The sequence below is a fragment of the Seriola dumerili genome, unplaced genomic scaffold (genome assembly GCF_002260705.1).
Source record: "Seriola dumerili isolate Sdu_G_001 unplaced genomic scaffold, Sdu_1.0 BDQW01000025.1, whole genome shotgun sequence".
NCBI lineage: Eukaryota > Metazoa > Chordata > Actinopteri > Carangiformes > Carangidae > Seriola > Seriola dumerili.
Window position 1 is genome coordinate 13,737,632 of NW_019174280.1, and position 144,179 is coordinate 13,881,810.

Sequence of the window (144,179 nt, forward strand, 5' to 3'; positions counted from 1 at the left end):
AAATTTGTTTCAGCATTGATCAACAGATGAAATTCATTGATAAAGTACCATGGACATAAAGGGCAATAAAACTCTGACAGAACTAATGAAAAAATGAAACTGCTGATATTATAGAGAAAATATGACAACTCCAGGCTGCAGCAGGGTGACCTAAGTGTTTCTAAGCTTGTAGCTGATAATTATTAAAAGTGTTTTTTCCTCCAACAAGGTTCTTACAGTTAAGAGCCAAATGACCAATGGCCCAGATGCTGGCTGAACCTTGAAACAATATTTCCTGCTTTTAGACCCATCAATCAAGCTCTGCTGGACATTGAAATGATATCATGGACACAACATGACCCATCATGTTCCCTTGATAATTCTACCAGCCCATTTCCTAAATTACGTGTGCAGCTCATCTGTCCATTAATTTTAGTCATAATTAACTGCTCTCTCTCCTCTTGCTCCATTGTCCAGCCTCTTCTCAAAACCCCTCAGAGTAGAAAAACTATCTCCTTGTATTAGTCATTATGAAGCAGCTCTCTCCCTTCCAATATGCAGGTGTCTTACATAAAGTTTTTACCTTGCTGTAGAGCAAAACAGCCATACATGTTTTGGGATCCAGAGGGTCTGATGATCAGAGGTTATGAATGAAAATTGTGGCATCCAAAATGTACAGCCCTGACCCTCATTTGGAGTAAAATTGTTTATATTTTTTACTTACATGGAATACCTTGACATTAAGGTGAACCTGTATACTTGCTTGTTCTATATGTGCATACATGCAATGGACACGTACAAGGGGAGCACATGCCCAGGGAGCACATGGTCAAAGTGGCTGATTGATGGTGACAAATCCAATAATAAAACATGGACTAGAGCTCTGTGTCCATGTCAGGGAATATCCCAGCACACAAATAAATAAACAAACATGGACCAATAGCACACACCAAATTGGGAGAGAGGGAACAAACCCTCCAGGGAATTCTATGGGCTGCATAATGAGTTGGCAGATGATGCAAAGGCCTCAGCTAAAGGCCTGGAGGACTAATAGACTATGTACAAACAAACAGTGCCCTGAAATTCTGTCTGAAGTGTGACCAGGAAAAACAAGGTCACCTTTCCACCCACCCCACCCCCTCCACATTCACAAACTTTCTAAATGTTCCTGCCCGTGTTTACAGACCTGCCAGATAAGAATGTAGAGAGCTCTTCTCAGGGCCACACACAGTTTTAATTGTGAATGGATAAATGAGCCATTCATAGCTTAAAAAGGCTACAATCTGAAACATGAAACAGAGCAAAACAGCAGCTCACTCACATAAACTGAGGGTTAATTGCAGAGATGTTCACTCACACATCAGTCCTTGCAAACACACCGGAAGAGCTATTTGTTGTGTTTACATTTTCTTCAATACAGGAGATGACAGCTAAATAGTGTATTGGTTTTAAAAAAAAAAAACTTATTCTGAAATGAATGTAAATATGTCAAATACCCCGCATAAAAAAACTCTTGTCATGGCTTTGCAAATTCTGAACTGCACATAGCAGATTGACCTAAACTGCCTTCATGCTCCACAGTGAATCAAGCTGGAATGTAAATCGGCTGTCTAGCTCCGCTCTAAACACAAAGTAGGCAAAGAAACAGAAACGACCCATAGTAACAACAATGACATACTTTCTGGCTTGTGGTCAAGTTTTACTTACTCTGTCCGCAACAATACACATGAGAAGTTGACTGAAAACAGCACTTTATAAACACAGAATCCATGTTGTCATTAAAATTATGTCGTATGTCAGGACAGTAGCTTCAGTCCATTTTTGGTGATGTTATATACACCACAGTTATATGTAGTGGAGTTATATGCATTTTCTCTGGCTACTGCTTGGCTCCTTCCCAGAATGCAACATAAAGTTATGCTCTTTAAATAATAACAGTGCTTTTGACAGCTGTGTCTTTAGATTTATTTCAGCTGAACTTTTCAACTAACATCTGTCTGGAACTCAAATAAGCCAATGATCCTGGTAGTTTGTGCACATCAGTAATCTTCATCAGAATCGTTGTGGGGAGGCGACACTAAAAGCTTTGTACAAGGAGAGGTCAGGAGAAAGGGGTTATCTGGATAATGTTTTTAGGATGTGAGTGGAGGGGCTGGCCCACAACCCTGACCCCAAAAATCTCCACCACCGTGCATAACAACCAAACATCGTCAACACGTCGCTCTGAATCTCTGCAGAGTCACTTAGAGTTCAAAGTGCTGCAGCACACTTCAGTTTATAGGGAGAAAAAGAAATGTTTTTGAACAGATTATCAGAGTTTTCCTTAGTATTAAAAAAAAAAAATATGGCAGAACATCAGAGAGGCTGCATGAAAAGACCTAATTCACACACGAACACAGACAGTTGATGACAGGTGAGCTTCAAGCAAAATGGAAAAAAAAAAAACTTAACTACAGTACATGAAAAGAACGCCTAAGAGACAGTCCTCAAGGAAGTGTGGTCATTAAAGTGACAGCACACAGAAATGGAGGGGGAAGGGATAGGAGGACATTAAGTGTATGTGAATGAATTCTACTCATTAGTGATTTTAAAAACGAAAACCAAAAAGAGATAAACACCTTCTCAACTCAGAGGTATTCTTACCGGACACAATAGTTGTTATACTCTTCATATATAAGTCAACTGATTTCAATTTCAGCTACAGTTTCACCGATATTAAAAATGCCATATCACATAACCACTGACTTCGGTTTAGCTGAGCATAAGCATTTAAAGAACTAGAGTTGTGCTTACACTGTCAGCAGAAGTTATATTAATCACCATCAGGTTGTCATAATGAATCAAAACAGGGCCCATCTGGACAGGCCAAGAAAAGTTTTATTGACTAAAGTGAGCTGCTTTTGGCATCCAGTAGTAGAGTTCAGTGTAAAAAATAAAATAAAATAATTGAAATCACTGCTGCTTCGGAAAATTTTTTAAACCGTCATTGTGTGTGGTCTTGGAGATTTATGTTTATATGCCTTTTATTCATGGCCTTAAGTAAAGAGGGTAAGTTTCATGACCTTTGGGTCCCATGAGACTCAACTAGTCTTCTTCTGGTCTTCTTCAAAACCAATACTGTAAGTGTTTCCTCCAAGAAAATCTTCTGACATCAGCAAAAGTGAACAGAGTGATTAGATATTATCTGCTTAATAAACTCCAGACCTCAGGAAGTATTAATATGGCAAACTGCTCCTCTCTTCCAGATGATCCAGTTATACAAACCAGCATGAAAAATGGCCTGCTGGTTATAGTCTGTGCTTTACAGCGGCTGTAAAGAGACGCTGAGAGAGAGAGGAGGAGACTAATGGTGGCTGACCTGATCCAAGCTCTGTTCTATTCTAATTAAAACCTGCAATCCATTCATTTGCTCCCATAAGGACTCTATGGAAAGCAACAGACGGAGGCCTGATTCAAATGAATGGAGGAATTAAACACGGAAACAAAGGCCACAGACGTAGGTAATTGCAGAGTAAAAGGCAGCTGAAAGTGACATCACCAACATAAACAGCCTTCTCAGATGAAAGCATTTCCTGAATCGGACGCCTCCCATTCAGAGCAAGGAAGTAGTGAAAGTCAATGCGATTAGAGTGCAGTAGGTCAGGATAATGCAAGCATGGCTTGTTAGTAATTGTTGGAGTGAACTGGAATGGTGGGGGTAATTGTTGTTACTTGCTCATGCTAGGTTACCAGATGAGAGCAGTTGAAGCGGTTGCATCAGAGTCAGTTCTGCTTATTTGACCTTAACAGTCGCTGGCAACCGCAATGTCCTCAGGCTACAATGCCTGGTCCTGTGTGCGTATGAGTGTGCATATGGGGGTGTGTGTGCTTGATATGATTAGTATGAAGCCATATAGAATATCTAGGCCATGGGTGTATAATGTAAATACTTTTGCCTTGCTGGTGTGTGACTAATGACAGGTTAATAAAACAGACAAATTCAAAATGAATCACGGAGAAGCTACACTTGCAGCTTTTCGGTGATGTGCTCCGTTTGATACACTATTAACTTAACTAGTCCAATGGGGACACTGTAGTCATTGTAACAGTAATATCTGAATGCAGAGCAAATACCTTTTATGTGTTAAATGTATATAGGTATTTAATGCATTTTCCACTCATTACCTATTGATGTACACATTTACCAGATCTATTATATCAGTGTGCAGTTATTGTGCACTGAAACCCATGAATGTAAACAGCGAACACTGCAAATTTATTGTAAAACTTGTAAAACTAAGACTGTGCATAATGCTGGAAAAAAATTACACAAGTATCACTACATTAAAATGAGAAGGATGCTAGACAAACAGAAATACAGTATATAAAAACACATGGGATTTTAAGGCCTAGACAGTGCATTAGAAAAACATCTACTTTCATATCAACAGGTCTACTGCAAGCTAGGCACTGCTTAGAATGTGTCTGTCTGAAAAAGTCTGCTAATGTTAAGAGTTAGCGAAGCCACACTGTGGCAACTGTCCCACCGGGTAATAAACTCCAACAATGGGACCTTTTTGCAAGAACAAATGTGTCGGTTCAATATCTGTAGATTTGAAGTGTTACCTCCAGATACTGCCATCTTCATCAGACAAAGTTAGTAGATTGCCTCAATGTTATCAGGTTCCCTTTTGGGGAATTGGGTTTAAACCTGAACTAAATGCAACATAAAACTCTAAATCACTACTTCTACTTTACACCTATACCCAAAGAAATGAGAACCAGGATGATTTACTAGCTAACCTATTTGGGTTTTGACTTGTGTTATGTCTATTGCACTTATCTAAATCTCAGTCATACGAAGACAGGTCACTTGCCACTGTTCAGATACACCTTTGGGAAAGGGTGAATCAGTCCATGGCCTGGGGCCTCATTTATTACAGTACAATGCAGTTTCAGTCAAAGCAACATGACTGAAAAGGTAACATGTCATGTTAAACACAACCAACATAGCGACAGTTCTACATAACATCCTTTAGGTCATCGTTTTGTTTTTTTAGCCAGCATGCAAAACAATGCTGCAGTCAAAAAGTAAAAAAAACCTTGATGAAAGACATCATGGGGTCAAGTAAAGATGTGACTGGAAATTCAAATTGCTTGTTCTTCAAAATGACTCCTAAAAGGATTTGAAAGAAAAGAAATCTATATTTATGGATTTTGATCTTACAAGGAGTTCAAGAAGTTTTGCATTGTGTCATATAATAAGCGCTCTGTTCTTTCTATATTTACATGGTCTACTGGAGTGAAACTACAATGGTGCGGTGCCTTAAATGTTGCTGCCTCAAGCAATTGTAGGATGTCATTATCTCCTTTCTTTTCGTAAAGGAAGGTCCATTGTATCCAAGGCTAAAGGTGATAAGATAGGAAGCACTGATGCTCATGTCCTCAGTATTTAGAAAGTTTGACCAGCTCTTAACATTCTTCCATGTCATTCCACTAATTTATTAACCTTCCAAAGCAAAAAAATGTGATATAAGCTGTTCTAGCAAAATTTGTCTAAAATGTTATGTTTAAACAGGAACAGTGTGTCGGATTTAAGGGGCTTCTATCTGCAGAAATTGGATATGATATTCATAATTATAGTACATGAGTATATAAATATATTTTTGTACAGTATCCCAAAACAGACAAACCCAACACTGGCTTGAGAGAGGACCTCTTGTGTTTTTATGTTACCACCACAGGTTTTCCTACACACTTGGAAAAGGAGGAGGATTCATTTGGTTGCAATCTGCAACCTCACCACTATATGCCACAAAATCCTACACACTGGCCCTTTAAGTATCACCAATCCTTCTGTCTGATGGATGACTAGTTGCTACAGTGTGGAAGCAGTGAGGCACAGGTGCTTTTGAGATTCTGAGACAAGAAACAGAGAGAGGACAAGAGATCAGGTGTGTACAGCTGTCTCTTTGTCTCTGATGCATTGTATGGATGGCTGAGCATTTTGGCTCAAGAGCCTCTGAGTGCCAACTGATACTGTCCCAAGTGGACAGGGCTGCCTACATACATAAGAATACAAGAGACACTGGAGGATGATATGTAGCAGGTTTTAGCTGACTGGATTTAAATTTAAATGCAACAATATACGATGCATGCATGCCGATAAACTGCAATTGTTTTGCAACGTCCAACATCACATTTGTAGACTTAAAAAAAAAAAAAAAAAAAAAAAAAAAAAAAAAAAAAACTGTGTGTGCACAAGTGTCATGTACATAAGCAGGTCAGAATATATTTATGTAGCTGTCCAGAGACATGTGTTCCTTGCACCATGTAATGCAGCTGAGGAATGGCTATGTAACAGAAGGAGAGAGGGTCACAGAATCCCTATCTGTGTGACAGCTTATATCAGGTTTTGTCCACTGGTGTTGGTTCATTCTAAGTGCAATTATTTTTCGATGTGGGTATGTTCAAAACATACTGTTTTTTGAGGAATGTACTAGTTTAAACTCTGATGAAACAGAAGCCCTATGTATTGTTTCAACAATGTATTTACTTGAACATTGTTTTTGCCTACTGTGGGTGCCTGGCATGAAGATATTCTACGTAGAGATCCATAGTTCAGAGCCAACATTTGGCTTCATTGTCTTTTTTAAAAAAAAGGTCTCCATTAATACAGAAGGGTGATAGTTAAATATCCTGCATACTGATCTGGTCAGTTAAGTAAACTTACCCAACTTTGTATTACAGTTCCTGATTTTTTTTTTTTTTTTTTTTTTTTTTTTTTAAGTTCATTTTTCCCTTTAATTGTTCACTTTATGTCCCCAGAAGCCATTTCACTGAGTTCTACCTTATGGAGTTGGAATTGCAGCAGTATTTTCACAAGTCCAGGGTGGTCTTTTCGGACCACTTCACAGGAACATGGTGGTGAGGCAAGGTGCCACTGTCTGTCCTCTCAAGGTGACATGTGACAGCTGTCATATCAAAGTTCATCTTGTCACCCTGGTCCCAAAGAGCTTTCTGTGTCCCCTTTCCCTGGACACCACACGACAAAATGCTTGCAAAAAGCTTTATGTACCCTGTGAGTCACACCCACACTATTTGCTTTCGCTCTTCTCAGCACTCAGCAAGCAAAATGCCCTTTATCTGGCTATTCCTCTTATCTCATTTGTCTCTGTCCCTTTTTTTCTCCCCCTATTTTTTCCTTTGTCACCCCCTCTTAAACATCTCCTTGTATTCTCAAGCTTGAGCTCTTTATCCTCTTCATCTTAGCAGCCAGTCTTTCTTGTGTCCTTGAAATCTCCAAGCCAGGGAAATATTCATTTTAAAAGCAAAAGTGCTGAATGGACGGTCTCTTGATGTACACAGAAGTAGTGCCAACTATGTAAGGTGTAAGGATGACAGAAATGTAGGTGTGTCTAAGCGCAGCACTTTAGAGAAACATGGAGTGGAATCAAGTTTGGACAAACACTGTGTTGCACCAAGCTTATTTTTAATCAGCAGTGACGGACTGAGGATAGCCCCCTGCTTGCATGTCTCAACCTTATCCAAGGGTTTCCAGCAGCTGTAGTGTTTGGATGAACTCTTAAAAGGGCTGAACTTTTACTCCATTTTAACTCAAAAAAGTCCCACTGTGGCCAAGGTGAGATTAAAAAAATATATATTATGTCCGCAGGCCAGGTAAGCTTTTCCTTTGGCACATTCATCTGACAAACCTGTAAGCCACAACACCTGAAATGGAGAGGAAACTTCTGACCTGTATTTCATTCAAGGGTGTAATGGATTCCTGTCAAATTGGATTTCCAAGAGGAAAAAAATAAATAAATAAAATAAATTTATTCAGAAAAAAAAAAAGAAAAAAAAAAAAAGAATACAATTTATTTTCAGTTGCTTTGCTTTTTTCCATGTTCAATAATGTTCTTCCTCAACTCAAAAGATAGTTTAATATTATAAGTACCAGGGGAAAAATATAACACCTGCAGTGAAAAAGGCATGAGGAAAACCTGCATTAACACTAGTTATGTAACTGTACAGAATGTGCTGTTACAGATCTATTATAGCATCAGATGTGCAAAAATCATCACATTAGGAGGTGCTCCTCTTCACACATCAGCTCTTGACGTAACCGTGTGTGTGTGTGTGTGTGTGTGTTTCTGAAAACTCAACCAAGACTATCACAATTTTTGACGCAAATTTTATTCTATCAGAGCAATGTCAATGTGAAGTCAGTAATTTCAAAAGTTTTATCATTCTGCATTCTAACTTTCTTTTCTGTCACAGTGCTCCAAATATTGTGCAATTAGACAGCTAAATATGCTGTCTACATAACAGTAGTCGTTGAAAATCAGTATGCATTTATTTTTGGCTTGACATTCCCGTTTCAGTTGACATGAGTTATATTGGATATAGTGTACACATCTTCATATTATGGTACTTTCAAGTATTTGACTACTTGCATAGGCTGCTAAAACTAATAGTAAAAGGGATATTGCTATGAGCTATCATGCTAAGACTTCTCACTGAATGAGCTTATGCCATCTATTGTAAATTGGGTTTGGTGTATGCACCCAGCTCTTGGACAGAATACTTATTGTCAACATAAATTTGCATCTAAATGCATACAGTTTTGATCCGTGCAGCATGCTGGTATGTACAAGACATTCGCAGCAATACAATGAATAATTTGACCCATGAAAAATTTTGACTAGCCATCCAGAAAGCATAATTGTGTATATCTTAAGCCACAGACAAAGGCTCAAATAAATCAGAATACCAAGAAAAGCATATTGGGGGATTAGATCGTAAGCATATCTTGCAAGGATCTTTTTCTCCATCCCCGTTGTCCAGGAAGGATTATCACAATATGTTGCTCCAGACAGTATGGCAAGACATAAAACAAAAGCAAGCAGAGCAACATATTTTCATCTTAGCTGTATTTGACTCCAGTGTTGGCTTCCAGTGGAACTTACAAGCTGGGTTAAGAACTGTTTGGTGGTGTTTTATTTTGATTTTTAGATGTACAGATCATGCTGGAGTATCAGCTTGTACAACAGTGCAATTAATACAATGTCAAATTATTTGCAAAAAAATAAAAATGTCATTGTCAACCATACCATTTCAATTTTGAACAGCTCTGGTTTGTAAGGGTACAATACAAACCAGATAGGTCACAGGTTCAGCATCTCTCCCTGCAGCCAAAACTCAAATCACAACCAGATTTCGACTAGATCTTCAGGCTGAGAGTTTTTCAGGCCAGATCAATGTCAACTTTAACTTCCTGGTCTACATGGGGTCCTGAAGACTAAACTCTCTTCAGTTCACACTGGCCACAGAGAGATACCAAACAAGGAACATCAACATTCCCACCAATCCTCATCCATGTTTGACGGGTGCAATTTGAATGTTTAGGTATCAGACACAAGCCCGGCGTCTTGGATAGTTTCAAATACTATCAAAAACAAACAGTGGGTTTGGCAGTGTAGCACAAGAGACATTTGCTGACAACAGAAATGCTGGTTTTGTGGTTGTATCCTTGCCCATAAAGTTGAACTGAGACTCAGAGTCTACATCTCAATCGCTACCGTTAACATTGAGACCTGAAATAGCCTGAGGATGTGTGACATCAGTGAGCCCTGGCTCAGTTCAACTATCATTGTAACTGAATGGAGCCACAAAGAAGAGGAAGAGGCTGAAAACATAATGGCAGTGGGGTATAACAAGAACACAGGAAAAAACGTTGGATCAAGAGGATATATGCGTTTTAAATGAGCAAATTAGATCAACTGAGTGGTTTGGGGAAAAAGAATGGCAGAAATCGACATGAAGAAAACGCCAAGATTCTTACATCCCCTGGTAATTGCAGCCTGATTTTCTTGCATATGGTATGAGCTTTGCCCTCTTTAAAAAAAAAAAAAAAAAAGGGAGATGCAAACAAGGGAAGGGGATGAGAGTTTAGATGGAGAGGAGGAAGCGACTGTTGAGACTACCAAATGCGTAGTCCTCCTGAGTAGGAAGAGTTACACACACACACCCCCACCAGTATGTAACAGTTCCCTCTGGCTACCTGGCTGGTGTCTCCTGGTGTCCCATCAAAGCAGGGACAAACTTTTACCAAATCTTTTCCTGCGTCCACTATACACACGCCACATTAAATTGATTTATTGGGATTAAAATATGTCCAAGACAAATATTTTAACAATGCTAAGGCTATGCAGCAAAAGTGCATTTAAACTAGAGTGTAAATAATTGCTTTAACCATAATTACCATTATTTCTATCATTCTACCAAATAAGTAATCACCACCAATTATCAGTGATGACAGCCTAATCCTTCTTTTGCTGACACTATCTTATTTTAATCTTCTCTCTATGGACCAAATACTGCAGGTACTACAAGGTACCTCATGTTAACCTTTGGATGACCCGACAGTAGCTGACGGGATCTGATGTTTTCATCTGCCCTACTTTGTGTTCATGGTTTAGCAGCTCCTCATTAGCTAAAAAAAGGCAACTACACAAACTAATTATATGACTTATAATTAACTGTTAAACTGATGCAAGGCTGAGCATAGCACTTGCGAAACCACATGCCGTCTGTTACAAAACGGCATGATCTAAATTGCCTTTTCCTGTATTTTACTTAATTATTCAAATCCTCACTGGTTCACTCTGAGAATCTATCTGCACAAATTATAGCAGGTATAAACAAGCGGCAAGAAGAAACATCCACATCTAACCATCTATCCCACTTGCCTCCTCATCACTGACAACAGCCATTTCCCATTCTCATAAATGCTTCCTAAATGGATCATGCAAATCAGGCTATGAATTAGCGGGAGGGATCATGATGGTGTTATCAATCTGTGGCATTTCACATCCCTGATACCATGTCTCTAATTGACGATCACTGTCATTGTACTGCATTTCAAAAAGGAGGTTCAGTGTTGGCTCCAGTCGCATAAATTAAGATGCGTGCCGTTACCTAATTGCTCTGATTAGCATGAGCTCTGTGGCAAAGCACTGATGCTAAGCAGACCAGCAAATCTGTACTGACTGGACTCAGACGCATGTCGATGGTTGAATATTACAGTGGGAAATTAACTGTACATATGTACATGATATCCCCAAAATTTTTTCTGTAAGTGCCGGGCAGGAAGTGTCCTTAATGTAGCTAGGCAGAAAGAAAGGGTGTGGATGTCGGGTGGCATAAGTAGAATATACGACGTTAAAGCAAAAGTTGGGGATTCCATCCAATCACAAATCTGCAATTAACATTCACCTGTTCATTAAAAGGTTGTTTTAGTTGCCTAACCGTGACTACACCCATATATAATAATACAATCTGTATATGCAAACTATGTCTATCAGGGTTATATATACTGTTTACAAATTGGGTAGAAGCCAGTGAGTAGCCTTGAATAATGCATTGGCCTTAGGTGGCTAACCATATTGCTTTGGCGGTTGATTAGTGGTTTTCAACTTTTCAGCACCATTTATTGAGGGCATTGCTCTTACTACTCCAACCACAGCTGGTCACCACAATGGATCCAGCCACTGAGGAGGCCAAATGTTTGATTACCGGAATTTTGGTGGAAGGTCTGAGAGCTGGGCACAGACTTCAAAAGAGGTCTTTCAAAAGGACTCCTTTGCACTGATATGACCCTCCTTCTACCCTCTAATATTTGACATCCACAGGGGTTTGTTGGTCCAAAGGGCTTCAGGCCAAGCTGAGAGGAAAAATGTTACACTAATTGGTCTGACTAAGCAGCTGTCACCATGCTGATGAAAAGGTGTGTGCACAGGCTTTAAATCCATTGCTAATTCTGACACACCCATCATCCTAAGAGACAACCATGATTAGCATGAAGTCATGCCCCTGCATATTGGTTCTCTCTAATCCTATACCTCAAAGCTGCTGATTCTGATACCCATCATAGATGCTGAGACACATAAGTGATGTGCTGTGTAAGTACATGAAAACGGACACTGAAGGGTCGCAATTATGGTTTATACGACTGGGGTGGAGCTGCACTTAAACTCGTAAGGAATACAAGGAGGAGAAAAACGGTTTAGAAATATAAGAATGGTTGAAAATATTCACACCTGAGAAACTAGAAGCAGCAAATGTACATTTTTAGATTGAAAAATTATTACGAAAAAAAAAAGCTCTAAATGGAGAAATGGCTTTTTTCTTTCATACACTAGAGCTTAAAAGAAAAAAAAAAAGAAAAAAAAAAAAGACTATCAATCAGTTTTGGAAGAACAATTATTGATGGTAATCACATTATTTTGCCAATCTTGAGTAACGTAATGGTTGATCTTAACAACTAGAGTTTGAAGCAGGGCTTGTGACTGGACGAAAACATGATATACTGACAATGATAACTGGGCTTGAAAAAAAAAAAAAAAAAAAAAAACTTGCAGCAATTATATTCCATGTGTTATTCCAGCCTCACTGCTCAAAGTGACTGACTGACATACCTCAAAATATTAAGAACTGAATATTAAGGATTTAAGAACTGAATATGACAAAGCTTTGACTTGATAAAAAAAAAAATAATAATAATAATAATAAAACAGTGTCTACACAGTGGCATTACAAGATTCATGACTTACTTCCCCAGTGTATTAAATTAGCATCTGTAGCAAAGATATACAACATAAACCTGTACCCTCGCAGTCTGGAAGCTGCTAACAGGGAATAATTGTTCACGGGAAAAGCAGACACAGCAATATCATGAGTGACCTACATGGCTGTGTCTCTATCTGAACCATTGTTAATACATGACTCTCTTATGGATGGTGTGAATTCATGCATACCTTCAGTAATTGATTCAATGTCTCTCCTTTGGTGCAGAATACAGACATCAGGAAGTGCTGATAAGACACTAAAACAGGCAGTCATGTGAATCCGGGTGAGCGCAGCATGCAAGGGAAAGGAAAGGCGTCTCCATACTTAAAGCCTCAGATTGACGGATTGCCAGTTTAACCACTTTTAACCACTAAAGCAGACTAGGGGTTGGAGCAGTCCAGCTAGCATAAAAGGCTAATGAAGTGCATAAAGGGGAGATTAAATGACAGGGGATTGTGAAAGTGCTGATCTTGGTAACATGTGAGGCTGGAGGGAGAATAAGAGTTCACTGCCAGGCAAGTCAGAACCACCACCACAGTTCGGGCGTTAATCCAGTCAGGCAGGTGTAAAGTCAGTTAAGTCAGGTGTTAAATCAAGTGAGGCCTGTAATAAGAGAAAACACTGACAAGAAATCAGCAGAAAAAAACTACACCCAACAAGTTGTTATTCTACAGTTGCCCCCAGCAGCAGGTCAATGCTACACAGCAGGACCTCTATAAAGGGTTAATGCAAACTAATCCTAAACCTCATTTTATGGTTTGGTTTTAACAGATTACACATGATATGTAGTGAAAATGTGGTTTTGTGCCAAAAGTGAGCAGTAGTAAACAAGGGCCGGCTGACAGCTACTAGGAACCACTGAATAATTATTACAAGACTAATAAACGTGGCATTTGCAAAGGACATAAAAGAACAAAAAATTTTACATTGGTATATGGTGCCTTGAGGATACCACGAGCTATCAACAGGCACATAGTCAAGCAGCCAGATGCAAATACCCTGATCTATTTGTTACCATGGTAACAAACCACTCCATAGTATCAATAGTGTGACTGCTAGGGCTACATAAGGCTTTGGTCTGTCCTTTGGATCATAGAAAACGTGTCAAGGGACAATATCACAGTTTTGGATAAAATTTATCTGATTTGCTCATAATGGGATCATTACGATACATTGCAGTGCGACAATAACAGCTGGTGAAACATTTGTGCATCAAATCCGGCATGAATGATTCTATTACAACATACAGTGTTATCAATGAGGAACATGCTCCAGCTTCCTCTATCACAGCAAGCCACAAAACCAGCTTTTGTGCTTAGTTGAAGACAGACACCGTTCAACCCTCTAACCCATTGTGTGATGCCAGTCCGGAGATGTGTGTGTGTTGTTGTGTGTGTGAGTGTATGTTATTCACCCACGATTAAATTCACCCAGAGCCATGCCAGAACAGGCAGAATCGAGCGGCTGTAAACATCAACAGTGGGGCCGAACAGCACATTCTGCTGACAGCAGGGAACAGCTGAAAAAGGGACACCGCTCTGTTTTTATACACAAGACACACACCAAGACCCAACGTGATAAGACAACTGAAAGACAAAGAGAGAGATGGCAGATGGCAGCTCTATCTTCACTTCACAAATAGAGAATTTGTTTAGCACCAAGCATATCATGTGCATCACATCTTTACAGGGAAAAAGGGTGACTTTGTGAAGAGGTCATGTGACAAGCAACCAATCCTGCCAAAGTGGCTCTATATTTCCAAAAGGAGCAGCAGGAATGATCAGACAGACCCTACAAATTATATCACAATCAATAGGCAAAACAATAAAAAAAAAATAATAATAATGGCAGGCAGATAAGAAATATGTAAACAATAGACAAAAGGAAACAAATCTGGAGAATTCAACATAACATTTTATGATCTGCAAAGCGCATAAGAGATAAAAGGAATCCATTTAGCCAAAAATCATTCAGCTGTGGTGCCAATTTGGTGAAAAAAATATAAATTATAAACATGATTAATCCGTTAATCATCATTTACAGTTCCAATCATATTTAGCAATGCCACATTGAGATAAATTTTGCTTCTGAACTCATTTGCGCACTCAAATATCCAAGTGCCTTTTTCTAGGAAGGTTTACAGATATGACGTGTCAGTGTGTTCATTTCAGACAAACAGTGAATATTCTTTCAAGCGAGTGATTTTCTTTTCTTTTAAAAAGAAAAAAAAAGAAAAAAGACTTTCTGTAGCTGCCTGATCCGTCGCTGCTTTTTTCCCCAGAGAAGAGCCTGACATGCAGGCTGTCAAACTTTCAATACAAAAATGACAACCCACACTGTACCTCAGAGCTGGTGTGTACCTACAGTATCTGTGCATGAGTGTATGTGTATTTTGATTCTGGACACTTTTCTTTGCAAAAGATTTTCTCCAGAGATTCAGATCTGTTTGCAGCAAAGGCAGCCAGAAACTGCCAGCACCACCAAAATACTTATGCCGATTTGAAAGGGTGATTTTGCTTGACAATTTTTAAAAAGGCTTTAAAAAAATATTACCACCTGGTTTAGACAGACTTGTCAAAACACACAAGTATGTCATTTAAGGTTATTCATGTTTTTTTAGGTTTATTCATTTGTTTTGTTTTATTTTTTTCCTCACTCATTTGCATTGGTTGTCAATATTGTTATCAGTGGGGAACCCTTAAAGCCTTCTTGGCCTTCAGGGAAGGCCAAAAACTTAAGGGTAGGACAAAAACAAGGATACTCAAAATCCCCCCAGCCAGAACTTGAAAAACTTGTTTTCATATTGAAATAATTTAAGTTGGCCAAAGTCTGCAATATTCACAACTTGGAATACTTTTATGAAAAACCCTTTTGATTCTTTTCATCATCAGACCTTTACAGATAAACTTCATGTCTGATATTATTTCATCTTCTCCTAATAATACTACTATGTCTCTGATAAGCATGCAGGAGATAACTGAACAAATGCTAATAACAACAGACCTTCTACACCTCAATCTAATCTTTAATCACTTATGCACCACATTCTCCTTCCTCACCTGGCAGCTACAACTAGCCCACCCATTCTCATGAGTTGTTAGTCCCACACTACATTTTAATCAAATGTTTCAGCCTTCATGAGAGAATTGAACTGAACAGCCATTTCCTCTATGTTTTTCACCAAATAATTATCAAAAAAAATGTATAAAGAAATCATGGGATCAGCTCTAGCCCCACAACCCTGTATGTCAACTATAGCTAATGGATGGATGGATGAACAAACTATATCCCTGCAGGCCTACTGCAGAGTTGCAGACAGTCACAACTCAGACAAGGGTACAAGTTTTGTCATGACACTCTTTTTAAAACAAACCTCATTTGACTTTATCATGAGGTCATATCCCCTGAGGGCTGAGGGATTACATTTTGGAGGTATTAGCATGATCAATTTCTGTCAGCTCAAATTTGTGTGACCATTTCTCACCATTAAAAAGACCAGATGAGAGGCTTTTAACAAATAATTGTTGCCACATCAACCAGCCCACTGGATTCCCAACATCCCACAGAGCTTCTGTGTTCAAACAGATTAACAGCAAATAGCTTGTGTGCCAGAACACAATACCATTTTGAATGGTGCACAAATATTTCATTTTCCATCTCTAAATAGAACTTCAAATGTAGGAGAAATCTAACCAATTTGTTCCCCTATCTTTTAACAGTCAGTTCTACCCTGTCCTCTGGAATAGGAAGCCATTCAATTAAAACGAGAAAAGAGTGAGGAAGAGACAATATCCCATTTCAGGCCCAAATTGAACACAGCTGCAGTCACAAAGTGAGACATGCTCTTCCGTGTCCGAGTCTCACTCTCTGCAGAGACTGTCATGTTAGTGTGTGTTGAACAAGGATTTGATGTCCCTGCTAATGCTGCACAGGGGCCTGATTGCATGTATATAATGTGTGTGGCACTGACACATCTGTGCCAATAAAATGTTTACAAGTAATCAGTAAATATAACAAACTGGCTATTGAAAGCTCACATGCTCAACTCAAAGCACAAACATTACATTTCCTAAAGTGGTCCCCAAAGGTGGCAATGGTTTTAAAAGCCATTGTAGCCAATTACATAGATGAAATCTTCCTCTGCTTGTGACCCCGGTCACACCATTCTTCCTATAAACCATCTGGAGGGTCCATACCACCATGCTTCATTTAGAAACTACAGACATTTCCTTTACAGATTAAAAAAAAAAAAACATACTCACCAGTGTACTAATCAAGTCTTACAATGTCTACGACACATCAATCGATTTAATTTTACCAAATGATACTGAATGCATTTTATCTCAAGGAGATTGCTATTCACTATCAGTAAAGCAAAAACACTATAATAACACTTCTAGATTAGTCTAGATTCTAGAAGATGACAATGAAATACTCTTACTTGGTAGAAGACGGCACAAACTTAAGCCTTGATAGTGACTGAATAGTTTCTCCTTCATTACTTCTCTTTCCACATTCTCAACCAATTACCACACAAAAGCAACTGTCCTCATCATTACCCTTACTGACTTTGCATTTTTGTGCCTCAATTCATTCATGTGGCGCAAGGTCATATTTCATAAAACTGCATGCGGCTGTTGGGTGTGTTTGCGCACTACAGTAGCACACAAATGTCTAATTTGCGCAAATTACATATGTAGAAGAACAGCAGCTACCACACAGTCTTCAAATTGCCTCGCTGTGAATCACACATTGGGTACAAAGCTGTCAGTCACTTCAAGGTTATGAAGTTTTCAAGAAACCAAACTGCTGTTTTACACAGAAAAAGACAAATGATAATGGAGTAGTTGCTATTGCCCTGATGTAAACTGCATTTTTACAGTAATTCTTAAAGATTTCACCAATTCAATGTCAGCATTAAATACCAAATATCCGTACAGTAGTACTTTCATGTGCTTTCAAGTTGTGGTGTAAAGCTCATATTTTATTGCTTAAAAACACACTGGTTGAACAACGTGCAAATGCAAAATGAAAATCATCCATTAGTTTTACTTAGCAAATGGTTGCTTTTTAAAGTACTTTTGTTGCCAATATTTGCTTTTACTCAGTAACTTAATCTGGAATGTATTCTTGGTGTGATTCGAGCAAAATGTACATGTCAATCTCTTGCTGAAAGTGTTGTTAAAGTGAAAAAGAGAAGAGACAGAAAGAGGGGAGAGCAGAAGCCATTTGAATTATGAAAGGAGTAAAAGTTTTTTTGTATAGCAAACATTTAAGTCTCACTGAAGCCTTTAACCATTGATGTTTGCACATGTTTACACTTGTGTTCAAGCCTCCTTTCTACTACTTCACTAATGGCTTCAGCTTGACTAAGTGTTGGGTTGCCTGGGGTGAAAGATGAGTTTGTAGTGCTTAAAATTCTGTGACAGTAATTTAGCGGTAAGATAGGGGTTTGGCAAATATGTGAAAGGAATTCTTTGTTCACAACAAAGCTGTGAGCTACAGTACAAGCATCTTTTCTGTTAATTTGCCTGTTGAATCAACCTTGAAAAGCATCAGTGTTGACATGTGGGATTGTACCTATATCTTCGGGTTGAACAAACATCTTTGTAGTCACTAGGTCATATCTGTATTACACTTAATGTTTTTATGGCCTGTACATTTATTATACATTTGGATTTGCTTTTTATAAAGCCAAGACATAACTACAACTTACAAATTTGAATGCAAGTCGCATTTTGGTTGTGCATTTCTATTTGTTAGGTCAATTCATGGGGTTCTGATGGTGACAGAGTTTAAAATATCCGCTGTAGAAAAGACTAGAGGCTCTCTGGTACTGGAAATCTGATCCTACCCTTTCCATGAATAGCAGCAGTGGATCAGTAGCTGACTATGGCTTGTCCCTGCTCTCTTTCTGGGTTAGTGCTGAGGTAAGCAGACAGGCTCTTCACTGCTCCATAGCCACTGGGGATGAAGTTTTAGTCTGTGTGAAGAGCTCATGCTGGGGGGGGCACACTTCATAACCATTTCTCTGGAGATGCCGTTTACAGTAACATAGCTATTCATTAGCTGAAGTGTTGATGCTTTTGGGATTTGTGTGCATGTGTATGTTCATGTCTGTGTCTGCAGCCTGTATGTGTATGTCTACAGGCAAATCTCTGGCTGGGAGAATTATCACAAAGTGCTTTGTCCTGATCAGTGAAAAAAAAAGAAAAAACTTCCCCTATGTGTGGTCAGCAGATCGGCCAAAAATAGCATTTCAGTGACATGAGAAAATAACTGCCCCAGTGTGAAATGCAAAAGATTGCTATCACAACCAAGTGATATGACAACCTCGATTATTTTCCAATTAAAACATGAACAAGTATCATCTATCCACCTCTGAGTAAGAACAACAATGCTGCACTCGAAGTACATACATACATTTATAATCATTCTATTTCCAACAATTTGATGTTTAGATTTCTTAAAAGCAGATGGGATATATTCTTAAGTGAAGTATATCTACTGTATTCAAACCTGGATAACAGCTGATATACATTTGTTGCTTTTAAGGTTAATATCCAGTCCGATAAGGCACAGGAAGATAAATAGTCAACCACAATACTCACAATAATAAGTTTAAATACACAAAATCTCATGTCTGAGCCATGATATATTCGGACGATAATACTTCACACCAACCGTCTGATAACAGCACAACTATAACACATCTGTAATAATGATTTATAACCTGATCTGTCTGCTTGGTAACGCCCTTGCAAAGTATTCACTGGGTACTGGTATGAGACATGCCATTAGATACAGCACATGAATAAAATATTCATAACATCACAGGCACACTGATATAAGTGACTTTTTCTTTACAGATCAGTGTCGTTAAGACTGATAGAACCTGTCTGTGCTCATCTCAGTTTAAATTCTGGGAGATTTTATCCTAGTCTTTTAAGATTTAATGACAGTTGTTAGCAGAATGTATAAATTAATCCATAGTTCTATTCATTCATTGATGTAAAGCTTATAATATCCAAGCAAATAAGATTAAAAAGAAAGCCGTTAGTCACAGAAATGGCCAGCAGAAATGCTACTTAATGATCTGTTCTGTATTTTTCATATTATAAAGACAAAATGACAATATCATTTTTTATAGCTTAATTTTGGAATCTATGATATTTACTTGCAGCCAAGATAACTATGATCACAGTAATTGTGATTGTCAGGGGAGACTAATCACAGTGGTTCTACAATGGCAGCATTAATCAACAATTAAGAATAAAACCCTTATTTGTATGTTAAGAAAGTGCCAGTTAATGCAAACCATTGCTGTACTTTACTACTTATTGCTGCTCATTCCCTGCATATGTCATCAATCTGTTCATTAAATGAGCTGCCTGAAACAGTGATCAAAAGGCAAGCAAAGTGCAGGATGACATCTGCCTCCATTAGCCTGTAAGCACTGGAAGTTCTCTTTATTTACCCCCTGCTTCATACAGTCACACATTCATCACACATTACACTGCAGCTCCAGAAACCAGCAAGCAGCCTACCACTCTTAATGGAATACAAGTCAAGCAAAATGCAAATTAATATGCTTCACCAGGGTGAAGACTTAATAGAAGCTTATGATTGACCCACATTTTAACGTAAACTCTCACAGGGCAAAATGTATCCCTGTGGCAGCGCTCAATTTTCCTCGCTGACAGCCACCATTCAAATCCCCTTTCCCAATCACACAGTTGCCGTGGAAACACCAGCAGCTGCCAGGCAGTCATTTAAAAATTCCAAGATGAAGCGCTTGGATCTCTGGAATTCCAGCGGGGGAATATCCTCTGCCAAAGACACATGGGTCCAAAGTAGTAGGATAACAAACGTAACCACATACTGTTCTTTTGTTTTCCAAAGCACCATGTGTTGTAAAACAGTGCATTAAACAATTACCTTGTGTGAACTGAAATGACACAAAGGAAAATTCAATGAGGAAGCATGGGCAAGTGTGTGTACTTGGTGGTTCGTGTTTTATGGAGGGCTTATATGCTCCAGACCATCTTCCCCGTTTGTGTAGGCACTATGCTGAGTTTGTTCATTCTGGGTTTTTTAATCTCAACACCCAAATTGCTGTTGCAGGAGAACAGGGTAATTTACTGGCCAGACATGTTAATTAGACCCTGTGTGCTATTCAAACAGAAGAGGAAAGTCCTACTGTGTACAAACGCTTATGATTCTATAAGGGGCAACAATCTATCTGTTAAAGGAGAAATGAATACATTATTGAGAAAACTCACCACAAAGTTGATCCTTGATCTTTTTATCATACCACATGATGGTGTTTGCCCATTTGTCATTGAAAACATTAATGTTCACATGAGGGACTAATTTGAACCTAATAAAACTAATGAATTGTTGAGTATGGAGTAACACATTGCAAATGGAGTAGACTTTTTAAACCTCACAGTAATTAGGTATCCTATGTTCACATAATTTAACAGCTCCTTTGATTCAGTAAAAAGCAATATGGTGTCAAGCATAAGGATAAGAAATGACAACATTTTCGGGGTCTATGTCAGTTAACTTTAAACAGAGTGCTGTTGTTGCCTAAACCTGACCACAGACAGGATTCAAGATGCAAATCCACATGCAATTTCCACACTCTTGCTTTACTGCTTTGCTGCCAGAGTAAACCTCCATTAACATGCCAGTTCTTCCACCTCTTACAAAACTTTCATTCTCTCCAATGTTTCAGCTCACTTGGTCAATTATTCAGGCCCCGGCGTGGGAAACACACTGACCATTTTGGACTATTCACACCTACAGTTTTTTTTCCCCCCCTTTCTGTAGCCTCATACTACTCAGACAGCCACATGTCCTGAAGGCCAGCAAATGTCTTCAGTTAACTCCCCGGTGTTGTGCATTATAAAACCAGAAGGTCACTGCTGAATCCCAGCCTGCCTCTCTCAAATTTTTTATCCTGCAGAGCCTGAAACTTTAATGAATGCCCCAGCTAGCCTATCACACAGGGGGTACACCAGGGTTGCTCAGTGTCCCCAGACAATTTTCATTACTATCAGAGAATGTAACCAACGACCTGCAAGAGAAAACTTCAAGGTAAAAAACAGCTAGAGGAAACACCTGTGTTAAAACATTTACAGTGACTCAATCATTTGTGGGATGTAGGATTTGTGTTTAAAATGTCACCAATGTTGCTTTTCGATCTGTTTGTTTAAAAGTCACTGATAATCCAAACAGGTGTATTACCTGTGACTTAACAAGGAGAGGGAAAAAAAAATTGAAGTTTATTTCAACAATTCCATGTCGAACAATTTGTCAAGCAAATTACACAGACAGCTCCTGGGTTATGTCACAGTCACCTCAAGACCACACCTCTGGAAAGACAAGCATGTCACCACGACACAGTGAGGGAACAAGTCATACTGCTCCAAATTATTGCTTACAATATACTACCAAAGAAAAGCAAAGGCTGCACTAATTGCAGCTCTTCCTGACCTCAAAGACCACAGGTTGCCCAAACAGCAAGTTACCATCCAGATTTGGAACAGCCTGTCCTTGGGAAGACAAATTAGGGCAATGAATGGGTTCCCTCCCAGTTGGTGATTGGCTTTATGGCATTTTGATAAAAGGGCAACTCAGACAGAACAGGTTAGCCTCTATTTTTATCAATTCCCTATTATGCCATAATTATCCAAGAACATTTCTGACATACCTGGTCACCTAACTTGCATGTTAATTAAACATGCCACTTAAAAGAAATTGTGTCTTTTGTAGAGGTTCTGCAAATGGTCCTTAGTCAATGAAAAACTGAGGATAAATGGGTATATGCATATTCCAGGACGTGACAATCATTAATGGTGCATGCTTCAGCAGCTTGCACAAGGCAAAGGCTCTTAAACTCCCATTGTTCCCTATTGGGAAATTACAGGCATTTTACAGTTGGGACAGATGAGTGCTGAGTCTAATTTAAGAGAAATGATAACCTCTCTCTCTCCCTATGACAGGGGATCTGCACGGCCTAGATAGTGATCATGGGTATTTATTACTCCCACAAGAGCCCTTGGACAGCCTTTGGATTATATGTCTCCTGGGAATATTGAACAAATATTTGAGAGGGGGCCTGGGTATTTGTTACTCTACACACTTCTGTAGATAAGTCACATTTAATCATTTTTTACACAAAATGGTGCTCAATGGTACAGTAAGAGTTGCTGTTCAGCAACAAACAATGCCCTTCCACATGCTAACCTAAGTAATATGGACAGTCTCCTGTTGCCACAGGAAATGCAAACAGACACCTTGCTGAGATTGTTAATTATGTGTGAGGTCTAACAACAGATTAGATCTCCTGGTATGATCAAATATACATTATGGCAGATTAAACATCTTTGGAACATCTGGCTACCACTTTCATGCCCTGGTTACCATAACAAATTTATCAGTGTAGCTGTGTCTGCCCCTCTGAGTGTGTTTTACCTGAGTGCCCATCAGTTTGAGAGGAAAGAGGGAGAGAGGATTTTAAAAACATTCAGCATGCTCTCTGGAGAATGTGTTCCTCTTCATATTAATCCACATCAAATCATAACAACATTAAAGCAATAATTAAAAGGAAGGAGTAAAAATTAATTACACACATGATTAAAAAAAAAAAAAAAAACTTTGCAAATTCTCTTGAATGCAGTTGCGGGTTAATGATGGTACGACTATCTCATGCAGTCAAATTATCTTGTGCTAGCTAATGCAGCACTGCGCCTGCTTTCAAACCAACCATTAAAGTTTCATTCCTTTTATGCTAAAACACGCCATGCCTTGCATATTGAAACGGTCCCTCTCCAGGAGAAGCTTAGCCACCCTGTCCTAAACAGCATTAAATATTTTGACAAGTGAAATGTTCAAGGATTTTAGAAACAACAAATCAAATCCCTGCGCAGATGGGCCCAAATGACAGGCATGTGCCTTCACTCCCTTTCCAAAAGTATAGTTAATTCTGCTATTAGAGAATCACTTGGGCCCAAGAGGACAAATGCATCAAAACCACTCATCTTCATGCAACATCAAAACAAACCCGCACTGAATTTATTTTGACACAAGACACCAGTATGGGGACAAACAGCAACTAGTCCTTAACTCGAGTAATACAGCTCTCAGTTACCGAAGAGACCAAAGTCTCAAACAACTATATAAGAATGAGCAACAAGATTATAATTTGATAAACAGATTGTACAGTGTTAAAAATAGACCAGCTATAAACACAACAGCAACATTCACAGAAGGCAAGACATGACAGGAAGACAAGAACAAGTCTTCCTATCCCTTAGTCACAGCTTACAGAACCAGAGTGATTAACTCTACTTCAGTGCCTGTTGTAATTATACACACACAAGACCTCAATTTGTGTTTATTAGTGCTGTGGTATTTCAAAACCACATATTACAGCAAATTGAAATTGGTGGCACAGGCTGAGGGTTTGGATGGCAGCCATTTTGTTTTGGTATTCATTCCATTACGTTGTCTTTCGCATGCATACCCATACCTCCTCTGCAGAAGTTCTAAAAATGGGTACATTGCTTCTTTTTTTTTTGCACAATGAAAGGTCTCATAGCCCAACTGGAGCAACATAGTTTCTCAATAGGCAGACAAGAGAGCATGTGATGACCAGAGGCCAACAGGTCATAGCTCCATCACTGAGCCTTCAAACTCTGTTCACTCCAACAGGGAGCGAGAAGCTGAGTTGGAGCCATTTTAAAATTACAAGGTCAGTCTTTCGACCACACCCATGTCTGTTTTGGACACCCTTTCTCCCCACAGACAGACAGACAGACAGAGAGAGAGAGAGATAAAACCAGCATAAGGCTGATATTCTACTCCAAAACAGATGTTTCTCAGCTTGACAGATTGGTGCAAATGATCCTTCTAACACATTTCCCTGTTATGTGCAGGTTGGATGTTAACAGGCTACAGTTAAACAAAATACAAACATATGTATTTAAATGAGCCTTGACTTAAAGCTCAAGTTGTGCCTCTTCATTATGAGAGCAAGTGATGCACATTGGAAACTGAACAGTGGTTAAAAATCAGACAAATATGTTGCATATTTTTCTGACAGAACTAGAGATGAAACAGTATCCAGAGGCATCATTTAATGGTGTAACGGTTCTCCTTATTTGCTTGTAGAAACACAGTAAACATGAAGTCATCTTTATGCGCTCAGCCTATAGAGGCAGTCACAGTAAGTCAAGATGCTCATTATGTTTTCAAAGTTGATCCTCCCTACAGTATTTCATTACTGCAGGGAGAAACTACTATGGAGATACAAACAGTCACTGTATTACAGCAAATCCAATTTTAGACAACCCCAAAGTATATCAATTCCCTGCTTTAATTCTTTATCAAAAAAGTGAGAGATATAAGATATTATTTTTAATTGATGCTTCTCTAGACCAACAGTCATTATTAGATGAGTATCCATATTCATACAGTCATTGTTTACAGTTACTTAATTATTAATCAAACCATGCAGAGAGCATCAAATTAAATAACAGTTTCATCTACTTTGCACAGGCCACCATGTTTCCCCCTGTTGAGACACCGTAGACTATGACAAGATTGTCTTCTTTATTTAGCACCTTCTGCTTGTGGGTCAGGCCCCAACTGCTGTGGGGACATTTCCCAACAAAGCACTGCCAACCAGTGAAGGGACTAAAACCAGAAATCCACATTAAGTGCAGCAGGCAAACACACTTCATGCAGCCAGTAACTGCACATAAACACGAAGCCCCCCCCCCCAAAAAAAAGATAAATTAAAAAAATTTTTTTTAAAAATGTAAACAATATGTTTTTATGAAAAGCTGATGGAGGAGCTTGGCAGTCAGATGCAATTGAAAGCATGTTCACACGCAAAAAGCCTTTGCTTTTGACTGAAATATTCTTTGAAGTGTAACTAAATGAGAAATACTTATGGAAAATTTGAATGGGTGACAATAACCATGTTCAGTGTTCCCCTGAGGTCAATATTACAGGTTAGTTCTAATGCGAATTCCCTGTGTGCATGACAGTAGTTACGTGCACATCTATATAAAGCCAACACAAATACAACAACATTGTCCTCTATTAACTTCAGAAAAGCAGCCAAATATGTTGCAAAACCAATTCAGCTCGAGCTAGTTTATCTCACCACTATGTAAGTCAGCACATGGAGAGCACTATATTGTAGGCCTATATGCTAAGTTACCACCAAAGTAAAACAGAAGCAGAAGTTAGGAGCCAACAAACAAATACATCACACACAGTGGTTAAATAAAATAGAAAGCAGCTGCCACAGCCTAATATTGCACAAAAGTACAGACACACAAACTGTACAGCCAAGACATAACCCTCCTCACACAGCCTACATGTTAGCGAAAGCAGCTAATGCTTACCTTGGTGTTGTGAGGACATCTAGGACAGCTCAGTACAGAATGAATTCAGCAAACTCCATCTCCTGGCTTGAAGTGAGTCTTTCGAAGTTACAACTGATGTCACTCTTAGAAAAACGACTGCGGAGTGAAAAAGCAACTAAACGATCTTTTCCTCAGCAGACATTTTGACTAAATTGCGCAGCAGGAAAAGCACAGGTGTAACTAATTTAGCTAATGATGGTTGTGGCTAAGTTCCAATAAGTGTCCCTGGAAGCTGCTCCAGTTAGCAACCACACACGATAGCAGAGCGCTGAACCTGGCTCAGCTTGATAGAATGCAGCCATAATTAATGTTGTTAATTACACCTGTGCCTTTCTTGCAGTAACATGTCAAAATGTCTGCCACGAAAAAGGTCTATCAAATCATTCTTATATAATTAAAGCTCTGCTAAAGCAACATGACGGGCCTGTTGGCAGGTGAGCTTGCATATAAATGTTTAAAAGGTGGGCTGCTAGCAGCAAGCTTGTAAAAGAATTATGGCAGAGTTTGTGAAGTGCAACAGCTAGACCAAAAGGTGCATTGGATTTGTGTTGTAGCTTGTCGAGTGTGTCATGTGTGAAGTTGCCTGCCTGAGCCTGTTCTGCGTTTCTTAGTCATATAAACAGATGGTTGAATGTATTGTGACTCAAATAAGCCCCCACTGAAAGTCTTATTTCGTACTTAGATAAAAAAAAAAAATTGTCTGTGGGTTAAGTTAAAAAGGATCTGGTCTGTACTACACAGTTAAAAGAAACATTTAACTGAACAAATGGCCCACCCATGAATCTGATCTGCTAAATAAAAGCAAATCTATAGTCCTACTTTTGCTGTTTGTCTTGACTCAACATCTCTGTGGAGAGTTAAAATACCAGCAGTACCAAATAACACAGGCTTGAAAATGAACATTTTATGCCACTGAAATGAGTTATCTATCAACTGGAAAATGTAATGCTTCCATAACAAAATAACTGATAATAAAACTGGATTGCTTTTGATCTTTTGCCCAGGAAATCATAGCATTTTATATGGCACATTCAACTGGCTTTAACTATAAACATCAGGTAACAATTTTTGTTTCATAAGATTATGTATTTTAAGCAAAACCTGTCAGTGTGTGTTATTTATACAGTAAAAGAAAGAAAAAACATATATATGACTTTAGGATGATTTAAATCAAGCTAAAACAGACACAGCCAGCTCATTCTCCTCCGATCTCCCCCAGGTGTCACACTGATTCTTGCTGTGCAGACGTGGCTCAGGTCAGTCATGTTTCCCAGTCACCACAGCAACAGTCACACTGATGTGTCATTTCCTGAGCAGCATGCTCAAGCTCTGGATTGCCTAACTCTATATCTCTGTGTGTTCGTGCATGTGCTAACAAGGTCAGTGGTTCAAACAGTATACATCACCAAACATTTCTCCCCAGTGACCTTCTCTTCATGGCTTCAGTCAAATTGAACAAATCAACATGATTTTTTTTTTCCTCATCTACTCAATATCCGTTCTTCTGTCTCCTTCTCCCTCTTTCCCATAAACTTACGCTTCAGTCTTTAGGAGTAACAGAAGCTTGTCTTTGATGAAAAACACATGCACTTCTCCTAATAAAATTATGACACCACTATCTGATAGTTTTGTTTATGTAAAGAAGGGATGATGATAAGCCACACGGCCATAACCTTTTTTCATTATATGGGAAGGAAGGAGGAGAGTCATAACCATTTCCTGGATACAAAGACTAGATTACTTTTTTGTGTATGTATTTTTAGATCTATAACTTTTATTGAATTGTGGATTTTACAAATGGATTTTGAATATAAATCTTTGCAAGTAGCAAGTTCAAATAATTTAACACATATTTAGGAAAGGAGGATGAATGCTGCTGCTTGTCAATTTCTTGGTATTACAAGAAAGCACAACTCTGCTTTGCCCAATTTGTTGTTAAATCAGATTAGCAGATCCGATGACAATTTTACAGACAGTGCGGCCCTACAGTGATGATCAACTTATGGACCTAGTGTATCTGCTTTTTGTTAGATCGATCAGAAAAACAGATGCAGGCGAGACATCCTGCCATGGTCTGCTTTATCCCAGCAGCCAGTTTTTTTTTTTTTGCAAAAAGGTTTTTTGTGTTGACTTATAAACTTTAAGAAAAAAATCTATTACTGTATTTCATTCTTCATATATATTGCTTTGTCTGGCCTCATGTCTTAACTGATCATTTCACACTGAATTTCACCTTCAAGTCACCAGGAATGAGTCACAACATGAGGTCAGGAAGCATTAAGCGACAATGTACGGTTGTGGTCTGTAAATCTCTCGACAGGACTTCGTCAGCCAAGCTGGAAGTCTCTCTGCTTTCAGCAGCAATTGAAGTCCCTGTAAATACAGTACTGGGTGAATTTACTGACCTCAATGGGCAGCTTGACTGAAATTAGGACAATTGTATCTCTGATTCAAGGGGTCTATTCCTTCTAATAGTGATCTATTCTAAGGAAGTTAAGTGGGAAAATACTACAGAAAGCCTCACAGTGTTTACCAAACATTACATTTACCAAAAATCATGATCGCTCACTTAATGGTACTTTGCCAGTGTCTGTAATTCAAGTATAAAAAGTCTTGAAAACCAGTCGAGAGCGAATCAAAACTCTTATTTCTGAAAATAGCTGACCTTCAAGAGCTCCAGCCAACGCTCTGTCACCTCTGTCATGACTTCAAAGAAACCAGAGAACACATTTGGAAGTCACTTAGTGTGATCAATACAAGATTGTGTTGCTCTAAGAAAGGGGGCAATACAGTATAAGTTGACCATATAAGCTCAGACACCAAGCTAGAGTTACTGTTAGAAAATACATTATATCATACCTAAAACTGAAAAACTGAACAGATCCGCTTCTCAATTCTTAGTCAAATTCCACGACCAATTTCTGTTTTATCCATAAATTTGAATAAGTCAAATATTACCTCATTGGATCACCTAAAGATAACTTGTAGGACAGCAAGATTGCACTGTTTTATATTGACCTCACTAAATGCTTAAATCTGCTCAGTCTAATTACATGCAGGTGCAACTGTATGTGTCTGCTGCCATCTAGTGTACAGATATAAATATGGCAAGTTTCCCCTTCTCAGCCTGAACTTTATGTACACTATTTGTCTTTGTTTGGACATACATACATACCTACACTATGTACACCACTGTGCTGTATATCCCTTGTAATCATCCCCAATATTACAATGCAGGTATATATGCTTTTCTTTCATGTGAACATAGTAAAACCTTTATATTTGAATTTGAAGTATAAAGTGTTTTTTAAAAGATTCTTTAAGACAAAAATACATTTTCCACTTTTATTTTCCATTGCACAGTAATCTCTATCTACAGAATTTCTAAATTTTTGTGGCAGCAGATAAAGTCATAAACATCCATGTGAAAGTTGCATAAAACTGTACAAGAAAATTGGCTACAATGAGAAAAATACTGCAACCCACTGATAACTGTTGAATCCAGGACAGAAGATGGCATATGGCAGATCGACAGGACTCCCTCTTCTTGTTGTTTGAGTGTGTGGATTGTATTGGGTAAGAATACTGCATACTGTAGTGTATGGACAAGAAACAAATCACTCAAAAATGAAGAAACAAGTATAACATTGAAAAAGAAAAAGAATAAACACATAACAGTTGGGTTGGAGGGAAAGACGCTGAAGTGGTTTTCAGGGATGACCTCTAAATAAACCTAGCTATTTTTCCTGAATTATTTTTTTTCTTCTTCTTTGCCATGGGGGGGAAAGACAGAGCTACCTACCAACATCCACACTAAAATGCTTACTAAACACAGGAGGCCAGATCTGTAGCTGTAGAACCAATGGAGTCACCAGGAGACTCACTGGAGGAAGAGAGACATTAGAGGACAAAGGCAAAGACTGAAAAGTGAAGGAGGGTTGAAGCATGTGTGCAAAGACTGAACATGCGGCAGTTAAATTAAACCAGAATTCAGAGGTCATCCTTTAATGCTGACTATACTATTGTTATCTTTTTTTATCATCATCATCAGTGGCTTTAGTTAGTGTAACAGACACTCGACTGGACACAGACTGCTGACTGGTGAGCGACTAGGACATTAACATCAATTATTAAACAACCAAAATATAATCTCTTAAATTATATCACTTAATTTACATGAACACGCCCTAACACACAGACAGACATAAATACAAACACACACATTCACACACACACACACACACATACACACACACACACAGATGAATACCATAAATATTGTTGTGTCTGAGCTGTAGTGGAATGGTTCAGGTTTTTTGTTTTAAGGAAACAGCCTTATCAACCGACAGTTAGGCCACTTTAAACATTAAACATTTGTCCAAATGTTACATTTAAAGACATACTGTGATACAATATTACTATAAATGGCTGAGTTCCATTGCAACTTGCTCCATTTCTTGAACCCTGAAAGGTGATGAAGATGATAATACTCCTAAATAGGTTCTGCACTCCATGGGTGAAGCCACGCGGAATTACACATATTACTGTATAACTTCTGGTGTCAAGACTCATGGAGTGACGAGCCAAATGATAATGCAATGGAAAAGCTAAAGCAACTCTTTGGCGTCAGAAAAAATATGGCCTCTCTCCTCTTATGTTGCTTGAGCAACCTTGACATTTACTTTCCAGTTGGTCTTAGATTGTCAAACTATTTACTTATATACAAATAAAGGTTAAAAGCCTGGTAGACAGAGAGATACACCACATTTGAGCTTTACTGCAAACATGGATATAGAAACAAGATATAAATGAAGGTGAAAGTTTCTGACACCAAACACAACTGTCTCTTACACCTCAATAAATAAATATTAACAAAGGAATCACACAGACATCTTTCTCATATAGACAACTGTCAACAAAATACTGAAAATAAACTGAAATATGTTTACATTTCATACTTTTAAAGGATTACACATCCATGTTTCTATTATCCTGCATATATGGATACACATAAATAGGATTTCTACTCATGTGTACTCCAGAATTTAGAAACCAACAATTCTGGCTCGACTATAAGTGTATTTAATACTGATCTGATCAGCATTTGTACAGTCACACTCAGAGACTAAGCCAAACTGTGGAAGCTTATGACATTAGAGGGTGAGGGAGGCAGTTAGCATCACATCAGATAAGAGAAGCATTGAAATCCTCAGGTAAACAATAAATGTGAGTGGTTCATATCATGTCAGTGAGTACTAAATGATATATGCCTTTTATATCCTTGCCCTCCTTTTAGATTCCAGCCCTTTTCATAAGGAGAAATTAATTTGAGTTGTTAGACAAAAGCCACAAAAACAGATTTTTTTTTCAACAAATCAAATATCATCCACTTTCACAACAATAGAAAAATAAGAGATTTTCCAATAATACAGACGGAGCAAAAAACCCAACAAATAGAGGAATGGCAAGAAAATAGAAATTAACACACACACACACACACACGCACACACACACGCGCACACACACTGTTGGTAACGATATGAAAGTCTGTAAGATACAGAGGAGAGTCTAGAGGTTGAGCGAGATGAAGAGATATCCAGTGTACATCAGAATAAGTTGCTTTTATCCCTGTGACTGTCTGCATAGAGGAGGCGTCTGTCACTGTCGCAGCACTTCTTTTGGATCTCCAACGCTGCCTCCTTCAGCCTTCTCACCTTGCTCCTGTCTCCTCCATGAGTTATCCCTTTCTTTTGTACTAGTCACTCGGAAGTGGATACAGCATTGCACATTTATTAGATTTATGTATATATAATGATGTATTTAGATTCTTTTTCCTTCTTTTTACATTTAAATAATTTTTTGTAGTCTTTGTTTCTTCATTAGGTATTTGTCTTTTTTCAGCTGTGTTCATGGGTTTGAATACTGCCCACGGTGGGCTCCGAGTGGAGAAAACAGTAAAGGATGTTTTTGGCAAATGAGTATGAAGAATGTCCAGGTGCGTGGGCCAATTGGCTACCTCAGAAGAGAGGCTGAACAGAGATAAACAAACAGACGAGAAAATAAAAAAAGACACCATTTATTTGCTTCCTCTGAGGTTGTCCTTCTCCCCTGTCTACCCCTCAGTTCCACCTTAAGACTGAGGTAAGAACAGTATTCAACATTGTGCTAGGGAAGAAAATCCCAAGTGTCTCAGTGAAGAAGGCTTGGAGGGATGGATGAATGGACAGACGGACGGGTTGGGGAGGGGGGTCATGGTGAGTCCAAATGAGCCAATGGAAGGTGAAAGCCTTGTCCATGGAGCTCTGCTCCTCCCCCGTCACTGATCAGAACTGGTACCATTTTTTGTCTTTGCACTTCAGCATCATCTGAAAACAGAGGAAATGTTGAAGTGAGAACAGGTATGAGGAAGACCTACCTAACTGGTGCTCTGTCCATGATTCTTAATCCTTCTGCTGACACTGAAGTTCACTTTAGACTTCTTTAAATGATGACTGGTCAGTCAAATTATAAAGATTGTGTGGAATTGGAGCTCTCATATTTCAGAAGCTATACGTATTTCATTCCTGACAGGGAAATGTCAGACAAAAAGTGAGAGTAAGTTCCCTACCCGCAGTACTGTGGACTTTGTGCAGGTATATACTGCCCTCTACTGGGTAAATAGTATAAGTGACTAATATTTCTGAAACAAAATTATTACCACATTGTATATCCAATGTCTCCTGTCATTAGAAGATTATTCCCCAGTGAACTATTTCCAAAATTTCCTCAGTCTACACTTTAACTTTAATAGGTATGTATGCACAAGTATGAGCAGCAATGGTGGCCTTGCTTGTTTACTGTGTAAACAGAAACTGCTCGCTCCATATTTTGAACTTCGCATTTTCTGTTACCTCATGGGCGTGTTTGGAAAAGGAATCTGCGCTGGCCATCATGGCAGCTGTCCTCTCATCCAGCTCGCCCAGTTTCTGGCCTCTTTCATCCAGTGCTATTCGGGCACGTGCCAAATCTCCAACCACACCAGAGGCTGCCCCCTTCATGCCCTCAATGCCACCCGGGCCTGGGATGTGCTGGGCCAGACTTCGAGATGCCTTTCCGGCTGATAACTCACCAACTGCATGAAGGAGGAAAGGAGAGAAAAACAGGAAGAGTTGTGTGAAGGAAACTTTGCATCAACTAGGGACTGAACCCCTGTATATCTTGGCACGTGTAGGTTTGGCATACATAGCTCCTCTCTGTCCAGTGACTGTGCTCCTCCTCCAAAGAGACCTTTGAAGAACCCTCTGTTGGGTGCCTCTGGTGTCTCCACTGGTGTAAAAAGTTCACCCAGCATCTCCTAAAACATCAGCACACAAATACATTACACTGCTACACACAGTTTGACTGCCTGTATCAACTTATTCAGTGTTTTGTTATCCACTACTGTAGACATACACATAATACAACAAACAGAATACATTATAATGTTTCCTAAAACATCTGCATAAATATATAAAGTGTACTGACTTGTAGGTTTTCACAGGTGTCCTGGCTGTAAGTGATCCTCTGGACCTCAGTGGGGGAGCAGAGGTACATGGCCTGACCTAGGTTGGTGAAACAAAATGTCCTGGCTATCCGCATGTCTGTCAAAGGCAGGTAGTTTACATCCATGAGCGGTCTCAGTCCTGGCAAACTAGAAAGGACACACAGAAGTATTTCAAGTTGTTTTAGATCTAAGCAATACAATATCAACATCTCTGCCTTCTAACACTGTATCTAGAATATTTCAGTCCACTGAAGCGGTAATGACATTGTTCATGCAAGGCAAGCAAACACACACACACACACCACAACACAACACACACACACACACACACACACACACACACACACACACACACACACACACAGCACAGCACAGCACAGCACACAAAAAGAGACAGGCAGACGGCTGGGCACCCTTGCTCTGTCAGACACCCATATGGACGGCTGTTCTTTCTGTGTCTCTCTCCTCTAGGGAAGTGAAGATTAATGAGGATGAGCGACAGACTATTACACCCCTCCTCACTTATGTCCTTCCACACACTGCATGAAAATCAACCTGCTGTGTGTTTTGCATGCCCGTGTTGGTTGTTCCTAAACTTGTGATGTTGGTTTTAATAGTGAGGTCAAATTTAAGACAAAGGTAACGGTGCAGCATTGATGGTTTGGTTTAGCACTGGGGTTAAAAGAATGAAATGAAAAAAATAAATGACACATAGCACCGTGAAGACAAGAATAATTCCACCATCACATAACATTAAAGCGGACCCCGACGGAGTGTGAAGGCTGTAGTCAGTTTGGAGTTTCATATTGAAAAAAAATTCCAAATAACTTTCTCAAACCATTTCTGCAGCCTAATGCACTTCTCCATCTGTGTGCTCAGACTGTTCCAAATGTTATATCTTTGCCAAAATATAGCTGAATACACAACTTCTAACTGAATCCTAATTCACGACCCTGATGAGCTCATGAGAAGACACCTGTGCTTGTCTCCTGCTCCTCTGTTGGTCATGACTGATTTATCCTTTCGTTGACTAGCTTGAGCTTTGACTTCTTTTCTTATTTTTTTTTTTTACATTGTTTAAATCTCAGAAGACTAGACTAAGAGTATCAATGCAACACTGACCAGCACTGGCAAATAAATACCAGGGTCACACTGACTCTCTGTGAAAGTAATACAACATACAATGCAAGACTAAAGGTGGATCACATCTACTTAAATCTAGCAATAAGAACATGATTTATTCAAACTGACTTTGATTGATATATTCTATTAATAACCCACTATTTCTGTCCGGTCTTTGATGCAGCCTGACATGTTTCTCACCTGAGGGTCATGATGTGGCCGTTGGCACAGAAACAAGCCACACACATGCCTTGGCTCATCTGCACCACATCTACCCGCAAGATGAAGGAGGTCTCTGTGATGCTGTGTTTATAGATGCAGGTCTGGGAGGGGAGGGAAATGACTTTGGCCTGTTTCTCTGAGCACACCACAGCGTACTGGCTCTCGTTGAGGTCCTGGGAGGTGGAAGGGGACACAGAGACGGGCCGGCGCTTGCGGACCTTCTCTCTTTCTTCACCATCTGCTGTAACGTTAGGCTCAAACCAAGGCTCGTACGCGGGGGGCATCTGGGACCCTGTGGAGTCCAGGACAGCCATGCGCAAGATGCTGCCCTTCAGCCGTACCAACATGCCTGGTGAATGGATGGAAAAGGCTTGTTACTGGAATCTGAGTTTAAACTCTGTGGCTTTATCTTTTTCATAGGACTGGTATTTTGTGGAAACCCTTTAACCCTAATTTTGGATGAACAGGTTTCTATGCACATTATACAATTTATAAATTTGTGGTTTTTGTCAGTATAAACATTTATCCTACCTTACCTTTCCTTTATCTTATATAATCTGCCTCCAATTTTTGTGATTTTCATCTTTTCATTTTGAAGGTACGCTGTTCAGTTTTTGAACACAAGTGGTGCAATCAAGCAATGTTTTTTCATAAGTGGATCTTAGGGGGTTTTGTATGTGTACAAGGCTTCATCAAACCAAAAACCACTATAACGGGCAGTAATTTACATGTATAGCACATGCAATAGAAAGAAGAAGAAGAACAGCTGATACAAGGTGCAGATGCTGAAGAGAATCTTGTTAGCTAAAGAAGTGAGGTCTGTCCATCAAATATGTCAATAAGAAGTTAACCGTAACTGCTGTTTGCCTCAAAAATTGTAATGTGGGGGCCAAATGATGCCCCCCAGTTCTTTGCTACTTTCCTCATAAACCATTTCCAGGGCCAGTTTTTGATCATGTCAAAATATACATTATTTACATCCATATTTACAGTTGCCTGTAGTCTTCTTCTTGCTTTCACTGCTTCATTGCTAAATTTCTTTGTGTTTTGGTGCCAATGATTGGCAAATAGTAAAGAGATGCTATCAACTTGTTTTTAAGGCATCAAAGTCATACACAATTTGTTTTGTTGAGAAACACTGAATGTAAACACAACTGTGTCTTGTTTAGAAGAAAACAAGTTACCTATAACTTAAATGTCTGGTCTTCATTTACCACAGCTACAAGACTGTTATCTATCACCCCATTTTCCATCCGTTCCTCACTTCCATGCTCCCATTACCCACCTGTAGGTGAAATGATAACCGGCTGCAGTTGTCGTTGCTCCCCAGCAGGTGGCAATGTGAGAGCTAGAACCAGCACGGTTCCCAGGGAGGTGCCCACATACAGGCAGTGTGTCAAAGTGCTGTCTCCCTTCCGGGCGAAGGTCTCGCAGAAGTGGAAGGAGCTGATGGCTTCTCGGGCTTCCTTGTCGATGCTGGTGACACTGGAGGAGCGAGAGCGGCTGAAAGAATTGTCCCGGTGGTCTAATGGGTTGGCACCCCGCGGCGGGCATACAGACAGGAGGACAGTGAGGAGAAAACAAGAGAGGTAAAGCACCCGCAAAGCAATGACAGTACGAGACAGACAAGACAAATGTGACCACTGTGCTGTACTTACAGAATAAAATGATCATAAGTGATCGGTTTTCATAGTTGACAGTAAACGCTTTGGAAGATAAATGATTTTTGGTTGAAATTTACAAGACTCGAGATATACCAGCTGTGTTACGAATGTATTTGTTCTGTAAGATATTGAATGATGATGGTCAATGTTGATCCAGGGAACTGGGAGAGACGGCATAGGTTTACATTATTAACAGCTGGTAAATGTATCAAAGGCTGGTGTCCATAAATCTGTCCGTTGGTCATCAGAGAAGAATGCCCTCAAACCTAATTGATGGCAATTTACAATATCCCATCTGTCCTACAGTTTATTGTACAATAGAAACAACACATTTTCACAAACCAATCAAAATCTTTAAATGTTCCATCCCCAATAAGTCGTTATATTAGTATAAAATAACCAGCTGTGAGGCGCTTTGGGGAAGTGTATAGCACTGGGACTCTTAAACAAACAGGTAAATACATTGGCACGTGCACATTTTGATTTGACCCACATGTTCCATCCATGGTAAAGCTGTACACCCCTGAAGAAGTTTTTAAAGTGAAAATATTTATATTTGGGAACCAATCAGAGAGAGAAAGGAAAGACATGAAGAACACAGGAGAGAAAGAGAAAGCTGCAAAAGTTAAAGAAAGCTTTACAGTGAGATGGAGTGTGCAAAGTTTGGCTTAGCACCACTGACCTCTAACAAGACCCCCACCAAGCTCAAAAGGTGGGAGTACTGCAGAGAATTTCACACTGAATTTATTCCAAAAAATATTGTTTGGTTGAATGAGTTTCAATTCAGATCAGATCAGTGCTACTTTTGTCTCATGCAAACTTAGAAGAAAATCTGCATAGCTTGCCAATTTTGAGGCTAATAACCAGATAAAACCGGACTAATGAAATGTGATGTGAGTCCAGTTGGAGTGAGAAAGATATACTGCAATATCATACAAATTGTTTGGAGACACGAAGTCAGGGCTTACCCAAGTCTGGCTTTAGCTCAGTAGGCAAGCTTAATTTCCGTGACATCTTTGCTGGAAAAAAGAGAACATCCCTCTTTACAAATACACGTCTAAGCTAACACACGATGCCATGCAAAGCTAGATAACTAGCACTGGGATTGGACTGTGCATAAAGCTTAAATACACAAAAATGACAAAAGGCTGTGGAAGTGCCTGGGGATTGTTTCACTGACTAGAAGAGCCAAAATGCTTTACACAGGAGAAGACACTGCGTAAGGACATCCCTGTATTTCACAGAGGCATGCTGTGACAGACAAAACAAAGGAGGTGACCTCTGGGTGCACAATGCCCTGGAAGAGAGGACTGGTAAAGATACATCCAGACTGCACAGCCATTCAGGACCCTCATGCCACAGGAGCATGCACCAAGAACGAGAAGGAAACAGGAAACAGAAAATATTGAACAGGAGATGGAAGAAGACAGTGAAAAAGATGGTTACTATGGAAATAGTTATTGTAGGCTAAGTAAAGTTGACTGAATGTCTGTTAATAACTCCCACCGCGATCACCTCATTCCGCTTCTCCATCCCCATCTAAAGTCACATTATTCCATATAAGGCATTGGATTTTTAGATCCGGATCACTAATCTTTTCATTCTGAGGGTATAGATGAGGGGATTACATATTATTTCTCTCTCTTGAGGTGAAAGAAGTAAAATAATCTGTACAGTATATGATAAAAACCCACCTTAGCAAATAAAAAAATATCTGCAGGAACACCCTATAGAGCAGGCTGAATGCATTTTTTGTATTCCTTTTGATTTGCATCTTTTCAATTCAATCGTTTTTTTTATTTTTTTTATTCAAAGTTTGCTGTTGTCCAGCTCCCGCCCTAACGGTATACTGATATTCAAAGGCTCAAGACACCCACGTAGGTGTTTTCACTTATTGTAGAGCTGGGCGGCAATGATGTGACATCACTAAACTCCATGAACCAATAAAATGATTGAGGGGTAATGTCTAAATTAAGCTCAGTCAGAGGTTAAAAGGTCTTATTAGGCAAAATTAGTGAAACCCCTTGTGTGGGTGTGTAGGGCAGCTGGGCTTTTCGTGTGAGTGCATTGTAAGTCTTGTGATGGTTAGGTTTTACCAGGGTTCATACTATTTAAATGAGGTAATGCTTCAGTTGGTTTCAGGATGGTCAGGTCTTGGCAAAGTGGAAAATTCCAGTCTCTTATATATATATATATAATAGCCATTCCACCTACTATCTGTCACTTGAAACTGTGGGATTCTGAATCCCCTTATCTGAACAGGAAATGCTTAATTTTACTTAAACAGTAATTAAACAAGTAATTATCTGTTTCATCAACACACACTGGAGGTACATAAAGACACAGTTGGACAGATGAGTTGCTCGCCGCTCTGAGATGTCATCGTACTTTACTGTACTATGGACAGTCATATCGGGACAGATATCAAACGCAGGCACATTTACAATCTGACACTCGTGCTACATACATGTAGCATGCAATATGTGTGTAAGGCATCTAAGGTCTACTGACAGCTGTAGTCCCACCCTGCTTCCAGGTTAGCCTCTGCTCCAAGAGCTTTCAGTTCTTGATGTACAGTCTGTCCATACACTTCTGTGCTCAACAGTAAAATATGAGCACACGTTGTCATTTTAACCAAAAAAGAAAAAGAAAAAAAAAAAACTACAGTTGTTTATGATTGGACAGCGATAACCAAAAGATAGTGGAACAGAAGCTAACCCGCAAGGAGATTTGGACTCCGGCTCTCTGTTATCTACTCTATTTCTTCTGACTGTGGTGACTATGACACGGACGACAGAGACAGTTTCTCTACGACAAAGAAAAAAAAAATACAGGGGGGTGGGGGAACAAATCTGGAGCATGTTTGTCCTGCCTACAAAGCCTCTGATGAAAATCTTTGGCCAATCTTACCTCCTCTACCACCTCCATTGTAGAATTGCTGTAGATTGCTGTTTGACATCAACACTTTAGGGGTGTAAGGGGGAAAGTAAAGTACAGTAAATGTGCAGTTAGAAACACCCTTTGGCTTGTTACTACATACAAGCTATCCCCGATAGTATGATGAGTACGTGTTTGGTACTTGGCAGCAAACCCACCCTTTTAGTTTCAATAAAGCTGATTCAAAATTCAGATTCAAACACCAAGTTGCCTGACATGATATGTACCTTTGAGAGAATATGGTATAATATCAAAACTGCCTGCTGTATATAAATGAACATAAAACCTTGGCTGGATAAATCACACCAGGTGGAGGCTCTAATCACTTTTAATTTTTTAGCTATCGAAGGTACATGAAATTTAAATTTCCAATGCGTTTGTACCTGAAATCAAAACCAATTATTCAATTTTGCTATTTCATCTGGATAGCATAATTCTAATATCTAATTCTAATGATCGAAAGCACATTGTCCTAAATGTAAAATAAACAAAAAAAAAAAAACTAACACACGAAGATTTAGTGTGCCAAAAATGAAATGAAATAAAAAAGGTGTCTTTAGGGGAGGACTAACTTGCACAGAAATGCCCATCTTATTACTGTAAGTGGTTTAGCATTGACACTTGTAAGAGGTACAGTCATTAAGTCGTTTTAAATGCAAATCAAACTATTCCAAGAATTTTCTTGAATAAAGTGACACTGTCCTGGCACTAATGGAGTCTTAATTCATCATACTGCGGCTTCTTTCAAGGTAAAACTGGTGAAAAGACATGAAAAGAAGAAGTTTAAATTACTTCCTTCCATTGGCAGACTTTATCACTTACCAAAAGAGAAAAAGAGAAAGAAAAACCAACACTTAGCCTGAGATTAAATGACTTTTTAAGGCAGACATTTTTTGCAGGAAGGCACCTTATCACTCTCCGTCCAATGAATAATGCAGAGCAGACAGATGTATCAGACCACAGTCTGGTGGCACCAGACATGGGGGCTGGGACAGCCATCATACCTGGAAAAAGTGGCAGGACTCCAGACTTTGAGATTTGTTTTCCGTCTGACCTTTTTAAAAAGCTCCTTATTTTCAGTGTGCTAATGCCAAGCTACCCCTAATGAGATGGATCTGGGCTGTTCTCTCTTCAAGCACCTTCAGCCGAAATACTAATGACGTAGATTAAGAGGGAGGCAAGTAAAAGAGCGACAGAGAATCTGACTGCTGCAAAACACAACACACTTCAACACGATCATCAGAGGGATAAACATTTGCACTTAGAGGTGGTGCATAATGTGGTAACTGACATAAAGTTGACAATGAAAATTGTTTTTTGTTTTCCTACAGTACAATCTGTTTTGTTTGCTTTCATCTGGTCATCTGCACTGATATGAAAACTGCTTAATATGATAATGGTTGACAAAGAATCAGCTTCAGAACGGTGCACCCAGACACATTTAAATGTTTCACTGAAAGAGGATCCCTGCTCAAAATTCAAGTCAGAAGTTAATTCACATCATCTTTGCAAGTGATATGTTTAACTGTTGATCTACTATTTATATTGTAGTTTCTGAATATGTGAAAATACCCAAGGCGCTTTAGTTTGAACATTTTCAGTTTAAGTAATATTCTGATTAATGCAAATTAATGTGTTTCTCTACCAGAATGCAGAGTTTTGTTTAACAGTTTGATTCAGTTTATGACTCTTAGCTGTCACACTGCATCAGCATCATAGAGATGGGATACATTTACAGCCTATAACCCAGTTTTCGAGGATACTGAGTGATATTAAAACAAATTTATTCCTGTCTACTGAACTCTGCAAAGTTGCAAGAGAATGCATGCACGAACGGGAAAATACTCTCAAAAACCCATAAACGTATGGTATTAAACTCAAACAGTGCATTTCTAAAGACTGAGGTAGAATGCAAATTGACAGCCAGACAATTTTATGGTTCAAACAAAAAACCCATAAACGTACAGTTCCAGTTTGATGAGCTACAATTTCAATAAAACTGTATTAGAAGTAGAGGCTCTTTTGAAACATTAATCTTCTTCCCTAACCAGTGCTTCTCTTGCATTCAAACACTTGATATTAGAGGTATATTTTTGACTGCTTTAGTCTTTGGGTTTTACATCTAGAAAGCACTAAATCTGTGTTATATTTTCCCCACTTTTCAATAAGACGCTGAAGGACATGTTACCTGAAGTAGGGGACTTGCAGCGGTCCTCTGATGTGGCTGAGCCCTCGTTGATGTCGCATAGACCTGCAGCAGAGATCACACACTTAAACCTCTTAATTACTGCCACACATACTGCCAAGTCTGACGGAACTTCAGATTACACCACGTCTTTGGAGACTGGACAAGATCATATGTTCATATGGATGATTTCCACGTCTAATGTTCTCTTCATTCAGCAAGAAAACTGATCACCAGACCAGCCCATGAAAAACTGTGCTTCACTCACACATTAAATGTATGATTTAGCACAACTTCAATTATTCCTCACCCATTTGTAAGACTAATTCCTCCCTTTGCTGCTTGCGCGTTTGTGTGTGAGTGTGTGCATGTGTGTGTGTGTGTGTGTGACATTGTCCTTTGAGGCAGAAAGCCAAGCAGACAGCAGTCCCTGCTGGCAGAGAAACACAGCTGGATGCCTGATTACTGCTCACACTCGCCAAGCTCTGACAGGTGCCAGCCCACTGCTCACCAGTCAGTGACACCAGATGCTCTGTGTGTACTGTGTGTGCTGTGTGTGTGTGTGTGTGTGTGTGTGTGTGTGTGTGTGTGTGTGTGTGTGCATACACTATCGTAAATATCAAAAAGAAGTCCCTCAGTATGCACACACACACACACACACACACACAGCCTCCTAATTCATCCATCAACTTTTGCTTAAGTATGGGCAGTGCATCATCATGACACTGCGGCATCGTCTACGTAGCTGCACTGCCGCTGTCTACCACATGGTGGCAGCGTGTCCATACTGAAAGCATCCTATTATCCATCAGTGGTACTGTGTAGCTGCAGTGGCGATATGTGTAAAAGGGATGGGCTGTGAGAGAGAGAGAGAGAGACAGAGAGAGGCAGATGGACAAAGAGAGAAAGTCGCCCAAAGTAAGAGTGCGCATTTGTGTTGTTAAATTGCTCCGTCGTGTGTCAACCGTATGAAGTCAGGGTAGCAGCGTTTGTAGATGCAACGTGTGCTGTTCTACGACTTCATTCATTCTCATATTCGGATCAGTTCACGGATAAGTTCAAGGATGCTGGACCTGTGGGGGTTCTGGAGTCTCAGTAATCATTGCTAGTAAGCTCCAGTGGCAAAAACAAGTCATAATGTTCAATGCGAGACTGATTATCATTCTAACCCAGACCTTCAGTGAAAACACACTGTGAATACTTGTATATTAAATCTGATTTTCGTTGACAAGTGGTATTTGATGTTCTGTGCAATTTTCCCAGATTGTTACATTTTGCCTTTAAGACAAGAGACGTGAAGAGGATGGTGCATTAATGGTCACTGAAGAAAACTACAGGGAACTAAGATAAAGAATCATGTACAGTATTTCAGTATTGTAAAGTTTAAAAAAACTGGAGCTTGTTCTTGCTGAAAGAACAGATAAGCTGGACCATATAAGATTAATGGCTTTAGTAGCTGGACATTAACAAACATTAAGCAATAATACAAAAAATGGAAAGTCCATAAAATGTTTCTAATACTATATGAAATGGCCACGCCTATGTTCACTGGCAATGAGGATGTTACTCACGCTAATGCAGTGCTTGATACACATTATTCGATTTACATACGTAACTTAATGACAGCACTATCAATGTAAGAGCCATTTGGTCCTTTAACTGTGTGTGTATGTGCACAAAACAGAAGGACTTGAGTTAATGACTATGGCTGCTGAGTGTGAAGGAATAAAAAATATCTTGCTCATCCCAGAGTGACTTGGAAGTCTGGTGTGCAGCCACTTAGCTGTTGAGTTTGGATGTGTGATTAGTCAGCTGTGGACATAAATGAACAGCGAGTTACATCTTGTAGTTTCACTATATTGAAGGAAGGAAGCAAAAAAAAAAACCCTTCTACTGTTTTATGCGTTCAGAAAAGTTTTGTTAAAAGTTTTCTTTTTCTTTCATTACCTCCAGAAGGCTGTCGCGTCTTTCTTGGCGACCGGGGCTGTCTCTGGTAGGGGTCATTGGAGCCGTAAAGCTCGACCGTCCCCAAGTTCAGCACTACTGTCTTCTGGATGTAGTCCACCACCGCCAGACCGTTACTGTTGCCAAACACCACTCTGGGGAGGGGTGACAGAGTCGAGGAGGAAGTGGAAGAAGCAGGAGGGAGAAGGGGGGAGGTGTTCAGACAAGGATGAAAAGGCAGAAAGATAAAGTGACTTTATGAGATTTGATTTGGTTTTGTTTTTTTCGAGCTGTTAGTTTTCCTGCTGTGTCAAATACAAAATTGTATCCACATCCACTTTGCATATTTTGTCCTTGCAAGATGTTCTTTAGTTATTTTATATTTTAGCTTCAGATGAAACAGTATTTTATCACTATCTTTACAGAAGAGACTTCCATTTGATTCTAGTTCTGACTGAGATGTTACTGTGTGTGTACTTACAGGCCGTAGGAGGAATTGAGCGCCAGACTTGTGATCTGCTGAGGAGGCTCTCCACTCACCCACACTAACTGGACCACCAAGTCTACCTGGTAACCTGGAGACTGCTTCAGAGGAGTACTGCGCACTCTGGACAGAGGAAGACAGAGTGGAATGGAGAGGAACAGAGACAGCAAGAAAAAAACAGAAAGGAGGGGAGACAGAAGTGAGAGAGGCAAAAACTAAAAAAAAAAAAAAGATTTCATAAAGAGAATGAGAAGTAGTGCAGCTGCAGTCCTGAAGCAGTTGCGTGTGTTGAGGGTCTGGCTTGAGTGGTTGCAAGGGGATGATGGGGAGGCTGAGGCTGAGAATGCTTCAGGCGCTGACTAAGTCTGTGCAAGTGTGCTTGAGGCAAAAGGCAAGAGTCTTGTGTGTATGAGTATGTGTGTGCAAGCATTCCCGGTGCTTATGAGAGTTTATGCAAGTGCTTCTGTATGTGTGTGTGTGTGTGTGTGTGTGTGTGTGTTCCATACTTGAGGCAGGGCACGTTGCCTCCGTCAGAGTTGTTGCTGCTGGTGGGGGGGTGTGAAGGTGGGCCGCTTGTCTGAGGGGAGGCACCGGGTGTTGGAAGCGCCGATGTCTGCTCCCCGCCTCCACCCCCGCCGTCTGGAGACTCTATGTCATTCAGCTCGTACTGCATTCGCACTTCTAGTAGCTGTATGAGACAACGCATAGGTGCGCATGAGAACATCGACACGCAAGATGTTAGCAAATTTGTAAAAGAGGAGATCAGAAAACTCATATTACAGATACAAAACTCTTTAAAAACAAGGACGAGGATGAGAAAAGTCAAACGAGCGTATGTGACACCCGCATCACTTTGATGATAGAGATTCGTTTGATGTGTGTGTGTGTGTGTGTGTGTGTGTGTGTAGGAAGATTGAGAGTCAAAGAGGTCCTCCAATACTGAAATATCCCCTCCCTTCTAAGTCCTCCTTCAGGCTACTTCTCTGTAACCTCCGCCTTCACACTGACACACGCACATCACCTAAACTCACTCACACACACGCATGCACACAATGCTCACAAGCTCCTCTCTTTTTGCATTCCGTCAGTCTCATTAGCCCCACCGACATGTGGGAGTGAAGAGCAATCAGTGTCCTTCTTCAGACTCTCACTCCCGCCTGTCTCTTTCCTCTTCTACCTTCATTTGTGCAAGGTTACAGAGAGGTGTTTGACCTTGTGCAAAGGGAAGGTTGTTCTCCTAATTACAGCCCGCTACCACTGCGTATCTACTCCTGATCCACATCCCAGTCACACTCTGAGAGCGTAGGAAAAAGTGTCTAAAAATTTCTCTGACACATCCATCAGCACTGGCAGTCACCCACAGAAAAACTGCGAGGCTTCTGCTAACTGCTAAGTGGTTGATTTGAATCCATCTCCTTCAATAGCTGTTGCCAAAGAGCTCTTAAGCAGGGCACTGGAGCCTACAGGTTTACCTCTGGCTATAAGCTCAGCTTGTTTTGGAGAACAAAACATTTGGATATTTAGGACAAACAGTGCTGAACACGTAAAGGGCACCAGCTTGAAAAAAAAAAAAAAAAAAATTAAAATTCATTAACAGACCTGCAAGTAAAAACACATCACAGTACTGCCCACGGGTACAGCACTTTGATTGACAAGTGATCTCTGTGAAGTCTAGAGCATCAGCAACACAAAAATGATGCCAAAATCATAAATAAACAAAGTATCTTGCTGGTAACCACTCTAACACTCCACTGCTCCGACGACCAAACGGCAGAAACTAAGCATATACGTGCACATCTGTCTCACTTGTAATATAGGAGCTGTGAGCCTGCACTCGCAGATTAAACACCGTTCCTCTTTATGTCATTAAACACGGACTCCCATCACACCCCCATAAGCATTTACGTCGCTATCAAGGCAGATTATAATGACGTTCTCACTTTGCTTGTTCACTGCACCGTCTGTTGGCATGGCAACCATATACTGCCTTTGACTCGGCAGATCTTTGAGTGCGCGCGCGCATGTGTGTGTTTGTGCATATGTCTCACACCATCTTAGAGCAGCAGAAAGAGTGAGTGCTGATGGCAAATAATAACAAACAGGAAAATGTAATTCTTGATGAACAGCTGCAGAGTTACATCCCGTGTTCTCGCCCATGCTTCTGTGTGTGTGTTTGTGTGTGTAACGGTCTTAAAATGAAAAGAGAAGGGAAAATAGATGTGTTTTTAGTAATTGTTTGAAAAAAAAAAAAAAAAAAAAAGATGTTACCCACCTGCACCACCTCAGTAGTTACTTCCAGCTTGCTGAAGCGGTAGATGATAACATTGGCTGACACCCCGGCCACACACAGCATCCGGCTTTCAGGGCACCAGGCCATAATCTGAATAGCAAAGGGGTCTTCATCTGACACATCCGTGCTGCCCTTGTCTTCCTTGGACCGGTTTCTGTCAAACACCTTGGCTGTTTTGAGCTTATAGAGCACCTGGAGCATTACTAGAGAAAAAAAGGTGTCAGAAAATATCAGTTGCAATCCAGGGTCATCAGACATAGATATAAAATGTGGCTCTGAAAAGTATGAAATCAGAGGCTATGTGGTGCTTTGAACTTGAAATAATGAATTATTATTACAAGACAAAACATTACAAGTTGTTCCATGAGATTTCCTGTCCTTTATCTACCATTTCTATTTCAAATTTTAATTGGAGCTCAAAATGTCCTTTGCTGTCTGCTGTTTGTCTGAAAATTCCAGACAATAATTAATTAAAAATTGTAAAGAATAAATAAAGTTTAGCCGCTGAGAGGACTCACTTGCAGAAGCATCCCAGAACTTCACGGTTCCATCAGCATGCCTGCGTATTGAAGGGAGAAGAAAGAAAAACAAGAGAGAAAGACCATGAGATGAGTTTAAATTTGCTACCTGCTGTCTCACAATTTCACAGATAAAAGTTAAAAATGCAGTTTTGTAAGTGACATCTCTAGAATATCGATTTTACTCACAAAAACATTTTTGAATTACTCTGCTGTTCTACGGCACTTGCAACAAAAATCTGATGTCCATGTAGAAAATCAAAACAAATTAAATATATTCAAACCAAAACATTTTGTTTAGTCTCCAATTTTCTCCTTTAGAATAACTAAGTATACTATATGGCCAAAAGTATATGGACATCCTTGTCCACATACTTTTTTGTACTTTTGATCTGGGGCTGTTTTTAATGTTTAAGGCCCCTTAGTCCCAACTCTGGGAAATCGTAATGCTGCATCATACAGTGATATTTTGGACAATAGCGTGCTTCCAACTTCGTGGCAGCAATTTAGGGAAAGTCCTTTCCTGTTTCAACATGACAATGCCTCCTGCGCACACAAGTGGCGTCCATAAAGAAAACGCTTTCCCAGGTTTGGTGTAGAAGAATTCGACTGGCCGGCACAAAGCCATGACCTCAACCCAATCCGACACCTGAGCCAGGCCTTGTCGCTCGGCATCAGTGCCAGACCTCGCTAAAGCTCTTGTGACTGAATGGGAGCAAATCTCTGCAGAACAGGTTCCAAAATCGTGCGGAGAGCCTTCCCAGAAAAGCAGAGGCTGTTACGACAACACATTAGCGCCCACGGATTTGGCATGACGTGTTTGCCAATCACGTGAATCAAGTGAAATGTTCATATGTCGACACAATTTTGGCCATTTAGCGTAAATTCACTTGGTTATCCACATATTGATAACTGCCCTAAAAATGAATTGAACACATGTGTAATGAGTGTGCACAGGATTACACTCATCAGCAGGCGATAGACCCGACAGCTTCTCCATTTTATAATGTCACAGAAAAGAACACTGTCAGAAAATAACACGTATTTTGGTTGTCTTTTTTTTTTTTTTTTCTTCACTCCTCATTGTTTTTGTTGCCAATTCAGCTGAGTGGATTGGGAGGGAAATATTTTGCAGGCTGTTGCACTCTTAGAGAGACAGAGAGAGAGAGAGAAACCTGGACAGAATAGTAATACATCATGAGAGAGGGAGGAAGGAGAGGAGCGAGAGCCTCCTACTGCCAGACCCATACCTCAATGTCACTTCTTCAGCGTGTGTGTTGCGTTAAAAACGCCCCTTCTCCTCTTGTTGACAGCTTAGTGTGGCGATAATAAACATCAAAATGGAACAAAGTGCACATGATTGGAGAGTATAAAGCCCTACAGTAAATGTTTTAACACAGGCTCCTCTGCTGCATTGACCTGACAGTGCAGGAGAGGTGAAAGTAATTGAGTTGCGGCGAGACGATAATGATAATGCTAATGAAATCAGTATTGTCTTACCCAGTGATGATGATCTCTGGGTAGCTTTGTGTGCCTTGACCCCAGTTTCCACCACTAATAGGCCATTCCTGCTTAGACAACAGACACAGACACACACACACACACACATTGCATTAGAGAGAATGAGAGAGTACAGGAAGGAGTACAGCTTTGTCAATAAACAGCGTGTCAATAGAAACATTGATTTTAGGGAAAAGATGGCGCGATAAAACTGTGAATGTGTGAGCGCGCATGGGAAAAAAGCAGGCAGGAAATCCTCTGTGTACGTCTTGCAATTATACAGAAGATTATACACCTCGATGAGTGTGTGTGTTGCCATCTGAAAGTGTGTGTGTGTGTGTGTGTGTGTGTGTTGGTGGGGGGTTTTGGTTTTGAACACATCGAGACATACAAAGGTCACCAGGATGACTCATGGTGATCTTTATGTGAGAAAGCCCTCCTGCAGCTCAGCCAGGCCTTCGCTAACAAAAAAAAAAAAAAAAAAAAAAGTAGGAAAAGCAGGGACACCAGGCAGCCAGTTTGGGTCAGTACATGCTGACATTTCCGACAGAAAGCTAGAACAAGGTGACAGAGAAAAGAACATAGACATGCATAATGGCTGAAAGAGCAGGGGGTCTGTCTTAGATGATACAGGGATAAGAGAGGAGAATGAGAGGAGAGAGGAGGTGTGCAGAAGGAGTGGTGGATCGTTAGGTAATATGACACTATTATATACTCCATTTGGCTTCACGGAAACATTGAGAAATATACTTTAGTACCACTAATACAAATTAATGTACTATGTGGAGTGACGTATTAAAGTGTCCTTTATCGTGTAAGCTTGTTGTTCTTGGTGTACGGCAGGATGGTTCGAGGGTGTAGTGTGCAACATTGAATTTTTCTCATTTAGGATTTTAGCTCTTTTATGGCACTGCTACACACAACATGAAAGAAAATTCCAATTTTGGGATAATATTGCATTTTCATACATTAAAGGTGTGTGTGTGTGTGTTCAAAGAGTTCTTTTGTGAGTGAAGTAGTTGTAATTTGTTGCTTAAATAAGTACACTCCATGATGACGCAGAGCAGTTAGCGATTTCTGTAGCAGCACAGTCTCACTTTTTTTAACAGGTCCGCAATTTCATGGCAATTTCCCATGAAGTTTCCCAGAAAGAACTACAGTGTGTAATTTGGTACAAGGTGTAGAAACAAGACTGTGGGCTTTATTTTTCTGAAATAGAGCGCAGATGCAAACGCAAGCAAACTCTCCAAGCACAAACATAAATGGGTATGACCAGCAACTTGCGCAACCAGGCGCAGCTGGGTGCAGCGTAGATCAGAGGCTGAATACATTATTAGAAAGAGGAATACAGAAGCAGGAGGTAGAGTAGAGGGAGAAAGCCTGAGGTCTCTCACAAAGAAAACACCCCAAATATTATTATACATCGCCCCGAATACACTGTCAATGGTAGAATTAACAGGCAGCTGATGTATAATGGTGCAGCAGCTGCAGGAATATCAACAGGGCTGGTTATAGTTACAAGCTTAATGATTTAAACTTTTAAACTTCTGCATGTTTGAAAACATTCATCTACCTGTTAGTATTTCAAAAAACGCACAAGGTCAGTTAATATAAAATCCCAGTTTCTCATTTAAAGATTTAAATATGTAATGAATATATCAGAGCTGTGCCAGCAGCATGTAAAGTAAGCAGGATTCTGGAGAGGCGTGAATGTGCACTTATGCCACTGAGTTGGTTCCGAGCAGAGGGAAATACATGTGAACGCAGTGCACTGGAATTATGGAGGGTGTCTCCGCTCCTGAATGAACTATCAGTGCCTTCATTTTTATAATTTATTATCATGCACCTTTAGCCTTGACTGTCCAGCAGCAGCTCTGCGCCTATAACTCTGGGCCAGGTGTTATATTAACGGGTCAAGTCGGGTTTGGAATTGACTTATTAACTGCACAGCAGGTCAGTTAAACATGGGAATGTGTAAAATTTGTCTACAGGAATTATGGAGAATGATTTCTGAATATTTCTATTTTGGCTTCCTCAGCAGTAATAAATAAAAAAAAAAAAAAAAAGGTCATCAGTAAACAATAGGATGCGGTGTTACAGCATACAGTAGAGGTTTCCTATATAGTACATGTACCTTTTTACTGTAGCCCTGTCGTTTCTGCCGCGAGCCAACAGAGTAAAGTGCAGGTATGAGGTCCACAGGGCAGTCGGCAAAGTACTCGCAGCAGGTCACAGGAGACTCGTGGATAGTCAGAGGATAGGGGTTCTCGAATATGGGGTAACTGTGAACAAGAGAGCACAGACAGAGTCATTCTTCATTAAATCATTCTGTCTTCAGGATCAGTGCGTTAGTCTCATCCAGTCCCGCATGCAAACTAGAGAATAAGATTCACGACAGTAAGTTATACCGTGATGTAAAGTAGAGGCAATAAAGATAATATATAATAAAGATAACAAGCACTAATAGGTCAACTGCGATATGTGATTTAAAAGTCAGACTCACCCATTTTGTGCAAGGTCGATCACCACTAAATCCTTTTCCAGAAGGACCACCACAGCATAAGGTTCCTGAAAATCTGCACAGAGACAAGCCATTCATCAGGCCAGACTTTAAGTGGTTCTGTAATTTCTTGAGAGAGAACTCCCCTGGAACCTGCAAACCACAGGGGAGGAATTTCCCAGACTTTATATGGCAAATGTTATTATCATATCTGTGCCCTGAAGATGTGAGGGCAGGAATGCTTAACGCTTTAAAATTTATTAATCTATGTGATTTATAACTGTGGGGGATATTGCTCTGGTTAAATATTTGTATGAATCTTATTCAGGAGTAGAATTTCATATGCCACCTTACGACGAGTCTCCCTGTAATAGATTTTAAACTCTTGTAATGAATGTAACGGCATCATCTACAGCGGCACAGCGGTGGAGCCAGGACAGATTTCACCATGCTGCTCAGTAAACTACATCATGTCTCCTGTCCTACTCCGGCATTATAAAAGCGATAAGACTCAAGGTACGCTTGTCTTAGAGGCGAATACTAATATATCGAATACTAATATATCCAGCTAACCAGAACATTTTTTAGTGAATGCATGCAAAGATTGCTCCACTTTCATAGATTCACACTGATCACATGCCCAGAGGAAAGTTGGCCAGAACTGTTTTCTGCTGACAGCCACTTAACTGGAGCAGCTGGGGGGTTAAACACATGGCTAAAGGGCACCTTGACAAAACTGATGGGAAAGGAAGGAAATACAAGATTGCCTTTCTAACCTCAAATCACCTGCTGCCCTCAAGCTTTGTCTGGGTCCACTGCAGTAATAAAGCACAGGACTTTGCATTATGTATAGACAGTTGCTACCGTTCCCCTTTTTTATTTTGGATATTTGATCTGGAAATAGCCTCACACACCCTACTGTTCAGGAATATGTACTATTTGAGGTGTGTGGGTGTAAAATGGTGTTGGGAGAACAATCTGTTGTTCAGTGTGGCAGGTCCCAGACTGTCAGAGTACACCAAGGTTAAAACACTTTGACAACTGTTGTCGCCACACATCTCACTCTCTTGCTCCTTTCACCTCCCCGGCGCTGGCCTTACAAGTGATCCACATTCTGCTGTGAATCGTTATGCAACTTCACATCACTGTCGCCATGTCTGTCACTTTCAGGATTTGGGAGCAGGGAATAGCGACTATAATTATGGCCCCCTTCACTGCTAATTTAGCTAAAGATCCAAAGAAATCACAAATCAGCTAATCAAAGGGTTTTTTTTCTATGATAAAGAGAAAGAAGGATGCTTAGGAGAGCAGGGGGGTGAATCAAAGTGTAAAGCTGATGGCTGGAAAACCAAAACAATGAGCTAAAAGACAGAAAAATTGCAACTTAAGTAATTAATTGATTATAGCAGCTTTAAGCTTTAAAAATACAGAATAAAAGTAACTAACCTTTATTTCCAACAAGGTGGGAAAACAAGTGTTTTGTCTGAAAGCTAAGCTAAATTTAGTTTAAAAACACTTCAGTTTTAATGAGTCTTTGTCCGAGTATTGTACATCTCTCCTACTTCTTCTGCCTGTACTAGCATGTGTTTTAATCAGATACTTTGTCTTTATGCCATTTGTTGTCACAATGGTGTGCACATTGCATCATCTTCAGCCACATCATCATGGATTACCAGCCTCCTGTACACTTACACTAACACTGGTTTAAGCGTGTGCACACACACACACACACTATCAGCCAGACATGTATTGTGTAATCCAAAGACCCAGTAATGTCCATTATCCAGATGAAATCAGCTGGTGGTGACATCAGGTTGCCAGTGATATAATGAAGTCACCATTGTTATATAACTCACTAATCCTTCCTGTAGCTGTATATGCACCAGATAACCCTGCACCACAGTTTACATACTGGATTACATACACACAGGGTCCCATACCATTCATCTCCACTCTGGCTTGTTTTAGCTGTTGACGCGTCAATACAGGAAATAAGACAATAATTTAATTTAGATGGAAGGTGACTGTGTACAAAAAGATGAAATGAAAATGTAATATTCTGTGTGTTGGATAATGAAACTGAAATAGGATCCTTCCCCTTGGGAAATTTCATATTTATTACAGAAACACACAAACACAAGGGCAAGCAATCCAACATAATTAAAAAACAGAAAGGTGTGTGTGTGCATAAGTGTAATGCATTGCCAGAAAGGAGGATATGATGGTAATCCCCATACAGACATGCACACCACAAAGACACACTTACCATTAGGGTATGGTGTCTCACAGAGTGTGAGGAAATCTACTATAGGATAGTCCATCTCCAGCACAGCGGTACTCTTCCCATGCATTACCGTCAGACAAGGCCGCCGGCCCACCGTGTCGTAGGACAGACCACCAGACAGGATTATGAAGGGCTCCCTGGAATACACACACACACACGCACGCACGCACGCACGCACGCACGCACGCACGCACGCACGCACGTACGCACACACACACACACACACACACACACACACACACACACACACACACACACACAAAAGCATAGGCATAAAAATTGACTGTTTTTTATATAGAGGGCTTTTTATTTAAGAAGATACATTAAAGCAGGTAACCATCATGACATTATGGATTTGCCATTTGCCACCAATTACCAGAAAGAATGAGTTAATCTGACTACATATAAACTTGAAAAAAGAATACTTATTATTGCAAAAGATTTTTTTCTGTAGTGACTGTGAAGTGCACTCTGAGGTGTCCCGACACACAAAAATAATAACAGGGCTGAAGCTGAAGAAGCAGGTTAAGAGAAGTGGCGTTGCCTTCCTTCTGTACCAAAACACCTCCAAGTATATTATCACTTACATAGGAAATAACAACCTAATGGCTAAGGCTAAAGAAAGCCTGTTGCTAAGAAATTGGTTGGTTCTGCTGGATTGACATAAGACTGAGTTGTGGGCGGTCCTTGTCTAAGGTACATGCACATTTGTAACTCACATTGCCGCTGCAACAGCTTTAAAACCCTGTAAATACCTTTGTTGTGTCTTTTGCAACAAGTGGGTATAATTAAGCACGATCTCACCCAAGCATATGTGCATATGTGTAAGTGTGTAAGTGTATGTCATTGTGTGTATATGAGAGAGAGAGAGAGGGAGAGAGTGAGGGACCCTACCCATTTCTAGTGGTTTTGTACTCCACTTTGAGAATGGGTTTACAAGGCTCTGGCTTCTTCCCGTCCTTGGGCTGTTTTCCTAAAATAGCACAGACAGAAGTTACTTCAGTTTGCCAGTTCACTCCCATTTCACCGCCTCTCTTTTCTTGTTTCTCCTGTCATCTCAACCCCCTCCCCCCTTAAGCTGCACTTAAAACACAGCTCGAAAAGAGAAGCGAGACAATAATAAAGGCCTATACATCAGAGAGGAGAAAGAAATGCAGGGGCAGGGACATGCAAAGAAGGTGTGACGCTCATGGATGATTTACAGAATCCATCTATTCAAACTTGACGGGAGGTCCATGTGAGGAAAATTTGCCCATCCATCTTACGTGTGCCTACCTACGCATATTTTTGTATCAGAATGCGCAATAAGTGACTGAATATATCTGAACTATTACCGAAGCAGGCCAAACAGAGCAGGCAGGTTATAGAAGGCAGGTCTGTATAATAAAGACTTACTTTTAATAACTACATCTAAATAACAGATATCTAAAAAGACAATTAAAGGAAGACTTATAAGCCTTACTTAAACCTGTCAAAGGAATTTGCATAATTGCCCATTAAATACCAAACTAATTATGCATGCAGCAGTGGGAGCAACAACTAATTAAAAAGCCTGTGTGGTGAAATCCTTTCTGCAGTCCCCTACACATAAAACCAGCTTGAGAAACTGGTTAGAAGTTGTTGTTTTCTTTTTTTTTCTTTGTTCCTCTCTCTGACTCTCTTACTCTCTTTGTCCATTTGTCGCTTCTCACACACTCTGTCTATTTCTTCCAGGTCCCTTCATCTGGGGGAACAGTCAATGTGCTCTGTGGGATGAGTAGTTGTGTGTGGGGTGGGGGGCAGAGGAGTATGGATTAAAATACATCTTCAAAAGAGCAGACTTGCTGCTTTCTGCAGGAAATAAACAGAGCACCAGCACTAATGTATGTGCATGCAGACACAAAGTAAAGCAAACAGAGGCAGGGCATAATTGAACTGACAATAATCCTCTGACTGAAATGAGAAAACGATGAGGGAGGCGTGTGGAGGAAGACTTTTGAGGGAGGGCTACAAAGAATAGTGGTTCATGTTACTGACAGAGGTAGCTGAACGCACTGGTAACATGTACTGGAAAACTTGTATTGTACCATAAGTGGTATATAAGAAATCAGACTTTTTGGACTTGATATGAAAATGGATGCACCTATCAATCATTTTATTTGGACCAGTGGTTTCCAACTTTTTTTCTTTACACCCCTCAATACAAAGCAATGTCCACTAGCAACCCTTCATCACAAGTTGCAATTTTCTTGTCTCAGACTGTTTCACTTGAACACGTTTTAGATGTTTATGGAGGATAACCCCCCCCCACACACACACACAGAACCCCCCCCCCTTCAAAAAAAACAAACAAGAAAAAAACCCAGAAAAGATTAGAGAAATCTCAAAAAAGTAAATATGAGTCTGTGTAGCAAAATCACACACTGCTTACCCTCCCAGAATTCCCACACTCTATGTGAACACTACAGAGTATCAGTTGTATAGAAAGCAGGAAATGACTGACTTGGGGAGTACTTTCAGACACAGCCCCTATGTGTGTGTATGTGTGTTTGTTTGTGTGTGTGTGTGTGTGTGTGTGTGTGTGTGTGTGTGTGTGTGTGTGTGTGTGTGTGTGTGTGTGTGTGTGTCTCCACCTCCTTACCGTGTGGGGTGATTGTCTGTATCGGCTTGCCCTGGCCTCTGACGTTCCATATGGTCAGAGTTCCATCTGAGTGACTGCAAATGAACTGCTTGCCCTCGTGATGCCAGGCAACTGAGTGGATCGCCTAGGAAACGACAGGCAGGAAGCAAGAGGGTAGGGTGGGGTGGGTTGGGGGTCAGTGGTCCAGCAGGATCAAACATCATGTGCCACCATCTCCCATACGCTAAGAGTTTGTAGCATTGCCACAGCCATACGGTACCTAATGTTCATATGTGGGTTAAACACCAGTGACTCTGGATATACTCTTGAACAGATGGTGAAAGTGAGAAAAAGGCTCTGGCCCCTGACTTCCGATCATTTCCTGTGGCATAAGTGCATATGTTAGAAGAAGCTTTTATATAACCTATTAGCTGGGTGTGAAATAAGCGGGAATGGATTGGTCATTTTATTGAGGGATGTCAAGAGGAAGGTTTAATTAGCATGGTTAAAAATTTAACATTCCTATTTCATATAGATACCTATTCGCTCAAAGAAAACATTTTGTCTTCAACATACAATATAAATGGAACACAGTTGATCCAGTGCATTCAGGTTCATCTGGTGTCATTTGGAGCCATGGATTTGAGATGCTAATTATGATTTAAGGCGATATAAAAGTATTTAGTTAGTCTGTGTTGACAACTCAAAAAGAAGAGAAGAAGCAGAGAGGGCAAAATAGATTATCACAAATGAAAGTTTGAGGTTTGCAGTTTCTCAGCAATGTGCATTTAAGATGTAAGCAAAAGATTAAATAAAAATAATCACAACTCTAATATCGACAGTTTTTAATGGAAAATCCATGAACGCTAACAGGGCTTTGAGTTAAGTCCTCGAAAACAAGACAAAGGCGCAGGTGAAAAAAAATGAACCTAATGGAGAAACTTATTCAGAGACAAGCGAACAGATAAAGAGAAAAATAAGGAGAGACAGGCAAGAGTTGGAGAGACGGTGCCCCCCCTGTCCTCTCATCTTCCGCATCATATGAACAGTCTTGTTGCTGTTGTTAGCCCGGCTCATGATTTATCTACTGACAAGCAATCACTGAAAACACAAACACATCATGACCAAAGTATGCACCAGGAAAGGGCATCCTCGGTTATTGATGCCCTTTTCATAGCTCATAATTAAACCCAGCAAATGTTTTGACATTAAGTAAATATGACGACGTGCACCAAATCTGTGTGGAGCTCACAACCGCTTCCGAAGCAGTCTTTTACAAGGCTGGAGGCATAATATTCTTTCTTTCAGAGACAATGACAATGGCTAGAATTTGGTATAGCTTATTTTGAAAAATGTTCTCCCTGTATACGCTTGTTTTGACAGTCGTACTCATTGACTGCTTCTTTTCCACCTTGCACTGTTCAATATTATGCAATTCTGGCTAAAGCTCCATTCATTATTGACAGTTTAACTTGCCACTGGTTTTCCTTGTCACCTTGTCTCCCAAACACTGCTCCTTGTCTCACATCTGAAATGAATGATGACCCCGCCGTCGATGCCGATGTGAACACATGGTCAGGTTAAGTCACTCTATTCCAATTGCAGTTTCTATTCATTTAGGTGTACAGTATATATCAAGTTTGCCTTCAGTGCTTCATTAGTCATGACTGGTTCTGTGTGTCGGGCTCACTGGACTTTTTCAGAGAATAACTAAATGGGGAAACAGCGTCGGCTCGTGCTCATGCGACACCAGTGATTTGCTCACCACAACACATCTAATTTTCCCTGTCCCATGTTTATACGTCGTGGAGGGTAATGAACTCCATGTATTGCTTGCTGGTAAGTTATGTCATCCTTTACATAGGCCAGATCTTAAACTCACAAAGATGAAACTAATAAAGTGATACTGGAGTTTGTATCCAAATAAGAACCAATCAGAAGTTTCCTGGGGTGTATGTTTGTGGATGCACATGTTTGAGGAATTTCAAAGGTTTCCTTATCCTGGTTATCTCAATGGAATTTCCTCCAGGTCACCGTGAGCTTGATGAGTCAGAGCTATGGTCATGCTCCATAGACAAACTGACTCAAGGTGGTATCTCATTACGCAGGTAATGACTCATTCCCTCTCACGACCTCAAAGAGTTTCCTGATTACCTATTCACAATCATTTGTTTTCTTGGAAAAATGCACAATGAGTAATGGCTTAGGCGCCTTATTTAAGCTGGTGGCAGGTGTGTGTCCTTATAGGCAAAAGCAGCAGGCACTGTGGGATGCAGGGGCCTAGAAGGAAAGGTAGTTTGTCATTGATTTGTTGCCAGAAGTGATTCACCAGTATGCAGTGGCAAGCGGTGCTGATGTAGTTCCCGCAGGCGTCATGAATGCATTGTGAACAAATTTCCGATTCTGTAAAAAAATTTTTAGCATCCCACATTCTGGAACTGAAGTGATTTATCCCTGACTGTGTAAGCTGTACTTATAATTAGACATACTTGGGGATCTGGGTCCACCGTTGGCATTGGGAGTGTTTGATCTTGCAGGTTTGTTCCAATTCTATTTCTATTTATACATAGATTCAATAGATTTCAATAAAGAACAGAAGTTTGGATTGAAGAGGAGGGTCTAAGATGTTTTTCTCTGCGTTGACTGTAGCCTAGATGAAGAATTTGATCTGTAGATCAAGAAATTGCTAAATGCTAACCGTTATCACACTTTTGTGAGAATTTCCATTCAGACATGGCTTGACGGGGACAGACTGAGCACTAGAAATCTATCAGTGCATTGTTCACTGTGACAGTCCCAAGAGGGAACAATGCACTGTGCTTAATTGGAAAATAAGTAGGATAATTGAAACACATGGTACTCATCATATCAAACAATACCAATTAAAAAGACTAATTTCATGATTTATTATAGGTCAGTTTTCACAGATTGGTCTTTGGAGGATGAGAGAATTCAGTCAACACTTATTAGAATCTCACATACACACACACACACGGTCACGACGAAGATGAAACACACACAAACGGAGATTGGTGAAGGAAAACAGACGTACACTTAAACATGCATATCACAGCCCTAATTAAAATAGCTTCTGCCAGCATTGTGTCACACTGGGGCACAAAGACAGCTTAGCCCTGAAGTGCCTCACACACATCCACACACACACACACGGGCTCCCACAGCAATGGTAACTCAGCTCCAGTAGACAAACATTCAACCGAAAAAGGCTTAATCTAAAAAACAAGCATTGGAGGGCAAGTATGTCAACAGTGATTTCCATAGAGAAATCCTTTTTTTGTTTTAGAACATGAAATCCATTCTGTTTCTGTTTTTATGTTATGGTTATTATATAAGCCCTGAAAGAAGCAAAGCCCCTGTGAACTTCAATTGACCAGTCAAGACTTTTGCTATATTAAAAATCATCAGTTATGATAGGAGCAGGAAATGTAATGTTGAGTACAACCGTATGTTTGCATGCTAACGTTAGCATTTGGTCTGAAGCATGGGTGTGCCTACTGTAGTTACAGCCTCACAGAGTTGCTAGCATGATGACAGGACTTTTTTTTTTTTTAATTCGTTCTAGCTAGGCCAAAAAGTAAAGATGGTAATAAGTTATGATTCTACCTTTGGAGACCATTAATGCCTGTAGCAAAATTGATGGGAATCCAATATTTTATCCTGGACCACAGTGTTGGACCAACAGAGTGATTAACATGGTTAGAAATATGATCTCCAGCTTTACGGATCAGACGCAACAAAATAAACACCTCGATGTATTTGTTTCTGCAAGGAATTATGTTTTATTAAATTAACAAATAATTTGAATGCAAGAATTGTGTGTGGGATTTTTTTTTCTCTAGCAGGAGTGAGTATTATGAAGAGTAACATCCAGCCCATCCTGATGGATAGAGCCCCACAGAGACTGACCATCATATAAAGAGTGATATTCTATCCACTAATGGATATTGCGCCAGACTTGACACCATGATCCATCAGCTATGAATAGTTAAGTTATATAGTCTGTATTCTCAACAGGTCTTAGAGGCAAAGAAAATACTTTAAATGGGAGGGATTTATGGCACAAGGACATATCAAATAGAATCAACTGAGCTGTCCATCAAAAAGAATATGTTCTGGTAACGTATTGTTAAGTACGTAAGTGCTACTGATTAGTTTAGGACAACTTGTTTTAAATCTGACTGAACCTGCATCCAGCATTTGAAATGCCATCAGGTTGTTCATTATTAAAGTTTGGTTTTAACATTTGCCGATAACACAAATTCCTCCATAGCCAAAAATCTGTTTGAATGAATTGCTTGGAAAGGAAGTAATTAATGAGCAGTGGCTGTGGGAATTACTTTGCACTTTTTTATTGTGTTACTGGTGGCCTTCAGTGATAGCTTGGAGAGTTGAGGCTTGCTCCTGGACAAATAAAAGCAAATATTTCACCCCACAGTTTTTGTGTTTTGGTGCATATTTTTACACACCATGTTGTGAGTTGCATTTGTGCTTACTTATAAGTGTGTATGACATGTTTGACATGAAGGTATCCAGTTTCTGAAAATTAGATCCTTTTTGGGTACGAACTGCTGAAAAAATTGAGTTTGAGTTTGGTACTTTGATACAAAAAAAAAAAAAAAAAAATCATCCATGATTTACTTTTAAAGCAATTCATTCAAACAGATACAAAACACTAAGTGAGCAATGGCCACCAGGAGATAAACAGGAGGGAAGTAGGGACTCCGGACATTCATCAGAGCCAGACTCAGACCAAGGTGTTGAGTCAGACGGAGCAGAGTGGAGCAGGGTCAGGGTGACGGATGCTCTCTGGCTAGCACTCACTGGAAACCCATGCTGCCGATCCACAGCTAATAATAGACAATCCACTGAAAGACACAGAGTGGAAGTCGTGCTCTCTCAGCTCTTTGAGATCTTGTACAAACACAAGTTTTATCTTCTGTGCTGTATGTCTGCGCTCCGCCAGAAAACTTTGTTGTTGTCTGGAGGCCAGGTTAAGTTCCCCCAATTTGCTGACACTTCTGCAGTCTAACAGCTGCTTTCATTTGGGTCAAAACTATTTCATTACTTCCCTTAGGTGCACTCTACTTGCTGATGTTCTGTGAGAAAGTTTGCAAAAATTGTTATGAATGCGCCAAGAACACAGGAGCCAGCAGACCATTTGTGTCTATCCTTTGAAATCATAGACTGCCTTTCACTTATTTAAACATCCAGAAACTTCCATCAAAACTAAACTACGCTTTAAGACATGCTCATTCCAAAGTCTGAATCCATCACTCCATGGTCTGCTGCCTTACTCTGCTGCTGAAAAGAAGAGGAAGAAAACCTTTCTTGTTCATTTCAGTCGACAACTTTGATACTTGGCGGCGAGCTCCTAGGCAAATAGTGTTTGAATGAAAGCACACAGCAGGGAAAAGGGTGCACAGCGGGAAGACTATAGCTCACAATGGATTTGATAGCTGTAAAAAGTTATTTCACCAAGCAGCATTGTTTGCCGAGGTCTAACAGAGATGGAGTTTGCACACATGATGTCAGTGAATGACTGCAAACGATTCTCATTGTACCAACTAATCCATGCGTTGCAAATAACTCATAATTATGATAAATATATGTTGAATGGCACAAATGAGCTTAGGAAAGCAAAACATCTATATCTTCACATCAAATTAGACCCATGTTTCCATAGCAACCATAATGATGTTGGACATTTCAGCCTTCACTGTCTCTGTCATCATTCCAAATAAGACTATAAAGTTCAACACATAACGCTTGAAATATGCTTTTACACCACTGATATTCCATGACATACTGTATAAATATTTTGATATACGTATATAGAGAGAGATACAAAAAAACCTTATCATACCATAATGGGTTGATGTTGAGTTTATGGGACAAAAACTGTAAGGATTGGTAAGGAACCAGAAATCCTGGATTTTACTATGCTTAGGTCAGCAGACATATATATATAAACACACACACGTCATCAGAGAAGAGTCCACCAATCAACAGAGGCCAGTATATAAGAATATAAGAGCCATTTCAGTTGTAAACAGACAAATGTAGTGCCTACATTTTGTCTATAACTCCCACCCTTTCCCCCACAAAGCCACTGGTGTGTTCATCTCTCACGGCACTCTCTCTTCAGTCCATTTAATTAGTGTTGGCTACACCACTGTCCACAGCAGTACTATTAAAAAAGTCATGGAGCAACCATAACCACATTTCACTAGTGATGCAGCACGGCAGAACACAAGAATTGTCTCCAGTGCCCTTGAAGGCTGGTCTGGGGCCAAATTAAACTTTAAAGATATCTGACTCTGAGATTTTAACCAGGGGAATAACCCCAAGACATTCTGAAAGAGATGACAGAGCGGTTGTTTGCTGCAGGCTGCTTTGCTTTGTCAGTGTAAACCATAGTGAGCGAAAGGAGAAGCAGTAGCCCACCCCATCCCTACTAAATTCCCACCCACTCAACCCCCAGTCTCTGGAGAGGTGTAACTGTAGGGGTTTGGAGAGAAGAGATGAGCTCCCTTGGGAGATTCAATACTAGAGACTGTAATGCCCCAGGAGCAGCGGGAGGATATTAGCTTATCTGAGGGGAGAGAGGGAGACAGAGCAAAGGCAGAGAGAGAGAGAGAGAGAGAGAGAGAGAGAGAGAGAGAGAGAGAGAGAGAGAGAGAGAGAGAGTTTCTTGCGTACTGAACATACAAAACACTCAAATTTTTATGTCTATGTCGTCCTCGGTGACTCTTGTTATCTCAGCTTGCTTACAGCACCACAGCGCTGCCGATGAGGTGAGCACCAGCGTGAGTGTTACAACTATCATAATTGTCTTAAACAGGTGGTTTGGCTTTGTGTCTAAGCACTATGGATATCACTGTATGACCGTGTACATGATGACTGTGTGCACGTGTGTGTGCGTGTGCGTGTGTGTGTGTGTTTGAGTGAGTGAGTGTTCACATTGGTACCCAAAGCCATTCAGTTGGCTTAAGCCTCCATGACAAGTTTATGAATGAGATCTCCTATTCATAGTCATATTCAGTTTCCACTAAGACTCTAAACCATGGGTTATGAAAGGTCAGGCTGTGCTTAGACAGAGCAGAAACACATGCATTAGCTGCATTTGGGCTTTTCTGAATATCCAATTCCAAAACCACCAGGAAACCACAGTCCGTCACACATTTGATCACATTCATTATAGATCACAAAACAATCCAAATACAGCAACTAGATGTGGAACTAAGACATTGAGGGGCAACAAATAACAGACAGCTTGGACAGTGATGTATGTGGATTGTGATGTTAACTGTAATGGATGTAGGTAATGTATTATGAGAGGAAATACAGATTTTGTTTTATCAATATACCACAGTCAAGCTAAATTACCAAGACACACTCTAGGTTTGACACATGCCAGATCCAGAGAGAATGGGAGCAGCTCTGACACTGTGTCTATGTTTTATTGTTGTATCTTCATTATTTATAGATACACACACACACACACACACACACACACACACACACACACACACACACACACTATTGCCTCTGGGGAAGCCAATAAAACCACATGACTCAGTGCTTTAAGGAGGTGGACCTTTTACAAAATGAAGTTGCCCTTTTTACAACCATAATATGCAAGTAAAATCACCGTGCAACCTTGCAACTTCACTCAAGAGACATGAACACATGGCACTGTACTGTATAAATCATAACATTGTTTAAAAAAATGCATTTCACAAACTGTTCTTTGTAACTGACACTACTGCGAAAAAACATGTTCTTTAGTTACTAAAGCGCCAACAAAAGACACTGATTTTATGGTTTTATTTTGCAAAGTGACTCCCATATTTCATAATTCCAACTTTCTAAAGGAGTAGCGAATGTTGAGGAATTATTTTGATGAGCTTCTTCATTCTTCTCGTTGCTGGATAGCTCAGATTCAGTCGGCAGGTTTGCCTAAAACTGGCTGTAAAAAAAAACCCCAAAAAACTCTTCTCTGACAAACCAAAACATCGGCTTTATCTTCATTAAACAACACATTAGAGCTGCTATAGAGACCACCCTGTCACCCTCTTCCCTACAGGAAGTAGAAAGTCCTATTTTTTCTCAGTCAGCACTCTCTTTTTGTACGATCATCACTTTTAAAAACACAGATGAGAGAGGAGACTCACTCCCAAAGAGGTGTGTGTATGTACAGTATGTGTGATCTACATAAACATGCTCAACTCACAAGCCTTGTCAGCTGTAGTAAACTATCTCAAACTCCGGGTTTGTTCTAGGAATAAACTCTCTAACATGCACACACATGCACAACTGCATTCACATCAGCTCATGAATATGTGATTTAATCCCCAGTTCCTGTATTAAAAGATACTCTGTAGATCAGAAGTGGGGGGGGGGGGGGTGTGGGGGTGTGACTGAAAGCGGTTAGAGAAGAAAGAAAATAGGGAGGATTTGCCTACCTCATCGTAAGTGTAGCGATAGTCGGCCTTCTTTGATTTCAGATCCCACAGGACCACGATCCCAGACTCAAATCCAATTATAAGCTGGAAAGGAAGAGCGACAGGCAGTCAGAGAGATAGGTAGCAGAGATGACAGAGAGGAGATATAATAGACCCCATCATGGGCAGAGAAAGAAGTAATACATTTGACATTCACGCACAGCATGAAAGGAAGTCAGGTGTAAGTAGGCGACAGTGGCTCAGGGAGAAACCTGCCCACCTGGGTTCACAAGAGATGCTAACCGAACATGCAAAGAGATTTTTTAGAAACAGGAAGGATAAGGCTGTTATTTGATTTTGAAGACTTATTTATGGAAACAACATAGTCTCAATCCTTGAAAATTCAAATATGTGTCACTAAAGCAAATCAAATATACATAATGGGCCTTATTTTAACTGTACAATGGAAATCACCAACTCAAAGCTCTACACGATGTGTGCTGCGACAATGAGCACGTGATGTTGAGGGTGATTGATACAGCAAAGAATATCAAGTTATTCTTGAGGTATTTTTATTGAAATAAACATTTATGTTAATAGTTGATCTGAATGTCTACTGGTTGGACAGTATATGAAGTTTTTGACAAAGGGTTGTACTGTAAAGCGATTTATTATGAGTAGGTCCCAGATTTGTTTGTATTATGTACACGCACATGGCCCCGGATGCACACACACACACACATACACACACACACGGAGCATGTGGTTTATTCCGCTGACCGTGACAATGCATCAACAAAGGCAGTGGCGATAAAGCAGGCTTAAAATATTTCATCAAATAAAAGTTGCGTTACACATCAGAAATACATTTTTACCATTACAATACATTTTTTTTTTTTTTTTTTTTTTTACAAAATTGGTTTTCCATTACACATTTCATTTACATTTGCTGACAAAATCACTGAATCGTCAAGCGACATGATGCTAAAAAACAGACACAATCCTTGATTGTCTGCTCTCGCTGCAACACCAAAAAGTAATTTATCGCCAAGGTAACAACATCTTGCCCTTTGTAGGATCTTAAATGAGACTGAATGCTTTTGAGGCCAGGGTGAAGGTAAGTAATGTAATATTGTATATGCACTTGCTGTCTGTGATTGATATAGGCAAGAGATTGACTGCTATTATCAACTCAGAACAACAGAGAGTGTGTGGGTCGAAAAAAAAAGTTTACCTTTCCTTCGTCCATTGGGTTGTCGCTTATATGGACAACTGGTCCAGGGTGAGCCTTGGAGGACCTTATGAGAGAAACACAAGAGGAAGACAAAGGGAGAGACAGACAGAGAGTGTTTTTCTCTTTAAGACACAAAGCACATCAAAACAAGGCCATACACATACTGTATAGTGATATGGAGAGGGTTAAGGTGGGAAGCAAGTGTCTTTGAACCTGAGGAGGAGGTCCACAAGGGAGGACAGAGCTGCCAATCACTCCAAGGCTCTAAAAGGCTGTTCAAAGACATAAACTCACTGAAGGTTGTGATGGATGGCTCTGTCAGGTCAGACAGTCCCCAATGACCATGTGTATGTGCCTGGGTGTCGGCGTATATGTGTGTGTGTGTGTGTGTGTGTGTGTGTGTGTGTGTGTGTGTGTGTGTGTGTGTGTATGTGCGTGTGTCCATTTGCATGTCAGTGAAGACGATGGCACAAAATGCTCGGCCGGCCCCCTCCTCTCCCCCTTCTGTCTGTGCTTTACCCTCCAGACAGCCTTATGTCAAATCTCCTCTCTCTGCGCCACGTGGCAGCAGGATTTTACCTAACCTGCCCTGCCTTAAAGATATGATGTGGGCTGAGGAGCGCCAGAGAAGGTCACAGCTGAAAAAGAGTGACTATTAGAGCCTGAAACGTAACCCCAAAACCAGGGAGAAAGGGCATGGATGCCTGACAAGAAGAGGAAGAGGAAGGAGCTGCAACCAAATGTAAGTAATGTTTGTTTTGGCCCACGTCTTAGCAGTGCTGAGTTTTTTTCATCCATAGTCTGTCGGCAAAGGCCAGGACATGCTGATGATAATATCAAACTGTTAAAAGATGTACATATTTCACCAAAAACGTATTCTGGATGGAAATCAATTAGCAGGGAACCCTGTTCAGTTAGTCCCGCATATCTGTGTGAACCTATAGTACTGTGTGCGTGAGTGCGTGAGTGTGTGTGTGTGTGTGTGTGTATGCGTGGTGGAAGGTAGCAGTTAGTGGGCAGGCAGGGAGTCAGTCAGTTGTCTCTATATTTAGCCTGTTAGTGCCGGAGCCTTATTACCTAAGCTCTGCTGCAGCTGGAGCTGTTGATTTATCTAATCCCCGTTCACTGCCTGTCTCTCAGCTAACAGCCGTCCACAGCAGCACGCACATGTACACACACATTTGCATGACGGCACAATTAAAACACATCTTGACACCCAGCCCCTTTGGAAAACATACACCCATAACAATTACCCTCTCTCTGAATTACAAAAAAGCAACTTGTACGCATAAAAGCCTCGCTCTCCTGTCCCACATGGTTTATTCTCATTTGTTTCAGGATTTTATGTTCCCCTGTGAGACTCCATAGCAAATCTGTTTTGTTAAAACCTGTTGTTATACAGTAAATAAATCTGACGTGAACATATTCACAAAGTCCACAAATACACGTTCAGGTTGGAGATAAAGGAATCACCATGGCAACAGAGGCAGGATGGGCAGAGCGCAGACAGGCTCCCAAAAATCATCCATACTCACAAACACAAACACACAAACCCACCCACCCACACACCACACGGACACACATGTACACACATGCCTGCTTAACTACTTCAACACGCTCCTGTGACCACACATTTCTGCCTGTGTACTGCTAATAACTCTGCATTTTGCATACGAAGTAAAAAGGGCTTCAGGGACAGGAACATTTGGGTATGTGTGCTTATAAGTGCATATTTTCTACGCATGCTTGTTACTCTTGTTGTATCAGTGGCAGCTTCTTTCTTGTATTTCAGCTGCCGATTCAAAGTCTTTCATGTCACATATATGACTGATGCCTCATGGCAAATATAACGCTCATTCGGTACATCATAAAATCTTAAAGGTCGTCTCCCTTTAGCTCCTCCAGTCCAGACAGTCGTCTTTTATAAACCTCTACTGCATCAGATGTATATCAATTATCCCCCCAACACAACGATGTCTTCATGACATTATAGAATATAGACCATTGACTGCACACACACACAATGTAAAGCAATTGTTTCTGGGTGCATAGACAATGCAGGGGGGATGTTTAAGCAATAGGAAGAGTAACACCTCATTTAATTTTAAAACATCTCTTCAGTCAAAGCACACCCACATGTCCTCTTACACACATACACACACACACACATACACACACACACACATACACACACACACACAAACACACACAAACACACACAAATTATTAGTGAAAAGGGGTTTCTGATTTTATGCATGTATGAATAAAAGCACAGGTATTCAGTCAGCATACCTATTCAAGGGCTGAACTACATACACAGACACACATGTGCACTGAAACACACATGCACAGTGAAGTCCCGAACATCTGTTGTCACCACGGGTGACACCCTCTGAGGCAGCAGAGGCGCAGTCACCATGACAGCGTCTCCGCAGCAACATGGCTTGAAAAGCCTGTTTGCAGCAGACCCATACCGTATGTGGCCTCATGTCACCTCAGTCGACTGTGACTGTGTGTGTGCTAACCCAGAGGAACTTATGTAAAGGATATATCTGGAGCTAATTTGTTATCATTATGTATGATTTTTCAGGCAATCATACATGATTGCTATATATGATTATTTCAGAATAGAAAACATTTCCCAGCTGTGCTGGTCCACCCTGACCTCAGTGAGGACATGTAGAGATTTTCAGAACATGATCAAACAGCAAATTCATACCAAATCCTCAAACTGACCAAACCAGTAGCTTTTTGCACTCAATCCCCTTTTACTGTTGAATGACAGTGTGTTTGTTAGCTAAACTGTAAAGCACAGTATGCTGCTCCCTGGGTAAAATCTAACTCAAATACAGCAAAAGCAACAATAACAAACATTATGTGATAACTCTGTTGCATTTAAAGCAATAGTTGAGCTGATGGGTTGAACAAGCATGAGACGTAATTCATTTAAAATCCAGGACTGCAGTGAAGACTGAGGCAGGACCTTATGAATAATGATATCTTTTACTGATATAAATCTTTGTACTGAATTAAATAATTTGAAACAGCAAAACGACATGTAATTACCACCATGAAATACATAGGGTGGTGGATTAAGGCTGTGTCCCCCAGAAAAGGTCACTGTACCAGGTCTACACCTGCAGCCTAGACTCCTGGATACTGGAGTCTGATACTAGATGCTGAAGGATACTAGGGCTCTTTTTATCAGTGCACTGCGGTACCAGCTGAGAACATTCACACATCATGCTTAAAACCACAGTGTGCAGGAACATACGTAAAAGCATGAAAAATTCAAACAAGTATTTACAATAGCTTCAGGGTCCTGAGTGGGAGAGCGGGAGCAAATGGAAGAGGACGGAACAGGAGGGGCCCCGGGCTAACACGTTCACGTGAACTATGTGTCATAGTAAGCTGTTAACATTTTACCACTCCTGTCCCACTTCTCCCCGGCTCTCTGTGCCCAGTGACCATCTAGCTGAATCAAATCACACACACACACACACACACACACACACAGATGCTGCCAGCTACACACATACAAAAATTCTGACATATGCAGCACATTGCATACACACAGACAAATTATGCATCACGTGAACAAACAGATTTACATGTGGCCTTACTGCAATGTCCTTAATGCCTACAGCACTGACTGAACTATAATGCCACACAGTCCATTATATACTGTAGGATATGTGTGTGTCTATTAGTCTTTTCAGTACAGTAGCTTGGGAACAGGTGTGAGTCAGACAAACACACAGAGCACTGGGCCAGGGCAGGCCTGGGGCCACTGGCACAGCTACTGCAGCTTGTCTCCAAATAGCAGGGCCCGAGGGAAGATGACCCCAGTGCACATCATATCCTTGCCTCATTACAACAATCACAATAGAACAGAGGTGTAGCTTTAAGGAAAGTCTTGAAATAATGCTTTCATCAACAGTATGTAGGTGACAATAACACTAGGATAGACAATTCTCAATTCTTGCAGAAGTTTCTGTCATTTGAGAAAATGCGACCAGCAGTTGCTGCTTGTTAAATGACTTAAACGATGAATCAATCACAAACAGTTTTGTTGATTAATTTTCTGTCACTCGACTAATCGTTACAGCTCTTATTGCAGTTAATTTAGATCAAGTGCTAACTTCGCCTGATGCCGGCGACAGAGGGAGAACAATGAGAGAGAGGCTTTTGCATCTGCATGGCAACCCTCCTGAGCCCACAGCTGGCAGAGAGACCCAGGAGAACAAGAGAATCACCTCACACCTCTCTGATCTGCATCAAAGCAAACCACAGAGACGCACTCATACACTCAAACAGATATGCAAACTGAAAGCTACTGTAACAAATCCGAGAATCAATTCCTGGCACTGCCGCCATCTTCAAGGCACAATATCCCACAGAATGGCTGTGTTGAGTGATTGAGGCTTGAACTAAAAGATATGGAAACCTCATTTCCTCAAACTAATTGTGCAGAGCTACAGTTTTGGCGGAAACAACAACACGTCAAAGAAAGTTTGGTGGCTTAACAAATCTGTTAGGGGTGGCAGAGCACATGTTAAGAGATGATGGGAGGGAGGGTAATTATTCTTTCGATGGACTGTGGAAACGGAGGAGAGAGCAAAGATGAGAGAAGATGCAAAGATGTTTACTCTATCTGTAAGATAGCAGAAAATAGTAAGTGTGAGAAAGGGTATATGCATGTCATTGTATTATTGCAAATATAAATGGAAATTTTGATTCTTATTATCTTGGACAAGCAACATGGTGAACGTTTACTGCTTCTGCCATTTGCAGTGTCGAGAAGGGGATATCGAGACCTTTTGTTTGATGTGAACGTGGCATAAAGTTCAGTTTCTAATTCCAATATAAACTCCGGTGTTTTCGAAACGACTAATCTACCTTTTAGCAACATCCTGCTTGCTTTCCATCCCTGACTCCTCCCATCCACACAACCAAGATGCTTAACCCCAAATTGCCCCCGATGGCTACGCCAGCGCCTTGCACATTAACTTACCGCTGTGTGTCTGTGTGTGTGGGTGTGAAAACACAGTCCATTATTTCAAGAAATGTACTGTATGTTGATTGAATTATGATGATTGATAATAATAAAATAATAGTGAAAGTTTCTTTTTTTGAATCAATCAACTGTTTCTAACACTCCAGATAAATATTCACTTTTTCTACAGAGCACTTCTTCATGGTCACATTACCAGCTTTGAAATAGAAGTGATATGTTGGAATAAAGTGTGGATGGCTGTAGAAAAAACACTTTGACATCTAGGTGAAGAGGAGTGAGAGGTACTGTAAAGGCGAAGGAGAAAAAGAGGAAAGTAGTATTAAGCAAAAAAAAAAAAGAAGAAAAAAAAGAATGGTAGTTATTGCTTGCCCTTGCCAAGAAGAACCCCAGTATCTACCTCTCTATCTTATCTGTTCTCTATCTCATCATTATCACCTCCTTACCTTCCTCTTCTGCCCTTTTTTTTTTTTAATTGGAAACCTTTTCCATCTACCTCTCCATCCTCACTTATCTGCACGTCTCCTTTCTTCTCAGCCATCTTCTGCTCTGCCCTCTGTTACCTGCATTTATCCTTCTGTCACCACTGCATTCCTCTCCATCACTCTTCCTCTCTGCATGTCCTTTTTCCCCCAGGCAAAAGCCCTGTCTCATCCATTCCACTCCCATCTCCTCTCTGTCATACACCCCCCCACCCACCCACTCCCCTCTTCCCTTCCCTTGTTCCCACCACTCACTCCCGCCTTTTCTTCCCTGCGGCCCTGTCGACGAGACGAGACGTCTGTGTGTGCCGTACCCTGATCTCGGCAGACACCTGTTCCACCCCCTCCATCCCTCCTCCTCTTTTCCCTAACACACACACACACACATACATACATACACACACGAAAGGGGATGAGCGTAAAGCAAAACGCTCCAGTGAATAATTTAAGTCTCTACAGCAGGGAACCAAAATGGAGCTTGTCAAGCTGACAGTTCCATTGAAACAGCAAAGAGACAGGTCGCTCACTACCTGAAGTCTGATACTGTGTCTGGAAATGATAGACTGACTAATGATTCTTTCTTATCTCATTACATTTAAACTACAATAACCTTTTGAAAGGTAAGACGCTGATTACACTGCATCCCTCGCCTCACTTAAGTGCTGCAAGGTGAGTCAATAGACCCTGAGATCAGTGTTGCAGTGCTGGCAATATGAGTTTGAGTCCTACAGAGTTCAAATATTGATCTACGTATCAGTGATTCACTTTGGATGCGAACCCCCCACCCCACACACACACACACACACACACACACACACACACACACACACACACACACACACCCCCACCCCCACTCATGTGGCAAAAAAAACCTTTTTCACCAGCATCCTAAATCATGCAGCATTTGAAGAAGAGACGACTGACAAATGCAAAGAACTTTGAGAGCAAAACGAGTGGGAGGCAGAATCAGAGGGGGAACACGTGGGCAGCAACACTCACAGTTCAATGGCTTTGTTCCACATGATGACGTAGCCTGAGAGCATAAAGGACTCCACGTTGACGATGTGGATGTTCCCTCGTTCTGTGCCGATGTACAACCATTTACTCTGGAAGGGCAGGTGGCAGAAAGTTATTCTGCAAAGAGAAGGAGAGCAGACAGAAGTGTTAGAGGAGTAGAAAAGAAGGAGTAGAAAATGACAAGAGAGAAGAAGAGAAAGGATAAACAGACAAACCAGGGAGAAAGACACAGACAGACGAGAGTCAGACACTTTTTGAAAATCACTCGACGTCCTATTACAACCAGAGACAAATTATGCAAAACTTTGAGAGGATTATTTACCACTCCGTCAGGTCGAAGCGGTGGAGATGAGAGTGGCGAACCAAAGAGATTTTTGAGTCATTCAATCAGCCCCTTCTCTCCAGACCTACAGGATACATGAGGGCAACGAGACACCCATAATTCTCCTGTTTTCATCATCAACCCCCTAACCTCCTCCTTTCATCAATCCATCAGACTTAAGTTTAATGAGAGGTTATAAACCCTTCCCTCCTTAACTGTGGCTATCCATTCATCTTCTCATCCCTTTTTCATCATTTTGTCCTTTCATCCATCTTCTTATTCAACCTCCAATCCGTCTTGAGGAATAATAATGTACAACCTTGGTGATCGGACTTGCTAATATTTCAAGGTCGTCCATTTCCCCCAGTGATCCTTTTGTTTCTGCACGCTGGTTTGAGCTACAAGTTTCATCAGCTGGGAAACGCATCTCAGTTGGGAAGGGAAATAAGTCTGCAACAGTTTGACAGCGCTGTCTTTGTCCATTATTTACAGGAAGGAAACAGTGGAGTATTTCCTTTACAGATTAACTCATATTTAGAAATGGAATCACTCAGCAGAACAAGTTTAATATCGATGTAATATCTGCTGTCAAAGACGGATTAAAGTAGATATAATATGTCAAAAAATACATTACATTGAGATAAAATAAAGAATGTTTTTCCTCTTACAATCAGATTAAAATGTTATCTTGACAGAGATGAATTCATAAAACTGGCATTGAATTAAAGACCAGGCCATATGTAGTATTACAGGAAGATCATAATAACCCCTTTTCCCATGCTTCAGTGACTTTTTTTCCAAATTACATTACACTACAAGCCTCTCTCCTAAAAATAATGTTGTATTAGCAAATTTGTTTTGTAGCAAATATGTTTTTCATTTGTTTCCCTTACAATATCTCCAGGCAACTACAGCATGATCAAGATTTTTATGATTAAGGGCAAATAAAAGAGCCTTGGTAAAGTGGTTGGTTTTTTTGTTACATGGTGGGAAAAAAAAAAAAATCAATGCTGAGCTGAAGCAAAACGTTAAACACGTAAACTTTACCAGTATTTAACCAAAACCAGCCATCTCCTCCTGACCTTAAGTGACATTTAGCGGGCAAACATTTCCTCCAGAACATTTTCGGCGAAGGATGTTAGTGGTACAGATAAAAATGTATATTGTAGGAGATTAGGGTTAAACATGTGGCACTTCATAGACATTAAGGAACAGCAAACACACTGCAAAACATAAACCGGCATAAACATGTCCTTGCAGTGACTTTAGGCAGCTACCTTTCCTGCTTGTTTTAATGCTCAGACAGCTTCTACCCCCCCCCCCCTCTCTGCCTCTCTTTCTCTGAATCTCACTCTATTGCTCCAGGGCTGTATTGAGAGTAGCAGCTCCTACACACAGACATACACACAGAGACACAGAGACACACCTTTCCTCTCTGCCCCAATGCTCTGCTCTAACACATGAATATATTCATATTTCTGAGCACAGGCACTGCTGGGCTACTTGACATAAATCTCATCCACACAGTCCAAAATGTGCAAAAAGAGACACAAAACACAGACACAAAGCAACACTTGAACATATACACACTAACCTACATCCACATACATGACCTGGCCTGATCCAAGATGGAGTTATACATGGTCATTTAAATCTCATCTGAGGACGACATGGCTGTTTTTCTTCTTTTTTTTTTTGCAATCCTTTCTCCTACAAAATCTGGTTTTATACACTATTTGCTTTGCCAAATAAGCTGCCTGGATTTTCCAACTCACCAAGAGAGAATGTTTTTTCCCCACGCTAATTAGTCACATATGAACATGTTTTTTTAGAAGACGGGGCTGCAAAAGTATGAGCTGACTTACTGAAACATGAGCAGTTGATCACTGAGCTACACACACTCGTACAGACTCACTTAACCAGGCAAGATGACTCAGGGCAACATGACTTTTCATGACAACTTGTGGCGTCCTTATATCCAGTAGGCAGACTGTCTACTGGATTTAATGTCCTTTTCCATCTGCACAAACAGATGTGCCTTGTCTATGTATGTGAGGGCTGGAGTGTGTGCATGTGCTAGCTTTCAGAGAGATGATTTTGTGCAACACACAAATCTATTTATGTGCCTGTACATGCTTGTGCCTGTCTGTGTACATTTTTCCGTGCTTACACGCTTCTCAGCAACAGATATAAATTAGTGTAATTACATACGTACTGTATGTAAATGTATGTTGTATATAAATACGCTTGATCTGTGTATGTGCGCAGAGAGGTAGAATAGGAGAGGCCAGCTGAGAGGCAGTGTCAGGAGCATAATTATACAAATTTGCTCGCAGATTGTAAGTGCGTGAGTGTGTGTGTGTTTATGTTTCGCTGTGTGTGTTTGTGCGCATTGCAAATACAAAGGTTTGTGCAAGTGCTCTTATGTGTGTGCGTCACTGTGTTCACACTTGTCGTGTGCACACGTGTCTCCTGGTGAAATCTCCAGCTTCAAGTGGTCACGACACACAAAGGCAGCAGCTAGCTTGCAGGCTCAGGGCAAAACACATTGCCTCAGACATGACAGATGCCTGCCACACACAACTCTGAGGCTAACTGCACTGTGGGCTAGATGTATGAGAGCATGGTTCACTGCAAATGAATTGGTGAGAGGGGAAACTCATCATTTCCAACACAGGGCTTTCTGTGATGTTCCTATCAATGAGGATCATTGCTACACATGTATTAATCTCCCATTAGAAAATCATCAGTTTGAAAACTTTGATCTAAACTGCCTTCATCTAGTTACTGGTTCATTTTTCTGGACAACTTTTATTAAACTGCCCTTCAGCAAAGCACTGACCACTTACTGCTGAATGGCTGACTAGACAATAATGTGGTGCGAAAAGGATAGGATTCAGTTCCTATGATCAAAGTGTGTCACTGTCACTGCAGCGTAACAGAAATAAGATACAGAATATACCACTGACACTTGTATTATTATGTAAAATCGTAATGTATCCAAACATATTAATTAAAGAATTATGCTTGTGTGCACAATGGCAGGGGAAAATGCTGACAAAAAGGTCTATACTCTAACACTGTAAAACAGACAAAGCTGCATGTTAATCCTCTGTTATCTTATCTTGTCAGTACTCTCTTTTAAAATGAGCAGAACCCACAGACGTTTTACAGTAACTGAGATACATATATATTCCTTCAGCATTGTTTGGAAATGCGGCTTCAGACAAAGACAATGCAGATCAGAGTGATTATCTAGCAACAACAACAACAACAAAAGCTGATTAACTGTCAAATACTTCTTTAGACATCAGAAAAATTGCCCATCACTGTTGAAATAACAAAACACAAATCACACCAAAGGTGGTGGCATACAGCATCCATTTGGCAAAGCTCCAGATGGGACAGAGGAGTCTAATCTGAGAATCTGAGAGGCCAGAGACCCCAATCTAGCCACAGGGGTTCAGTTAAGAAGAATCTAATCTGATAACAGAGGGCGCACACACACACACAAAAATGCCTCTACAACACATCTCTCGAGCACTTTCACACTCTCTCTCCGCTGTACAGACACCTGCAAACATCGATCCAAGTATGTGCCTTTATTATCATTAAAGTAAAGCAGACGTTAGTTCACCATCACAGTTTTTTTCTATATATGTGTTCGTACAGTTAGGAGGTTAAGTCCGAGTAAAAAAGGGAGACAGGAAAAAAAAAGTCCTGGAGGGATATAATCCTAGATCAGCATCCCTAAGTTAACCTTGCGTAAACTCAGTTTGGAGGCTAAACCCAGTTATATCAAGAGTACATAGTAGTTATTGCACTGATAAACAAAATTTCCTTAAAAAAATCTAACCAAGTGCAGAGATCAGGTCTAATTTGTGTTGTAAGAGTACTGGTGTACGTGTGTGTGTGTGTGTGTGTATGTGCACATGTGGCTCCCCCCTCTTATTATCTCCCATCATATCACCCTGAATTGATGATAGCATCCACATCTGCAGTGCATTCCTGTGAGGCCAGGAGGTGACGAGAGCATCCTACGCCAGAATGACTCGACAGGATTTCTTTTGCGCTCCCTGCATCCCCACACTCCTACCCACAGACTGACTCACTGCTCTCTGGCTGAGGCCCAGTCTGTCTCAACTCCTCCTCTCCTCCCTTCTCTCCTCTCCCCTAGTGCCTGTGATCTGATGTGAATGGATGCTGACGCTGGAGGGCTTTCCGCCACACTGCTTTCACCCATCAACTCATATTCTGATCAGAGGAAAGAGGGAAAGAAAAAGGAGGGAAGGTGGGAAAGAGGGATCTGTCTGAAGTATTGGAACGGGCCCTCAGATGATGAGGCAGTCTACAGATTTCAAAAGGTGAATTATTTGTAGAAAATAACTGTGTGAAAAGAAGCAGTTAACAGTTAGATTTTTGGCAGTGAACCAAATATTATCTTTTTATTTTTCTTGGCCTGCGCTGACATCAGCCATACCTATTGAGTTTCTGTGTATAACCTTGTCAACGGTGAAAGTGAAAAGACAGGTAATCTTCTGCAGTTGTAAAGAAAGATGCTGTTAGCAAGAGAGCTGGGTGCAGTGCCACCCAACACCAATGTATCCATAAACAGAAAAGTTCAACATTTTAGAATAAATACACTTAATCCCTTTCTTGACAAAAGTTAGATGCTATAAATCAATACCGCTCTCATGTCTGTGCACTAAGCGTAGAGCTGGAGCCGGGAGGCGATTAGCCTAGTTTAGCAGGAGGAAACAGCTAGCCAGGCTCTCTCCAATGCATAAAAACTTACAGCACCTTTGAAGCATACAAATTAACATGTTGTACCTTGTTTCTTTACTCTGTACACAAACAGAAATGTTAAAGCAACAATTTTTGGTTTTATGCAGAATTGCATGCTGGAACGTTCCTTTTTTTGTTGTCACCTCAAGCAGAGACGATGCACAGAAGTTGCTGGGTGGACAGATGAATTGTTGTTTGTTGCACGTAATTCCCTCTAAAATCACAAATTGTAATCTCATAGATTCGTATAGATTTAACAAATGAGATGTTAATTAGCAAGTCTATGAGGTGTTGGTAACTGTATTTTTGAACACTGGAGATAACCAGTATAGCTGTTTGCCCCTGCTTTCAGTCTTCATGCTAAACTAAGCTAATCACCTCGAGGCTGTAGCTCCATACTTAACACACAGTCATTAACATGGTGTCAATCTTCTCATCTAACTCAAAGCAAGAGAGCGATATGGTAAATTTCTCAAAATTAGAACTAGTGCATACAATAAACCTGAAAAAATGTATGTGATATCCACACAGAAACAAACTGTGGTTTGGGGGTAGTATAAATTTGAGTGTTTCATTTGGCCTCTGACTGGCTGTTGTTTCTTTTTGTTCTGTTGCACCCTGTTAGGAGGCTGTCGTGGCAGTTCTGGTTGGGTGACTGTCCTTTTCTTGACGGAGGAAATGGCTGCCTTGTCCTCTACATTCTGACAAGCTAAAGTCAAGCTTTGAACAAACAGTCAGAGGAGAAAAACAAAGGAGCAAAAAAAAAAAAAAAAAAAAGCAGGAGATGAGATAGAGTGGCAGTGGGTGACCAAGACTTTTATAGGTTTTACAGATCTGTCAGACTCAATCCTGCAACACGTCGGTCTTAAAAACAATCTGCATTTCTTGGCTTCACTTCGACAACCATTCTTAACTTCAGATGACATATTAAACTGTGATCATTAAAAGTGATCTTCTAATGGCCATTTTGAAACACACCTTTTACAAAAAATAAACAAAGCAGAGATAAGAGATATTTGCAGCCTTCTGAGCCAGAGGGGATAAACTAAATTGTGTGATAGGAAAGCTGAAATAAGAAGGGCCCAACAAAACCCTGATGGTCCCATTAGCTTAAGAGGCTTCTCCTTTGGGGCAGCTATTACAACAATAGCGATGGAGGACTGCAGAGTTGCGTATCATTACACAAATAGAGGAAATGGAGTGCTGATCTGCAAACACTTGAACATAATTCGAAACCAATGTAAGATACATATGAAGAATGTCATGTGCTCTGCTTGAATAACAAGGTTTATTGCCAAGGAGGATTTTTCATGCTACACTGAATCAGCAAAGCCGTCACATTTATAATAGCACAAACAACTGCATTAAAAGCAAAACCCATGACTTGTTCCAAGTCAGATGATAGGTGAGTGGTACAAATAGAAGTTGTTTACCTGTTACATGCGTGTCAAGAGGTGTAAGCTGGTCCCACATTACGTTAATGTAAAATTTCATTATCTAAATGCCTTTACTTCCATGCATTTTTCTATAGCTCCTATTGCTGTTCATGGTCCTGAGAGGCCCAGCAGCTCAGCATGTGGTGCCAAAAGAAACAGGAATGCTGTTGACAGACAGACCTCAAGGGCAATGTGTATGTGAGTGCATAAAGTGGCCGGGTCTTGGCTCACATCATCAAGGGTTGAAGCCTGTCAACATGTCAGAAGATGTTACTGTATATGTATTTCCCAGCAATAGCACACATCTACATTAAAACTGCAATTTTATCACATCCGTTCTTTGGATTGGCACATCCCAGCTACTGTACTTTGACTGTTTCTTTTGTCTGTATGACATGTCCACTGTGTGTACTAAGGACATCAAATGAGATGCAGCTGGTATGTGTTGTACTTAATACATAGTTGACACATTCACATTCATAGGGAGTTAAGTTCCAGTTTTCGTGAGCTGTATGTCTTTGGGAAGGGAGAGGAAATGAAAAAACCTGATGGAATAGATGCAAATGTGTTGTCATTACTAAGTTGAGTGATTCCAAGCTGTTACATGAATACAGAAAGCAGAGGCGAGTCACTGCTACTCTGCGAGACAGCAAAGCCCTCAGATAAAATTGTTGTGAGGGGTCGAACAGCCAGACTGATGTCTGATGCAGAGATCAACTAGTAAGGCTGTCTCACTCATGGGGCTCGAGTATTTGCCTTTCCTCCTCTAATCGTCCAGTCCTTACACATTATGTATGGATGAGGAGTGAAAGCCAGAATTCAGCCTCTTGAATTTTTAACCAGGAAATGAAGAATGGCCCTACTCTTGCTCATCCTCCTCTTTCCTCTTACCCTTTTTTACTCTCTCATTTTTCATTTCATTAATTTCCCTTACTATCATTTCCCTTCTTTATCTTCTTCCTCACAAGCCTCATTTTGTGTTCCTCCCACTGCTTTAGGTTGGCTTTCTTCTGCTCCTTCTCCTCTTCCAAATATCTCAAGCCTTCTCCTCCCCATCTCCTCGTCTCTTGAGATGCAGTAACTCTGCTCCCCTATGATATTGTGTCTCGGCGTTGTTGCGTTGGATGGTGGTGCTTTCTAAATGTCAGAGGCGGTCAAGCGCCTCCACAAGAACACCCCCCACCCACCCCAAAAGGCGCTGCTGGGCACCTGTCCATAACATCAGTGTTGTCTAAGATCATTGGCTCTGACATTTAACCCGTTCACCACTTTCAGAGTGACAGATCACTGGCCAGTGATATGATTGGCTCTGATGGGTAATCACTGCATTAGTGACTGGAGGAGACAAGGGACACCAGCTTTCTTGAGGTGAGGTGATTCTGCTTCATAATGCTTCATAATGTCATGGTTGTTTTGCATGTTTGTGTTTAAGAGATAAGATAAGCTAAGATATTCATTTATTAGTCCCACAGTGGGGAATTTGCAGCATCACAGCAGCAAAGTGGACAGTATAAAAAAGAAAATCAGATTGCCAAATGACAAGAACCAAATACTTAAGAGAAGATAAATAATATAATAAAATAAAATATAATATGTACAATTAAATACTACATATACAAGATACAAAATACAAAAAGTAGCAGCAGATAACTTGTATTGCACAGTTTGTTACATCTTGTACCAACATGGCCTTTTGAAAGCATACAGTTTGGGTTTAGCTTGAAATAACTCCTTACAGTCAGCTGTTTTTCACATTTAACCATGCCATGATTAACATTTTGCAACCTTTAATTATTTATTTAATTATTGCAAAATTATGTTATTGTTATGTAATACTGAGGATGCAAGCAGCTGGTGGTGCCTTCAAGGACTGACTGACATTTACAATCTGAGAAAATGTGAATGTGAATTTTTAAACGTAAGAAGGAATCCTTATCTTGTTCACGATGTATATTTGCTTGTAAAATAACTTCTGATGCCTTTGGCTTATCAGCCAAATATCAGTTCTTGGATGTTGGGTTTAGCTTCATATACAACCAAGAGGAGTTTTGAAAATGGTCCCTGGTGTGATGTAGATTAGAGCGTGATAATAACACAACAAAGTGTTCAGTCTGATGAGAAACTTATCACAAGCGAGTCTCTATAAGTTGAAGACCTTAGCCTGCTGAACAGGGTTAGGGTTAGTGATGATATAACTTAAAACATGATAAGTAATAATATAAAGTACACACAGTTTGTACTTCATACACTAAAAATTGTTAAATTACCTGTAAAACATGTCAAATTATCTGTAAAATGGATCCTAAAAGCCTAACGATTCAATCACCATCCTGAAGTGTGGGCATCTGTGTATATTAACTGCTTGTGTGTGTTTATGCTTACGTTCTGTTTGTGCTCGTGTGTGACCCGCCGTAAACCTTCAGGTGTTTGGGTAGCTTCACACCTGTGCCCCAGTGATGGGAAAGCCTCAAAGGCAGAGTAAGTGACCCAAATAATGAGCGTTTAGTTAGAGGCCAGCGGGGAGAGAAACAGAGAGAGAGAGAGAGAGAGAGAGAGAGAGAGAGAGAGAGAGAGAGAGACAGAGCATCAGCCTCTCTGTCACCTCCTTTGCCCTGTGCACAGTTCTGGAGGCGCGTGTTTTGCCAAATGAAATGCCGTCTGTTTGCATACAGTACGACAGTCAGCGAAATGCAACAGTTCACACAGGCAGCAAACTGTGACACTGCCCCTGCCACTGCGCCTGTTGCACCAGAGCGAGTGTGACGGCCTAATTGAGGAGGGAGAGGAGAAACTGAGAGAAAACAGTGCGGCAGCAAGATGGACACGTCGACTCTGCAGACTTTCACATCATTCGCAGTATTGTGTGTGAACCTCTTACCTCTCTCTGTTGAACTTGAGGGAGTGAAGGATGGCTGGTCTCTTCTGCCTCAGGTTCCACAGGTGGACACTGTCATCAGCCAGAGCACTCACCAGCGCTCCCTGTCATAACAGAAGAGACACTTCATCTTATATTCAAAGAATATTTAAAAAAAAGAAAATGAAAAAAAAGGCTACTAACGAAACACAGGAATCATCATTGAATTACATGTAGAGATTTTCATAGACACATCCACAGACATTTTATCTTTGAGCATTGCATGCATGAGTCAGACTTCATTCCCCGGAAACTCAAGCTGATTTCAAATCAGTCAGCTTTCTCCCAGGTAACGATGATGATTCATAAGATGTATATGAGTGTATGTGTGCGTGTAGGAGGCACTAAAAATCTTCTCCATCTTCCTCAGGGTTTGTTTGAGCTGCTGAGTCACAGTCACACAGACGCTGACACACACACGAATCAGTGTGTGTGTGTGTGTGTGTGTGTGTGAGAGAAATACTGCATTTCTCATAAATATGATGTAAATCAAACTCATGTTTTTTTCAATATGAATCAGAAAGTGCTGTAGGTATGCAATCCATGTTTCTGGCTTGTCAATCGACACTCAACAAAACGCTTTCAAATTTTTTATTGTGGCCCGTGGCTTAATGTGGCATATGAGGCAGAAGTGTCTATTTAAGCTGAGCAATTGTTTAATAAGGGCTGGGCTGTGGGTTGACTCATGTCTGTGATTTTCTGCGATTTTAAAAGAATGGATGCAAAGAACCGTTACAGCAGTTATACAACGCAGATTCCATGCAGAGTCCTTTTTTGACACTTTCAACACTGCTGCCAATATGTAGTCCATTGGATCAAAAGCTCTATTACTGTGAAAGAACCAAGAAATCCCAAATGCACACTGTTTATGAATATATCAAATTAATTCACATGAAAGTATGAGTATCAAAATGTGTGAATATGGTGAATGACTGTTCTGGATTTCTTGGTTCTGTCATAATACTGATGCCAATAAAATATCAAAGTTTGAGCACCCTTTTCTTCAGTTTCTCGGTTTGAGGAATATTTTTTTTCCTACAAACTTTTTTTTTCATTTAATTAAATGTGCCAAAGTTCTCAGCATCTATATTTAATGATGTTTTAGCACAAGTAATGATGACTGATTCTACTCTAGACAGTTTACAAGGAAGAGGACAGTTCACCATGTGAAAAGGGAGATGAGCAGATAAGACAGGTTAGATGTTTCACACTTCCAGTAAAGTCATTCATCAACCCTTACTCCCAATGGCACACAGAGGGACCCTTTTTTTTCACATTTTAGGGGTGAAATGCGATTACCAGGGATGAACATTCATGAATCAGCCCCTAAGTCTTTTTTAAGAGACTAAAGTAGAATACTTGGGCAGGATAATAATATAATTTTTTTTCAGTAACACTATTACCCGCGGAGTTACTTGTCTTTGTAAGACAGCACTAGCCTTACGGGTGAGTACAGACGCATCAGTGGCGTAATTGAGCAGTGTGAGTATTTTATAACTTACCTCGTTGATGAGAAACTGTAGCTGGATGACGGCAGCTCCACTCTCGTGCTGACAGTAACACTCCACACCCGGACGTCCAAACCTGAGAGGTTCTCTGTCAAGGAACATGCAGCACCACCCAAGGAATTTATCACCAGTACTGTGTGTTTGTGTTTGTGCAGATGGCCCAGTATGTACTGCAACTTTTTTTTTTTTTTTTTTTTTATAAATATGGCGCCGGGAATAAGTGCCTAAGCATTTGAAGGTCATTTGTTCCTCGCTACACCTGATTCAAAGGTCATGACATCTGTTACTTAGTTACCTACTGTGAAGGAAAATGGAATATCCACAGTGACATTTTTATGGTCTGCTCACAAAGCTTAAATGAATTCATCCCCTACAACAAGGAAAGGTCTCCGCATTGCTGTGAATCACATTACTTTCTTGAAAATATTATAATTATGCAACACCTCATTACGTGCCCCCCCCCCCAGTTTTACACCATAGAGCTTGGTTTTACCAGGAAACGTTCTGAGAATATGTTCTTAGAATAAAGGCACTTAGGAGCCACTTACCAAACACTGCATGCAATCCAGGTGTTCATAATGACTACTAAATACTGAACCATGTAGATGACTGCTGTTATACAGAAATAGTAGCATGTTAGACGGTGGAGAGTGCTTGTGAGGGAGAGAGCGAGAGAGGATACAGTGAAACGGAGAAGCAGAAGAGAGAGAGAACAGGCACAGAGGGGTGGAAGGATGAAGGCTGGAAAAAAAAGAAGGAAGAGGGAAAGGAGAAAGGACTGGCAGAGAATAACGAGCTTCTCTTCCTGGGGAGAGTGAATGGGTGAGCTTACTGATTATATCCATTCACTTATCCCATGACTCTCAGGATTAAGGAGGTGGTGGGGGGGGTTTCATACAGAGGGCACACAGAGGCATAACACCCTAGGGATGATACTATTGCTCATCATTAGTGTGTGTGTGTGTGTGTGTGTGTGTGTGTGTGTGTGTGTGTGTGTGTGTGAGAGAGAGAGACCAGGTACTGTAAATTGCCTGCAGAGCTATCCAACTAAAACACAGTTTGAGACATACAGCTTCTTATGAATACAGATTGATCAGGCAATGTAAGATGATATTTCATGCATTTACACACACACACACACACCCACAGAAATATAATCTCGCATGACAGAGAGAGACAGAGGGAGAGAGACGTACGTTTCATTAATGAACCGTTAAGCAGACGAATGTTGATAACGACAATGGGAGCAACAGCGACAACGGAACGAGCTGCGCTCAGCTAAGAATCTCATTCAAGCACCAACAATCAAGTCCTCCTCTCCCACGGTGCAAACTGCACCTTCAGCCCCCAGACAGGCACCAGTGTAATTTATTAAGCTGTAATGCATGTAATCATTCCTGAGGTGTGTTGTGACCATCCCGATAAATAAAGCCGCCACATCGACAGAGCCGGCATCACGCACCTTGTTTCCTAGTGGCCAAATGGGTGTCTCATTCTGTACGTTCATTTTACCTTTCGGATGGAATACACAATGATGTTTCTAAGTAAACACACACTATAAATGCATTTCCTTATTCTTCACAATGTACTCATTTGCTACGATATCATTTCAGTGCTTGTATTTCATGTGTATTTGACAGCAAGGTGTTGTGTGAAAGCACGGTCAGGGCTGTGCTGACAGCTGCTATAATAATCAATATTGTTATGTAGACAATGGATCAAACGACTATGTTTAAATATCAGGGGTCACTTGTAGTGACGAACCCAAAGAGGATTTCATCGCGTGACTCTGCAGCATTTTGGCGTATTTCAGCTCACTGTGTTGGTTTTCCAGCTTCCAACTTCTGGTTTTGGTTCATTCTTCTCATCAGCATCATTTGCAGCTGTTTTCATGAAGAATAAAAAAAACAATCTGTCTAGTCCCAAACATTGGACAGACACTAGCTGGGAACATATTGGAGTATTTAGCAGCTAAAGAGCCAGATATTTCCCAAAGGAGTTGGTGGAGTTTAAAACAGAGCTAAAAACAGAGTGAATATTGGCCTCGCATTCATTCAAACGAGAACACAACACGTTCAGCAATCTTGAATTGCAAATTCACAATAGTAAATAGATAATCTTTGCTGTAAATCACTCTAGAGGTGATAATTAAAGCCCTGGAACTTGTAAAAGTCTGAGAAACTCATGGTCCTCAATCCAAGCAGCTTTTATCAGAAAGGGGTTCAGTCTGAAACCGCTATCGTTTCACAGAGCACATGCTGGTTCCCCCTCCAGTCAGATATCAGCATGGTACAGTAGTCTCTGTGCTCCCTGCAAAGCTGCCCCTCAACTCTTCAGGTGGATTAAGCTTTGCCCTCCCCCTCCTGGACAGGCAATTAAAGGACTACAGCTCTGAGCCATGATGCCTCTGACCACAGAGAATCCACCAGCTCCACTGGATTTCAGCCGGTAAGCCGCCAGGGGGATTAAGAAGACCTTAACTATGACACCGGGAGGGCACCACCAAGTCAGTCAGTGATGATCAGTATCTTCCTCTTTATGACATCTGAGTCAGTAGCCATGGTTATGTGGATAATCTTGAAACTTCATATGTTCACCAGCAAACCCTCAAGCGCTTAAGATCTATCTCCCTCCAACTTAGACCCCCTGCGAGCGATGGAGGTGCAACCTTCTCTTAAACAAACACTGCATGGGATCCATAGGCTTGAAAATCTGCAGTCCTCTTTGTCTTCACCTTTACATTATTGGGACAAAGTTTCCTCACTGGTCTCAAAATCTATATGGAAGGGGAAGCAACCCTGTGCCAAAGGTTCAACTATGCACCATAATAAGGCCTATGTCTGCCTCTCACTTAACAAAGCTAATATTTTTATTTTACAGCCACAGTTTGTTCCAAATACAGCTTTATCCTGGACACCAATAGAGGATCATTTAGCTTCTCCTCAAATGTGCATATATCACCATCCTCCATATCTGACTTTGTTGAAAGGATGCACACTCCTCATGTAGCCTGCAGCTTGCAGTTCTGCTTCCACACTGCAAATACACTCCAACAGTTAGTATATGTATGCCTGGAGTGTTACCACAGTAACTAAAGCAGGCGGGTAAATGATGCCTGAACACATACAAACAAGCCGACCACTTGGAAATAACAGTGTGAATAGACAGTCATTGAGACACAAGAGAGAGGAAAAATGAAGAAACTTTCTTGGAAAATTCCAAGAAAGCTAAAATAAACTGAACAGAGGGGTAGAAAGAGAAAGCAACAGCTAAAGGCTCGTATTTGTTTTGTTTTTTTCTTATCAAATACCACACACAAGACACCAGTTACTCACAATAAAACACAGCATGAAGTTGAAAAAACCCAAATAGATCCATACCGAGGAAGTTCTGAAGAGTAGTGATTTTTTTTGTTTTGGAGATCTCAGCAGTTGTGTCTCAAACAACGTGAAACATGTAGAGTAACAGGAAGTCACTGCTGCACTGAACGGTCAAAGCTTAGAGCTTCATTCACTGGCAGAAATTTAAAAAAACAAAAAGTATTCTGACTTTAAGAGAGAGGCAAAAAAGCTCATCAGCGCGCACCAAATCACTGTCAGGGCCAGTGGATGAGGACAGAGGACCCCGATGCTCTCTCCACTTGACCTAGTATGGCCGCCATCCTCCAGGATACTGCTGTTGGCTAAACTGTTACCGAGTTGTGGAGGGACACTGATGTCCATGTAGGTCAAATTGTGCAAGTAAGAAAGAGCAAGCTTAGATCAGCTCATTTAATGAGGATCATGTTGTACTATATGGTACGACTAAAAGCTTTACGGGGGGTTTTTTTATGTTCCCAAGCTCAGGGGGATAAAACTGAGGAGAGAGAAAGTGATTTTATGTCATTGCTGCTCGCCAAAACACAAAAAAATAGTCTACCACTTTTGAGTGCCAATTTAATCATTGATTGCACATGATCAGTGGAGCTGGCTACTTGCTTGTATACATTTTATCTTATGCCTGATTTTTTTCACGGACACTATGTCAGCAGCAGCTAAATCTGCCTCAGTCTATAGCAGAGCATTAAGAGGAGTCCCCACCTTGCGCAGAGAAAGTTGTGGAGCATCCTCTGAATATGTAACCTTCAGGTGTGCGGTGTTAGCCAGGATGGTGTGAGCCCGGCGACAGTGCAGTCCATATAACTCAAAGTGACTTAATTGAAACTCTTTCCTAATGTTGCCTGGCAACCAAATCTTCCAGGGCCTCAGAAAGCAAGAGGAAAGGATTTAAGGTTGTGCTTTTTTAAACTGGTCATACTGCCTTCTCTCTGAAGACGTGCCAAAAGCATATTATCATGAAGGGCAGATACACATCGACACGGACGTGATCATAAAAAACAACCCGGCAAAATAAATTCACACCATCAAAGAGGGAAACACTGGCATTTGGTCATGTGTTTCAACTGAATGTTGCCATAATAATTACCATAAAAATGCAGGAAGAAGACATTGAATCCAGTGTGAGAAGACTAAGCCTCAGTGCATAAAGTAGCGTGCAAAGAATTTGGCCATAGACTGAATTCCACTACAAGAACTAAGGAATACAGAGCAGGAGTTTACTACAACTCTCTTTACATTTATATGCTTTGAATTAAGATATTAGTATAGACAGAGGTCGCACATCACGTAAGGAGGAGGTTTGATTTCATAGTTAAACATTAAAAAAAAATTGACAGACATTCCCTCCAGGTGTTTCATGAGATATCAAGTTCACAAGAATGGGATGGACGGACGGACGGACAACCTGAAAAGATAATGCCTCTGCCAACAGCTGTCGAAGGTGCAGAGTCATAAAAACACAAAAAAATTGAGATCACTTGCGTCATCTCTTTGTACCCTCTTCAGCTTTAATGGATAATGGCGACAGTTCAGTGGCACCTACTAGAAGCGCACAAACATTTGAAATTTCTTTTGCAGTTTTTCTGGAAATTTAGTTAAAATTTGCACTATATTTGAATGGAAACTTGACAATTGATAATTCGTCTACTGCCTGTAAGGTAAATTATTCAGGAGTACAAATGCCTCTTAAAAGTTAAATTAATTTGTGGACAACCTTTACCAAAAAGTTTCTCACAAATTAGTAGGAGCAAGCAGGAAGTTTTATCTCAACAGTCCACACTGATTGAGTCAGCCTGAATATTCAAGTTTACCTTGTTGAGAAATTTAAAATGTTATCATTAGAAAATATGGCAAAAGTCATTGTTAAACATTTAATTTACATAACCAATTATTTAAGAGTTCACAAATGAGTCATTAATTAATACTTGTTACGGTTTGACGTGTGTCAGCAAATTATATATGGACCTTATAAATGTACATAAATGTTTTGTAAATGAGTTTAAAAATGTTCATTATTATGAAGTGTCATCAGAAAAAGGACAACTCCATCTTATAAGTAACACACTGTGTTATTTATTTAAATGCCCCTTCTGTTGCTCTCAATATCTGATGGTAATTCAATCTTAACCCGGTGCATGGAAGCTTTTACATTTGTTTTTGTGAACCTCCGGCACTGGTTAGCTGTTTACCACTGCTGTGTCAAAATGTGTTCCCTGTAAAATACATGTTTCCTCTGGCAGTGTGTCTTCACCTCGATTTCACGCCAGAGTGGGAAATAACATAATTTCTTTTTCTGTGGGTTGTTTTCACATCATTGGCTTTTGACACGGGAAAAAACATTAACAAAATATTTCACGGGATTACATAAAGAAAGACAGCGGAAGATGCAAAGTGCCTATAATAAACAGGATCATATTCTTAATGTGAAGGTGCATTAGCTTATATGTAACTGAATGGAACGATATTTCCTTGGGAGAAAACATTTTGGTACACCTGGAGCAGAAGAAGTTGTTGACAAAGAAGATAAGTAGATGGCAACAGAAAGATGTCCCATTACTGCTCACACTGTGATTAACAAGTGATATCAAAGTAATGAACAAAAGGGCTCCATCAATATCTTCTTAGCACTTCAAATGCCAGCAAACATGGCCCTTCCTGAATCTTAACTCATCACTTTACAAGAAAAGTTCCTGGACATCTCAGTTGCCATCATCACATTTTTTCCAGCATTTTAACAAACACGACCCAAAGTTACTCCAAAGTGCCTCAGCTCCATCCACACGGGACAGGCTCAGTAGGAGAAGTGTCACAGTTGCTGACAAGAGCGATCCTCATCCCATTTTAACCGAGCGAGGTCTGCATCTCGGCCCGCGCCCCCTCTCACCACAACGCACCGACGCTATAAGTGGACAGACTGACTGCAGGCAGCGATAGGAGCGAGACAGGAAGACAGGAAGAGAGAGGAGGACGGAGAGCGAACGCAGAAAGTGGGTCAGCTTCACATCTTGTCAAGTCCAATGAAATTTTCCCGAGCTATTCTGGAAGTCAAAGTTGACTGATCATTCACTTTTCCACTGCTTCTTTCAGTCAAAGCCACAGGCAACTTTCCTGACAAACAAAGGTGAGTCACTGGGCATCTGACAAAGCATCAGCAAGTTGTCATAGAGAGAATTGGCTGGATACAGTGGGAAACTGCAGGTTTTATGAAACCGTGTTGTCCAGGAATAGAGTTGATCTTGATAAGGGTAATTGAATAGGAAAGAGTCTGTATTTCACATGAGAGAGGGGTTGGTTTTGCTGCCTGTCAGCTTAGCTCAAACATGTCATGTCTCTGTATGTTTGTATGTCTGTGAGCTGAATAAATAGAAAAATGAAGGAGAGGATGCAGCTTTAGACAAAAATAGAAAGCTCCAGAGGGTTGAGAACAAGACAGAGGGTGGACAACGAAGAGAGGAAAGAGTGTGTCTTAATGTGAGCCAGAGCAATGAAAAATGATGGACAAGATAAAGAAATGGATGTGGAGAAGGGGAAACAGTAAAACAGAGGAGATATCACAGAGAAAGAGATTGTAAAAGAGGAAGAGGTGATTAATGGAGGATAAAGAGGAGACAGAATAAGGGAGAGGCACTGAGAGAAAGCACCAGAAAGAGCAAGCCTGGGAGCACTGGGTTGCTATGACGTTAGGCCTGAAGTGACGTCAAAGCTAGCCACTTATACATCACCCTGCCAGAGAGTGGGGCGGGGCCACGGGGCACAGGCTGTTCTGCACCGGACCCAGAGACAGGAATGAGGCGACGGAATTTGCGAGGAAGAACAGAGGGAGCAGAAGAAAGGCACAGCAAAAAATAGCAGTAGAAGAAATGAAAGATAGGAAGGGAGGATAAAAATAAGGAGGGTAGCGGAAAAATAAGAATGCCTTGACAACAATAAATCAAGGAAAAAACACAGCAATAAGCCTTGAGAAGCAGCAATCTTGCAAAGACACCCCCCCCCCATCACAACACACATTACTCAGCTCCTATTTGGAGTTGATATCCTGCAAATCATCCATAATGCTGCAGCTCCCATTGACCTCAACCTGCCTGAACGCTCCCATGTCACCCATCACCTGCCCTCCCTCTGGCTGCCTGCGGCTGTTTGCATCACATTTAAAGGCTGCTGAGGGAGCTGCGTCTCCGTTCCTCCAGGCCACGATCCAGCCCTGCACTGTGGCCAGCACTCAGCTATTACCAGGCACTTTACCTTTCTTAAGTCAGCATTTTGTCACCCACCCTGACTTGGCACATCTGCTGATGTTTTTTTTGTTTTTTTCCCTTCCCCAATAATAGCTTTTTGAAGTGCATCATTTAATGTGAAAATTATGCTCTAAATGCTTTTTAATGTATCAATTAATCAATTAATTTTCTCAGACATTACAGCCTCCATACATCCTTACAGTGTTTGCCACAAAACCTACATTTGAACATATCTCTAGAGGCATTACTGCATCTTTTTCTGTCATTACAGCAGTGTGGGGTTGAAAGCATATCCTGCGTGTCCACCAGGGACGTCTCTTGACAATGCTGACATGGTTTTCTTGGTTTATGGAAGAAAAAAAAAAACATACGCTGGACAACGAAGTCAGAGCACTTTTTTTTTTCACTGAGCAGCACACCGGTCAGTGAAATTTGAAAACGACTCAACTTGAACAAAAAAAAAAAAAAAGTGCCTTAAACCAGGTTTTCAGCTGTCGCTTAGCAACAGCAGGAACAGTGACTAGCATCCCACCAAGGTTCTGCTGCACACTGCAAGCAAAAGCAGCTCTCTGGACACAGGTCTTCACCCTCTGAGCTTTCGAAATGTACACATTGTAGCTCTAAAGGGGCCCTGCGACTTGTTCTTGTACATTTGTTTTCCTTTCCTCTTCCTCTGCTGGAGCATTCAAGTAGCACCAAGATACATCAATGACAGAGAGAGCACAAGGACGGTATGAGACTCACACCGGAGTCACACATGAAAAAAAAAAAAAAAAATGTCATGCAATCATACTGAAACACGAGCAAATAACACACAAGAGCAACCCACAGGCACCAACACACAGCGATAGTACACACAACCAAGAAAAAGCTAGAGTTGAGCAAATTGGTGATTCATTTGTTTAACACAGTCCTTGTATAAATAATCTCCCTTGACACATTTGATTTATTATGCAGGCAAACAATTAAACTGCAATGGGGCCGCTGAGTATTTGTCGCTGCCTCAGCTTCCACACACTCACCTTGGAAAACATTTCCACACACACACACACACACACACACACAGACACACACATACATTCGCTCTCCCAAAGATTCATCTACATGACATTCTTGACAATGGCCATTTGCAGAGGTGTTCAGTTCAACGTTGTGGTAATCCACATTCAGGTAAAAAAAAATAACAAATGAGGCGCGCTTGGAGATGCAGGTAGAGGGCTGATAAGGGGCCAAATGATGACTCCTCCCTGGTTTCTATGTCTCTATAAAATGTGAAATGCATGATTTTAATTTTAATGACACTGAGTAATGTGGAATACAAATATTAGAATCAGACACTGTAGTGTAAGAATCATACACAGAACTAAACTAGCCACTATCCTCTTGAGAGCTTAAAGTCCCCCTCACTTACATGTGAAGATTATAGTAAAGCACTGTACTACAGTCACAACTCTATTAAGAAATATTGTCTGTGAATTAGTCTGGGTCGGAGCCAGCACAGGCAAGGTAGGCACAGTGGTGATGCACAGTAAAAACTGTAACCTCCCTATGCTGTAGGGATAATGTGGATTGTTGGTTCCTGGAGCATGGCCAGCTCTGCCCAGTAGAAGGGTGTTAATAACCCAGGACATCATTTAATTTTAGCAGGACAACTCAGCACTGAGCTACTGTACGGCCACTCCGAGGCAAATATCTGAAAAGAGATGAGACAGAGGGGAGGGGAGGGGAGGGAGGAGGGAGAAGGAGCGGAACAAAAGCGGGGAAAGGGGTTTGGAAATTCACTGGCTGTAGGGAATGAAGGCAAGAAAAGGGTGAGGGAGGGGTGGGAGCAGAGAAGGAGCGAGGATGAGATAGGAGGGAAGCGGGGGAGAGTAAAGGGGTAAACTATGAGGGAACAAATGTAGAGTCAGCAGAACAGCTTGTGGCCAAAACCTCCTGCAAAAGCATGCGTAGCATAGCAGCGAAAATGAGATGAAATGAGATGTCGGGGGAAAAAAATGGGGGGAAGAGGTGAAATTGAAAGAGACGGGATGAGGAAAGAGTGCGACAGAAGAAATAGAGACAAGTGAATGAAGTCACTACAGAGGGAGAGATAGTGTGTCAATGCAAAAGAGAAATACAAGAACATTCACTTAGTGTGACAAACCTGGACATTTCTATACCCTGAAAATCTCGGAAAGGAAAGAAAGACGTGACTTTTTTTTACCTACAGTCCGTTACTGCAGCTGTCAAAATGTGTGACAGACAGCGGCTTAACAGAAATCATAAATTCTCTTGTTGTGATAGCGATGCAAAGCCAGTTAAAGGATTATGTTCCAACAGGCGATGCTGCCGAACACAACAGTGAAGCACAAGAATGTCTCTGCGAGTGGGGGTGTGGGCCCTGCAGTTTCTGCTTAGAAAGTGACTTTAATGTTATCGTGTCCTGTCCTGAGTTGATGCTGAAAAGAAGGATTAAGATTTTATCCATCTAGAAGTAGCAATGTGCAGTGTTTCTCACAGGAAACAAGCCTAGCGGACAATTTAATGCCAAATTATAGTAAATGATCTTTTTGGATTCGGGCGAGTCGAGTTCACACTGGTTTTGTGTGAATTGCTGCGTATCACACATGGCGCGCATAATCAGCTGGGTACAAGGTGATAATGTATTAAACATGAGTCCTGGCCCTGTGGACGAGTACAAGGACACCGTCTCTGTCTGCTTCTAACACACCAGCACTCTGGACCCCACTTGGCCAATTATAGCATGAACTCTGGAGACTGATTTTTTATTTTTTTTTTTTTTTAAAAACTACCACATAGGTCGTTTTTTATTACAACTCAATGTGACATTTTAGTGGTAAGCAACATCTAGCGGTCCCATGAAAGAGCATCGGTCTTTTCAGCAAAAGCCCCGAAACTACATGTTAACGTTCATGTGACAAAGCCCTCTTGTGGCTGTGGTAATTATGATGGGAGCAAACGAGGAAGTCAGGTGACGCTACAGAGCAGCACAATGCGGGTGGGAAGGAGGTCGAGGTGGAAGGCTGGGTCAACAAAACTATGGACTTAAACACAGGAAACCACTGTTCAGTTCAATCTTCAATTTTATTCCTTTTAAGCATGACCTTAACCTAAACCATAACCTTATGCAGTTATTATTGTAACTATGACAACAAAGATCATCTTAGCCCATGATCTTTTCCCATGTCGTTTTTCTGCCTAAACCTAACCAAATGTCTATTTTTTTAACAGTTTAACAGGTGAATCAATTTATGTCCTGCCACCAGTTGGGGGTTTATTCAGTAAAATGTGCCAATGGGTCCAATTCGAGGGTAGGGACCAACAACCTATATGATCGCTTGAGTTTGAGGATTTGTTGGAACTCCTCTACATCTACATATTTGCCCTCAGTAATAACCAACTCTGCTGTAGTTTCAAGCTTCATCTACGACGTCCAGTGACTCTAACAGCTGTGAGCGTGGGGTGTGTGTGTGTGTGTGTGTGTGTGTATATATGTGTGTGTGAGTAACATTCAGACCACAGAGGAAAGAACTTCACGAGTTGGCAGTAAAACAGGACATATTGGTACTGCGCTGGAAACCATAAAAGATATCATCTATCACGTAGCAAAGGAGAGTCAGTTGGTTCAATCTGTCGCCTCTGGAGCCAGAGGTTCACCTGCTGGCCTCAGATTTAATCCCACCTGCGCTACTTCCTCTTGCTTCTCTTGCTTTTGAATGTTTACCATCCATCATATGCCATAAAAAGAACTTAGGAAAAAAAAGTGAGTTAAGTTTAAATGATTGGTCTAAACATATAGACTATATGTGTTAAAATGTGGAGGCTCACTGGTGTCGGATGCTAAACGAGGCTCTGTCACTACTGTAGCACTGGCAATCAGGCATCTCTTTCGTTTAGCTGTTTAATGATAAACCTGCATTAACTGATTGTCTCGCAATTTAACAAGCTGTGAACAAAACACTGACAGATTACCACCTTTTTAAATCGACTACGTTCACAGAGATTGGCTTATTACACAACCAGTATATACAGAGCAACATCAGCATTCATTTGGTGTTGTCTTTCTAGTGCGTTTGGTTAAAATTTGCGTGCAATCGAGTAATCTTGGTATCTAGAGAAGGCATTAATTTATATTAAAATAAAAAGCTTCCAAATGTAAGTGTAGATTGGCATGGTTTTCCATCTGTGTATAATCCTCGAATTTCTTATGTAACGAGCAAAATCTACGATATAAATGAAATATGAACCACATCACCGCCAGCTCTCCAAAGGGATACTTCCTTCGCACACATAGCTCATTGCTCTTTCCCGCCTCGCACATTAAGCACACCGCTGTCTTCAGATTGCGCATACTGAACATTCTCCCGATGAAAACAGAGTGTTTAAGCCATAAAGATATTCCAAACAGTAGGATATCTAAAGACAGCAAGGCCACAGAGAGGAGGAGGAACCAAACTCTCCTCAACATCTGATCAATTTTACCATTTAAATGTAATGTTTTACAGTGTTACATGCTCATTATTGGATACAGTGGATGGGGTGAGTGAGGAGGCATTATATTATTATATAATATAAAATAATAATATAATAATTTTCTCTGACTGGCAAGGCTTTCATCCTACACCCAGTTATGATCAATGTCTGCTTTACACAACTGAGAAATTAAGCAGTGACGGAAACGACACCATCATGCTGGGGGGGGGGTACAACAGTTTCAAAGACAAACACCAAAGTGGACATTTAAAATGACAAGGGGGCGAATAATTTAAGGAGAAACATGGTTTGGATATATACAGAGAGAAATGCGAGAGAAAAAGAAGGAAATCGAGATGAGGAGAAAGACACCAGCAACTGCAGGACTAAAAGTCTGTGACTGGGTTTCCTCCTGTCTATGAATAATGGATGCGGCGAATGAGAGCCAGCATATGCATTTAGATGGCTTTATGCATTACCCTCTCAAAGTGGTTGGGAGGAAAATGTTTTATTAGAATGTAACTTAATGCCATATTAACCTTTAACACATTCACACTGTGAGATTATGTGTCTTTGTTTTAATACAAGCTCCAAAGGCAATGAAATGCATCCCAGCCGAGGAGCTTTCTTATCAAATACTTCCATTAATCTAATTAGAACAGCGCCAGGTACTGTACTGTATTGTACTGTACTGTACTGTACTGTACATCAGTAGGTGTAGCTGGTTAGATAACTGGAGAATTAAAATGAACGGTACACCATTTACAAAACTGACAACACTACAACAAACCAAAACAGCCATTAAGCCTCTTCCTGAAGCTATCCTCACCATTTTCCCAACACTATCCCTAAGCAATGTGTGTGCGTGTGTGGGTCTGCTCACTTGTTCCCTCCTCCCTCCTGACACAAATGCACACACACACAAGCTCTGGCACTGATATCAAACAAATCTTTTCAAAGGTAGGACCACGGGAGATTAGCCACTGCTGGCCTCTAACACATTTCACTGTGCCAACCAGTGCAGAGCCAGGTCCTGCTTTCAAGGACAGGTACCTGTGCGCTGCCAGCACAGCAAGAGTCAGTATATTGCCAGCCATCCAGTAACACTTCACTGACTGTATACTCACATCTCAGAAACTGGTGTGTATGTGTGTGTGTGTGTGTGTGTGTGTGTGTGTGTGTGTGTGTGTGTGTGTGTGTGTATGTAAGAAATTGACTTTTGAACAAAAAAATCATTGGTCATAGACTGTCAGGGCAGAATTTGTTCCTTATTTGTAACTCAAACACACACAAAGTCAGATGAAATGATAGTACAGTTAGAGAGGTCAGATAAAACATAAGCTTGAGACAGAATCACATAAAAAAAAGCAACATACTAAGGTGTTGATTTCTGTATGTACGTTCTTAATAAAAAATAAAGGAAGAAATCACATCACCACACTGCCACTGCGGTGACTTTAAAGACCTATAATGCTGGCATCTATAGATTGATTAGGACTGATGGATTGAGTTATCTATACAGCACTCCCTGCTGGCATGAGTTCTGTTGTGTCTGCTTTACGACTAATTATACACACCGTCGGTACATTGTATGGTTGTCACTTTGCCAGTAGCACACTGGAGAATGGCATCGTGCCAAAAGTGTCATGCAGCATATAAAATATTAATCGGAGTGCTGTCCTTTGCTCTTTGATTAATATGAGACAGAAGGCCAAGTATCTCCAGCACTGAACTGGAGGCTACGATCTGACTAGCATGCGCGCGCACACACACACACACATAGACACAGAGAAATTGGAGAGCTGCTTTGTTGCACTTTGTGAAGCATCTGAATTTTTTTTTTTCTCCATTCTGATCTGATGCACACACACACGCACGCACACTGAGGGCATCAGGGTGGCACAGTCTGCAGGGAAGATGTCCTTCAACTTGAGGACAAAGGTTGAGGGTTTCCTGGGTTGGCACTATGCATCTACAGGTTTCCAGAAAGACACACTTCAGACAAGTGCAAGCAAAAATACACACACATAAAAACAGAAGTGACATAAAAAAAAACAAAAAAACATTGGCATTCGGTGCAACATTGCAGACTGAAGGCACCAAGTGCACGTGTGAACATGTTAGCCTACGCAGCTGCCCAGTGTAGTAACAGAACCGTGAGCGATGACTGTTGTCCACTCTTCTGTTGTGTCCAGGCCCATTTTGGAGTACACCAGGCTTTTATTCTGCTCAGTGAAAGCTGATGCTAATCTATGTTAGCCTTCAGATTTTCATATTATGTACTGACGCTAGACTGCAAGGTCAAAGGTTCACTAAAATCATCACAAATCACTGTCTGAGGATGAATATCTATACCAGATTTAATGGAAAACTAATATTTGTGCTCAGCTTGTCCAACAAAAATATGTTTTTCCAGTTTTAAGCCACACTAGCTGATGAAAACACCTGGTAGTAAATGTATTAAAATCCTGACACTTACCAGGACAGGAAAGGATGGGTGAGTAGATGAGTATGAGAGTGCATGAGAGAAATTTTAACACTTTTAAAGACCTTTTCAGACTTCCACAGGGACTAAAACATATCCTGTCATGAGTTCAATTAGTATTAATCATAGCACATCTGCTTTAGATATTGAAAATATAAATATCAGACTATTGTGCTGTAATAATGGAAATTATTCCAACTCATGAACACACAGAACAGAGCGGCAGGGAAGCAGACTGGCTGGATAGCAGAGAAACACAGTGACTGTGGATTAATGTGAGTGATGCAGTAGATTGGATTAAGTAATTTAAGGTTGGAAGATATTCTGTCTGAATGACAGGATTAATAAAAAGAAGTACATGTTCACACAGACATACATACTGTGCACTTGATTAAACAACAGCACTTGTTGATGACTCACACATCCATCTGTGCAATATCTAAAATAAATAAATAAATAAAAGCGCAAAAATACCAGAGTGCATGTTTGTCATGCATTACCTTATTTCTGTAGTGCCAGGGATTATAACAGGCAGGTTAAGAAAGAAGAGAGAGAGGATGGAGAAGAGACAGACACACTCATAATCACATCACACACCATATACAGGCCTTCAGGGGGAGGGGGATAGAGTGAGTGCATAGTGCAACAAAGGCATTACATAAGTCAAGAGGATTGTCCCTGTTTGTGAGTGAGTGTGTGTGTGTGTGTGTGTGTGTGTGTGTGTGTGTGTGTGTGTGTGTGTGTGTGTGTGTGTGTGTGTGTGTGTGTGTGTGTGTGTTTGTGTGTGTGTGTGTTTGTGTGTCTGTATGTATTTGTGTGCTTATAGGCATGTGTCGTGCAGTGTGGAAAGCACACAGGCCAGGATGTATTTTGTTTCATCACTGTGTGTCAGGCAAAGTGCCTATAGTGTGTGTGGAGGACAAGAAAAAAGTGCAAAGGAGTGAGAGCACGAAGAAGAAAGAGTGTCTTCCTCGCTCTGCTGCTAATCCCCTCTGTCGCCTCTCCGCCTCTCTCGCTCATACCATCTCTGTCATTTTTATCTCTATCGCCTCTCTGTCTGATCTCTCTCTTCTTACTTCCTCCTCCCTTTTATTCCATTGCTCTTCCAGGATGTCTGCTAGGTAACCCGACCATGACGGCTGATATTCAGCAAACACATGCATGCGTGCACACAAACATGGGCTGTAACTACACTGCAGTTGGAGCTGTTTGTGGAAATACATGACTTGCAATAAAGTGATTCCTGTGTGTTGGCACCTCACTGGTACTGTTCTTTGAAACAGGAAAACAGTGTGAGTGTGAGTGTGTGTGTGTGTGTGTGTGTGTGTGTGTGCGCACCTGAGTTTGTGTGTATACAGATTTATTTGCAGCATCTATCAGTTTTGTATTCTCTTTGCAAGCATTATCAATCCAACAACTCCCCAGTAGGGCTGAAGAGATTTACGTGGTAGAAGTTTTATATCTCCATCTCCGTTCTAAGACAGAGCAGAAAGGACGAGTAAAGTCAAATGTTTTTGTAAGGTGTCAAAACATGAACAACTGAACTAATAGTCTCAACAAAAAAGAACATTTCAAATCAGGATGCATCTATTGCAGAGCTGCTGAAATATGTCCTGGCATCATTCACAAACTGCCTATATTTCGATGTATTTCAAGAATTTTTTGGTCGACTGTCAAAAGGTTTAGTCGATATTAGTCTATTTTATAAATTCTATGTTACATTTATTTAGTTCAGATTAATTCGTTGGCAAGTGAAATCCACATTGAGTAGAGACCCAAACTTGGTTACTGAGGCAGGTTTATAGAGCTTATGGATGCATGTCATTTATGTTCAGTTTTCTGCTACGTTTCATCATCTCTCATTCTCTGCACAGTTGCATCATATAGTTAATATGCCTCCAGATAAGACACTCTTGGTTCTCTCGGCTCTTGGTCTTATATTATTACCTCTTACCACGCTGCAGTCAAGCATGCAATGGTTTTTAGCCGTGACAACCAATCATATGTGGGGGAAAAGAAGCCAATCTTATGACAGTTGATCAGGACTTCAACTCTCCAGCCATACTGTATTTCAAAATGGGAGCACACAGTTATCCAAGATTACTACTTTCAAATTCAACTAATCTATTTGCCCTCTGCAGTCAAAGAACAAAGTTAGATAAGGATTAAAAGATCATACTGTGTACTGGCTAACAGTATATTAGCCTGGATTAATTAAAGCTGCAATACATATTTTTCTGCCTGTTCTTTACTGTAAAGATCATGGGGCATCTAGTATCATGTTTCTGGAGTCCTCTCAGCCTATTGGTATGCAGTGATGATAATATATTTAGTAGAAAAAAAGGATTTCAGCAGCAGAATCAACAAACGTCCAACAAGCACCAAGGTGGAAGATATTTCTCCCAACAAAACCCACAAAATATGAACACCGGGTCTACCATCTTGTAAAATGTTTGGTTAAATGTGCTTTGTTTTCCATACTATTTTGCCAGTTTTTTTTTTTGCTTTGGCAAATCATCTAATTAATTTTGCAGAGTTGCACAGGAGCCATGGAAGCATTAATAGAGAGACCTCTGGGAATCTGAGCCCCACAGGTTTTATTCAAAATTATTCAGTGTGTGTTTGAGGCCCAAAACTGTCACATCACATTAGTGTCCGAATCACTGATAGCAAACAAGACGATGTACGAACACAAATGGAAACAGACGCTCACGTACATATGCTGACAGAGGCTCACAGACACGCAGACACACACACACATACGTGGACAACTGAGCACAAGTGCTTCTTACCTGGCTCCTCTCTACAAAGTGGGACTCAAGCTACCTCATATATACAAACACACATGAACACTCCCAGAACAGACAGACATGTGTGTGCACACACAAACGCACATACAGTTAATGCACACACACGCAGAACACAGCCTGCTACAATGGCCTCAGCCATTAAAAATGCATGGCACTGCAGCAACAGTTTCTAAAATTGAACACCAGGGCCAGCTGCTGATCGGTGCGCTGAGAACTGCCTACAGTGAGCAAGATGCATCGTGAAATCGCTCCCACAATGTCATTTTGATATTAGACGATATCAAAACACTATTACGGTTAAGTATACACTAGCCAATTGCAATTAAAGACAGTCCTTGCTTCATCATCTGTGACTTCAGAGTCAGAGAAAGGGTTAACAGCATGTGTTATCTCTCTGGTTGCTAATATTGTCAGGTCTGCAGCAGTGCCAGCCAGGGTTAATGTGCTCACCGTTGTCCTCCTTCATCATGTTATCAGCAATCATCGACACCCGCATCTAATGTGAAAGCAAAAGCGTTGCCAAGCACCAGACAGGAAGAGAAATCAGGCCAATAGACCCCAATCGAGGCTTAATGGGGGCCTAGTGGCGCGGCTAGCTGAGACCTCTCGCACTGCCTGTTCATCATTCACTCCCGCTGGAGTCTGCGAGATGGCAAGGGCTTCTGGCTTATCAAACAAATTAGCTGCTTCATCACTGAAATGAAAGCAGCGATGCACAAGCTGCAAGGTTGTCCTTTCCTTCACACGCTGCCCTTGTTATGAATCAAAGAAGCAAAATGCAGAAAGAAAGGATGCTCTGTAGACGGTTTGGTGGAGACAGGGAGGGTTCTGCAGTGCTCTGTGCGCTGGGTGAGAAATGGTGGGCGTCTCCCACCTCCTAGGGGTCTGACACTTCTTTGTGCTCATACAGTGGGGCAAAAAAACACAACATGAGGTGGCTTCTGCTTGGACAGCCGTCTGATTACAGTTGGGTCAGGAGCCAATTGTTGCCCTTCAAATCTCTGCAAACCCCACCCACACAACATCAGGGCTCTGAGTCACAGAGCTGAATGGCTGCGACCACTCTGGCTCAACTCCATATGCAGACACTCCTACGGTACATTTTATCTCCTTCTAATTTCTCTGCCTCCTCTTCACTTTTCTAAACTTAGACGCAAGTTCGTCAGTCTGCAGTGATTTTATCCCTCCACTCTTCCTGTTGCTTTTCCTCCGGCCTCCTGTAGCTGCAGGGATTCAGGCCTGGTTTTGCTGCACTGAATGACAAACCAAGGACACATCTGCAGCGCTTTTAGGTATTTGTATCTTTACAGCTTTGCACCATGTTGATGCTCCTCTAGAAATCTCTGGTGTGGTTAAAAAAAAAAAAAAAAAAAAAAATCACAGCATAGATCCCTCCTGCCGAGTCTGCAGACTCCCACTCTGGATGATGCTAAAGCAAACAGACACAATGTACTGTAGTGCTTTGTCTCTGGACAAACATAAGTGTAACTCCCGTCTTTTTCTCCCCCGACCTCCCTCCTCTCCATACGTCCCCTCAAGTCTCGAGATGTCTGTCTCAACCCTTTTGCCCCTCCCCCACCGTCCCCACATTTCACATTACAACATAATCCATATTCAGCTTCAATCAGACGGAAAAGCACAAACAGCCCCTCTACCACACACACACACATACACACACACACACACATGCTGGACATAAACAGCCTCAACCTCACTTAAATATAAGCCTACCGTATATTGTACACACCAACAGGCTGAGAGCTGAGGAGGGGGGAAGGGCTGCATGCATGACAGCCATGTGGTAGGGCATTAAGGCCTGAGTCATCACGTCATGCGACACATGTGTGTGTCTTCCCTACAGGCACTCAGCATGACGGCATATTGAAGGGCAGCCTACAGAGGAGCAACAGCAGGGTAAATATCATCGCAGCTACCAGCAGGGCGGAGGAAGACGTCAAGATTTGCGTAGCTCTTGTTAACAGGCGAAGGCTGTGCCAAGTCCTGGGCAGAATCACAGCCTCAGTCAGCTAAAGTTGGTCTAGGAAAATGGCTTTACTCAAGTACAGTCCATTACAAAAATGCCTTCTATTTAGGTTGGCAGCAGTGAGGCTTAAGTCACGCAGTGAGTCCTCAGAGCCCTCTCTCTCGAGCTGAAGAAAATTTCCAACATTTGTTTGTGATGCTACTGTCAGGAAGAGGAGGAGGAACAGAAACACTGCGGGCCTATGACAGACCGTCAGTCAACGGAGACAAAATAAATGGCAGATCCCAGAGCGAGGCTGTGATCAAACTGAGTTCAGCTGTATTAATACCGAAAATGACCATTTGTGGGTTCAGCTCAGCACACACACAAACACACACACTTCGTCCTCAGCAAGCACTGTGGCTGGACCTACTCCAACCATCATGACGTACCAGTTTGTTTACTGGCACATAAGAGATTTCTCAAAAAGAACGCGATGAATCACCATTTCCTCCACAAGTGCAAGTGAAATTTACATTGCTTAAACCTGCAGTAATAGATTTTGTGGCTGTTACAGGGCAGAGAAAACACATTTTAAAAACAACGCTAACATATTATCTCCTTTAGGTTAATATGGCAAACATTCATAAAAGACATTGAGAATTCTACCAAAAGTATAAATGTGAGATTAACTCTAACTGCCCTCACCTGGTTTGACTCCACCCAGTCCGATGACATCATACCAAAGGTTTCTAGCTTGTTTTCTTGTTTGACTTAAATGGGTTAAAAATGTTTGAAAGATTTGGCTCGCCATATCGTTAGCGAGCCATCCCATAGTCCAACTGATGTGACCCAGCACAGAACCACAACTCCCAACATGCCCCACTCCCCAACCTCGCTTTGGTGCATTTTCAAATGTATGTAGTGGGCAGGGATAGGTTGAAGGGCAGCATTTGACTACTGCTGTTTCAGAGGTATTTCCACCTTTGTGAGAAATATTTTTGTTGGGAGTGCATAGTCATGAGTCGAACAAATGACTGTGCCAAATATTATCTTCAGGTAAATGTCATAAGCACTTTGTTGTGCTGCCATACAAACACTAGCTAATGTTAAGTGTGCAACAAGGAGTATGTGCTGAAAGCAGGGCAGGACTTTCTCTCTGCTTGAGGGGATATAGTGCAGTTAAAACAGCAGCAAGTGAAATATCTAGTTATAGTATGTATTCCATAATATGCCTATGAGCAACATTACCCACATGGCCTCACTGGCAGTTTAGGCTTGTTAGCTACAGCAGACACTAATATTCTCCAGCTGGAGTTGGTTTAGTTGAGTATGTAGAAATTAGCCTTTAGCAAAGAAGGTAAAAAAGCATGAAATAGAACAGTCGGACTCAAATTGTATAATACTATGTCTAGGACTTACGCTTTAAAGCAATGAAACAATAGACTAATGTGCGTGTGTGTGTCTGCTATAGCAGATGGTTCACCTGGATGCACATTTTGTGGGATGTGAAGGCCTTTCTGAGACTATTACACGTAAATGTAGAACTACAGGAAAGGGCACACAGCCACTGTATGTATGCAGCTGAAGTCACATACAGCTCTGTCTCTGTCTGCAAGAGCCTTGGCACACGCACACACCCACATCTCAGCACACACACAAACGCAGTGACAGGCAATTCCTCAAGGTCTGGTACCTTGGGAACCTCTCTGTCTTTCCTCCTCTGTGTGTGTGACTGTGCGTTCTGAGCTGTGTGTGAGTGTCTATGTATGTGTGTGCGTGTCAGACAGAGACCGAGTGTCTAGATTTTAGTAAGGTCATAACCAACCATTTACACAGCCCATGGCCATTAGGTGCTCACGGTTTGTCGCCTGCGCACCTTTCAAACCAGAACATTTTCTGGCTCTTAACACATCTTTTCTATTACAAACACAGAGCAGCTCAGACAAAAAGGGGCTTGTTGCAATGGCACGATCCTATCCTTCCCAAGTATGCACGTGTATACCTGACACACACGATATCAAGGAGCATCAAGTATCACATCAAACAGCACTGGAAATCCTGAGGAGCAGAATAAACTGGAGTGCCTGAGGGGGCAGCTCTAAAGCAATGGTGCCAACTGGCAGACAAAGGAGCTCTTTCACTAATAAGTGCAGAAACAATTAGTCAATTAATCCATTAGTGAATACATTGAAAATGGAGCAATAACAATTTTGATAATCGATTAATCCCTTCAAGCAATTTATCATGGACATAGGCCAGATATTTGCTGGTTTTCAGGATCTAAAATGTGAGGATTTGCTGTTTTTTTTTTATTTACATTACTGTAAACTGAATATCCGGTTCTGAGAAATTGTTGCTCATTTCTCAATATTTTAATGAATTAGCAACAAATCAAAAGATTAACACATAAAGATAATAAATAAATATTATATGAAGCCCCTAATTATGCTGGTTATGACTTGCATATTGTGATGTATTTTCATATAACATCTCCAGCGTAACCTTCTCTGATGATGTTGAGTCCAAGGCATTTTATTTATTCAAACAGAGATGTTGATTGAAGGTTGAAACAGTAAGTAGAGCCTCTCACCTCTCGTCTTGCTACGTAGCCAGACAGTTGGGTATTCAACCAGAGGCCAGCACAGGCACAGAGGTGGACTTAAACTACTGGCTTGCCTTCACTGCCAGGTGATGTCACTCTAAAGCACAGAGGATGATTAAATGACATGGCAATAATCCATGATTCACCTGTAATCAGGATTTCAAAAGGATTTGGGGTTTCTTTGCTCTTTAACTCCTCAGCTAATATGTATGTGCACACGCAGTCACTGCTGGAATGTTTATGCTTACAATGCAGAGTATGGAGAGCGATCAAACCTTTAACCTGTTTTATGCCTGACCACGTTTGGTACACAGTGTGCCAGACACCACATCATCATGATAGAACATCCCAATAGTTATAGTACAAGTACCCCTACACGTATAGCGTAGATGATCTGATTAGATACGGGCACGCTTCGCTGCATAAATGTGTGATCTAAAAACCAAAAGCTCTGTAATTCTTTATCATGTGAGGTTCATATTAATATCCCCTACATGTTACATGGGAGATAAGAGAGAAATGTTTGCTAATTAATTATACTTCAGTGCAAGTAGTGAACATTAAATACACATAACCTCTTGCCACATGAACCTATGTGTGTTTGTTTATGGCACTTGGGAGAGGAAGGGTTACAAAAGCAAATGATAAGGAAACATATGAAACATTCAAATAGGGAGGGAGCAGAGCCCCCGGAGACAGAGTGGAAGATTACCTACAGTAGCTAGACAAAAATAATGAGCTGCAGAGAATCAGCAGGGGGACAGAGAGCACAAAAAAAAATCAGTAAATCCCATTAGAAAAATCCTGCAACTCTAAAAGAGCTAAACAATTATATCCCTGGCAACGTGAATTATACAAAAGAGATAAGAGAGAAAAAAAAGCAGCATGCTGTACAACAGGAGATGAGGTAAGAGAAGAGGGAGGAATACTTCACAGTCATTTCAGTGGTGTAGCCCTGTGGAGACCTAGAGGTCACATGAAGGGCAGGGAGAAAAGCGAGATGACAAAATCTTTGCGGTTCACAGCATTCTGTAAGCCAGTCCCCTTACAAGCACCACAGGGACAGTGCCAACCTGACAGCCACACTTCCACACCTCAACGACATTGTCAAGCAAAAACACCAAGTGTCATCATGGCGTTGACACAAATGCTGCATTCAGACGAGCACCTGAAAAGACGCTCTTTCTTTGTTAGCTTATTTTTAGCTCAATGAAATGCAGTATTTTCATTCGGTCAAGGAGCAGCCTTTGATTCAGTCAGGTCACCTTGAGAATAAACAAAAACAGTTATTCAGTTATGACATTTTCTTACACAAAACTATGTAACAGCTTTGTATTTCAGTTCTTTTCCTGGACAGCAGGATACATAGACAGCTTCACTCCTAGATCTGTGGACGAACTCATGCTTACAGACCAGATGTCTCTTCTCAACAATACCGAGCACACACTGTGTGTACTTGAAAGGCATCACATTCTCATTCAACCTCAAAAATGCATTTGAATTGATCCCATACAGCTAGTTCCCTGTCACTGTCATGTATGATTTGTTACATGACGGTGACATTTCACTGAGACACTAGATTTACAGCACGTGCGAAATGATATTCATATCACTGGACAGGCAAGAGCTATCAGTACACACCACAATCTGCTCGGGGCAAGTAACAGCAACTTGTAGTTAGTGATCTGCTCAACAACTGCTCAAGCCTTATTTATAGACAAAGGGCAACTTGATAATTTGTTTTAGTTTTGACGGTTTTATAGAAATTGCCGGTAAAATGCTCCGAGAGGTACATTTAATCTTCAGGGAGTTTAAGAAAGTGTCATGATAATTAAAGCCTTAGACTTACAAATGAACCACAATTTGTAATCAATAGGAGGCATAGTGTTACCAGATCCTATACACACATACCATAACTCCTGAATCAGACACAGCACAATGACACCAAACAAATCCAATAGAGTGCACAGGCTCATTTACTTTGGAAACTTGACTCTTGATGATGAGGGACCTCTGTGGTATGGGGAATGGACAGTGGTCTAACCCATTGGCCATGAGAGCACCGTTACAGTAGAGGAGCATATTGACCATGACTAATATAAGTGCAAATCAATATAGTAGGAACATGGTCCTTACAAGTGGTCCCAGCAATGCTGAAAAAGCAGTTGTTTGAAGTGAAACCCTGTCATAAATCACATCAGGCTGACAGCATTGTGTGTCCCTGGTTATCACTCTATGCAAGGCTGAGAGGTGCAGTGAGTCTGTTTCCAAGTATGCTACACCAAGGATGGTTACAATGGAGCTCCAATCCAGAACCATCATTATTTCTAAACAGTAAAAGGACAATTCCGGTTTATTACAACTTGGGTATTATTTTCATAGGTCATTGTTGTACAGTATTTGATATGATCACTGTACTTATCAAGGTTGCTAAAATCTGGAATCAAGGGAACATCGTTACAAAGAAGATGATCAGACAGGATGTAAACATGTTATTAGTTAAAAGGACCTATTTGTAAGTTTTGCTATTTCTACATAGCCAATGTGTGCATTATCTGCTGTTTACTTACAAGTCTTGGCAATAGCTTCAGCCATGCACTTACAAGACAAGAGGTTATAATGCACCCTCTGAATAGCCCTACTTCTTCAGGACAAACTTGATGCGACAGTGACTCAGTATTGCACAGTACCGACGCAGTCTGGCTAGACCAGGGCTAGCCGGTTAGCATGCTAGCTTCATTAGAAGAAGAGGGTTGCTAGGCTGGCAATGGAAAAATTTGAAAATACCTCCTTTAATCAGATTATCTACACAAACAGAGTGAACATACCTGTAATTTTGTTATTAATCCCGTATTGTACAGGAAACTGTGCGCTCAATCTGATTATCAGACTTGGTAAATATGGCAGGTCAAATATGAAACAGGACCAAGTGAACCAGTGTGGGTATTAGTTTTACTGTTTCACCTTCATTATCTCTTCTATCTCTCTCTTTGACTAATCTAAGGGTTTGTCTACAGCCTGTCTGATTGACTCGTTCATTAATTAACTTGGTGAGAGTAGTGTTATTATTACGAATGGTAATGACAGCGAAAACTTTGAAAATAAGATCCAAATTGTAGTAATCTTGAAATCTTTTTTAATATAGTAGGAGGAACTGATTGTGAACATCCCTCTTGAGACATTTCCCATGGTGTCACCATGGAAACCCGGCTAAGTTCGTCCACCCCTCACAGCTGAAGTTTCTTGTGTGCACCATCAGCTGTCACAAGCAGCTCCGATGTGCATGCTTCCTCACTTCCAACGCCAAGTTAATTACCACTATTCAAAGCCTCACAGCAACTTCTAACTGAAAGGATTACACGTCTGTAAAACGATGCCTAAAGAACTGCAGCATCCCTCATCAAGTCTCATGTCAACTATGAAAGTAATTTTAGTTATTTTGTGTTTACTTTCAATTGATGCCATCTAATTAGAGCTTAAAAACATTATGACAAGCAATGCCAGAGCAGCAAACAAAACATAATTTGCCTGATCAAAACACTGTAGCTTCACCCGTCCACAAACAGTCAGAATAGAGCCAACCGTCAACCAGTGCAGTTGGTACGCCCTCTGAGTGTATGTGTGCAAATCTGAACCCATTTATTCTCTCCAGCACACATGACACTGTGTATTTACGATGAGCCACTCAAGCGTTGCCTGCCGTCTGTTGGGAATAATTAGTGCACAGGTTGGTGACCTCTCAGGCATTGCTGCTGCGTATCACACACGCACTACTATACAGCTTGCTTTTCATTACATTGGTCTATAGGCTGATGACGAATATTGGAAAAATCAAACAGCACTGTAATTTTTTAAACATGAAGTCTTTCCTGCTGTATCAAACTCCAGTGAATGCTGTGTGTATCTGTGGTCAAAATTTTAATTCACAAAAAGCCTTGACGATAAGGTCGAAAACACACACAGTTCCAGACGACAATTATTTAGTATTCCTCCCTAACAGCAGCCCTAGCTGTTAACCTTTCTCCAGGTCATCAAGATTTCTTGTCATCCAATAACATTGCTTTCAAGTGAACAAAAATATCACACTGCTTCCTGAATTGTGATGAGTCACCAGAGGAAAAAAGGCCGAATGTGTTTGTGCTTGAATGATTTTTTTTTTTTGTGCATGTGCACTTTTCCATTAGTGAATTGGTAAAACATAACTAGGCTTCAAAGTCATATCTCGCACTTGAACATCCAGACTAAACACGTGCGGGACTACCATTTCTGGCAGGACAGGAGCCAGCAGAGATAAGGGACAGGGAGCAAGAGGAGCAAAAGCTGGAGTTAAATGTAAACTAAATTACTGAAGGGAAGCAACATGGCAGCACAGCTTTAATTATCCTAAACCTTGATCCCATTTGGCATTTCTCAAGGCTAAAGGACTTACGCAGGACACATTATCAGGATATTGGACAGAGAGAAGCAATGACTACATTGTTGTGGTACTGATGCAGCAAAATTTGTTTTCCATTTCTAAGAACCGATAGAACAGAGGATGTTGAGTGCTTTTGGGGAGCATGAAAGATGAAACCTGGTACACAAGAGGTCTTTGATTAAGAGTACTTCTGTACAGCGCACAGGTACATGCGCACAAACATTCACAGTCACGCACACATCCTTTGTTCTAGTAATGGTGTAAAGCTGATGTGCACTGAACTGACATGAAAGCCACATCTCAGCGGCTCTCTGGTAGCCTCACCATGGACTCTAGTTTTAACCATTTTTTAAAAATACCATCTGGTAGACACAAGCTGACTCTAATTCCAACTGTACCAGCAGCTCTTTATGCACACACATACACACACACACACACACACACACACACACAGACACAGACACAGACACAGACATAGACAGACACACACACACACACACACACCATTTAAGTCTCATATCAGATGCAGTAAGATGACTTCATTTCAAGCCATTCTCCCTTCTTTCTCTTCCACAATCATTGTCCCACTTGTGTGAAAAGTAAAATGAGGTCAACTGGGCTGAAATTCTCATCCCTCTTGATTTTGTGTGATACCTCTCCTCTTTCCCAACCCTTCATCCCTCATATGCTACTGCTAGCTAACATTCTAACCACTGACAAAGGAGTGAATTTTCCTCGATATCACTACAGGAGAACACAGACACAAAAATGAAGACAGGTGCATGTATTGGTCACACATGTGCACGTTTAAATCATCCACACAAATGCGGTATACAACACAGCGGTGGCGGCGGCAGCTTAACTCCTTTGATGAGACTGTTGCCGTCTCAGTCAGCCTCGTCTTGGCACATTGCATAACTGAACACAGACATAAACACACAACCCCAGGCCTGATCTGCACTATAGAGTGCCATCTAGAAGGAGTTAGCGTGCTACTGGCAGCCTCGCTGAGGAAGAGAGCAAAAAAAGAGAATAAAGATGCAACAAAACAAACAGAAAAATAAATGAAAAAACAAACAATCTGTAAGCTCTCATACTCCCTGGAAAGAGAGCTCGATGCAAACACTTTTTCACCATATTCTATTCCTCTGTCTCTGAAGATACTGAAGACATTGTAAAAAAAAAAAAAAAAAAAAAAAAAAAAGGAGCCATTACAATCAAAATCTGTTACCATCACCACAGACGTATAAATTACATACAGTCAGCGTGCTGCACTGTACTACTACTACTAAATTTCTACACTACTCTGTGAAACAAAAGCTTAAATCATGTTAGAATCCTTCAGGAATTTCAGTGGAATACACTTTGTTTACAAAAAGTAATATGCACGCGAACGCTCTGTGAAGCTCTCTAGAGATTTTAAGCTACCACTTTACATTTACTACACCTTCACTTGTACGTTCTATGCTGGTGAAACTGCAACATCTACCGCTGAGCTACAATTTCTATTGCAACAATTCCCATTCAATGATCCAGTCCAAGGAGTCATGGCTCAGTAAGCTTCTCCTCTGACTGTAGACAAAGCTTGAAGGGTGGCGCAGTTACTGAGTGAATCAGAAGGAAGATTAATGATGAAGATATGTCACAGTTTGTGCTATGAAAAGCTGCACAGGGCTACTGCCAGTCACAGCAATTACTGCAACGCCTCTGTGTGTGTGTGTGTGTGTGTGTGTGTGTGTGTGTGTGTGTGTGTGTGTGTGTGTGTGTGTGTGTGTGTGTGTGTGTGTGTGTGTGGTCAAACTTGACTCTGCAAACATGTATGCACCAGTGTCCGCCTGCATGAGCAAACGTTTGCCAGTCTGTGTACAGTATGTCAGTACACATACAGTATTTGTGTGTGCACATCCACTAACATTTGTATAAGTCATCTACCATCAAATGCTTGTGTGTGTGTGTGTGTGTGTGTGTGTGTGTGTGTGTGTGTGTGCATAAGCATGAATGCACAAATGTGTTTTACCTCTGCCACATACAAATGTCTACCCTGAAGTAATAACGCTGTGTGCGAGTGTGTGTGTGTGTGTTTGTGCCCCCATCAGTGTGTGTGAGTCCTATGATGTCCTGCGCCTGCCGATGAGATAATCTGGCAGAGCATGGAGTGACAATTTGATCTATTGATCTGCGTCTTGCTGGCTCACAGGGAGTCTCTGAGTTATAGTGCTGCCATCTCTCGTGGCCACCACCAGTAAAGAGAGGTGAGCCGCCTCATTGTTACCCACACACAGCTGCTGAACACCCAGGAAATACACACACACACACACACAACACACCACAGTCACACACACCACAAGAGCCACACACACACCACACACACCACACACACACACACACACACACACACACACACACACACACACACACACAAATGCCCATGGTTCAATAATGGTTAGCTGCCAAAATCGTCTAAAAACACCCCGAGCGTCATGTATGTTAGCGCTCTAAAAAATCAATTTCATTAATTTACATAAACTTGCCTTTAACGCACAAACTGAACCAGTAGCTTGGTGGTTATTGCTGGTGGTTTAAAAACCAGTGCCAATAACATACGGTATCTTGCTGTTATGTGATAAATATAAACATGTTCCTTATTTTAACAACATATGCCACACAGTATGTGTTGTTTAACACAAGCAGAAAACAACTTTGTCCAAATAAAATACAGGCCAGGAAAGAGCTTTCACAGTCTTTGACACTCAGTTCTATAGAGGCGTTTTGGTTGGTACTCAAAAACTATTGATGTTCCATAGCACTAGAGGTTAGTGATCACTTCCTGCTGCATAAGAATACATTTCTTGCCACCTACATACAGAAATATAATAAATCTATAATTAATTCACGCTCAAGTATGTGACAGGATGTACAATATTTAAATTTTAAATGTGCAGCTTTTATACAGGAGAAAGTGTTTCCCCACAGATTAGGCTGTGCTGGGGTTGATTAAATTTTTTCATCTAGAGGCCGATGGATCTCAGTTGACATCACCATCCAATGAAGGCTTCTAATATCATTACATTATATAATTGATACACGGATGTAGCTAAGTGTTTTGAAATAGCCCTGTGTTGTCACTGGCTTTACGACACTACTACTCTGTGTCAACAACCTGCAGCTGATATATAACATGTGTTGTTGTATTGCCGTGGTTAAACTAAAGAAATAAAGGACATACAGAACAAGGAATGTGGAAGGTTCCCTCGACTTCTTGTAGCCCTCCCTCTTATCACGAACACGTTGTCTTAACACTGAAAACCAAAACAGCTTTTTTTCATTCCACAGTTTAGAACAGTGCATTTCTGCTTATTTTTTAAATTACACTGCAAATCCAGTGGATAGCTAATATGCGTGGACTGCTTGCACAGCGAAACCTGTTTTTCTAAATGCTCACAACTTCTTTTTATTGCTGAGATAATATGGAGAAAACAACTGGGAGCAGTTTGTGTGTGTATGTGTGTGTGTGTGTGTGTGTGTGTGTGTGTGTGTGTGTGTATGTGTGTGTGTGTGTGTGTGTGTGCATGCACACTTGCATATCTGTCTCAGTGCATTACCACACACAGATCAATAAGGGTTCTATTCTTGGCCATTAGATCTTGAAGCAGGGGATAGCCTGCCTCTCTCACTCTTTTCTATCTATTCCCTCCCTCTGCTCTCCCACGTCTATCAGTCTGTCCTGTCCGCTGGCTCCCCCGCCAACATCTTTCTCCGTCCCCTTCTTTCTCTCCTCCAGACAACACCAAAGGGACATTGTCATCTTCCCAGCTGGACAGTCGAGGCATCAGCGGAGTCAGTGGCGAGCATCAAACACGGGACAGTTTTGGGGGGGATCTCAGAAATGACTGGCTTTATGGCTAGAGGGATCAGCCGTCTACTCAGAGGATTCACACACAGCCACGTACGCACATATTCACTCACGTACATGTACACATCCACACACACCTCCTGTTCCTGCTGTAATTCTCACTCCTCTGCCACACTGCCAGGCTGAGGCCCTTGATCTGCCACTTCCTGTAATCCTCCATGGGAGAAGGGTGCAGCCAAATGTCCTGGCAGGCCAGCCAGGCAAACAAGCACACATACCCACAAACACCGATAGCCGCGAGTTGCCACTAACTGCAAAAATAATGACCTCCAGGACAAAGATGTGTATCAGCGCAGGAGTCCCAGGATATCTTTCACAAAACATGCAACCTGCCAAAACCAAAACACATCATGCAGAACCCGCAAGCTGCAGCAGCTACAGCAACGCAAAAGCCATGAATCATGAAATCTCCATTATGCCCCCTTCATTTGTGCCACACTGGTATCATTGTCATCAGATAAAGAGACAGGGCTGACGAAACAGCAAATGACAGGGGAAGAGAACCAGCACCAAAGAATAAATGGATGACTCCCAACTCACCTTCCCCTGACTCTGATAAGACTCTATCTGATCCACATCACTCAAACACAAGAGAGATTCTTCTGTTCATTCAATTTCAAAGTGACCAGCCTCAGCCAGCAGGAAACATCTGACAAGATCATTTCACCCAAACTCAGGATAGGCTGAGGGGGAACGCATTTTGATCTCTAAGCTGTTTGGTTATGGGCTTCTTTAATGCCACGAGTACAGCTTTTTCTTACACTGAGTTTACCCAGTCTGGAGCTCAAAGGAGTAATGTACTAGCCAGCGAGACTTAAGCCCCATTAAGCTTATTCACCAGTTCCTGCATCAGCTCTGACATAGGACTTCTACCAGAGGAGGGATTTCATCTCATATCTACTAATACATGTGTACCACTGACAGAATCTGCTCTGCTTTTGATGAAGAAATGCATGGTCTCTGTGGAATCTGCAAATCTTTAGGAACATTTCGCCGTCGATAGAAAATGTGGTGCACCGTTATATCCTCTGTCTCTCTCAGCCTGCCTTTAAGAAGAAGAAGAAACCATAATAAAAAAAGTACATGGACTGCCCAACACCATCTTTTCATAAGTCTGGTGAACATGGCTCTGTAGATTTTATGCTCACCCCCCCCTTCCCCTCTGCCTGTGAGAATCTCTGTTTGTATCCTCACCTTTCCAGCGCAGGTGAACAAGACTGAGTCACAGCCATAGCTGACAGCAGGTGGGAACGAGGGACAGCCAGGCGGACAGCTCTTCATCACACCGTAATGAGCTGGCAAAGGTTGTCGGACAGGCAGGAGAACACATGGAGGACCTGTAAAAGCAGCCTGACACTGGCGAGCTTGCGGGCGTTCTCTGAAGCTATACGACTCCCTGCGGTGCCATTTCATCGCAAGCTGTTGTCCCTGCTTATGTAAACGTCCTCATATTGCAAGAAAGCTGAGAGCGAGCTACCGCAACCACATACCACATACAATATGTGGCTCAATGTGGACTTTTCTCGTGATTTTAAATGTGTGAGCAACTGTGCGACAGAGTGGCAATGTCAGGAAAAGCAGCTAAAATGGGGAATTCGAGAGATACGGAGTTAAGCTTGTTCTTGTTCTATGGTGGTGGTATATGTGGTAAGTATTATCTCACCACATGACAACATCTGGATCGTGGACTTTAAAGGTTTAAGACAAACTGAACATTTTATTCTTGATGGTGAAGCTCACAAGCACATACAGAGCTCCAGGGGACTGTCAACCCTTGAATGCTACTGAAAACTCCTCTGCACACCCCACAGATACACTGACACCCAACCAGCTTACATCAGCATCTGACTATGACAGCTCAGACATCTGTTCACTTACCTGCTGCTGCCTCCCAGGGATGCAGCTACCCACAGGAGCTGCCACAGGCCACACCAGCTTATAATAGCTCAATGGCAACTCAAAAGGATACAATCTGAGAGCTCCACTCTGGGTGCCGATGGCCAGTATCTTCTGCACGGGGTCGAAGGCCATGGACGACGGCTGATAGGGGAAGCCATGACGGACAGTCTGGGAGAGAGGCAGAAAAAGATGAAAAAAAAAAAAAACAAAACAGAAAATGTGTGAGACAAAATATCAATCTGCATTTCACAGCAGGGGTGTTGTTTTGTCGGAGGATGTCACACACCCAGATTTGGATAAACAAATGGCCCAGATGGATGTGGGAGATGTTACGAAACAAAAATGTAAAGCCTGACATTGCGCAGACAAGAGAAAATGAAAGAGGAACAAATGCTCTTTCTATGCATGGGTACCCTGTTCTTGGCGATAGGTTGATATTTGGCTTCGCTATTTAGGATCCTTTTATAATTATGAACCTATTTTGAGATTTCTTCTCTCTCATTTCTCTCTTTTTATCTCATTTTGCTGCCTCCCACATGAAGTCGTGATTATACCGAAGTCTGGAAATAAAATAAACAGGAAACATTACCAGTAAGAAGCATTTGGTAACTATTTGTTGCAGGGTCTTCTATAGGAGTGCATTCAATCGTATGGCGCTCCTGTTTTTATGTCCATTACCCTACGTATATATGTGTGTGTGTATGTGACTGTAGCTTTATGGCATCAGTCAGCCGGTGGTGGGCTGTTGGATTTGTTTATTTAGCGGCAGAAGGCTAAAGCACGTTACATAAGAAGCACTCAGTGCAGCAGAGACACCTGCCTTCCTCACATAGAAACATAACAGAGAGTTTCTGTCCAGACAGGCTGTGAAGGTGCAGGGGGGCAGGAGTCTTCTTCAAAGAGACTTCAATCAAATGCCAGGCTGTTGATAGACATATTTAGGCTGCAGTGGCAATCAAACCTGCAATCGCTCTGCAGGGCCTCCTAGCCACTAATCCACAATACTCCCTAAGCCCTCAGGTATGTTGACTTGACTCTTGATTATTGTTATCCAGTTTTCTAGTTATTACTTCAGGCACTCTTACTTATTATTCCTGACCACTGTTAAGGTGATTACAGTTTTACAAAGTTAATCTGCCCTAAACTTGGACTTCAGCACCTGCTGTTGGTGTTTGGTTGGTTTTTGGGTCTATAATGCAGCCAATAGCAACAATCACATGACTCCTCCATGAAGTTGTCCTCCAGAGGCACACAGAGAATCCGCCATGTAACACAGGATAAAGCCCATCAGTGACAATGGACTGTAGCAGCTACCAGATCTAAAGCTTGTGTTTTCAGCACCTGGCCCCATATGAAAAAACAACTGCACAAGCTTATATTTCAGAAAGATATTAAAACCTACAAATATCTGGGTCAGCTTTTAGCAATTTGCAATTGAAAAAACAACTAAAATCTAAAAAAGAATATAATAACAAGCCTGTTACCATCTTAGGGAGAAAGCACACACTGGTGTCAATAAAAAGGCCACACCAACCCATTAAGGCACACTTGGAGAAATCCTGATTTAAAATAATAGTGGGTTAAGATGCTCAGCATGTAAAATGCATGAGTGTTTATTAACTCCATCTATTGCTGAAGCCAATCCAGACTAAGGAGAGCCAACCTTTTTTTTTTTTCCCAAAACAGGCCCGCACTCTCTGCAGGCGCCATCAGTCCCCAATAGATCAATGATGTGGGGGTAAAGTGGAGTGTGTGTATGAAGGAAGACAGAGCAGGACAGAAAAGAGTGTGGAAGGTGTGTGGAAAAGAGGAGGAGTTGATAGAGAAAGCAATGAGGTGGCGGAAGAAGAGGGTGCATGGAGAGACACTAAGGAAGAAGATAACATGAAAGGCGAATACACACACACACACACACACACACACACACACACACACACACACACACACACACACACACACACACACACACACCAACCAGAAACCACCGTTTTGCTAATCCAAACCCAGCATATTATGCAAGAGGGGATGAGTTTGGCCCAACCCCTCCATATGACAGTCCATGCCAAGCACACACACAGCAAACCATGGTATTTTCACAGAGGGTAATACCTTCCATTATCCACTATATCTAGATGCTTTTTTTAATCCAAGTACAATTACACTTCAAGAACATGCAACCAAATAGAAACTTGGTATGTTTATTATCCTGACGCCAGAGTGCTCTCGCCATACAGTATGCGCATTGTAGGGAGGTATACTACGTACCATACCTTGGACAAGCACAGAACGCTTCAATGAGCCTCTTTTGTAACAAGGGGTACTTGCTAAACAAACGCTAAATAAACCTTCAACCGGTGGGTTGCGGTTATAGTCACAGAAGAAGACTACAGAGCAAAATGCTTTGCCCATTATTTCATTTTATTGTGGAGCTCACTTGCACCTGCTGTGTCTTGAGATGGGATAAGTGCAGCACAAACTGGGAATACTGATTTAAAAAAAATAAAATAAAAAAAACTACATGCAGATGGGGCTCTCTGTGATGAATTCAGCTGTGTAACAACATCCTCAGTCTCACCCACCTTGCAGAGCTGGAAATGCTCGGACTGGAGGTTCTCCTGGATCAGATGGTTTTCCTGTGGCCCCACTTGGACAGACGGGGTGGAGGAGGACGCCTCTTTCAAGCCGTCCAGCACCTTCCTGATGTTGAACTTCTTCATTTTCAGACTGCAGAGCACACAATTGAGATCACCCGCAAGAGATACAGGGGATAGCCACTTTCTCTCTCTCTCTTTCTCTCTCTCTCTCACACACACACACACATACACACACGCGCGCGCTCGCTCGCTCGCTCTCTCTTTTGATTTCCTCTGTAAATCTCACATTTTAGTGCTTGTTTTTTAGCGCAGTCTCCATGCTTGACGGCTGTGGCGCGCGCTGCTCAGGTCGCTTCTTGACGTGGAGATTTTTTTTTTTTTTTGGAGACGTGCTGCTGGGATGTTGGTGCGTCGGTGTGATTTGCTCGGAGTCCGTGCTGTGCCTCACTGCGTCTTGGTGGCTGGCTCCGCTCTTCCTCACGGCTTCCCTCCCCTCCCCTCTCGGCTGTGTGCGCCGCTCAGCCAAGGCGGAAACGCAGAGCAGCAGCGGCGGCGACGGTGGCGGTGCTGACGCTCTTGCGCATGTCTGACAGAGCAGAGGCTTCAACACAAATCCCGCCACCTTGCCAGCCCTCTCTCTCTCTCTCTCTCTCTCTCTCTCTCTCTCTCTCTTCCTTTCATCTGGGCCCCAGCGACAACGCCCCCCCGCCCCCCCCCCCCCCCCGCCTTTTTCACGNTCACTGCGTCTTGGTGGCTGGCTCCGCTCTTCCTCACGGCTTCCCTCCCCTCCCCTCTCGGCTGTGTGCGCCGCTCAGCCAAGGCGGAAACGCAGAGCAGCAGCGGCGGCGACGGTGGCGGTGCTGACGCTCTTGCGCATGTCTGACAGAGCAGAGGCTTCAACACAAATCCCGCCACCTTGCCAGCCCTCTCTCTCTCTCTCTCTCTCTCTCTCTCTCTCTCTCTCTTCCTTTCATCTGGGCCCCAGCGACAACGCCCCCCCGCCCCCCCCCCACTCTCTGTCTTTCTCACGCACACATAGTAGGTTTTGCTCCACTGCACCTGGTGATGCTGGTGATGTTGGGATGCTGCAGCGTTGTTGAGTGTCTGTGTGGAGACAGACAGACGGGCCTCAGTCCCATTCTTTCCAGTACACCCTCGCCCTACCTACCCCGCCTCTGTCTGCGTGGAAACTTCGCCATATTAAAGGCCATCGAACCATAATGGATAGCAGGAGCACACTGTCCACTACGGTTTGAAATAAAAGAAAAACATAAATCAACTATATTCACTTTACACTGTATTTTTTAGAAAAGGGTCAAAGAAATGTGTCAAAATGAGAATAAAAGGGGGAATAAAAAGCATCACTTTGTCCATAAACTCATTTGATATTTGACTTCTATGTCCAGGCCTATCATAACGCATGGTATGCTGGGTTCATTGTTTAAAGATGCTACAGGATGCATTCGCAGGGAAACAGCACATAAAATAACCCAACAGCTGAGCAAGCAATGCGCCTGTTAGTACCCATAGTTACGGCTCTTTCCTGCTCATGGTGGAGTCCCACAGTTTAAATGTTATTTATACCCTCCCTCTCTTAATGTGGAGCAGCCGCCACAGCTGCAAGCGTGACTTCATGCGGGAGTAACACTTCACAGTTAGGAGCTACTGAGAGGGGTGGGTTTGGGAAAGGCCCCTGTGACCAGGTGAAATCATCTACACGTCAAGTATCACCAAGAAAACGCCATAATGTGTTTATTTAAAATCCTGTTTGGGCATCAACCTACAGTGTGCTTAAGATGAGGGTGTACCTGGACAGTCACCTCGAGTCTACTGGGCCTTGGCACCCACATGGTTGGATGGCCACATTGGCGTCATCACATAAAGAAGCCATCTTAGTAATTAAGGCACCTTCATTATACATTGAATGTATCATTAATGTACCCCGCCAGAATGTCTGTAGTTTCTGAATGGCTGCAGACTTCTAAATTTATGAACACCTTACACACCCGCCAGCCACTGGGCTGAGGCCAAGAGCTCACAGTTGGGCTCTTTATAAGTGTAAAAACATAATTTCCGCAAACACCAACAACTCAATGGCCCCCCTCATGATACTCTATCAGTACTTCTGACAGGCTGCAGTTCACCTGGGCCAGCTGCTATAAAGATCTACCGCTCAGACAAACTTTATCAACGGCCATGTTTCCCCTTAAGACTTTAAGAGAGTTGAGTTCAGACCCTCAGTACGGCTGTCTGTGGTGGTAAGGTCACAGATGAAAGTACCAGTCCTGACAAGCTCAGCAGAGGCTGCTCATGCTTGAGTGACACTGACGTTGCCACCTGTTTGGGCTGTTTGCTAACACGCTTTTCTTCGACAGGTGCCCGCCGGCAGCAGGGACAGGGGTGCTGCGGTGGAAGTAATGGCTGTGTTTTTCTGCTCTCGCTAACAACACCTGATGCCAACTCTGCCCTCAACTGGAGAAAGTCCAAAAAAGGGCATTTCTGTGTCCACCATATCTGCGTATTGTAATAATCAATGCTGATTATATGAGCCTGCCCGTATGTGTTTCTACGTAAGCTGTCCTTTGTTGAGACGCAGCTGATGCAAAGAATGCATCAAGGAAATGAAGATGCTATTGAGTAAAAGGGCACAAAAAGATATGAAGAGGACCAGGGAGCAAATTATTAATTCAGTAATCGTACCAGGGAGGCTTGAGAACAATTGTTGCAAGACTGATTTGCATAATGAACTGAAATTGACCATACCCACCTTCCAACCTCAACTGATATCGCCTGATCCTGAATACATTACACAGGCAAACAAAGAGGTCCTTATTAGTCAATCCTTGCATGTGAGTGAGTGAGTGATGTGGGAGGGGAGGGCTTTTGGCAACTCTGACATCAGTGATTTAATTTAGCACCATTGTGTTGGGGCCACGCCATTCATCTGGCTGCATTGTGTATATGTGTGTGTGTTGTATTTAGAGTCTGACTGCTGTGTTTGTTTTCTTTGATAAGGCTTTCCACTGAGGCAGCGCTGTATTCGTTTTTTTTTTTTTCTTTTTGTTTGTTGTTGTAAAAGGCCAAAGTGCAAAGTGAGCAGGACAGAAAGAGAAGAGAGAAGGGGGGCATGGAGAAGCTGAGGTGTAAATCCCATCCGAAGTCAAGGTGATATGGTCATAGTTATTCATTTGAGTAATATTTTCTCTCATTTCACACTGAATATGCAGGCAACAACACTAGAGCAGAAATGGATTTAATATCTTAGTGCAAGCCGTGTAAAGACACACTTAACAAGCCCATACTTTACTGTGCAGTATATAATCTGATTCTGCCTCCTAGCATGACTGTGAAGTTTAAAATGACAGCCTGCTGGTCACTGTACTCTTACTGTCTCCTGGTGGGTTGATGTGACCATGTAACCAAGTTTATTTTATTTTCATTTTTGCTGCTGCTGTAGTGGTGAACAGTGACATGTTTCTGTTCAACCTTCTCCAGAGACCCAGCCCAGCCTAGCCTCTACATTGTAGAACATCCTGCCTCTGCAGGCCCTCCGTTATCTATGTATTATCATTCACCACAACAACCCTGGGAAATATGCTAATTGAGCCCATACAGATCTATCAGCTGTCATGCACAAGAGTGGAGCGCTAATTCAGCGCTAATCCCAGGTTAGAGGTGAGGATGGACGAGCCAGGAGCATCTACAACATGGCAACAATGACTGACTGTATCAGCCAACGAGTGCATTAGTGTTGTGTCCACCAGCTCTGCTCAAATGACTCAACTATACATCAGCAGTGGCACAAGACTGAATGCCGAGCTGATCAATTAGTCACTCTAAATACAGTCCATCTACATCAGTGCACATTTTACACTTTTTTTTCCAGTTCATGAAAGACACACTGGCACAACAGAGGGTGAATGGTGTTGTTGGACAGCAGATTGCAGAGGGAAGTGGAAACACCTACCTACACATGCAAATCTGCATATATTTCACAGATGTTTGCATAAAGATTATGAATATGCATCTACATCCATCATATACATACATCTACATGCATCTTGTTACTCTGATCTTGCAGTATAGGATTATATGTTCTTGTAGTATATTCACATTTTTTATGTAATTTTTTTTTTCCCCAGCTGTTCTAAAATTACTAAACTAAACTGGACAAAACTAATGCTCAGTTACATAAACAGGCAATGCTCCAACAATGCACATATGCAGTAAGTGTCCTTACACACAGAGTATTCACCTCTGGAGGCTTTTAGCCACTTAAAATCTTACAGATGACCTAACAGAGATAGACCTTGTCACACTCTTACACACTCAAGACCGATCCGTCCCCAGCGCCACACTGCGCAGCCTCAGAGCTCAGCATCACAGTCAGCCCTGTATGACCCCTACAGCAGCAAAGTCCCTGTGCTGTCGGGAGAAAGTGAGAAACCCAGGGGGACAAAGGGGACAACGGCAGGTCTCAGAGAGTCGGGGCGTCTGCCTGTCACGCAGGGAGACTGAAGGGACAAGGACTTTCCGCCCTCCCTGACAGCTGTAGTTAATCAAGCAAATCATAGCACACCTGAGTTTAGGGCTTATGACCCCAAGCATCCCTGCGGCATTCAACCACTGTGTCCTTATACAACAAGTACGCAGTAAAGCACTAGCTAACAAGTGAGAGGACATACAGTATCGTCATACATAAAAGCAGAAGACATTCACAGAAGTTGTTGGTACTCAGAACTTCACACACACACACACACACACACATACACACACACACACACACACACACACACACCCGAGGGATTGCAAGTTAACGAGCCAATGCCCTTGAGGGAACACTTGATTGTCTCTGCCTGGTTAGATAGGAGGATGTTTTCAATGTCAAACATTCCTGCAAACACACATGTAGATGTGTTGCATGCGGAAGGTAACAAAGCTTAGAGGTGCGTCTGTAAATGTCCCTCCACACAGCCCCTGCCCACCCCACACCCCTTATAGTTGCAGAGGGGCTTATAAATATTGATGGAAGGATAAAAGAGATGAGGAGATGGGGGTGGAGGAATTGAAAACACTATAAAACCTTCATCAAATTCACAGCGCTTCTAATCAAAAAGCTTGAGTCTCATACAAGCATGAGTTTGTGATTCTGGTGTCACACCTCATTTTTCAGAACAGAAGATCTGTCTCCAGCACGTTTGATCAAGCTTTCAAGGTCATGAGGTCATACATTCCTAACGAGCCACAAATGAGTGAAATTGCAGTTTGTGGCTTGCGTGTGTGTGTGTGTGTGTGTGTGTGTGTGTGTATACACAGGCATGTTTGTGCTAACAGCTCCGGGGATGGACGTGACACAATGTCAGCTTGTCTCCACTTGGGGCGGCACAGCTGGTATCAATTCCAATAATCAGCCAAGGCGATAAGCTGACCATCAAGCTACACACACACACACACGCACGCACGCACGCACGCACGCACGCACGCACGCACGCACGCACGCACGCACACACACGTAGACACACAGTGGAACAGATGGATGCCACTATTAAAGGAAAGGGCATTGCCAATGTTACTATCGCAGTGACACAGGACCTCTGGGAGGACAGCTTCTTAGAAAGAGGCTGCAGTCGGCGTGCAGCCAAAATTAAGTTTACTTAAACCAGTCAACCGGAGACTGAAGAGACATGAGAGGTGAACAGCACTTTGTCCTCCATTCAATGTCACTGACTCAATGAGTCGAGACCACTGCTACTGTCAGTCCCGGTCCTCTCAAGGAGAAGAGGGGAAATCCAATACAGTCGGTGAAAGGTTACCATGATTTTACAATTGTTGTCCAAGATAGCAATAATCAATGCTGAGCACAGGACAGGTTATCGATGACTCCTCTGCATAGCCACCCCCTGTTGGTTTCAGCCCTAATCAATTCACACCTTATCAAATCAGCACTTCACCATGACCATGTCTGTGTCACTGAGCTGGAGTGTGGTCCTGTTGATCCACACATTAAAGGGGGAAAGTCTGTCAGGGAAGAATCATGACCTGATGTGTTCAGTGAAAAAGAAAATCTGACTCCAAACAAGAAGGTTACAGTGCAACCCAGCTCATGAGCACTGGAAGCGGATTCTGAAGAAAGTTAAATTCCTTTTCCCTGAGGACTACAGTGCTGATAGTGAGCCGTCTTACAGAGTACTCCTCTGGTTCTGTAGCCTCTGATGGTAAATGAAGCCACACAATTATCCCCTGTGATTGACAAAGGCTATTGCACAATCCAATAAAGTGGGATGAAACTTAGACTCCTGTTTTATTGGCAACCTGACACCTCCCAGCTCTGCTGTGTAAACTGAGTCTACGTCGCTGAATTAATGCAATCATCCCCAACACAAGGCAATTAGTTTGTGATTCAAGCAGTCGCTGTGATGCTATTTAAGGAAATTGTGTATATCCTCCCATTCAGCCATCTATCTATTAGATTACCTTTCATCCACATATCAGATGAGGTAGAGCTTTGAAGTGATGACATCAAATGATGCAGGATTGATGCTGCGCTAAACAACAGTGTTCCTTAACACCATGCACATTTTGAATACATTCCTTTGTCTTTGCATACAAACAAAGAACCATATCCGAGGCCATAAAAAAACAATTCAAAGATCTTTTAAAATAAACACTTTGGACAGACTGTGGCACAACAGGAAGTTACATCAGCTGCATCCTGACAACCACGTTGACTTCTCTGTAATGGCTATAGACATGTGCGACTTTCAACACACAACCGACACCAAATATATCAGTAGTAGTTAGTATGACTGTCAGGGGATGCAGTTGTGACTAAAATATCCCAGAGGGCAGCTTGGATGCACAGACGAACTTTGATCAGTGTATGTGGACACGCATTTAGCGATTCCTCCACTGTAAAAGTTGTGTAGTCATGCGCTGAGTGAGGGACAGCTGTCAACCCAGGCCTGTGCTTTGAATAGCAACTTGTCTATCTCTGCTGTCACTGTCAAATCTTTAAGTGTACACAGAGCTGAATCTTAGACAGTTTATCCAGATCCTCCCCTGGTTCCAGATCCTCTCCCGTGCAGTTTCTCAGCCTTGCTTCAATATTTAGTCGGTTTGACCTTCAAATAGGAATAGACTAATCTTTACAAAGTATTAACTGGTAGTCCAGGGAGGATCTTGTAGACATTGATAACATAATGCCATAGGGAAATAAGGATGATAAAACTAATCTGTATAAGTTCCTATAGAACACATTCTTACATAGGATTCATCATGCTATGGGTGTTCTGTCACCTAAATCTGATGACAGGTACTGGTTTTTTTCTCTGTTGATGATGACCTTGTGTTCAGTACTTTATTACCTCTGCACCTACAAATCTGAAGTGTTGCAGTTTTTTTTTTTTTTTTTTGAGAACTTGTCTGCAGAGCTGTGCAGTGTTGGCCAGAGAGAGAGAGAGAGGTGGTGTGGGTGCTGGAGAGTGGGCCAAACAAGAGTGAGGAGAGAGAGTGAAGCCAAAGCAAGGTGAGGCAGGGGAGAGAAATGGTTGGGTTACAAGAACGAGGCTGCAACCAGGTCAGCATTTCTGTGTCGGCAAGTCTGGGGCTCCATCCAGCCTCTGGCGTTGGCTGCAGAGTGTACGTGCGTGTGTGTGTGTGTGTGTGTGTGTGTGTGTGTGTGTGTGTGTGTGTGTGTGTGTGTGTGCATTAGAGAGAGTTACAGGGGGGGTTTGGATTACTGCAGTAAAGCCTGGGCATCAATCTGTGAGCCTCTCACCTTTTCCCCTTCAGTGCTATCGTTCTGTCAACATAAGGACTTGGCTTTTTGCTCCTTGTCGTCTGAGCCGAGTCTTAACCATAGCAGCACAGGATTCTCTCTTTCCAAGTCTTGCTCTTCTGTGTTTTATAAGCATAGCAGACTCAGAGGACAGACCTTTTGAGACTTTCAGTCCCAGTGGGAGGGAGCAAAACCGATGGGACAATGCTGTAGCATGTTGAGCCAATAAGCCAAGGGACCTTGTATCCACCCCCTGACAGCTGGAGGTGTATGTTTGTGTCTGAATGTATGTATGTGTGTGTGTGTGTGTGTGTGTGTGTGTGTGTGTGTGTGTGTGTGTGTGTGTGTATTTATGTGTAGGGTGATGCATGTGCCTGTGCAAGACACAGAAAGGTGGATGAAAAGGTAAAAGGAGGAAATTGAGCATAAGGCTCTTGAAAATTTGAAGGGCACTGCATATTCATTCACACATAACTGATTTATAGATTGCATGCAAAGTAAGGCTACACTTTGTTGTGAAAGAAAATCACTTGGTGCACAATTGAAAGATGCAAATTCTCATGGAAGTTCTATATGATTTGCTTTCTTGTCGCTTTCTCGTTCATTTAACCCATGTTGTGGTTTTACGGGGAATTACTTGCTCAAACTATTTCCTGGACGGGCCAGTGACCAGCTGCAGTCAGGATATCTGTTTCTCCCAGTTTCCAGTCATTATCAGAGCTAAGAGAAGAGAGCAGTATTGATCTTCTCATATAACTTCAGGCAAGAAAGTAAATAAGCTCTCTAAAATGTTGAACCATTACTTAAAAAAAACACAAAAAAACTGTCTCTCCTGTAGCTGAAGCTCATGCCACTAACAGGTGTCCCAGAGAGTGACAGGAGAATAAAGATTAATTAATACATTTTTTTGTTGACTCAGTCGATTGATAATTAGTGTCAGGCCTAATTAGGTGCTGTGTCTTTATCAGGTTTCGTACTGGGTTTGTTTTGGATGCATCTAGTTTTACACTTGGATGAAATAACGGAACAAATTACTTTAGTCTGCAAGTGTGGCAATCAACTTCTGTTGTGATTGTACAACACAGGATAACTTGGGCCTACATTGCTGCACCACCAAAGATCAGACAGTTTAACAGCTTCATTAAATACAGATAACTTAATATAGGAGACATTATGAACTATGATGAAGGCTGTGAGCCCAGATACTGAGACACATGAGCTCTGATGAAAGAGGGAAAAAATAGCATGATAGCTCACTGAATGAAAACTGTAGGTATATTCTGTAGATTAGATCAGGAGGAGGGAGTAAACATGAATAGACCTGCAGGTTAGAGTGCCCTTTCGTCATTCACAAAAGTAACTGCAAAAAAATTGATTAAGACATTCTTGAATTATTACCTCCAAAATGGAAAGGGAATTAAAGAGCCACCACAGCCTCCACACCACTCGGGAAATGTGTATCTAGTTTCACTTAATTTCATCATCTCTCACTATGTGGGTCCATTTAAGAATCAAATATTTTCTTATTACTTGTGGGAAACTCAAATGCGCACATGCAGACACACACACACACGCACACAATTGCCGACTGTTCCCGTTTTCAAGGTTACACCAGAGTTCTTCTGTCGCTCACAACACATTTGCATCAAACCACCGGCAAACAGCTGCCAATTAACAAGCAGCCTCTCCGTTAATACACACACATCACCGCCAATTACAGTGTCGGGTGATCTCTCTCTCTAACAACAGACTGGAATGGCACACATTCACCCAACCACTATACCTCATGCACACTGGGGAGGGAGGAGGAGGAGAGAGGGAGGGAGGCTTTAGGTGTACAGAAACCAGCAAATAACAGCTGATGTTTTAGAAACCAAGGAATGAATTGGGCGAGAGGGAACAGCGCAGAGACAAGAGGGAATGTTCTGTGCCAGGAACAAGGCTTTCAGGATTAGCTCTGTCATGCAGCTACAAGAGCAGAAATAGTGGCTGGCTAGATGAGGCCTGACAGACTGAACAGACACATAAAACGCAGCGCGAAGTACACACACAACACAGAAACACACTTTTATGAGCAGAGAAAACACTGAGCAATGCACACATGCAGACAGTGTTTGAAGTATGTGTGTAGAGTGGAACACTGGGCAGATACATATATATTAAACACATAAAGCAATTAATGTTAAAGTTTGCTTCTGTCTACACCAGTAAGTTCTTATTCATATGTTGTATGTTTCTTATTTAGGTCCAATATCATTACGACAGATGTAAATTTCCTACATAGAGGAATTTTAATAAAAGGAATCGTTAGCAATGGGCACAAAAGCTTTAGAGCAGGAGCAGATTACTGCAGGATGACTTTGCACATGCACATACATTCAAGCAGGCACAAATAATTCTTTTCATCCTGCTATCTTGAGCACACACGCACATCCACACACTCTAACACATGCACACACACAGCATAAAGATAATTTCCTTCATGCAGCAGCACAAAATTGAACTATTCATTATTGTCAACCTTGAAAACAGCCTGGTGCAGGCGTAGTAATGAGAATTTATTAATGTCCACAGCCACTAGATGGCACCCTCTTCCCTTTCATTTCCAATTTAGCTTTCCATTCCTCAGCTGATCAGCTGACTCTCTCTGCGGGATGGAGGCCAACTAGATGCACTCCAAATACTAAGCTAAGATAAAGGGCATTTACTTTACCACATCAAATTCACTTGAAAAAAAACAGAACAGACTGATCACCGGTCTTATACATATGAAACTCTAACCATCTGTTACAGTCACTTCAACCTTGAGGATTATAGTAATTGAGAGTTGCCATGTTGTTGTAAAGACCAGCCACGCATCTATGTTGCATTTTTCATACAATCTATTTTGTCTTGGTCTTGTACAAATTAACTCTTCTATGGTGGTGGTCTTCTATCGGCAAGAATATATCAATCACCCAATCAATCAGTACCACTCAGCTTGTGGGAGGTTGCCTGCATCCAGCAGGCCTTGGGTCATACAGTCAATACAGTGACCTTCAAGAAAACAAAAGATTTGCAGAATACAATCAGGCATCCCGGGCATCAAAAAGTCAAAGCCATACATTGCAAGTGAGATGACGTGACATTCATGCAATGAGAGAGAAAGTGGATTTACCAGTAACAGCCATTTTGTCATTTAGAATTTAATGAAGAAGGTTGTATGTGAACAGTGGCTCTGTTAATAAAGGTTTTGGATGACAGATGAAAGATATAGGTGTGTGCTATAAGAATAATGATTACATATTGTATGGAATACAGTATACAAATTGTGAAAGTATGAACATAGGTAAAAAATGAAAAAAAAACATTAAACACATTAACAAACTAACTGTTTGGAGTCCTTACTTCCATAAGGATTGAAAAGACAAGAAAGAGAGAAAAGCACGCACAGCTTTGAATTAGGTGTCGTAATAATGTTTTCGTCCACGTGTTGTTTCATCAAGTACACGCCACAAGGTTGTGATTAAACAAAGATCCTTCAGTGTTCAAGCAGACTTGTTGAGAGGTGTCTGAGAGGAGAACTGAGACTGGAAGTTGGTGCCAATGACCATCACTTTTTCTTGCCAGCACTCTTGGCAGGTTTGTGAGGCTGCTGGGTGGCAGCAGAGGTGGGGGTTGTTTTTTCTAGAACTGCCTGCTGGGCCTCCTCCAGAGCTTGTTTCTCTTCTTGTTCCTTCTTCACGGCCGCCATCTGACGGCTACTAAATGCCTCGCAAGCATCGAGAAATTTCTTACAGCGCTGCCCCAAGGCTGCCTGGAGACAAGACAGAGAGGCAAAGGGAAAGAAGTTGCAGAATCATGTCTAACCAGAGGGAGAGATAGCTGACAAAAAGACACTCTCTATTTCATTGTGATAACCAAAGCCTCTTATTATTGCTGTCTAATCTTCTCCAGACAATTTCACCAATCACGTACTTCTTTTTCTGTTATGACTGACCTGCATGTTCTCATACATCTCCAGCTGGCGTCTCATTAGCTCCTTCCTGTTGAGCTCCTGCTGTTTCTGGTGCTCCAGCACATTTTCTCGGACCAAACGGTAGGTCTGGATCTTTTCTAAGCGCTCCCTCTGCTGGATCTCCTCTATCTGCGAGTCCATCAGCACCGGAATATCTTTTTGGCGTCTACGGGCATACACAAGGACTTGATACAATGCGTATATGCATACCATAATTTACACCTTTTAACTTTTCAATATAGTCTCTAACCAGAATGTTTATGTAGTTATTTATTTATGGTGAACACTGTATTGTGCAGTTGCATATGGTCTATCAAATTTTGAAAGGAATATTTTGAGGATCATATTGTCATCTGAAAATATTTTACATCTCATCAAATTCCACCGGGTTGCAGATTTTAGAGGCTATTTTGTGAGATGGGACAACCGACAATATTGACACAGGCAGAGCAAATAGAAATGGAAATGTGGCAGATAAATGTCGAGACAGGCAGAGGAAATGATAAACACATAGTCCCATGCCTTATCTCGTATCCCAAATTATATATCCAGATTTATATCTGTGAAATCTATTCGGTTTTTGTTATACCCACCATATTCGGGTATTTCTCTGTTAATATTTGATTGTGTAACTAAAATGTAATTTATTTGTGTCTATGTGCATGCAAAGACAGACAGAAGCAGCAGAAGATGGAAAAAGACAGAAACAAGCTGTATGTATGACGTAGTTAGTCAGTCAACATGTGTGTGTCCTTGGTTGAGAGAGAAATACACACACACACACACGCACACGCACACGCACACACACTTGGAGGGAGGGATTCAATTGGAGATTACCAGTGCTAAATGTGGCTGTCTATTTCCTGTAAGCTGACCTTAATGAAGAGGGGAGGCCAGTGGAGGTGACGATGGAGTTCATTTGGTTAATGAACATTGCCCTGTTAAACCTCTTTCACTGTGTGTAACAATGTGTGTGCAAATGCTATAAAGATGGCACGCATGAGTGTGAATCTGTGATGTGCCCGGTGGTGCGCCTTTGTGAGAGAGAGGTGTCTTGCAGACTAATCAGACTCCCCTAATAGACTAGTCCTCAGGATCTCTCTCTCGGCTTGAAATGCAGGCCATAGTGTCAGCAACCATTAGCAGCTGGACACGGATGCACGTGCAGGCACACACACACGCACAAACACGAATACCCACAGCAGGAAAGGATGGAGAGGTGATGGGATAGGGGCACATCTCATTGGAGCGACGAGCTCATTGGGGTCCTGAAATAGCTCTCTAATTAACAGACCCAAATATCATCTCATTTATCATGGAGAGGGACGGACAGGAGGATAGATGGAGGGAGGGAGAGTAATGGGACACTCTATGGAGGGAGACTCTTCCCTTCTGAACACTCACTGACAAAAGTCAAAAGCTGACACTGAACATGCTGACAAGCTGAAAACTCAGAAAGCTGCTTGTGACACTAATTGTGCATTCATGTTCATGAAATTGATGAATATTCTTTGTCCTGTTAAACATTTTTCACTGTTAAGTAGCCGTCCAACTCTGAGTAACATTACTTAGTGGGGTCCAGTTATATAGTGGAGCTGTTGTATTTCCATCTCATGGTTGTCATGCATTTGGCTGTATGGCTACTAATGATAAAATCAGTCAAGAAGCAGGACACCCTAACCCCAACACCACCCTAACATTCTATACACTCACCTAAACAAAGTATCAGGCATCATGAGATGTCAATATTGACAGCTGCTTGTTTATGATTTCACACAACCTGGAGTGATATAGTTGCTCAAACCTTAAGATATTAAGGATAAGAATTGACTGTACCTTACTTAAAAAACATCCCACTGGTGTACATTTGTTAGATTTGTTCTAGAGGGTGTGGATGGACAATATTTGACCTAGATGTGGATATCTATTTATTTTTTTCTTTTTGTTTAGCTTCTTCTCCACATAGCCACATATACGCACACAATGTCTCTATATTACATACATCACTATCCTCTGGAGTCCATGCATTGCCCTTTCAGGCCAGGGAAAGTGTATAGCCTTGTAACACTGCTGTTCACAGCACCAATGGGAGCAAATGTCACAAACACAGGAAATCGCTAGCAACGTCCATCATAGATACTGCCTAAACCTGAATCTGCTGATAAGGATAAGGATGGTGGTATGTTTACAAACATAGGAACATGCATAGTGAACATATACACTCGTGCACACAGACACATGCATGCACAAAAAAAAACCCTAGTGTAGTGCAGTCAGGCCTTTTAGCTAAGGCTTAAATTTAGCCTCACAAAGCTAAAAAAGCTGAGTGATTCAACAGCTACATTAGGCAACTGGACCGCACAATGCATATTACCCACAGGACTTCGACAGGAAAAAAAAAGAAATTGCCTGTGAGAAAAATACAATGAGATGATGAGCCTGTCTTGGCTGTTTATGTATTATTATCCATCTCTGCCCTCTAAGCACAGAAATTAATTTGTCTGTTGGAACAGGCTGAACCGTAAGCAGCCACGGTGGCACAACAAACCGAAACTGAGAATTCGGCAATGTATAGTTATGTGACGGACTTGTGATGGCTACGCCTGCTCTCATCATCATTCTACCTTTATACGCATGTCCAAATAAAGAAAGGAATGAAATAGAAAAAAAGAAGAAAAGAAAGAGAGAAAGGAAGGTTGCAAGAGCTACAGAGCACCTGATGAAGGGCATGTAGTCCATGTGAGGATAGGTGGCGGAGGTATCAGTCAACTTTTGATTAGATGGACTGAGAGAGGTGTTAGGATCAGATCTGGAAGCAGCTGTAAAATAACCAATTACAAAAGGCCTCATTACCATACTGTTTTTCACACATAATGGAATGGAAAGTGCCAGATACATATACACACACATATATATATATATATGTAGTACATGTGTGAGTATTGTACCGGGCTCACTGCTTTCTGCATCATCTGTAGTGGCTTCATCACTTGCTGGATGTTGGACTTGGTTGAGAAACTGGAGACGAGACTGTAAAGCCTAAAAATAAAGCAAAACATTCGGTCTGTGGTGTTTGAATAAAGACAAGGCCCATATTAAGACAAATTTTTCCAAATCATACCTTTCACATTTTTACAGGAGATACAATATATTGGAAAAACTTAATGAAAAGGACTCCAACTGGTAAGTAATTAGATCACATTACCACAACAAAGTCAGTTTCTGGGTTACCTTGGCACAGCGGCCTGGCTCAACCATTTCCCAAGCTTTCTTAATGGATTTAATCTGCTCCATTCTCTCTCTGTCTTTCTTCACCCCGATGCTCTCTGCTTTACTCTTGTCACTGACCACACGCAGAGTCCAGTGCGGCTTAGTCAGGTCAAGGCTCTGCACAAACGTATACACACACAGGCCAAGAAGGACACAGAGACAAAAACAAAACAAAGACCATAACGTACATACTCACATACACACACCAACATCCACATCTGAAGGTCACCGTACAACAACGTATTATGAGTGTGTCTCTTTCAATGAGCAACTCAGACAGTCTGGTACACAGCCAGCCAGCCAGTCACCCAGAATTATATGTTCTGTTCAGCTGTCTTGTCTTTATTGTAAGTGATAGATCATTTTAGTTCATTTATTCAGAGATTATTATGTCCTCAACCTTCACCAATGTTGTGCTGCCAATGCTGAAGAAAGGTTCGAAATGGACATTCGTTGAAGGGGACCAGTATTCTGAAAATGTGCCTTTCAAATTTCATTGTGTTTAGGATTTGATATGTAGAGTAAGAGAGAATAAAGAGAATAAAAGGAGGTATGGTTTTGAATACTAAACCAAGACCATTATACTGAGAATCACGGACATGAGATTATAGTGTCTCTTACTCAGTATAAATACACACAGGTCAGTTGTGGGATTTTGTTGATGTCAGTCTCTTTTTGTTAGCATTTCAGTGTTACCTCATTATGTATGGTTTAGACAGGAATCTGTGAAAAGGAGTTAAGTATGCACTCCACTGAAGTGCTTCAACACCCTGTACACCCAACTGTAACCTTCTTTGTCTTAACATAGAATACTGTGGAAAATACACTGTGAAAAAGTATGTACTTATGTTAAGAATACAAAAGCAGTGTGTGGGCGTGAGTGCATATTGTCTCTTGAATTTGACCTTGCTATAACTCTTCTAATGAATGGTTTTCTTATGCATCATTGCCAATAAGAATATCCAATTCAGTAAAAGTAATGAAACGTAAACACTTATTATTCAACAACTCATTCTTGAGTTCATGGATTAGAAATATGTTTGCATGATGCTGGTCCTAATTTGCAGTAGAATAATGTTGTGGTGTTTTGTTGTTGTGTGTCACAGTGTTGTGGTGATGCGTTACCGTTTCCTGCCTGGAGCCAGATTTGGACATGGCAGCTGGCTTCCCCTTCTCCTTGTCTCCTTCGCCTTTGCGATTGGTTTTGGGTGTGTCAGAATTGTGCCCATCATGGCTCGGTGTGTCAGATGAACGCTTCAGGTTCTCCAGATTGCATACTATGTAATGTAAAACATGACTATTATTATAAATATTCTATTGTAAAAAAGGATTTGAAACATTAAAATGTTCAGCCTTGATATTCTGAAGTTGACAAAATGACTTTGACAAACATATAGTGTACACTTTTAACATTATAGTGAGTAACTGTAAATAAAGTAACCTGAACCTAAACTGTAGAATATGGGAAGAATGAATTCCTGAAAGTGGCATATAAGAGTGTGTAAACATACCCTATCTGTGCAAAACAAATAAAGTATGTTAACATTTCTTAGTCAAATGTTTGACATGTTTTGATTAATTTAATTATAATGTGTCCTTGTTCAATTCATACCACGTCCATTAGTGATCTTAAGAATGAACTCAGCTGTTCACATTCTACTAAACACAAGTAAAGCTCATCTGAAATAGGAGTGTGACAGCGTGGGCAAACACTGCATGTGTTGTATGGTTGCTTGTGTGCTAGATGGCACTGTTGTACTTCATAGATAAAATGAGCACAATCCCATGCTTAAATCAAGCATCAGCTTCATACTCACTTCTCTCATACAGAAAGGCATAATAATCCATCATTTAGCCGACACTGTCATTCTGCCTGAACAGCTTTTGTGCACACTCATTGAGTTACTCTTATCTCAAGTCATACAGAAATTCAATCTTCAAGTTGGATCTAAATATCAATCTGTCTTTTTGTAATTTGAAGATAAGATTGAAAACTGATTTTCAGCTGGACAAACTAAGAATTGTAAATAGTATAATGTACTGAAAAAGATTTTGCTCACTGAAAGTTTTAAAGCATCCTTGTTTGGGTACTAAAAATGTGGTCTCTTATTGGCAGAGTAAAGAAAATAATGTAGCTTGAGCAGAGAATGAAAACTACTAGCAGAACCGCATGTGCAGCTACTGCTGACAGCCAACTGGTTTTAACAGCATATACTGGGGTTTAAAGCAGAGATGCATAGATATACAAGCATTAAACATGCACAGTACAGTATTCTGACTGCAGCTTGTTAAACTGCTTGTTAAAGAGGTTTCAAAGCTTGTCGTGGCATGCAGTGCGTGCACATCCATGTAGCATGTACAGAGCATGATCAAGGGCACAGCCTCACCACTGAGACAGAGTTAAACTGGGTGAAATTAATTCACTTTCCTGCTGAGATATTTCCCAGGGCACCAGGGGGCAAGAGCCAACTTCATTTGACTTCCCATTGACCCACTTTCACAAGCTCATTGGGAAGCCACTGGAGATACATGTGGACATTGGCTAACACGTACAAACATGGACAAACCTGAGCATGCATTGGCAAAAACCTTAACATGCTAACATACAGTACATCTAGAAAAAGAAAATGACTAGATGAACACACAGCATATCTAAGCAATACTGTTCATCTCACACACAGCCATTACAGCAATAATTTCAATGATTCATATTTTTCTGTAGTCAAAATGCATCTGATATCTAGATATCTGGCTTGTTAATTTAGGAGCAACTCCCACACAAAGATACACATATCACACGCGCACACATATCATCTGTAGATTTCATGCCATGCAAACGGAATGGGTAAATACGAGGACCATTGTCAGGGGAAAAATAGAAAAGAGAGTATGAATTCAGCGACCGCAAGCTGGCATTTGTCTTGAGGCAATCATGCAAATTGTCATCCATGCAGCACCTTTTTTCACACCAACATCCACCCAATGTCACAATTAATTCATCACCTCAGAATTTTAAAGAAGCTCCTGCAAATTTCAAAGCCCTGATTTTTCAAATCGATCCAATTTTTGCAGCGCGATTAAAGGCAGAGGAGTAGAGTTGGTGGCAGAGGACAGGATTATTGCCTGAGCCAACGACCAGTGGGCACAAGAAATCACACTGCGTGATCTGCGAAAGCAGCTGTATTCATTTGGCTTTCATTAGGCTTGTGATTACAGGCCCCTGGCTAGCGTAAGCAAAGAACAAACAGTGTCTGCCTTGGCCCCTGACACTGCCTACAGAGTATCTGACACATTTCACACTGAACACAAAAATAAGCAGTGCAAAAACAAACATGAAGGGCATATTAGAAAAACCATTCAGGCTCAAAAGATGAAAACTTTTGAATGAAATAATAAAAATGAAATTGCTTCATGACTGATTGTAGGGATTTTTGGGTCTAACTGAACCATGAATAATGCGTAAGTAGACTTTCATTTTGATTTTCAAATCAACATCCATGTCATTTTACTAAATTAACAAAACAAATGTGGTTGACTGCTTGATGTGGCATTTGTGATTGTCTTAAGTATTTACCTCTCATTTCATGCTTCTCCAAGTCTCTGAGCATATGGACAAAAGCCAACTGAGATTCATCCAAATCCCAGCTCTTATAAAGCACCTCTGCCTGCACCATATACTTATGACCCTGTGGAACACAGACAAGCCACATCAGTGTAACGTCCTCATCACAGTTTACACACAACTTCATATACAGATATATCAAAAAACACATATACAGCATAACATATGGCATACAACACTGAAAACTCAAAGATAAGATGCATGTTATTTTGTGAACATGCAGCTGTAAACTGCACTAATGCTGATGACGCTTAAGATCTTAAAGAAGAACATCACATTTCATTTTTGCTGTTTTCTGCTCTATTTGACAGAAGCATATGCTTGGCACAAAGGGAGAGAAGGGGCAGAGGGCTCGTTAGCCAAGACTACACCAGAGGTGGTACATTCATCACACTGAACAGAAAAGACAGAATTTAGACAATATTCCAAGGTGGGACTCAAACTAATAGAGCAGGACATATGCTAAAAAAAACCAAAAATATCAAAATATAACAGTTTTATTTTTGTCCAATGTTAATGTTTATAGTTTTAATAGAATATAATAAATGTATTTTACAGAAACTTTATTGTGCTATTTTGTATTGTTTGTTTTTCATGTGTTTACATGTGTGTTTAAGTCCCAAACACGTTACACTATAGGAGCCTTCATCATCAATCCACCATTACTGAGCATCGATATGTCTGGTGTGTGTCCCTGCGGCGCAGACCAGCGCCTTAATCACTGACCCTTTGCTCTAAGTCTTGATCAATGTTCTTTGTCCTGATCAATAGCTGTTTATTCTGGCTTGTTGCTGATCTGTGGGATCTGACATGATCTGTCTCATTACTATTGATGCCACTACAGTGTTGTGTTACTTCATAGACGAGACTAAAAAGTACAGTTTTTGTAACATGTGCTTGATGTTTCCAAACCAAATGTTTTAGTCTGCTGCAAAAAAGTTTTAGAAGTGTTAAAAGGCTCTTTTCACTACTGTAAATATCAAATTAATTGTAGTTATTCATGAGGTGTAAGTAGTTGTTCAGGGAACATTGAAATGATTGGTAGTTGTCCACATGTATCACCAGTATCACTGACAGTTATCACAGTAAATAAACGAACAAATGACAACAGGTCTGTTAGATATAGGGCCTTCAGACAATACAGTGACTCATAAATCATGCATAAATCACTGCTCCTTGACAAGTTAGACAGTAACAACAAAACCACCCCTCCAGTTATGCTGCTCTCCTCTTGCAAATTTTGCCTGAGTGAGAATGTGGGTGTCTGTAAGTTCATGTGTATGTGTGTGTATGTGCATGCCTGCAAGTAAGGCGTTATCTGTATCTGGCAGTGAAAAATTGATATGAACACAGGCAGCAAGCAAGTGGGTGAGAAAGACAGAGAGGGAAAGTGAGATGTGCGCTTGTGTGCGTGTGCAAGTGAGATCAGTACAGTGTTTGAGTAATAGCAGATACCACGCAGATAGTTGTCAGTGATACCATAGTCTCTGTGATGAGAGACTCTTCGTCTGATTTCCCACCAGCTGTCAGTTGAGGAGTGTCTACCACCTTGACTCCCTTGTCCTGAGTGGGGCATCCCTTCTGGCTCTGGTTCTTCTCATCTGTGTGGGCTGTAACAGAAAGAGAGATATTAAACGAGGGTCATGTCTGAGAAAAGACAGATGTGTCCTTGGTTGCATTCCGTTGTACATTAACAGTACTCCCTGCTCAGGGAATATCAGTTAAGGGAACTTCCCTTGACAAAATTCCTTCGTTCGGAACACCCTGCAATGTCACCAACGCAGACATCCTCCTTCCTCCGTGCGTCACCCTGGTAACATAAACACCTCGGATACGTGTTGCTGCTACTGTGGACATTTTACACTACTGAAATAAATGATTGAATACTGCATATATATTGAAACAAAAACCGATACCATTACAAAACTTATTCTATTTAAATGTATGTAATAAATGTGATTTGACTGATTTACAAGATGTTGTCCATTGTCGTTTTTGGCGCACCAGCCGAGTCGCAATGACTGATGGGTAATCTTCTTGTGAACTCCCAGCGAACTAATGAACGGTTGTTCAGTTCTTCCCTGCTCAGTTCACAGTTCCCTTTGAACTGAGCAGCTTTTGCTCAGTTTAAGTAATTAATTAATTAATTATCATTTTGCCTTTTAGAGGAATTCTTTCAAAGCCGCAAGTAAGCTCCAAAGCCAAATGAACACATTGTGTGATTGTGCACCAACATGAATAAGGTGATCCATCCCAAGAAACTGTGCCTGATGACTATGATACTCAATATTTAAGATTAAACTGGGCTGTAGAATTTAAGCAAAATTAGTGTTGAGTGAATTTGAGAATAGTAAAACAGTGAAAGAGTTACACTGCTTCAATATGTTAGTTGAAATATTCATTAGTGTTAATTATCACAGATAAAAATAAATACTGTACATATAACATCATGACACACAGATTCATTAAACAGTTACTTCAATTACTAAACTTAATAGCTGCTCACCTTTGTTGGCCAGGAAGCAGAACACAGGAATTATCACATGGCCTTTCCCCGTGCTGCCAGCCACCTCTTTCTCCTGGTCCAGAATGGACAGATGTATCAGTACATCTGGCTTGGAAGTCTGAAACTGAATTGTTCCTAGGACGTCTGTTGTCACCTGCACAGAGTAACTATGGGAAAATTTCAAATGACTGTGGGTACCATAAGTCTGTCAAAGCATCCTCAATGTTGAGGGGGCTTTTTCAACAGCTTTGTTGAGGGGATATCCGTTGTGTTCAATTATTATTGTCACACCTTGTTTCTAATAATAAAACATCACAGATCACGTACTGTAGTGTAAGAAAGAATAAGTGAGAGCTACTGGACAGCATTTGTTTTATGATACACCCTCGGCAACAACAAATTTTAATATAAATCCTATGATGATGATTCTACTTAACCTTTCAGGTAAATACTTTATATACCCCGACATACCGACATATGACGTTTTTGTCACTGGGGATATAATAATCCCGGAATTCCTTCACTGAAAACGTGCTGTGTGGAGCCTCACGGGACAGTTTTGGAAGGGGTTCCCTTGAGCCAATCAAGCGCATCTGCCACTTGGCACCAACAGGGGGTGATTCAGGTGTGACAGCCTCTGCTACAAAGGTATAGCCAAGCTGGAATACGAGACACAGAGAGGTTTAATTATGAAATCGAAATATTTTTAGAGGTAGTGTGTAAAATAGTTCTCTCTTTTAGGATTTATTTCATGTATAAAACCAGAAATGTTCTCAACAGTATTACATCAGTAAATCACAACTGGTCGCCAAACAAGTCTGTAGCCAATGACTGATTAAGTCAGGCAGGAACTATTCCTGATGTTGAGTGATTTATCATGGTGGTAGTAAAACTATGAATATGGTAATATTCCAAAATTACAAAAGAAATGTCATGTACATGAAAGCTTGAAGTACAAGGATTGGTAGCATTCACAGACCTTGTTGGGTTGATAGACATGGGTTGCTAGTTTGTTGAAGACCATGTTCAGCTCCTCTCCTGTGTCGTTATTTATGACGTGCAACAGACAATTAGGGATTGGGGAGTAGACCTTTGGTACCAACAGCATCTCCTGAGGAACCAGGAATACCTCTCTTCACATATAACAAAAACAAAGTAAACAACAAGATTTGTTTGAGATTCTGAAATGCAGTGCATCAGTCATTTACACCTGAATTCACTCAGATATTTCAAGACAACTTGGGAATTCTCTTTCATTGACAAACCTAACCTTTAAGTTATAATGTTCTCTAACCTAAAGACCAAGACCCAGGAGTTGGCTGTATCTTGAAGAGAGACAGAGTAATCAGCGAAGGCGGTTTTGGTCCAGTCATCCTGCTGACAGGCATAGAGCTCCGCTTTCCTCTCAGAGTGGTCAATAATATACCTGTGCAGGAAACACAGAAGGGGAGAGCTCTTTAAATTCAGTACTAAGACCACATATACAGTGAAAAGACCATGATAAAATTTATGCTCAGAAATAATTTACACAAACTTCTTGGAGAAAACATAACTCTGAGTATGAATTAAATCCAGTGGAAAAAACAGATTGAAGGAAAGTAGTTCACATCTCAGCACGAACTTTGGTTGAAGTGGATGTTTCTGTCAGTTAAGAAAAACACATGCTCAAAGGCTCACAACACCCAGCAAACCCCCACCCTACCCTCCATGCACACATTGACCGAGCTCTGAACGCTCATGCGCACACATACTTCCCCAGGCAGCGGGTCATTCGGCAGACGCTGCTAGCCGATTGGAACAAGGAGAGGATAAACAGCAGATGGTACCACTGGGAAAAGATGGAACACAATGTGGAAAATGCTCCCTGCCTGGCCGCCACAGGCCGCCACAACCAGGAGAGGGAGCATATTCTGGGCATGCGGTGCAACAGAGAGGCTAAACGGATGGCATACAATGTACACAGCACTGGCACAGGACTGGGGTAGAAATGCCTTCATATTCTCTCAGATAATGACTTTTGTGTGAATGAATTTGTGCTACATTAAGGTGCGTAGAGTAAGCATACAAGATTAATACATTTTTATTACTAAGAGTCATTGCAATCATGTATTTGTGCAAAATATATCCTTCATTTACCGTAGCAAAAAGACAGCATTTTTGTCTGCATCTGATTCAACCTTCGGCCACATGTCTGAAAGGATCTTAGATGCACTGAGATTCTCCTTCGTGCCTGGATGACATGAGCACACACACACACACACACACACACACACACACACACACACACACACACACACACACACACACACACACACACACACACACACACACACACACACACACACGCAGAAAAATAACCACCATTAAAGATGATGAAGCACAATCCATGTTGATGTCAAACACACAATAAAATTGTTGTAGCTGACCTAGTTCAGGGTAGGAAAGAGAAACTGCAAAATGCATTTTTGCCTCATTCAGTAAGAGGGGATAGGAGGAGATTACTCACAGCTAGACATTAACTTTCACACTCATCTCACAGGACAGGTAACCACTCTGACAGAAATGACGCGTTGATAAAAAGATGTAGTACTATGTGGCATGGGCATGTGTGTGTGTCTAAGTGTGTGTTTGTGCATATAACTAAGAGAAACACTGAACAGACAACTGAGTGATAGATGTTTTCACATCTGCCACGTGGCATAGATGTCCTCACATCCCCCGTCCAACCCTCCATCCTTTTCCTCAGCTCTCTCTTTTCAAATGGTCACTTTTCCAAATTGATGCAGCCATTAGAGTCGCCAAGCGTAGCTATTGAGAGGTGAGATCTCCCATCATCTTTATAACTAAAAGATGGTTACCAAAGAGAGGCAACAGACAGACAGAACAAGAGGCAGACAGGCAAGAGGGGAAGGAGAACATAAAGAGAGATATAAAGAAATGTGGGGTAAGCAGTGATAGTTTATACCACAATGTACCATGGTATAAACACAAATGTACTGAGCAAGTTGGCATCAAAAAAAAAAAAAAAAAGCCAATTTGTTTTAAAATATGAGTGGTGTTTTGCCATTACTGCAAATGCCACTCTGAAAGCACAAAGTGTTTTTGACAAGTAAATCAATAAAATTTGAGGGAACCATGACAGCTCTATTTCATAGAAGTCAAGCTTATCAGCCATTAGCCATACTAATGCCACATAACCACCAACAATATTTTTAGCATTGCTGGCAGATGGGTTCCATAATGATTAGGATATTTTGGATCTTTGGTATGCTCGAACCACATTTTCAAGCCATAAAAAATTAGGCAAAAACCCATCAACATTATAGCACAGCATTGTTTTATGCAAATGCTGCATTAATGAGGGTGTGCATTCTCCCATATGTGCAAAATACTCAGAGGGTGACAGTGTCACGTGTTGTGCCAAGAGAAGACATAGTTAGCTTCAGGCCCTGGCAATAAATAGAGAATGTCTGGGCAATGTGTCACCTCCAGCGTTTCCTCTGGAATCAACAAACAGTGGTGCACCATCAAAGTGAGATAATTCCCACTATCACTAAACAAACTTGTATAACAAAAATAATTTAACTGAAACTGAGGAACATTTTTAAATTATCTGCAACCTATACATGAGCATAACTGGCCCTGAAACAGTACAAGAAACAAAAAGAAAACATTATTCCAAAGTAAGACTGATGAATAAATTTAGAGGAGAAGCTTCTCAGCTCTCTTCCTCTATTTATTCCCTCGTTCTTTCCTACAAACTGTCCAATGTAGCCTTGTCTTCTCTTCACCATCTTAACTTGCTGTCACTATTGAGAGATTTTTCTGTTGATGCAGGAATGTTGTGTGCATGTGTGTGTGTGTGTGTTTCCGACATGTGTGTGTATCCCCTCCTTGGCCACCCCTCATCTGTCAGGGTGTATTAGTAAGAGTGACAGTCTCATCAATACATATTTGTGCCTCTGCTCAGAGGCTCAATATATGCCATCGGGCTCAATCAAACAGTGAATGTAAGAAGCAGAAGGTGTTTTGTGTGTGTCTAAATAATAATCTACATATGAAACACAGGCATTGTGATGTTTTTTTTTTTAACCTTAGTTTATCCCCTTGAACCTGCTCCATTACTGCAGATGTATCTGTCCTTCAAACAAGAAAGCTAATAACACCGTCTAATTAAAAGACAGAATTCAACTGAAAGATTGAAACCTGATCATGATACTTGAATTAATATATTTGTGTGTATCGATGTGTTTACCAGGTTTTGAGGCATTAAGGATTTCTCGCACCAAGTGCCCTCTGAATCCAGCCTGCAGAACGGTGGCTGCCTTGACCTCCTTGTCTGTTGGCTGCCTGTCTCTCCAGTTTTCTGGAGGTTTTGACTCTGTATCTACTTAACAGCAGAGTAATAGCAGAAAAATGTTAGTTATGGATGAATATTAAACTATGACAACTGTGAAATACCATACAATGACAGTAAAAAATATTAAACATACATATAACATATAAACTCATTTTGAAATTAATTTGATTCACTGTTATGTCACTGAAATCTTATGCTATACTTTGATTAAGTTGTTTAGGTAGAGTAGGTGTCATACAGTGTTTTAATCAACTGACTTCAGCAGTCATACTCACTGTAAGAGGGGAATGAGGATGTTGTACAGTTTAAGGAATAGTGTTTAAAGTTTTGTGCAACTGGCAAAAACTGTTAAATCAGTGATGCCCAATATTAAATGTTTTACGTATACACTCACAAACATATGTAAATGGACAACACGCAAAATTCACAAACACACAAATGGCACCTACATGCAGGTGAGTCTTCTTTGCAGCCAGTGGCCAAGAGCGAAGGGTCAGCAGTGAGGGCCAGTACAGCAAACTGCTCCTCTGCTGTCAGCTTCCTGCCCAGAGCCTTATACAGCATATGGTAAATGGCGGAGTTAAAAACCTATTGGACACACGCACGCACGCACGCACGCACGCACGCACACACACACACACACACACACAGGAAATAGAGGAGAGATATTAGAATAACATATGCAACATGCATTTGTCTGCTTGTAGATCTAGCAACTGTCAATCAATTACCAAGGTATTGTAGGAGAATTATAAGGCCCAAAGATGTATGACTTGATATCACTTGGTTGGACGCCAACAGGAGTACAAGAGCCAGTGTAGGAGAATAACAATCATAACAATAACAAAAGATATGGTTTGGAGGCCAACAGATTGGGCCAAGACAATTTGAC

The 144,179-nt window shown here is 41.2% G+C and overlaps 2 protein-coding genes across 3 annotated transcripts in view; both read right to left on the minus strand.

Moving 5' to 3' along the window:
• Positions 1-29,364: 29,364 nt before the first annotated feature.
• Positions 29,365-117,878, minus strand: LOC111216310 (syntaxin-binding protein 5-like). Of its 2 annotated transcripts, XM_022737803.1 has the most exons (27): positions 117,741-117,878; positions 115,232-115,329; positions 82,976-83,057; positions 81,438-81,538; positions 71,999-72,133; positions 65,504-65,567; positions 64,291-64,374; positions 55,826-55,949; positions 54,100-54,178; positions 53,188-53,342; positions 50,925-50,997; positions 50,556-50,703; positions 48,422-48,489; positions 46,922-46,962; positions 46,386-46,606; positions 44,620-44,801; positions 44,111-44,236; positions 43,633-43,784; positions 41,689-41,751; positions 39,474-39,527; positions 37,532-37,582; positions 36,185-36,466; positions 34,879-35,248; positions 33,537-33,702; positions 33,255-33,366; positions 32,924-33,144; positions 29,365-32,398 (listed from the first exon to the last, which is right to left on the minus strand). In XM_022737803.1, the coding sequence occupies exons 1-27, from the start codon at positions 117,876-117,878 to the stop codon at positions 32,357-32,359; spliced, it is 3,432 nt and encodes a 1,143-aa protein (XP_022593524.1). In that variant the 3' UTR covers positions 29,365-32,356. The 2 variants fall into 2 exon arrangements, with proteins under 2 accessions (XP_022593524.1, XP_022593525.1); XM_022737804.1 differs by lacking the exons at positions 37,532-37,582; positions 39,474-39,527 and having other exon boundaries at positions 36,185-36,424.
• A 10,872-nt stretch (positions 117,879-128,750) lies between these two features.
• Positions 128,751-144,179, minus strand: part of adgb (androglobin) — a 37,684-nt gene continuing 22,255 nt past the window's right edge. Inside the window, exons 22-36 of the mRNA XM_022765573.1 lie at positions 143,737-143,875; positions 143,183-143,314; positions 141,064-141,157; positions 140,222-140,353; positions 139,907-140,060; positions 139,399-139,586; positions 138,928-139,094; positions 137,877-138,031; positions 136,374-136,485; positions 133,925-134,076; positions 132,761-132,916; positions 132,478-132,568; positions 132,246-132,348; positions 129,512-129,695; positions 128,751-129,328 (exon numbers count right to left, since the gene is read on the minus strand). Of these exons, the coding sequence (XP_022621294.1) occupies positions 129,125-129,328; positions 129,512-129,695; positions 132,246-132,348; positions 132,478-132,568; positions 132,761-132,916; positions 133,925-134,076; positions 136,374-136,485; positions 137,877-138,031; positions 138,928-139,094; positions 139,399-139,586; positions 139,907-140,060; positions 140,222-140,353; positions 141,064-141,157; positions 143,183-143,314; positions 143,737-143,875 (2,163 nt within the window). The 3' untranslated portion in view covers positions 128,751-129,124. The remainder of the gene's footprint in view (positions 129,329-129,511; positions 129,696-132,245; positions 132,349-132,477; positions 132,569-132,760; positions 132,917-133,924; positions 134,077-136,373; positions 136,486-137,876; positions 138,032-138,927; positions 139,095-139,398; positions 139,587-139,906; positions 140,061-140,221; positions 140,354-141,063; positions 141,158-143,182; positions 143,315-143,736; positions 143,876-144,179) is intronic.

What these genes read in the sequence shown, in the direction of transcription:
- LOC111216310 (XM_022737803.1), bottom strand. Translation starts at nt 117,878, where the DNA reads ATGAAGAAGTTCAACATCAGGAAGGTGCTGGACGGCTTGAAAGAGGCG. An exon ending in TACAAAACCACTAGAAATGG is followed by an intron (nt 53,343 to 54,099) that starts GTAGGGTCCCTC and finishes TGTGTATTCCAG; the next exon opens with GGAGCCCTTCATAATCCTGT. An exon ending in GTTCTGGGATGCTTCTGCAA is followed by an intron (nt 46,607 to 46,921) that starts GTGAGTCCTCTC and finishes TTTTTTCTCTAG; the next exon opens with TAATGCTCCAGGTGCTCTAT.